The sequence below is a fragment of the Xenopus laevis genome, chromosome 6L (assembly GCF_017654675.1).
Source record: "Xenopus laevis strain J_2021 chromosome 6L, Xenopus_laevis_v10.1, whole genome shotgun sequence".
In the NCBI taxonomy this organism is placed as follows: Eukaryota; Metazoa; Chordata; class Amphibia; order Anura; family Pipidae; genus Xenopus; species Xenopus laevis.
In genome coordinates, this window is record NC_054381.1 from 162,820,609 (window position 1) to 162,929,580 (window position 108,972).

Here is a 108,972-nt window from a genome sequence, read left to right on the forward strand (position 1 = left end):
AATGCTAAAGACCCTGGACAAGTGACATATACTATATATACACATTTATTATATTACATGATTATATCTAGAAGGGCTGATAATTATATATTGCAGGGCCGGAACTAGGAGTAGGCAGAAGAGGCAAGTGCCTTAGGGTGCAAAGCTTGGGGGGCCAGGCACGTACCTCATACACAGCCTACCCCTAGTCCCCCACTGAATAATGTTAAGTGGTCAAAGCGTGTTGACACAGACCCCTCCGTGCTCATTTGTGCAGCACAGTTGCACACGCGTGTCCTCGTTTGCACACAGGGTCGGGCGAAAGGGGCCAGCTGAGTTGCCTTGGGCACCTACAAGGCATTGCCCGGGAATGACATACTGTGACATACTGGGCCCTAACATGACTTTGCTTTGGGACCCAGTAAACAGCTAGTTATGTCACAGCATAGAATTACTATTTATATGCAGAGAAACATACAATGAAATAGTTATATACTCACATTAGCCGCCTTATGACTGGAGAGTTCTGCCCAAAGCTCAATCATTGAACCCCAAGAAAAACAGCAAAACATCACTTCTGCACGGCAATGAAATGGTCTTGCTTATTGGCACTGCTTTATTAACGGTAAATAAGGGTCAGACGTTTTGGGCATTTCCACCCTTATTCATAGGCAGAGTTTGGGGCAGACTAATGGCCAAAACACCTTAGGCTTTTGTCTTATTTACCATTTATTAAGCGGTGCCAGGGCGTGGGTTTCCTTGTCCTACTGTCTCCACCTTGTCCTACTGTCTCCATCTTGTCCTACTGTCTCCATCTTGTCCTACTGTCTCTTTCTTGTCCTACTGTCTCCATCTTGTCCTACTGTCCCAATCTTGTCCTACTGTTTCCATCTTGTCCTACTGTCTCTTTCTTGTCCTACTGTCTTCATCGTATCCTTCTGTCTTCATCTTGCTCTACTGTCTCCATCTTGCCCTACTGTCTCTATCTTGTCCTACTGTCTCCATCTTGTCCTACTGTCTCCATCTTGTCCTACTGTCTCCATCTTGTCCTACTGTCTCCATCTTGTCCAACTATCTCCATCTTGTCCTACTGTCTCCATCTTGTCCTACTGTCTCCATCTTGCCCTACTGTCTCCATCTTGCCCTACTGTCTCCATCTTGCCCTACTGTCTCTATCTTGTCCTACTGTCTCCATCTTGTCCTACTGTCTCCATCTTGTCCTACTTTCTCTATCTTTTCCTACTGTCTCCATCTTGTCCTGCTGTCTCTATCTTGTCCTACTGTCTCCATCTTGTCCTACTGTCTCTATCTTGTCCTACTGTCTCCATCTTGCCCTACTGTCTCCATCTTGTTCCTCTGTCTCCATCTTGCCCTACTGTCTCCATCTTGCCCTACTGTCTCCATCTTGCCCTACTGTCTCTATCTTGTCCTACTGTCTCCATCTTGTCCTACTGTCTCCATCTTGTCCTACTTTCTCTATCTTTTCCTACTGTCTCCATCTTGTCCTACTGTCTCCATCTTGTCCTACTGTCTCCATCTTGTCCTACTGTCTCTATCTTGTCCTACTGTCTCCATCTTGCCCTACTGTCTCCATCTTGTCCTACTGTCTCCATCTTGCCCTACTGTCTCCATCTTGTCCTACTGTCTCCATCTTGCCCTACTGTCTCCATCTTGTTCCTCTGTCTCCATCTTGTTCCTCTGTCTCCATCTTGTCCTAAGCAACTTCTCTATTGGTCTTCATTTTTTCTTTTTATAGTTCTTGAATTCTCTTTCCAGCATTCAAATGGGGGTCACTGACCCCATCTAAAAAACAAATGCTCTGTAAGGCTACAAATGTATTGTTATTGTTACTTTTTATTCCTCATCTTTCTATTCAGGCCTCTCCTATTCATATTCCAGTCTCTTATTCATATCAATGCATGGTTGCTAGGGGAATTTGGACCTTAGCAACCAAATGCCTGAAATTATAAACTGGAGAGCTGCTGAATAAAAAGCGAAATGTCAAAAACCACAAATAAAAAAAACCCAATAGGTAATTGTGTCAGATGATCAGTCTGTGCATCAATTCATTGCAGCAAAATGGCGCAGTCGGGTGTTGAGGTACAAGTTATTACATATCAGAATATAAAGGCCCTGGGGATAGAGTTCGGGTACGGGGGTACAAGTCGGAGGGGGAGGCGGGTATCGAGCTCTGAGGTATCGGGCGTCTGTCACTAACGGCACCTGAGTGTGTGTGAGGCGGGAGGCGTGTGGGACACTGTGAGGTACCAGTGAGATGTGTGAGGGTGCGCGCGGCCCAAGGCGGTTGTTGATTGGCTGAGAGGAGAGCGCGCGTTCCTGGTTGTGTCGGGAGCGCGCCCAGTGCATCTCCATCCTCCGCCCGGCCGGGCACGTCCTGGATCCGCGAGCAGCGGGCTGTCCCCTCGGGATATTCACCTCTCGGCTCCTCCGGCTCCTCCGCTGCCCCCCGGCCCCGGGACACACCCACACACGGACTGGCACGGGCCCGACAACATGGCGGAGAGGTAACAGCTCGTGTGTGAGACTGAGGGGAGGGAGGGGGCGCGCTCACTGGTCTCTGGGGAATCATCACTGACAGGAGCCTCGGGGACACAGGGAACGAAGGGGTTAATGAGCACTTCCGGTGCCCCTTATTGGAGGAGGTGGGGAAGGGGTTAATAAGGTGACAGGGAACCTCCCACCCACCGAGGGGTTAATGAGAAGCAATACTGAGTGTGGGGAAGAAATGGTTAATGAGAGAGACAACTGAATGTCCCAGTGTGTGCAGGAAGGGGTTAATGGTGAGTTCTACTGACCAACCCTGATATAGACTTACTAATATATAGTTACTGCGTCTTCTACCGGCGTGCACGGGGTTAACCAGAGCAGTGTATGGGGAGCAGCTCTAGACTGGACCCCAAAATACTCCCTGACATTCCCTATACACTTCCCCCAATAAATAGTGACTGTCTATATCATCTTACATCCCCCAATAAATAGTGAGTGTCTATATCATCTTACATCCCCCCAATAGTGACTGTCTATATCATCTTACATCCCCCCAATAAATAGTGACTGTCTATATCATCTTACATCCCCCAATAAATAGTGACTGTCTATATCATCTTACATCCCCCCAATAAATAGTGACTGTCTATGTCATCTTACATCCCCCAATAAATAGTGACTGTCTATATCATCTTACATCCCCCAATAAATAGTGACTGTCTATATCATCTTACATCCCCCAATAAATAGTGACTGTCTATATCATCTTACATCCCCCCAATAAATAGTGACTGTCTATATCATCTTACATCCCCCCAATAAATAGTGACTGTCTATATCATCTTACATCCCCCCAATAAATAGTGAGTGTCTATATCATCTTACATCCCCCAATAAATAGTGACTGTCTATATCATCTTACATCCCCCCAATAAATAGTGACTGTCTATGTCATCTTACATCCCCCAATAAATAGTGACTGTCTATATCATCTTACATCCCCCAATAAATAGTGACTGTCTATATCATCTTACATCCCCCCAATAAATAGTGACTGTCTATATCATCTTACATCCCCCAATAAATAGTGACTGTCTATATCATCTTACATCCCCCAATAAATAGTGAGTGTCTATATCATCTTACATCCCCCCAATAGTGACTGTCTATATCATCTTACATCCCCCCAATAATAATGACTGTCTATATCATCTTACATCCCCCCAATAGTGACTGTCTATATCATCTTACATCCCCCCAATAAATAGTGACTGTCTATATCATCTTACATCCCCCAATAAATAGTGAGTGTCTATATCATCTTACATCCCCCCAATAGTGACTGTCTATATCATCTTACATCCCCCCAATAAATAGTGACTGTCTATATCATCTTACATCCCCCCAATAGTGACTGTCTATATCATCTTACATCCCCCCAATAAATAGTGACTGTCTATATCATCTTACATCCCCCAATAAATAGTGACTGTCTATATCATCTTACATCCCCCCAATAAATAGTGACTGTCTATGTCATCTTACATCCCCCAATAAATAGTGACTGTCTATATCATCTTACATCCCCCCAATAAATAGTGACTGTCTATATCATCTTACATCCCCCAATAAATAGTGACTGTCTATATCATCTTACATCCCCCCAATAAATAGTGACTGTCTATATCATCTTACATCCCCCCAATAAATAGTGACTGTCTATATCATCTTACATCCCCCCAATAAATAGTGACTGTCTATATCATCTTACATCCCCCCAATAGTGACTGTCTATATCATCTTACATCCCCCCAATAAATAGTGACTGTCTATATCATCTTACATCCCCCCAATAAATAGTGACTGTCTATATCATCTTACATCCCCCAATAAATAGTGACTGTCTATATCATCTTACATCCCCCAATAAATAGTGACTGTCTATATCATCTTACATCCCCCCAATAAATAGTGACTGTCTATATCATCTTACATCCCCCCAATAGTGACTGTCTATATCATCTTACATCCCCCAATAAATAGTGAGTGTCTATATCATCTTACATCCCCCAATAAATAGTGACTGTCTATATCATCTTACATCCCCCAATAAATAGTGACTGTCTATATCATCTTACATCCCCCCAATAAATAGTGACTGTCTATGTCATCTTACATCCCCCAATAAATAGTGACTGTCTATATCATCTTACATCCCCCCAATAAATAGTGACTGTCTATATCATCTTACATCCCCCCAATAAATAGTGACTGTCTATATCATCTTACATCCCCCCAATAAATAGTGACTGTCTATATCATCTTACATCCCCCCAATAGTGACTGTCTATATCATCTTACATCCCCCCAATAAATAGTGACTGTCTATATCATCTTACATCCCCCCAATAAATAGTGACTGTCTATATCATCTTACATCCCCCAATAAATAGTGACTGTCTATATCATCTTACATCCCCCCAATAAATAGTGACTGTCTATATCATCTTACATCCCCCAATAAATAGTGACTGTCTATATCATCTTACATCCCCCAATAAATAGTGACTGTCTATATCATCTTACATCCCCCAATAAATAGTGACTGTCTATATCATCTTACATCCCCCAATAAATAGTGACTGTCTATATCATCTTACATCCCCCAATAAATAGTGACTGTCTATATCATCTTACATCCCCCCAATAAATAGTGACTGTCTATATCATCTTACATCCCCCAATAAATAGTGACTGTCTATATCATCTTACATCCCCCCAATAAATAGTGACTGTCTATATCATCTTACATCCCCCCAATAAATAGTGACTGTCTATATCATCTTACATCCCCCCAATAAATAGTGACTGTCTATATCATCTTACATCCCCCCAATAAATAGTGAGTGTCTATATCATCTTACATCCCCCCAATAAATAGTGAGTGTCTATATCATCTTACATCCCCCAATAAATAGTGACTGTCTATATCATCTTACATCCCCCCAATAAATAGTGACTGTCTATATCATCTTACATCCCCCAATAAATAGTGACTGTCTATATCATCTTACATCCCCCAATAAATAGTGACTGTCTATATCATCTTACATCCCCCAATAAATAGTGACTGTCTATATCATCTTACATCCCCCAATAAATAGTGACTGTCTATATCATCTTACATCCCCCAATAAATAGTGACTGTCTATATCATCTTACATCCCTCCAATAAATAGTGACTGTCTATATCATCTTACATCCCCCCAATAAATAGTGACTGTCTATATCATCTTACATCCCCCAATAAATAGTGACTGTCTATATCATCTTACATCCCCCAATAAATAGTGACTGTCTATATCATCTTACATCCCCCCAATAAATAGTGACTGTCTATATCATCTTACATCCCCCAATAAATAGTGACTGTCTATATCATCTTACATCCCCCAATAAATAGTGACTGTCTATATCATCTTACATCCCCCAATAAATAGTGACTGTCTATATCATCTTACATCCCCCAATAAATAGTGAGTGTCTATATCATCTTACATCCCCCAATAAATAGTGACTGTCTATATCATCTTACATCCCCCAATAAATAGTGACTGTCTATATCATCTTACATCCCCCCAATAAATAGTGACTGTCTATATCATCTTACATCCCCCAATAAATAGTGACTGTCTATATCATCTTACATCCCCCAATAAATAGTGACTGTCTATATCATCTTACATCCCCCCAATAAATAGTGACTGTCTATATCATCTTACATCCCCCAATAAATAGTGACTGTCTATATCATCTTACATCCCCCCAATAAATAGTGACTGTCTATATCATCTTACATCCCCCAATAAATAGTGACTGTCTATATCATCTTACATCCCCCCAATAAATAGTGACTGTCTATATCATCTTACATCCCCCAATAAATAGTGACTGTCTATATCATCTTACATCCCCCCAATAAATAGTGACTGTCTATATCATCTTACATCCCCCCAATAAATAGTGACTGTCTATATCATCTTACATCCCCCCAATAAATAGTGACTGTCTATATCATCTTACAGCAGCCTTTCTGCCTCAACCCATAGTCCAGGCCTGCAACCGAGTAGCTGAAAATGCATCACTCACAATATGTTTGTGTTGGGGCAGGAGGAGGTTAATGTGATGCTGAGTGAATATCCTGTAATTGATGGGAAGTGGGGGTCAGTATAAGGATACACTGTGTGAGGAGAGAAATTACAGTAATGCTGAATATCCTTTTCAAGACAGATGAGAAAAGGGAAACAGGAAGTAAGCAGGAGCAACACTTGCCCGAGGGGAGGGGCCTACAGGAAGGAGCCATGTCAAATATGAGTGAGGGGAGGGGCCTACAGGAAGGTACCATTTAAAATATGGTCAGGGCCTACAGGAAGGAGCCATAACGGCCTTTCATCATTTCTATATATTCCTAACATTAGAAAGTATATGTGAGTGAGAGGAGCTCATGTGAGGTAATTATTGGTTAAATACATTTTGTAGGATTCTACTAAAGGAACAGTTCAGTGCAAAAATAAAAACTGGGTAAATAAATAGGCTGTGCAAGATAAACAATGTATCTAATATAGTTAGTTAGGCAAAAATGTAATGTATAAAGGCTGGAGTGAGTGGATGTGTAACATAATAGCCAGAACTCTACTTCCTGATTTTCAGCTCTCTTGCTTTCCACTGATTGGTTACCAGGCAGTAACCAATCAGAGACTTCAGGGGGGGTCACATGAGACATAACTGTTGCTTTTGAATCTGAGCTGAATGCTGAGGATCAATTACAAACTCACTGAACAGTTATGTCCCATGTGGCCCCCCTTATAGTCACAGAGATGAAAAGCAGGAAGTAGTGTTCTGTTCTGAGACAGAATGAAAGTGCACTACAACTGGACCCCAGGAACACAGTGGGTATCAAAGTCAAAGTAAACTTTATTTGTGACCTTGGGAGAGGATTGTGAATGAATTTGGGTTACAGCGAGGGGAGGGATATGTCAGTTCCCAGTGTAACTGCCTGTATATGAATTAGAAACAAGCACAGCTTCTTATTTAAAACATTTTTTTGTGCATTTTATTCACAGCAAAAATTCATGTTATTAGATTCAAAAACACACCCCAGTGCAGTGTCTCCCCCCGGTCAGCCTACCTTGTATTAGCCACTCCTTTACTGATACGTTATTGAGCGCTTCATCAGAGGAGGTGTGGCTAGTACCGGTCATGTCTCTTAAATACCCACGGGCTTGTTTTGTACAGGTTACAGGGCTGGCCATATAGCTATCTTTATTAACCCTCATTACCTAGTTAGTCATAATCCTCTATAATAAAATGTAAAAATTGCCCATCCCGGGGATAGGGAACTTGACCATGATAAAATGTTTCTATTTTAGACCTTATAATTAAACAAATCTGATTGTGCCTGATAATAAAGTGCTTAAGTGCCATAAATCACATAAATAACCCCCACTTTTACCTACATTATAAAATCCACTATACAACCAAATGAATAAATATAAACCAGAATTTTCTCAAAATTGTATAAAAAAACAGTATTATTAACTCCATAATGATTTAAGAAATGGTTTTAATTGGAAATAACTATTCATTCCCTCAGGTATAATTGTCCCTGAATTAAAAATCCAATTTGATTCCAGTGTTAATAATTTAGTAGTTAGATTACTATTTTCATTAATACTATCAATGCCAAACATTTTGTATTTTTGAATGGATCCTCCATGAACAGCCTTAGAATGTTTAAATATTGGCTTATCACTATCCTTATTATCGATACTTTTCAGGTTTTCCCCCAATCTGACCCATAATCGACTTATTGTGCGACCAACATATAAAGCACCGCATTGGACTTGTCGTTTTCCCTATTGTAAACTCTTGACTCTTTCCTTTGTTACTAAACTCATTTACTTTTTTACTATTATTATTTTTACAAACGACACAGCCTTTGCAGGGTAAAAAAAACTTTTTTCAATCTTGCTATGTACTTTTCTTTCTTTTCTTTCTATTTAACCAATTAGGGGCAACCTGACTAGCTATAGACTTAGCTTTCCTACTGATGTAGGATGTAAGCCTAATACACTGTATGAAGGGTTCCTAGGGGTGACTTTGTGTATGAAGGGGGTGTCCCATGGGTGCATGTATACGGGTGTCTGTGTGTATTGGTCTGTTTCCAGGGATGACTGTGTCTGGGGGTTCCCAATGGGGAGCACTGTATTTAAATGCAGATAAGGTTTCTTGCTCCCATATCATTTAGCTGTGCCTGGGTGGGTTATAGTTCTGCACTGCAGCCGCACTCACTGACAGATAACAACTCAACAGTCTGAAAAGAGTTAATTGCTTTCTTTTTGCAGATTTGTTTGGTTTTAAAAAAGGGCCCTAGTGGCCCCAGATATCCATACTGTAACGAGGCCTCCTATAATAGCTTGTTTACATCACAGCTGTAACCCATAACAACCAATCAGCAGTTAGCTCTTGTCTGGACAGAGCAGCAGCCAGTCAGTGAGTGGCATGAATGAAGCTATTTGTTGCTGGAACCAATCAGTGATAAGCTTTAGTCTGTGTCGTAGAGAAACCAGTCAGCCAATAGCTTTTATTAGTGCAGTGTAGGAACCAATTAGTAATGAGAATTGATCTGCCTAGGCTAGAGCTGTAACCAATCAGCAGTCACATCAGAGTAGCACCTTTGGAAGATGGAAAGCAATATTTGATTGGCTGTTGTGGGTATTCTGCAGTGGTGGCATGGAATCAGGGCAGCTCCAGTGGCTGAGGTTTACTCCACTACTTTCACTTTTTGCTTTGCAGCTTGGTTGCTAGGTTCCCACTTACCCTGGCAACAGGGCAGCAGTACAGTAGCTATTAAGTGAGTTCTAGTATCTGCACGACAGTTAAGTGGGTTCATGTGTATGTACTGGGGAGAACAGGTTTCTCTTTAACCCCTCACCCAGGAACCAGTATTCTGAAAGAAAGGGAAGGGGGTAACCTGATACTACTGAAGACTCCTCCCAAACCTGTTGTAGGTGCTCTAGATGCAACAGGTGAATGAAAAGTTTCGGAACAGCAATATACTATATATATTAGGGATGCACCGAATCCATAATAATAATAATAATAATCCAGGATTCGGTTTGGGATTCGTCCTTTTTCAGCAGGATTCGGATTCGGCCAAATCCTTCTGCATGGCCGAACCGAATCCGAATCCTAATTTGTATATGCAAATTATAGGGATGGGGAGGGAAATCACGTGACTTTTCAACAAAAAACAAGGAAGTAAAAATGTTTTCCCCTTCCCACCCCTATTTTGCATATGCAAATTAGAGTTCGGATTCGGTGCAGTATTCGGCCGAATCTTTCACAAAGGATTCGGGGGTTCGGCCGAATCAAAAATAGTGGATTCGGTGCATCCCTAATATATATACATTATGTATATAAACATTAGTGGTGCGTTAGCTGCAGCGGCACACAAATCTGTATATATTTATAGAACATATTATAAATAGGGACCGATGTAGAATACTGGTGCTGTTACTTTAAGCTCCTCACTCCCCAGGAGCCTGTGTAATACCCTGATACTAAAACAGTAAATCCGCATTAGCCCTTATCCTTTATAATTAGCTAGAGCAGGGCCCGAGCCTGGATTCCTGGTATAATTAGCTGCGCTACTGCTGCTGTATGCACACCTCACTTCCTCTCTAAGACTCCTCCCACTGGGGCCCTGGGGGTACAGGCAGGTTTCCTGGATGTGTGGGATTAGATTGTAAACTGTGCTGGCTCAGGGGCTGATATGAGAGAGAGGTATCAGGCCTACTCTCCCCCCACTGATCCTGTGACTGTTCCACTGTGTGGCCCCGTGCTGTCGCTGTGCTTCTCTATATGTGGGGGTTCTTCTAGTGACTTGGAGAGTGAATGTGGCTCATTGGGCCTAAGCCTTTCCATTGTGCAGTTAATCTCTAACTGTGTCACTGGAGTTGTCTGAGTGCTGAGGATTTGGGAGGTGTGTGCGGGATTTTATTTTTATTATTGTGTGTCCCGTGTGCACCTGTTCTGCACCCCTGAATAATGAGCTGTTCCGTGTTTTGCTTCCTTGTGATTGCCCACAATTCTCTGGGGTTCTCCCCGTGAGCACCTGCTCTGCGTCAACCTTGGGACGTGAGCTGCACGTTTCTACCCAAAATAACCAGCACCCAGTCTCCCTATTTGTTCTATTCGTAGGTGTCACATGGTGTAACTGAATGAGTGAGGATGCACCGAATCCAGAATTCAGTTCAGGATTCAGCCGAATCCTAATTTGCATATACAAATTAGGGGTGGGGAGGGAAATCTTGTGACTTTTTGTCACAAAACGAGGAAGTAAAAAATGGTTTCCCCTTCCCACCCCTAATTTGCATATGCAAATAAAGGTTTGGGTTCGGTATTCGGCCGAATCTTTGGTGAAGTACTTGGGGGTTCGGCCAAATCCTTAATAGTGGATTCAGTGCATCCCTATTTATTTCTTCTAAAATAAAGATAACCAGCACCCAGTCTCCCGTATCTGTTCTATTTGTAGGTGTCATATGGTATAACTAGGGTTGCCACCTAGCCGGTATTTTACTGGCCGGTAAAAATGATGCTTGATGCCGATGTTATTAATAGGAAAAAAGGGCAAGAATATAGGAAGGCCGGTATTTTTTTCCAGAAAAGGTGGCAACCCTAGGTATAACTGAATGAGCGAGGGCAATACATCCCATAGAAACGGCTTATTACTAAAAGGGGGTTATTTCTCCAAAAATAAAAATGAGTGAGAGCTCAGGAATGAGGCACTTGGCCACAGAACTCTTATCTGAGCAATTTTTCTATTGGTTTTCATTATTTATTTTTTTTAGAGTTATTTGTCTTTTTCTTCTGATTCTTTGCAGCTTTCAAATGGGCGTTGCTGCCCCCTTCTAAAAAGTATTTTTTTCCCCTCTTTCTATTCAGACCCTCTCTTATTCATAATCCAGTCTCTTATTCACATCAGTGCATGGTTGCTAGGGGAATTTGGGCCCTAGTTTCCAGATGGCTGAAATTGCAAATTCAAGAGCAGCTGAATAAAAAGCTAAAAAAAAAAGCCTTCAATAATAAAAAATTAAAACAAATTGCAAATTATCTCAGAATATTACTCTGTACATAATACTAAAAGTTATCTCAAAGGTGAACAACCCCTTTAAAGCAACACTAATTAATTCAGGTCCATTTCAGGATATTTAGGGAGTGAGAGAGAAGCAATGTATCAGACATTTAAAGGGCAATTTCACCTGACCATTAACCTCTTGTATGATGTAGTCAGTGACACTCTAAGACAATTATCATTAGTCATCATTTTTGCAGTAATAAATGCCCCGTCATTTACCCAGTGGCGCCCTCCTCTGTCTGGCACAGGCGTTATGATCACCCTGCCCCTTATAGAGGAATTGTAGTGCCAGATGCAGCACAGATTCCATTACACTCTGTGTCTAATGAATGTTTGGATCAGTAGGTACAAATCCCATCCCTTATCCAAGGATTCCAGGTCAGTGACAAACAGTTCTTTGTGGTAATCAGTGGGGATCATCCTGCTCCTTATGTACGGCTGGGGACTAACAGCATAAGCCTTTGGCTCAGAATTTATAGCCATTGGCAGTGATACCAAGCTCTGGAATGTATAGCCATTGGCAGTGATGCTGAAGACTGAACTTTATAGTCACTGGGAGTGATAATGAGTCCTGGACTTTATAGCAATTGGCAGTGATACTAAGTTCTGGATCGCTATTGTATGCATAGATAAAAATTGGTATTGATTCTAAGGTCTAGACTTTATAGCAATTGGCAGTGACAACAAGGTTTGGACTTTATAGTCAATGGCAGTGGTACCAAGGTCTGGACTTTATAGAAATTGACAGTGATACCAAGGTCTGGACTTTATAGCAATTGGCAGTGATACTAAGTTCTGGATTTTATCGCTATTGCATGCATGTATAACACTTGGTATTGATACTAAGATCTAGACTTTATAGCAATTGGCAGTGACAACAAGGTCTGGACTTTATAGTCAATGGTATTGATACTAAGGTATACACTTTATAATCAATGGCAGTGGTACCAAGGTCTGGACTTTATAGCAATTGGCAGTGATACTAAGTTCTGGATTTTATCGCTATTGCATGTATAACAATTGGTATTGATACTAAGATCTAGACTTTATAGCAATTATATAACCCCAAAATATATGAATTTCAGTAATTAAGAAGGCAAATATTATTCTACTAATTAAGTTATCCAAGTCCCGGAAGGACAGGTTGGAAGTGTATAAAAGGTCATGTAGTATGAATATATTATAAATGTTGAAAATAAGAAACCCTGTAATATGTATGTTGTATAACAAAGTCCAGAAGATAGTAAGAAGTAATTATAGGGGTATTTAAGGAATGAACTGTGCAATGTCGGGATAGTCACTCAGAGCTCAGTGTCTTTCATCACTGGACTGCTGGCTTAGTGTACTGATATATATATATATATATATGTGCAGTAGTAATGGATCAGCACACTCATTTTAGAAGTGATTAAAGTGTCTTTATTGGTAACACAGCATTGTTATCCGACGTTTCGGTCCCACCTGGGGACCTTTCTCAAGGATGGTGTGTACAAAATGCATCAAACCTTAAATACCCACCCCCACCAGTGTGTTTTGGCGCCAAAATGGCGTCATCAGTCCATATACAGCTGTATAGTCTTTATTTTATATACAGCTGTATATGGACTGATGACATCATGTTGGCGCCAAAACACACTGGTGGGGGTGGGTATTTAAGGTTTGATGCATTTTGTACACACCATCCTTGAGAAAGGTCCCCAGGTGGGACCGAAACCTGGAAAGGTACCGCGCCAAACTTATATACTTTTATTTATGTGCAGATGATGTCATAGCGACCCCTGTGACCTCACTCTCATATTCCTCTCTGTGCTAAAAGCCTACAGCAGGTTAAGTACAATGTTGTGTGGCTAAATATTCATAGAACCATGTAGCAGCACCCATGCAAAGCATTATCTGTGCCCGCTGTGAGCATTGTGTGTATATTATGTGTCTCCCACTTACTGACCTGTCCAACCGCTTACCCATTGGGTGCTCCCAGAGTTAAAGGGAAAACCTGCCTGTCTGACCAATCAGATTGCACCATTCCATATGATCAGAGAATTACCTGGCAGTACATCGGTCAGTTAACAGGAGTGAGTGGGTTAAATTATTTTGGGTGCATCGGTCAGTTTATAGGAGAGTGTGGGTTAAATGACTGTGGGTGCAGTGGTCAGTTCATGGGAGAGAGAATGAGTTAAATGACTGGGTGCATGAATCAATGCATGGGAGAGAGTGGGTTAAATGACTGAGGGTGCATTGGTTAGTTTATGGCAGTGAGTGGGTTAAGTGAGTATGGGCAGTGCCAGTGATAATAAGGATATCTGCCCAGGGATGGAATATAATCACTTCCTATTGGTGGGAATGTGCCAGAGCACATGATCCTGTTGCCAGAGTAACGGTGCAGTACAGGTGAGGGCGGGGCATTGCATTGTGCAGGAAGCTATAAGGGGCGTGGCATGTGTTACTGCCACTGCCAACATGTTCCTAATCTGCTCTTATTGGTTGTTTTACTGTCAGTCACTCTTAATGCTGCCCAGTTATTATTCACACTTCTCTACCAATCAGGAAGCTGAATATCTTTTCCTTCACAAAGACTGCATTGCAGAATATTTTCTGCTTGTCTGACCAGCACGGGAGGGGTTAAACATTTTCCTTTAGTGCTGGAACAGCCAACGCGGCCCTCCTGCAGCTGTTCTAGATCCAGATCCTGTTCCCAACATGTCTTGGCCTTTTGTCTCAAGTCTGGTATGGTTTCTCATCAACCTCTCCTCTCCTAGCATTATTATTATTGCTAAGTATTGGTAGTGGGATTGGGCATAAAACATATGTATTTAGACTTTAACAACAGCTGGAGAAGCACAGGCTGAACATTACAGCAACAGTCCTGTCCTGCTTTATGGCAGCTGAGATTCTAGCTATCTGTATAACAGAACATTCTGTCCCAGTGGCTGCACAGATCCTATCTGATCCCCATTGTAAGCAGCAGTCCTGTCCTGCTTTATGGCAGCTGAGATTCTAGCTATCTGTATAACAGAACATTCTGTCCCAGTGGCTGCACAGATCCTATCTGATCCCCATTGTAAGCAGCAGTCCAGTCTTGCTTTACGGCAGCTGAGATTCTAGCTATCCGTATAACAGAACATTCTGTCCCAGTGGCTGCACAGTTCCTATCTGATCCCCATTGTAAGCAGCAGTCCTGTCCTGCTTTATGGCAGCTGAGATTCTAGCTATCTGTATAACAGAACATTCTGTCCCAGTGGCTGCACAGATCCTATCTGATCCCCATTGTAAGCAGCAGTCCTGTCCTGCTTTATGGCAGCTGAGATTCTAGCTATCTGTATAACAGAACATTCTGTCCCAGTGGTTAAACAGGACTGGCTCAGCAGGGTGCAACATACATTGAGCTTGTGTTTGACAACAGGGAGTTGTAGGGGCGCAGTTGTCTGACATGACATAAATGAGGGAGCCTGGCAGGACCCAGTTGCATTTTTAATGAAAGGACAGTGTAAATTCTGTGTTTGAGTTAGTTGGCTCCTGTGTGAATTGAGCGGTCAATTAACCACGTGTGTGACATGCTGGTTTTACACCGACTGTGACTGAGAGACTGGAATGGTGTCTGTTATAAACAGGAACCTCATGAATAATTCATAGTCTCCCAGTGTTTAACATTCTGGTGCCCCCGCGACTGTGAGATCCTATTAATCTGCCCCTGTGCCCACCCAGGTGTCTCTTCACTGACTCTGTGCAGGGCACCACAGTTGTACCACCTTTAATCACGTGATAGAGAACACACTCTTCTGAACTCAGCCCATTATTCCCTATCAGAATAAACCCACATCAGTGTATTTCTGTAGTTAGGCAGGACCCCATACCTGTCACATGCAGCACCTTGTCTCTCAGCTCAGGTAAGTAGCCCAGCGATGGGGGAGAATGATTCCCAAACTGACACTTTCTTTCCTCACCCCCCTATACCTTCCACTTTACCTTCCACTTTCTCCTCTTTTTTTCTCAGTAATGTGATTGTTAATGTGACGGCTACATCCCCCCCATAATAGCAGAGCCCACAAAGGGCCCATGTTTCAGCCCATGGAGCAGATCTTTGTATTTTCCTAATTATTAGCTGTATTTATTCCATATATCAAGCCCCAACTGCCTGTTTTATTTGGCTGTTTCTTTTCTATTGCTCATTGTGGGTTACTAATGTGTGACATAGGCTGACGGGATCCAGTGTGACTTACCTGTCCCTAATACAGACATACATGCTCCTCTGTACAAAGGTAATTATCTCTGAAGAAGGAACTGAAATGTTCCAAAAGCTTCTTTTGTTTGTCATTTTAGTTATCCAATAAAGGTATCACCGTTTTCACCACTTTTGTTATACCTCATATCAGAATTTTTACCCTTTAACTTTTTCTGCTGGCTAACACAGTACACAACACTTTAACTGTATATGTTAACCTATAATTCATTGGTTTAGAACAAATGAGATTTCCCCATCAGCATAGGAAGGGGTTCTTTACTGTAAGAGCAGTCAGGTTATGGGATTCCCTACCAAGAGAGGGGAATGAGTGATTCATTGGTGGGGAGGAAAGGAGATCTCACCATCAGTATAGGAAGGGGTTCTTTACTGTAAGGACAGTCAGGTTATAGGGTTCCCTACCAAGAGAGGGGGAATGAGAGATTCATTGGTGGGGAGGAAAGGAGATCTCACCATCAGTATAGGAAGGGGTTCTTGACTGTAAGGACAGTCAGGTTATGAGATTCCCTACCAAGAGAGGGGGAATGAGTGATTCATTGGTGGGGAGGAAAGGAGATCTCACCATCAGTATAGGAAGGGGTTCTTTACTTTAAGGGTAGTCAGGTTATGGGGTTCCCTACCAAGAGAGGGGGAATGAGAGATTCATTGGTGGGGAGGAAAGGAGATCTCGCCATCAGTATAAGAAGGGGTTCTTTACTTTAAGGGCAGTCAGGTTATGGGGTTCCCTACCAAGAGAGTGGGAATGAGTGATTCATTGGTGGGGAGGAAAGGAGATTTCACCATCAGTATAGGAAGGGGTTCTTTACTTTAAGGGCAGTCAGGTTATGGGATTCCCTACCAAGAGAGGGGGAATGAGTGATTCATTGGTGGGGAGGAAAGGAGATTTCATCATCAGCATAGGAAGGGGTTCTTTACTGTAAGGACAGTCAGGTTATGGGATTCCCTACCAAGAGAGGGGAATGAGTGATTCATTGGTGGGGAGGAAAGGAGATCTCACCATCAGCATAGGAAGGGGTTCTTTACTGTAAGGGCAGTCAGGTTATGGGATTCCCTACCAAGAGAGGGGGAATGAGTGATTCATTGGTGGGGAGGAAAGGAGATCTCATCATCAGTATAGGAAGGGGTTCTTTACTGTAAGGGCAGTCAGTTTATGGGATTCCCTACCAAGAGAGGGGGAATGAGTGATTCATTGGTGGGGAAGAAAGGAGATCTCACCATCAGTATAGGAAGGGGTTCTTTACTGTAAGGACAGTCAGGTTATGGGATTCCCTACCAAGAGAGGGCAATGAGTGATTCATTGGTGGGGAGGAAAGGAGATCTCACCATCAGTATAGGAAGGGGTTCTTTACTTTAAGGGCAGTCAGGTTATGGGATTCCCTACCAAGAGAGGGCAATGAGTGATTCATTGGTGGGGAGGAAAGGAGATCTCACCATCAGTATAGGAAGGGGTTCTTTACTTTAAGGGCAGTCAGGTTATGGGGTTCCCTACCAAGAGAGTGGGAATGAGTGATTCATTGGTGGGGAGGAAAGGAGATTTCACCATCAGTATAGGAAGGGGTTCTTTACTTTAAGGGCAGTCAGGTTATGGGATTCCCTACCAAGAGAGGGGGAATGAGTGATTCATTGGTGGGGAGGAAAGGAGATTTCATCATCAGCATAGGAAGGGGTTCTTTACTGTAAGGACAGTCAGGTTATGGGATTCCCTACCAAGAGAGGGGGAATGAGTGATTTATTGTTGGGGAGGAAAGGAGATCTCACCATCAGTATAGGAAGGGGTTCTTTACTTTAAGGGCAGTCAGGTTATGAGATTCCCTACCAAGAGAGGGGGAATGAGTGATTCATTGGTGGGGAGGAAAGGAGATCTCACCATCAGTATAGGAAGGGGTTCTTTACTGTAAGGACAGTCAGGTTATGGGATTCCCTACCAAGAGAGGGGGAATGAGTGATTCATTGGTGGGGAGGAAAGGAGATCTCACCATCAGTATAGGAAGGGGTTCTTTACTGTAAGGACAGTCAGGTTATAGGGTTCCCTACCAAGAGAGGGGGAATGAGAGATTCATTGGTGGGGAGGAAAGGAGATCTCACCATCAGTATAGGAAGGGGTTCTTGACTGTAAGGACAGTCAGGTTATGAGATTCCCTACCAAGAGAGGGGGAATGAGTGATTCATTGGTGGGGAGGAAAGGAGATCTCACCATCAGTATAGGAAGGGGTTCTTTACTTTAAGGGTAGTCAGGTTATGGGGTTCCCTACCAAGAGAAGGGGAATGAGAGATTCATTGGTGGGGAGGAAAGGAGATCTCGCCATCAGTATAAGAAGGGGTTCTTTACTTTAAGGGCAGTCAGGTTATGGGGTTCCCTACCAAGAGAGTGGGAATGAGTGATTCATTGGTGGGGAGGAAAGGAGATTTCACCATCAGTATAGGAAGGGGTTCTTTACTTTAAGGGCAGTCAGGTTATGGGATTCCCTACCAAGAGAGGGGGAATGAGTGATTCATTGGTGGGGAGGAAAGGAGATTTCATCATCAGCATAGGAAGGGGTTCTTTACTGTAAGGACAGTCAGGTTATGGGATTCCCTACCAAGAGAGGGGGAATGAGTGATTTATTGTTGGGGAGGAAAGGAGATCTCACCATCAGTATAGGAAGGGGTTCTTTACTTTAAGGGTAGTCAGGTTATGGGGTTCCCTACCAAGAGAAGGGGAATGAGAGATTCATTGGTGGGGAGGAAAGGAGATCTCGCCATCAGTATAAGAAGGGGTTCTTTACTTTAAGGGCAGTCAGGTTATGGGGTTCCCTACCAAGAGAGTGGGAATGAGTGATTCATTGGTGGGGAGGAAAGGAGATTTCACCATCAGTATAGGAAGGGGTTCTTTACTTTAAGGGCAGTCAGGTTATGGGATTCCCTACCAAGAGAGGGGGAATGAGTGATTCATTGGTGGGGAGGAAAGGAGATCTCACCATCAGTATAGAAAGGGGTTCTTTACTGTAAGGACAGTCAGGTTATGGGATTCCCTACCAAGAGAGGGGGAATGAGTGATTCATTGGTGGGGAGGAAAGGAGATCTCACCATCAGTATAGGAAGGGGTTCTTTACTGTAAGGACAGTCAGGTTATAGGGTTCCCTACCAAGAGAGGGGGAATGAGAGATTCATTGGTGGGGAGGAAAGGAGATCTCACCATCAGTATAGGAAGGGGTTCTTGACTGTAAGGACAGTCAGTTTATGAGATTCCCTACCAAGAGAGGGGGAATGAGTGATTCATTGGTGGGGAGGAAAGGAGATCTCACCATCAGTATAGGAAGGGGTTCTTTACTTTAAGGGTAGTCAGGTTATGGGGTTCCCTACCAAGAGAGGGGGAATGAGAGATTCATTGGTGGGGAGGAAAGGAGATCTCGCCATCAGTATAAGAAGGGGTTCTTTACTTTAAGGGCAGTCAGGTTATGGGGTTCCCTACCAAGAGAGGGGGAATGAGTGATTCATTGGTGGGGAGGAAAGGAGATTTCACCATCAGTATAGGAAGGGGTTCTTTACTTTAAGGGCAGTCAGGTTATGGGATTCCCTACCAAGAGAGGGGGAATGAGTGATTCATTGGTGGGGAGGAAAGGAGATTTCATCATCAGCATAGGAAGGGGTTCTTTACTGTAAGGACAGTCAGGTTATGGGATTCCCTACCAAGAGAGGGGGGGAATGAGTGATTCATTGGTGGGAGGAAAGGAGATTTCATCATCAGCATAGGAAGGGGTTCTTATTGTAGGAGGAGGAAGTAAGATGGTGCAAAGGAAATAGATATGACAAAGTTACAAACATGTTTGTTTCCTCTCTCCAGGCTGGAATGGGTGGAGATCATAGAGCCTCGCACGCGGGAGTGTATGTACGCCAACCTCATCACTGGAGAATGTGTTTGGGACCCCCCGCCGGGAGTCCGGATAAAAAGGACCAATGAAAACCAGTGGTGGGAGCTGTTTGACCCAAACACGTCTCGGTTCTACTATTACAATGCCAGCACTCAGAGGACTGTGTGGCACCGGCCGCAGAACTGTGACATTATCCCTCTGGCCAAACTGCAGACCCTGAAACAGAACACGGATTCCCCCCGAGCATCGACCGAGAACAGCCCCGGGCGGGGCAGCAATATTAGCAGGGAGGGCAGCACGAGCTCCTCTCTGGAGCAGGAAGTGGAGGGCGGAGGAGAGAGATGCGCAGATCAGGCCAAAGCCAATTGCCATTCGGCGCCATACTTTGTGGTGAAAGAGGAGACAGACCGGTAATGTACATTCACTTCTGTGGGACCCCATTGGTTATGGGCTGTGGCAGGGGGTGTGTCCCTAACAGTCAGCAAGCTTAAAGGGACACGTTGTTATAAAGTATTGAGTATAAAGTGTTGTATGTAGGTTTATCTGGTTCCTCCTGCACTTAAATCTGAGCTCAGCTCTCCAATACCCAAATCTGACTCAGAATCAGTGGCCTGGGTACTGCTTCATGATGCATGCTGGGATGGCTGTTGGCTAGCACTCCAGCCCATCACACTCCGGTTCTGCATCACCTCCACATACATTGGGAAGCACCGCCCATTCAGTGCCTCCTGCCTGTCACAGTCAGGCTCCACCTCCACATACATTGGGAAGCACCGCCCATTCAGTGCCTCCTGCCTGTCACAGTCAGGCTCCACCTCCACATACATTGGGAAGCACCGCCCATTCAGTGCCTCCTGCCTGTCACAGTCAGGCTCCACCTCCACATACATTGGGAAGCACCGCCCATTCAGTGCCTCCTGCCTGTCACAGTCAGGCTCCACCTCCACATACATTGGGAAGCACCGCCCATTCAGTGCCTCCTGCCTGTCACAGTCAGGCTCCACCTCCACATACATTGGGAAGCACCGCCCATTCAGTGCCTCCTGCCTGTCACAGTCAGGCTCCACCTCCACATACATTGGGAAGCACCGCCCATTCAGTGCCTCCTGCCTGTCACAGTCAGGCTCCACCTCCACATACATTGGGAAGCACCGCCCATTCAGGGCCTCCTGCCTGTCACAGTCAGGCTCCACTGATGCACTGGCATGAACATTAAGGGCCAGGGCAGCCATCAGGGGGGGACAGGGTGAGAGTTGTAGGGGCCCGAGGGTAAGGGGGGCCCGGCCACGCCACACTTACTTGATTAGTCAGGCCCCCCATCTTTCTGAGAGACGTTTAAGGGGCCCTGGCCACCAATTTTCTTATAACGTGGGGGGGGGGCCCTGGCCACCAATTTTGGCCACCAATTTTTTTTCCTCATGTGTGGTCTTAGCCACCAATATTTTTTAATGGGGGGCCCTGGCCACAAATGGTTTTTTTATGGGGGGCCCTAACCACCAATATCTTTTTATTTCTTATTAACATGTGGGAACCCTAGCCACCAATATTTTTTTTTTTTTTATAATTTGTGTGGTGGGGGCGGACCTGAGGGGTGGGGAGGGAGGATCTGTAGGTAGGGCTTGCAGTGGGTGCAGCCCAGGGGGCCCAGGAAATGTTGTCGTACGGGGCCCTGTGATTTTGGGGGCCTGATGGGGCCCTGATGGCGGTCCTGTTAAGAGCACTACTATACTGGGCATTGTGCAACTCCCTGCAATGTATGTGAGTGTGGGCTGGTGTGTATAGTAACACTATATATTGTATCACTGTGACTGACATACATCCTGTCGGCAGCCAATCATGTAACACATGCACATTTATCTAATCCTCAAAGATCTCAGCTCTGCCAATTCTGTCTCTCCCCGGATCAGCATTTCATTCTCTTTATGGGAAAACTCTCTCTCCAGTGCAGAAATGCTTTCCCTTCTCACAATCAGTCAGGCGTCTCCCACCATTAATTATATTTAATCATTATGCAATTAAATCCAATAACCAGTTTAATTCCCATTTCTGCACAAGATTGGTATTATTGATATTACTGTGTGTCTGTCAGCAGCTTTATATGTTATATATTCTACATAATTCCTCCTGTATTCAGTGTAATATGGGACAAACCTGCTAAGTGAGAGACAATAGGTGGGTTTAGTACCCAGCCATTAGGCAGAGAAGCTGACATACATTGTGCCAGTCACACTGATACGTTGTACCCCACTGCAGCCAACACTTGGGGCTCATGAAACAGCCAGCACCGTGCCAGGTAACTCACACCAACCAATCAGGTGATTGTATTGTAAATGTTGTCTACTGCGCAGCTGTTATTATATTCCCCCTTGGTCTCAGAGCTACTTCTGTCCATTAATAGGAAACTGCAGGGGGCACCTGACATGCACTCATCAGCTTCTTCTCTAAATATACATTTTCCCTCTAACACTCCTTGTCCCTACTGAGAAACAATAATGCAATAAAGGACATGTAAAGGCTATTTCACTGGGGGGGGTGCCAAAATGTTAGGTGTCCTTTAAATATGTCCCCCCTTATTATAGTGCCGAGCCTTGTGCCTTTATATGGTCACAGAACAACCCCTCAGTGACTTCTAATATCCTTATCATTTACAGTAGGGGGTACATTATCCCTTATAATACATGAGTGATACTCAGAGTTCCCTGTGTAACTCAGCCTGCAGCCTTGTGCCTTTATATGGTCACAGAACAACCCCTCAGTGACTTCTAATATCCTTATCATTTATAGTAGGGGGTACATTATCCCTTATAATACATGAGTGATACTCAGAGTTCCCTGTGTAACTCAGCCTGCAGCCTTGTGCCTTTATATGGTCACAGAACAACCCCTCAGTGACTTCTAATATCCTTATCATTTATAGTAGGGGGTACATTATCCCTTATAATACATGAGTGATACTTAGAGTTTCCTGTATAACTCAGCCTGCAGCCTTGTGCCTTTATATGGTCACAGAACAACCCCTCAGTGACTTCTAATATCCTTATCATTTACAGTAGGGGGTACATTATCCCTTATAATACATGAGTGATACTCAGAGTTCCCTGTATAACTCAGCCTGCAGTCTTGTGTCTTTATATGGTCACAGAACAACCCCTCAGTGACTTCTAATATCCTTATCATTTATAGTAGGGGGTACATTATCCCTTATAATACATGAGTGATACTCAGAGTTCCCTGTGTAACTCAGCCTGCAGCCTTGTGTCTTTATATGGTCACAGAACAACCCCTCAGTGACTTCTAATATCCTTATCATTTACAGTAGGGGTACATTATCCCTTATAATACATGAGTGATACTCAGAGTTCCCTGTATAACTCAGCCTGCAGCCTTGTGCCTTTATATGGTCACAGAACAACCCCTCAGTGACTTCTAATATCCTTATCATTTACAGTAGGGGTACATTATCCCTTATAATACATGAGTGATACTCAGAGTTCCCTGTATAACTCAGCCTGCAGCCTTGTGCCTTTATATGGTCACAGAACAACCCCTCAGTGACTTCTAATATCCTTATCATTTACAGTAGGGGGTACATTATCCCTTATAATACATGAGTGATACTCAGAGTTCCCTGTATAACTCAGCCTGCAGCCTTGTGCCTTTATATGGTCACAGAACAACCCCTCAGTGACTTCTAATATCCTTATCATTTACAGTAGGGGGTACATTATCCCTTATAATACATGAGTGATACTCAGAGTTCCCTGTATAACTCAGCCTGCAGCCTTGTGCCTTTATATGGTCACAGAACAACCCCTCAGTGACTTCTAATATCCTTATCATTTACAGTAGGGGGTACATTATCCCTTATAATACATGAGTGATAGTCCTACATATGGATGTAGGCTCTTTTGCTGCTTTTGTACTGAGACTGGTTCTCATGACATTGATGAAATGACTGATTAGAATTGTAGGGGGGCCCCGTTGCTTCCCTGTATCTGATGTAAACGAAGATTATGATCGGGCTGTGGGGCCTCCTGCACTTGTTGCATTGGGGGGGTGGAGGGGAAGGGATTGGGAGCCTGTCCAGGATGAGTGTATATGTGTTTAATGGTTAGAATTTGGGGTAACCTATAAGAACCCCATTATTAAGTCATGCTCAGAATGGCATCAGATCCAGTAATGCAGCATGTATGTGTATGTACAGAATGAGTCCTGGGGGGCAGCGTGTGCCTTTACTGGGGGGAGAGCAGCAGAGATACAGTCAGTGTTATATTACATGATATTTCTCTTCCCTCCTTTCCCATCGGCTTGTTACGGGAATTAATCAGTAAAATGGAGAGGTGGAGTGTCGGGAAGTAACATGGGGCCCTGCCCATTTCTCTCTGCCCCCCCAGACCCTGCGACTTTACATTAAACAGGGGAGATGAATAGATGCAAAGGGTTTTTTTCTGTGATATGGAAATGATTGTCCCTGGCTGGTGAATAGTATAGAAAGTGTCATTTCTGCTTGATGGTAAGTCTGCTGCTTCCATTAGATTCCAGTGCAGCTAGATTAGTCTCATCTAGTCTCAGATACTCTCATCTAGTCTCAGATAGTCTCAGATAGTCTCAGATAGTCTCATCTAGTCTCAGATAGTCTCATCTAGTCTCATCTAGTCTCAGATACTCTCATCTAGTCTCAGATAGTCTCAGATAGTCTCAGATAGTCTCATCTAGTCTCATCTAGTCTCATCTAGTCTCAGATACTCTCATCTAGTCTCATCTAGTCTCATCTAGTCTCAGATACTCTCATCTAGTCTCAGATAGTCTCATCTAGTCTCATCTAGTCTCATCTAGTCTCAGATAGTCTCAGATAGTCTCAGATAGTCTCATCTAGTCTCAGATAGTCTCATCTAGTCTCAGATAGTCTCAGATAGTCTCATCTAGTCTCAGATAGTCTCATCTAGTCTCATCTAGTCTCATCTAGTCTCATCTAGTCTCAGTCTCAGATAGTCTCATCTATTCTCAGATAGTCTCATCTAGTCTCAGATAGTCTCAGATAGTCTCATCTAGTCTCAGATAGTCTCATCTAGTCTCATCTAGTCTCAGATAGTCTCATCTAGTCTCTAGTTCTCACACCCTGGCTATTGGGCTGGACTGGGAAATAAAGGAACAGATTCTATTGGAACACAAAACTGTACCCCTTAGAGCCCACACTGGTATCTCTTGGGGCCCTAACTCTCCCTATTCTGCTTCTAAGCCCATACATCCCATTATAATTAAGCCATGGATGCTGGGGTACCCTCACTGAGTTAGTGCAAATCTGTATGTGTCCCCCAAGTGTTTCCTTGTGAGAGTGGGAAGGATTAATGTCCATGCTATATACTGGCAGTGCCCTCTTGGTACCAGCACATACATGTACTTGCCAGGGGCACATACATTGGGGCACCAAGTGCACACGTGTCTCTCTGCTGATACTCACACGCTTCAATCTCATAACCTGCTCTGCTACTTGTATCCTCTCTCCAAAGCGTTTCCATGGTGATATTGATTCATGGGAAAGATGCAAGCGGGCCCCGTGCTGAGTGCATTGGTATATACCATGTCTGCCTCCATGTAGTTGAGATGCTCCCGCAGGTACACTGAGTGACAGGAGGAGATAATGGGGTGTCACAGGAGCGCCTGGGAGTCTGGGGGTGCCGGGCTTAGTATCTGTCTCCATCTACAGTATCTATCTGTCATCTATTTATCTAACAGTCATCTATATATCTATTTCTCTGTTATCTATATGTCAACTATTTATTTATCTCTCTAGCTATCACCATTGAATCAGAACTAAACCTCCCTGCACAACCTTTTATCTGTTCAGGCCCCTCTCTGCTGTTTTTGCAACCCCCCATAGTAACCCTGCTCCCCCATACTTGATCAGCAAGGGCCCCAGTGTGCAGCTATGTTTGGCCGCATTCCTTTTGGTTTCTTCTTCTGTGCTTTTGATAATGGTGGGTCATAGTCAATTTGTCTGTATCTGGTTACATACTGGGTCTGATCCCAAGTGTATGTCTAGACACGCTGCTGTAAAGCAAGGCAACACTGCTGTATTTTGCCAGGAAGGAATTAGAGACAGTCATGTGACTAACAGGAAATACATTGTCATTAGGGATGCACCGAATCCACTATTTTGGATTCTGCCGAACCCCCGAATCCTTTGTGAAAGACTCGGCCGAATACCGAACCAAATCCGAATCCTAATTTGCATATGGAAATTAGGGGTGCGAAGGGAAAACCATTTTTTACTTCCTTGTTTTGTGACAAAAAGCCATGAGATTTCCCTTTTCACCCCTAATTTGCATATGCAAATTAGGATTCGGTTCGGCCGGGCAGAAGGATTTGGCCGAATCCTGCTGAAAAAGGCTGAATCCTGAACTGAATCCTGGATTCGGTGCATCCCTAATAGTTATGATGTTTAAGACTGTGTAAGTAGTAATTAAGTAGTAATTATGTAGGAACGAGACAAACAGAAGCCCTGACTTGTTGGCTAGTGAGAAGCAGAGTGACACCGGAGCACTTTTATTGTTGCCTCCGTGTGTGACACAATCTCAACTGAATCTCATACCCATTCCCTGTGCTAGCTAGTGCTAGTGGGATGCACACACACACACACACAATTACATAGCAGGACATACATACACACACAGACACACACGCAGACTTACATAGCAGGACATACATATACACACAGACACACAGATGAGCTGCAGTCTGGGGATATGGCCATATTAATCACTGGTATTATTATGAGCACGTATCTGTAAAGCGCCACCATATGCCACGTTGGGGTACAGTAGAGGGGTGTATGAGTCAGATTCCATACACATAGTGGCTGATAGAGGGGGACAGAGGGGAAAAGGTGGCAAGTGGCTAAACTGGCCAATGGAGCAGGTTGCAGAGTGAAAAAGAGTGGGCCCCCAGGGGCCCCTATGAATCAAAGCAAGTAGAGCCAAACACTGTGTAATATTTCTTTGCATTAGAGATGTGCCCTCCAGCTGTTGTGCAACTGCAAATCACTGGCCTCCCTGTAATAGAGAAGCAGTTGTAGAGACCCAGCAGCAGACAAGTGGGGGGCCCTATGTGGGAAGCTGTCAGTTCAGGTGTCTCTCTGATCCGACCTTAAAATAAACATGAGACTGAAGCTTGTGAATTATTCAGCAGTGTCTTCCTCTGGGTGAGTAATGTGTCAGAGCACAGGCAGCCGAGCATGAAACATTCCTACCATTCATACCCCTTTAATTCAAGGCTCCTCAATCAATACACATTGTGCACAGGCTCCACACCTTCTGCTTCAAGGTTACTCCGACCTTTTATTGTACCGAAAATGTGATGAGAAATCTCAAGCTCCACTCTGCAGCCTCTCCCTGTAACACAGAGCCTTCCCATAGTCACACAGTGGGGACATGTCTGTCTGTGTGTCTGTCTGTCTGAGTATGTAAGTCTGTCACTGTGTGTGTCTGTGTGTGTGTGTATGTCCTGGCATGTATGTCTGGGGATGTACAGTAAGTCTGTCTGTGTGTCTTTATCTAGCAGCATCTGCTTGTGTGTTTATGTGCTGGTATGTATGTCTGGGGATGTAAGTCTGTCTGTGTGTGTATGTCCTGGATTTGTATGTCTGTCTGTGTGTGTATGTCTGGGTATGTAAGTCTTGTGTGTGTGTCTGTGTATGTATGTCCTGGGTATGTAAGTCTGTGTGTGTGTCTGTGTGTGTGTGTCTGTGTGTGTATGTCTGGGTATGTAAGTCTGTGTGTGTGTGTATGTCCTGGGTATGAAATTCTGTGTGTCTTTCTGGGAATGTGTCTGTGTGTCTGTATTTAGCAGCCTACGTGTGTGTGTATGACTGGCTGTGTAAGTGTGACTGTGTGTATCTGGAAGTGTTTCTCTGGGTGTGTGTGTGTGTGTGTGTGTGTGTGTATATATATATATATATTATTGTATTATTATCATGTTTTTTAAAAACACTGACATATTGCACGGATTTACAAAAAAACAGAAGCAAGAGGCAATTGCAAGAGGCAATTTCCCTTTAATGCTTTATATATATATATATATATATATATATATATATATATATATATATATATATATATATATATATATATATATATATGTTTCGATCCTCCACAGGGATTTTCGTCAGGAGCAAAAAAAAAAAAAACAGACAAACATTTTTGCTCCTGATGAAGATCCCTGTGCTGGAGCGAAACGTTGAGGCTTAATAATAAAACATTTTTTTGTTTTTTCACTAAAACCCTGTGAGTGCCACAATCCTTGTTCACTGCTTATTTCCTATGCTGGCACCCAGGTATTAGTTTTGTCTATGGAGTGCACCATTCCTTTGGTTTTATATATATATATATATATATACGGTATATATAATACAGTGTCAGTGAGCAGAAACTTGTGCTTCAGCACCATGGACAGTTCCCAGCGTGTGTGTGTGTGTGTGTGTGTGTGTGTATTTGTATGTGTATAGGATAACTAGTGGCCCTATGAGCTCCCTTCTGTCAGGCCCTTGGCTACAATATGGAGGTGTGGGGCTCATGTATATATGGGCTATGTATGTATGATATATGTGTATATGTACAAAAGAAGGACTGTATTACAGGAGGGTGCCTGTGCTTTTTGTTTTGTATAGACAGACAGACACACACTCTTAGCAGCTTCATTTACTTGCTGTCACGGTGGCAGTAGATCATTAACCCTTCCTAACTGGGACTCCCCTCTCATTTAGCAACATGATTAGACATTTGTCAATGACATTGATAAAGATCATTTGTTCGTCTGAGAGGCAGAATGGGGCATTTGCATTGAGGAGCAGTAATGGAAAATGGCAAATAATAAATTGTCATTTCCCGACTATTAATCTCAAGATGTTGCCTTTGAAGCACAATTCCTGTTTTTTTTTAATCATCCTTCCAGCTAATTACTAATGGGTGTCTGGGTGACCTGAGAAGATCCAACCTTACATGACCTTCCCTCACACCCCACATACACACTGTGTAGCCCCCACTACTCTCATGTTTATTATCCGTGCACTAGTAATATGACTGTGTGAGTAGCGGCTGATTGTATGAAATTGGACTCCAGGTGCAGCTCTAGCTCCATCTTATTGAGCATGATATTCCATAATGCCGGGACTATTCCCAGTAATTGGGATGGATGTGCATTTCCCTGCACGCTGGCCTCATACTTTATTACCTTCAAGGACACGGGGAATGAGGTGCTGGGATTACTAGCTGTGCAGGGAGTCACACATTATACAGGGAAGCATCTCAGTGACTGGGGATATTTACTATTTGTTACTACTTTATAGTTATATAGTTATATACATACAGTAGTTATTTTGCTCTTGCTTTGTTTCCCCGGGTCTATAAAGGGGTTACTGGCTCATTTTTCTAGGGCTTTCGAGCCACAACCTTGCTCATCTCATTGCCCCCCTGTAACTAGCAGAGCCTAAGGTCTATGGGAATTGGAAGTTATTGTGGGTTCCATACTGGTGCCCCCCAATGGTTATTTTTTTGCTGAGCTGTGGTTCCCCATGCAATCACATTAAGATTAATACAGGCCTCACTATTAAGCAGCTTGATCATCAGGCTTTCATTGGGTTAAACCAACTGTGCAATTACATCCACCCCTACTACTACCCCCACCACTAAATGAATTTGTGCTCAGGATCAGGGCTAATTGTAGCCACGGTAGATTTATTGGGAGCCGGGAAGAGTCGCACCTCTGCTTGTGTAATGAAGCTATTTTTATTCTAGTAGTGTAAGGCAATAATTAGCTAACGGAGAGGCGCACGCCGCATGGGGAGGGATCAACTCGTCCCACACACCCATTCATCTACTGTACTTTCATACCTGCCTCTGGGGTACAACACTCCACCATCTGTCCCTTACTTCCCAATATATAGAATAACACTGAGCCTACGGAACCTTCTGTTTCATGTGCCGCTTACAAGGTCCTCCATATACCCCAATAACCAATACAGGACCAGGAACCCTGTGCTCTCGCTGCTCCTAGGGCAAAGTGCAAAAAACAGACGCAGGCCACCATGTTTTTTTTAACTTTACGCCTGGCCCCAATGTATGAGCCTGTGGGTGCTGGGACCCGCATTTCCTCTCCTTCTCTCTGGCACCAGCACTGTGCTCCTTACCTTGTAATGTATATATCAACTGCTGTGATCCACATGAACTGGCTTCTAATATCCTTATCATTACAGTAGGGGGTACATTATCCCTTATAATACATGAGTGATACTCAGAGTTCCCTGTATAACTCAGCCTGCAGCCTTGTGTCTTTATATGGTCACAGAACAACCCCTCAGTGACTCCTGATATCCTTATCATTTACAGTAGGGGGTACATTATCCCTTATAATACATGAGTGATACTCAGAGTTCCCTGTATAACTCAGCCTGCAGCCTTGTGTCTTTATATGGTCACAGGACAATCCCTCAGTGACTTCTAATATCCTTATCATTTACAGTAGGGGGTACATTATCCATTATAATACATGAGTGATACTCAGAGTTCCCTGTATAACTCAGCCTGCAGCCTTGTGCCTTTATATGGTCACAGAACAACCCCTCAGTGACTTCTAATATCCTTACGATTTACAGTAGGGGGTACATTATCCCTTATAATACACAAGTTCCCCGTGTAACCATGTGCCCCATGTATATTTACAATGGCACACCTGAGTACTTATATACTGCCACACACACTGGCACACACATACACCTGTAAATGAGCATGGTGTGGACACATATGTATGTAGGGTGACAAACTTTATGCCCAGTGACCAGGCATTTATAACCAGTTGAATGTCAATTGTTTGGTGCCAAAAAGAGCAGAAATAAATGTATTCTGTTTCCTTCTCTCTTTGGAACAGGACATCATCGCTGAGGTGGAATTCGGGGACCAAAGAAAGAATGTTGATTAAAGTGACAGACCGTGAGCCCAGTTTCCTGATGCAACAAGGCAATGGCTACACTATAGACAACCCACAAGGGACCCGTTCCAGGAAGGTCTCAGGAGGGCAGCCGTCTCCCATTATCCACACCTTCTCTGCTGATTCGGATAATACCGTCTTCTTCCCTGAGAGGAAGCCCTCGCCGTATATGAAAAGGGCGGATCATGTTGGGGGCTGCTCTCCTTTACTTGGAAGAGGGGATTCTTTCTGTTCCCTACAGTCCCAGCATAGAAAGCACTCCAGTGAGTCTCAGCCTTCTTCTCCCCGTTACGCTTATGAGCCTCCGCTTTATGAAGAACCTCCCATGGAATACCAGTCCCCAATCTATGATGAGCCCCCAATGGAGATGCAGTATGATGCCAGTGGGAATTACAGAGTCATGTCCCCACAGAAGTCACCTATTCGCAAGCCACATACATATCTGCAGTCTCCCAAGCAATCTTCCAACTCTCCCTACCAGCAACTAGTCCTGACCAAACAGAAATGCTCGGACAGGTTTATGAGCCTGGATTATAGCCCTGCTGGAAAGGAATATGTGAGGCAACTTGTCTATGTGGAACAGTCTGGCTCAAGCCCAAAGATGAAAACAAGTGTAAGACATAAATACACCCCAAATACAATGGGGGGCTCTTACTCCTTGCAGCACAACCCTCCCTATATGAGGGAGCAGCGACTAGAGGTGAAATCTGGAGATTACAGTAGCATGGAAGGTTCTGATGTGCGACACAACCAGCCACAACATCATGGAGACGATTCCATGTCTTGGTCCAGTCAGCAGGACACCATGTCTTCCACTGGATACTCCCCAAACACAAGGAAAAGGAAAAGCAGAAAACCTTCATTGTCCTTGGAACCCAATACCGTTCCTTGTGAAGTGTCTGGAGAAAGGGAGACATATAGTGAGCAAGGAATGGCTGAAGAAAGACCTTCATCCATGCCCAACAGACCTTTGATGTGTAGGACAGAGAGCAGGTCATCAGAATCAGACATGTGCCGCAATTCCCCGGAAGCTTTCCTGGCCCAAGCCAGATTAGCCTGGGAAGCTCAGCAAGCCCATTTCCACATGAAACAGAGGAGCAGCTGGGACTCACAGAAAGATGGCTCTGGCTATGAGAGTGATGGTGCCGTGCCTTTGCCCATGCCAGGCCCTGTTGTTAGAGCATTCAGTGAGGACGAGGCACTTGCACAACAGGACAGCAAACACTGGAAGAGGAGTAACTTTGAGAAGCTGGGGTTCCCTCAGATACTACTGGAGAAAAGTGTGTCAGTTCAGACCAACCTGGCATCTCCTGAGCCATATTTGCACCCCTCTCAGGTAATGTTCCAGCCCCTATAGGGAAGCACTTTATTATAGGCTTTATTTTAACGTATAGTTTGTAGAAAAGTTCTTCCATCCAGAAAGCCATATTTATTTGCATATGTATGTCTTTAATCTTGTTACCATGTGGGGTGGAGGGATCAGTATATAAAGTGCCTGTACAGACCCCGGGGGGGAGAGGAATCGGACTGAAATCAGAGAACAAGTACCGTGTCTTTATTCTGTGTCTGGGAACTATAAATTACCAACAGATCGTATTGCCCCAATGATCTATTAAATGGCTGAGAATTTACTAGTGCTGCCTGTCTAAATGGAACACCTGAGCCCACAGTTGCCCTCTTTAACGTTTCACATTTCTCCAGTGCCAAGTAGGCCTGGCAGATGGTATAAGGGTGCCATGTGTAGCTCCTAGGCACAGTACCAATGAATGCCCCCGGGAGCTGGGTACTGCCACCAGCACAGTAATGTCAGCACCATGCAGTCTGTCAGCCTGTGCCTTATTATCTTTATATAGGAATGTGCTGCAGCCAGGTGGAATATTGCCCTGAATTAGTGCCCCAGGGAATGGGGCAAGTAACAGTGGAACTACCAAGCACTTTTGAGTGAGTGGTTTAGATTGGAATGCCATTAGCTCTCGCCTACGGATAGAGGTCTGGGCACACATACTTAGGAGGGGGGTCATGTTATGTATAGTTTGCCTGAGGAGAGGCATGTATACCATCCCTAAGGAGGTCTGGCTATGCATAGTTGCCAAAGATTTTTTCTGGGCATCAGCTTTTGCCTAAACTATGAAATTCTAATTCTGTGGTAGGCTAAGGAGAGGGGTCTTGGCATGCATTCTGTGCTTAGGGGGAGACGTCTGGGCAACGGGCATGCATGCTGGGCCTACAGACTGGGGTCTTGACGTGCAAACGGGAATGCATACTCTGTCTGTTGAGAAGAGGGGACCCAGGAGTGCAGGAGTGGATTCTGGGAATGCATACTGTGGCAGAGGAGAGGGGACCCATAAGTACAGGAGAGGATTCTGGGAATGCGTACTGCAGCAGAGGAGAGGCAGGAGGGAGACCAAGGAAACACATAAGAATAAATGCGGGCTAGTAAATTGCCTGTATGGGCCCTGAAATCTGACTCTTGTATATAGAAGGATAAGACATCTGCACCCAACAAGACAATCTCTCTCAAAACATTTTTCTCTTTCATTGCCATTTTTGTCCCCTGTGTTAATAAATCTCCAGTCAGCCTGGTGCCATCTGATTCACACAGCCTCCAGCTCCTGCCTGCTGTCCTCCTGCCCACATATCTCTGCAGAACATCACTGGGCCACAAGCTGTGAGAGACTCAAGGGGAAAGGGAATGTGCACAAATGATTATTTCAGGAAGTGTCCATGAGAGAAGTCACCCCCCCCCCCTTTTTGAATGATTAACGGTCACTAGGCCAGAAAACAATTATCCCTCATTGGGGGATCAGCCCACAAGCAGCAATGATAGCACAGGGGCAACTGTCACCTAGTTACTGAGGCTGATCAAAGACACTGGGCCTTCAGGTTTAACCACAGCTTTATTGATCTCACTGTGTTACAGGTACCAATACATGACCCTAGTCCTCCAGGCCCCAGTGTAGGGTCTGTTGTGTGTACAAAGGCACCATCCCACCCTGCATCTGGCGACCTTCATCCTCCCAATGTAACATCACTTGGCCAATGAGCTGTCACTTAGCCTGGGTATCTAATGGCTGAAAGTCTACGTAGCAGACCCTTTAGTTAGGCGTTAGTTGGAGGGGCAGCTTGACAGTGTTCAGAGAGGGACTTTGGGTTCAGATGGAGAAAGTTTCTGTGGACTCGGATGAATCATTGTGGACCCACTGAACAGTCCTGTAGTGGGTAAATGTAGTGTGGAGTTTGGTTTTATGTATAATAACTCCAGATATGCCTTGGAGGTGGGAGTAGTTCCTTAATCATGGCACTGGTTCTCAGAGCTTTCCATTTAATGATGTGCAAGAGAATCGCCCCCGCATGGGATATCCATTAGCTTGTGTCGCCAGATTATATATTCTCTATTCTCTACTGATGCCGAGCCTGATTGCTTCTCCATCCTGCTGCATTACATGGAAATGTGCCTCTAACAGAGCGTGACCAAGTCTGCACTGTCACATTCAATGGCCAATTCCTCTTTAAAGGGAAATGATTTCTTATGGCTGCACAATGAGATTGCCCCATAGGTGCAACGTAGGGCACAATCAGGAGAAACATCTTTGTTATAGGCTAAATGACACATATTATCTCTAGGGTTGTCAGTTCTAAAGAAGAACAATAGAAGCTGTATAATTAAATCTTAATCATGTATATATCATTACAATATACCTTGTCTCAGTTCTACAATCTTGCCCTAGTGTCTCTGTCTTGTCTGTCTTTCCACCATGTCTATCTTGCCATAATGTCTCCTTCTTGACCTACTGTCCCACCCATGTCCTCAAGTGTCCATGTAGCCCTACTGCCTCTATCTTTTTTAAAGGTTTTTTTTTAAATGTACCTACTGCCTCTCTTATCTATTAGTTCTCTCCATCTCAAGCTACTGTCTTCATCTTGTCTTTTTATTTTCACCTTGTCTCAGTTCCACCATCTTGCTCTGCTATCTATATCTTGCCCTGTTCTTTCCATCTCAATCTTCATCTCGTCTTTCTATTTTCACCTTGTCTCAGTTCCACCATCTTGCTCTACTGTCTCTATCTTGCCCTGTTCTCTCCATCTCAATCTTCATTTTGTCTTTCTATTTTCACCTTGTCTCAGTTCTCCTATCTTGCTCTGTTGTCTCTATCTTGCCCTGTTCTCTCCATCTCAATCTTCATCTTGTCTTTCTATTTTCACCTTGTCTCAGTTCTCCTATCTTGCTCTATTGTCTCTATCTTGCCCTGTTCTCTCCATTTCAATCTTCATCTTGTCTTTCTATTTTCACCTTGTCTCAGTTCCACCATCTTGCTCTATCTCTATTTTGCCCTGTTCTCTCCATTTCAATCTTCATCTTGTCTTTCTATTTTCACCTTGTCTCAGTTCTCCTATCTTGCTCTATTGTCTCAGTTCTCCTATCTTGCTCTATTATCTCTATCTTGCCCTGTTCTCTCCATCTGAATCTTCATCTTGTCTTTCTTTTTTCACCTTGTCTCAGTTCTCCTATCTTGCTCTATTGTCTCAGTTCTCCTATCTTGCTCACTTCATCTCAACCTACTGTCTTCAGTAACCCTATTTTCACCTACTCCCAGTTCCATCATTTTGCGTTAGTCTCCTACTTCCCATACTGTCTCCATGCTATTCTTCTATTTCCACCTTGATTAATATCCACCATCTTGCCCTACTGTCTCCATCTTGCCCTGCTTTCCCCATTACATCATACTGTCTCCAGCTTGTCCTTCTATTTCCACCTTGTCCACCAGTTCCATCATCTTGTATGGACTATTCCCTACTAGATTACCTACTACTCTGCAGGGCCCTTGTATTTTTGTACTCCAAGGAATGTGTCCATATTTCTCCCCCACTGAAGGAAGTTCTAGACATAAGTCTGATGTTGTGATGTGTGGTGGTTTAGCCCAATGCCAGTATGTATGTGCAAGGTGCAAGTGACGCTGGTACATTTATCCCATGGGTACCAGGGGGCAAATGAGCCGGTGCAGTCAGTAAAGCAGGAAAGAGAGCTACTGGGCATACAAGTGGCCTTCTGGGCATACAAACTAAAACATAAAATGTATAGTGCAGCACTACAGAAACAAGAGGAATTCTGTATAAACTGAAGTTCCATATTATTGGCATAAATGTTTTTATTAAATACACTTTATTTAATCTGTCGGCTCCATCTGCATAAACGTCGGCAGATTAATGTACAAATGTGACATTTTCTAGTAGCAGTAAAAATGCTGAGTAATCCAATTAATTATCATTCCCACGGATTTATATTAACACTCTCTGGGCCCCCATCTGTCCCTCCTTGTCCTGCAGTATGAGAGCGTCATTGCCCGTATTTTCTATTCATGTGCCTTTAATTTAATATGTGGAATCACAGCCCCTTCTTCTCTCTGTATTTTCCTATAATATCCTAATTCCTTCTCATTCACCTACTTCATCCCCTCTCTCTCATTAACCATTTGGCCTAATTATTCATCTTCCATTCATGTGCTCCTCTCATTATTCCCATACTCACATGCTCCAGCATTCACATCACTTCTCATGCAAATAAATCCCATCAGCTTCTACCTTCACTGCCACAAAATATAATTTGCTTCTGTTCATTAGTAGTTCGTCAATGTCATATCACAGGTTTTGATTCTCACACGCCCAAACCATCCTCTTCCAACCATGCTCTTTCCCCAATGTTCTTACCATTCTTATCATTCTATCCTACACATTCAAAACATTCTGTCCACAAATTCACACCATTCTATCCACACATTCCCACCATTCTATCTACACATACCCACCATTCTATTCATACATTCCCACCATCATTCTATCCCCACATTCTCACCATTTTATCCATAATTCCCACCATTCTATCCCACGCATTCAAACCATTCTATCCACACATTCCCACCATTCTATCCACATATTCTCACCATTCTATCCCCACATTCTCACCATTCTATCCACAATTCCCACCATTTTGTCACATACATTCGCACAATTTTACCCACACATTCCCATGATCCTATCCACATATTCCCACCATTCTATCCACACATTCCCACCATTTTATCCCCACATTCTCACGATTCTATCAACAATTCCCACCATTCTATCCCACACATTCAAAACATTTCCACCATTCTATCCACACATTCCCACCATTCTATCAACAATTGCAACTATTCTATCCCACACATTCAAAACATTCCCACCATTCTATCCCACACATCCAAAACATTCTATCCACAAATTCCCACCATTCTATCCACACATTCTATCTCAAATATTAATTCTTTCCTACAGATTCTTACAATTCCAAAGCTTGGTTCTGGTTTTATTCTTGTGTCACACTTTTGTTTAGACAACAGAACACCTCAAGAACAGAACATTTCTATCACTTAGACCTGATAGAAACGTCATTGCAATAAAACCCAGATTTTTTAATCAGTCAAACCGATCATAATAATTTGTGTTCTTGTTGATCATTTAATGCAACAGAGACAATAATGTGATACACTGTGTGACTGCAGTGATTGATTTACTTCTCTTCTCCCTTAGTCTGAAGACCTTGGTGCCTGTGCTCAGTTTGAGAACAGCCGGAACAATCGGAACATGATGCCAAGCTCCAGCTGTGTCTTCCCCACCTTCACCCTGAGGAAGCCTTCTTCTGAGACGGACATTGAGAACTGGGCCTCAAAACATTTCAACAAACACACCCAGGGGCTCTTCCGACGGAAAGTATCGATTGCCAACATGTTGTCGTGGAGCAGCGAGTCCATCAAGAAGCCCATGATCATGACCTCAGACCGTAACGTCAAGAAGGAGGCCTGTGAGATCTTTAAACTCATCCAGATGTATATGGGTGACCGAAGGTCCAAGTCCGACCAACTGAGCGTGGGGCTAGAGATTGCCACCAAGGGCTGGAGCATGCAGGGTCTGAGGGACGAGCTCTATATCCAGCTGTGCCGGCAGACCACTGAGAACTTTCGCTACGAGAGTCTGGCTCTGGGCTGGGAATTAATAACTATTTGTCTGGCCTTTTTCCCTCCTACCCCAAAATTTCACTCTTACCTGGAAGGATATATTTATAGGCACATGGATCCAGTGAATGACACTAAAGGTAAGAGGCCACACTTTGCATCTGTTGCTGTTTTCCCTTTCTTGGACCATTCTGGGTCTGAGTTCTTCTGGGGCCTTCACTTGGCCTCTTTTGTTTTCAGGTTATAATTACAAAATATCAAAGGTGAGAGACTATGGACAACCCACCCACAATGTGGCCAATACGTGTTATTTTCTGTTGTGAAACACAGGACGCAGTAAAGACTCACATGCTGAGTAATGCAGTTTCGATGGAGGAACCTACGAAAAGATGAATCAGGGAGAGGGTTAAAATGATAGTTTGGTGCAGTCATCAGAACTTTCCCAAACCCAGAGTGAATAAGTGAGGCTGCTGCGGGGTACTCTGGTTTTTTATACCCCAAAACATACAGGCAGTTTATTATCTCCAATTGTGTGAAATTGATAGGGGCCTAAGATCATAATCTCTACTGGGGCAGGAACTCATGGGAATGTGAAAGGGACCTTCGATTGTAAGCTCACTGGGGCAGAGACTGCTGGGAATGTGATAGGGACATTAGATTGTAAGCTCACTGGGGCAGAGATTGATGGGAATCTGATAGGGCATTAGATTGCAAGCTCACTGGGGCAGAGACTGATGGGAATGTGATAGGGACATTGGATTGTAAGCTTACTGGGGCAGAGATTGATGGGAATGTGATAGGGACATTAGATTGTAAGCTTACTGGGGCAGAGATGGATGGGAATGTGATAGGGGCATTAGATTGTAAGCTCACTGGGGTAGAGACTGATGGGAATGTGATAGGGACCTTATATTGTAAGATCACTGGGGCAGAGATTGATGGGAATGTGATAGGGACATTAGATTGTAAGCTCAATGGGGCAGAGATTGATGGGGATGTGATAGTGGCCTTAGATTGTAAAATCACTGGGGCAGGGACTGATGGGAGTGATACTCTCTGTACAGAGCTGCAGAATATGTTGGCACTATAATGATCCCTTCCCCTGTTTGTTGCAGGACTGAATGGAACTGACAGTTAGTATGATTGGCACATTGGGGCAAGGTTCTGTTGCAGTCTTCAGCTGGGTTATCTCACTAAATTGGATCTGGCCCAGCAATGCTAGCACTGATTTGATGGTTGGACAAACCTTGCCTCTTAAATGATCAGTATCCTTATATTGTACAGGAGGGGGTACTTTATTATCACGTGTGTGTGTAATGGATCACGTGTATGTGTGGGTAATGGATCATGTGTGCGTGTAATGGATCACATGTATGTAATGGATCACGTGTGTGTAATGGATCACTTGTGTGTGTAATGGATCACGTGTGTGTAATGGATCACTTGTGTGTGTGAAGAATCACGTGTGTGTAATGGATCACGTGTATGTGTATGTAATGGATCACGTGTGTGTAATGGATCGTGTGTATGTAATGGATCACGTGTGTGCTTGTAATGGATCACGTGTATGTGTATGTAATGGATCACGTGTGTGTAATGGATCATGTGTGTAATGGATCACATGTGTAATGGATCACGTGTGTGTAATGGATCATGTGTGTGTATTGGATCACATGTGTGTGTGTAATGGATCATGTGTGTGTGTTTGCAGTAGCAGTGTGCTAGTAAGACTGTTGCAGTGACAAGTGAGTGTGTATATGAATGTGACTCAGTGGAATTCCATTTTCTAATCTGGGCCCCTGTGATTATGGGGAGGGGGGTTCATTGTACTACTGGAGCTGAGAGTTTTGGGGGATTAAAGCAACGTGGGTTAGTGTGGATTAGTGTGAGAGGGGCCGGAATGTAATTAGGGAGGTGCATTGAGCAGACTGTGATATTCTATAGAGGGAGCTCAGAATACAATGGCAACTGGATTGACTGGTTTTGCCAAGATGCTGCGCTTATTAATTAGATCCCGGGGCCCCAGTGTGACTGGTGAGAATAATACTGTGTGTGGCATGTGATGTGGCACGTGGGCATTTATCCCATTACACTGCACTATGTTATTATACCTGTCCCTAAACATGATTGGATGAGAACTACCAGATCCACCCAAGGACCTTGCTGTACATTATACATAGATCTATTATATAGACACATTATAGTGTATCGTGCAGTAGAGGGTTGGTTGGGGTGTATTAGGGTTGGTGTGTCTGGGGTACAATTTGCCCCACTCTGGGTGTGTGTTCCATTGTGTGTGTTCCATTGTGTGTGTGTTCCATTGTGTGTGTTCCATTGTGTGTGTTCCATTGTGTGTGTTCCATTGTGTGTGTTCCATTGTGTGTGTTGCTGGTGTTCATGCCTCTGTTTGTTTCCCAGTGAATCTGCACATTAAAGATCTTCTGGAAAGGAACAATAAGAAGAAATGCAAAGTCCGAAAGAAATCAAAGTCTTATATTGAAGAGCATGATGGTAGGGTCCATTCAGCTCCCCCTATAACAATTTCCAGCCTGCTCCTCTGCTCTGTGTTATTCTCAGCTGAACTACAACTCTCCCTGTGTGTGACCAGATAGCACAACATATCTACTAACCCACAGCCAGTGCTGCATTGTACTGGGGCTCAATGCTTATTGGCAGAGAAAGGCCCAAATGAGAGCCTGGTTAAGTGAGTCTTTCCCCCCACCTCAGTGTAATTCTGTTCTTCCTTCTCCCAGGCCTCTCTCTATTGCTTGGTCAGGCCCGGGGTGAAAGGTTACCCATGGTCTTTACTAACAGACCCATTTATACATTAACCATGATCATTATACAGGGCCTAGGGGAAGGGAATACAGGGACTGACAGCTCTGAATCTATTCCCCTTTCCCTGCCTGACCATGGGAAAGAGAACAGCCCAGGAGCAAGAAGTACAGATAATCTGAATTCTATATTTATATATCTATGCACCACCCCCTGCCTGACTATGGCAAAGAGAACAGCCCAGGAACAGGAAGTATAGAGAATCTGAATTCTATATTTATATTTCTATATACCGTCCCCTGCCTGACCATGGGAATGAGAACAGCCCAGGAGCAGGAAGTACAGATAATCTGAATTCTATATTTATATTTCTATATACCGTCCCCTGTCTGACCATGGGAATGAGAACAGCCCAGGAGCAGGAAGTACAGATAATCTGAGTTCTATATCTATAGCCCTTCCACTACCTGACCACAGGGAAGAGAGCAGCCCAGAAGCAGGAAGTACAGTAGTTCTGGATTACTAGGTTCAAATGAATACACTCACCCAAAGGAAGTATTCTCACGGGGCCACATTGGCATAGCTGCAGAGCATTAAAAGCAGATTAAAGCTGAAACAATGGACTGGATACTTTGTGCCTTTGGTCATAAATACAAGGACAACGCCTGGTCCTGTAACTACTAATGAGCCTCTTGTCCAAACTTGCTTCTTGCTCTTCTATTACTTTGGTTCTTAGCCATTTTCTTAACCCCTTACAAACTAACCCTTTGTTGTGTGGCCCCTCTAAGTCTCAAACAGTGGCTTTGTCACAGAATTCTCTTATTCAACTTTATTGGATGGCACTGTGCCCAAGCGTTGGTGCCCGACACTTAAACTGGCTTCATCTGTGTGTGTGTGTGGGGGGGGGGTTGTTTTGGTCTATGTGGGGGGGGCAGTGTGATCTGTGTTCATGGTGAGGCCGGAGTTTCAGGTAAGTGATTTCAGTCCTCTCATTTGGCACCTCTCATCGATTGGACCATTCCTTCTCCTTTAAAGGTGAAGGAAAGGCTAAAAGTAAGTAATCTTTATCAGAAAGGTCTATATAAATACACCAGTAACCCCTCAAAGTAATGCTGCTCTGAGTCCTCTGTCAAACATCACATTTCTTTCCTTCTATTGTGTACTCATGGGCTTCTGTATCAGACTCCTGTTTTCAGCTTAAACCTCCAGGGCTAGGGCTTGAGCATGCTCAGTTTGTTCCTCTCTCTATCCTCCCATCCCTGCTGTTATCTGAGCTCAGAGCCTTGAGTGAGCAGGGGAGACTGAGGCAGGAAGTGATGTCACACTAAGATTAAATGGCAGCTGCTATCCTAAACAAACACAGACAGTGTCTAGAGCTGTTACTCAGGTATGGTAAAGTATTCTGCAGAATAAATATAGCATTCTAGCTTGCACTATTGTGGCTAATCTGTTGCCAATAAACTGTCTTGGTCCATTCCTTCTCCTTTAAGCAGTTCACTAATAAGTGGGGCAGAGTTCCCCTTTAAATGCACCACAGGATATCAGCAGCGAGTTGTCCTTGTACAATGGCTGGCAGAGTTGCCCTTTAATCTTCCCACAGACTAAATCTGCCCATACACTATAAGATCCTCCCCAGTATTTACATCCATCTGATCTCTGATTCTCTGCTTCCTAATGTTCCACTGGCAGCTGCTACTCAGATATGAGCCCGCGAGTGTGGGCACAGGCAGGGGGCACTGAAGGGAAAACTCATTGCAGGGACCCCAGGAGTCACCCCCAGTGCAGCCAGAATGGCCAGTGCACAACAGCTGGAACCTTCTCTACTCACCAACTGTGTCACTGTCTGACTCTGTAGACTCATCTGACCTCGGACTAATTCCTATTTGCTACTAGTGGACTCAGCCTATGGGCTGCCAATCAATACAGGGGCCAGGGATTTGGGTTTATGGTACACTGATGGGCCACACCCTCTGTATTTATATATATATATATATATATATATATATATATATATATATATATATATATATACAGTATATATATATCCGAGTACATCTGCACCCCTGTGTCCCTTCACAAGTTGCACCCAATTGTGTGTGTGATTTACATGCCAGTGCCGACCTGTCTCTTCCCTCTAACTGGCAGCAAATGTCATGCCTGTTAGTGATGGAGCGATTGTGCGGGGATTCTGGGAAAGAATAATGCATTGTGGGTAAAACCTCTAGGAGTTATTTAGTCCGACCGGCACAATAAATGATGTGTGTAGGGCTCCCTCTGCTGACTGGTGCCTTACACTGCATGCAATGATCCCATTAATCACATCTCACACCTCTCTGTGGGGCAAATTCACTAAGATTCGTAATTGCGCCAGCGTCCGCTTCGCCACACTTCGCCAGGCGTATTTTCGCCAGCGCTACGCAAATTCACTAAAATCCGAAGTTGCGCTCAGGGAAGGCATAAGGTTGCGAAGTTGCGCTAGTGTTTATTCGCCAAGCAAAGCGAAGTTACGCTAGCGATGGTTAATTTGCATACGGCGCCAAATTGAAGTTACAATGGAGGAATATGTAGCATCACTACACAAGTCTGGGAAACCTTCAAAACAGCAAATAACATTTTTATTTTGCCCTACACATGTGCCCACTGTATAGTTAAGGTGCCATGAGTTAGGAAATGTAGGGGGGAAGGAGGGGAGCCCCAAAAATTTTCGATCTTTTTCAGCCTATCACCCATAAAAAAAGAAAAAACACCAGCGTTTTTTGGGACTTAGAAAATTTTGTAACTTTTTTTGAAGCAATCCCTATCTACTCTATTGCGCTTCGCCTGGTCTGAGGTGGCGAAGGAAGTCTAGCGTAAAAGGTAGCGTTCAGAAAAATGCGCGTGTCAGTGAATTTGCGTAGTTACGTCCGTTGCGCAAATTCGCCAGGTGTAAGGGTGCGAAGTAACACTAGCGAATTTATGCCCGTGTTCGTTAGTGAATCAGCGAATTAACGAAAATGCGCTACACTGGCGTATTCACGCTAGCGTTAGGCGCTTCGTCCTTTAGTAAATTTGCCCATGTGTCTCTGCCCTCTAACTGCCGCCTGTGGCTTCTATCTGTCACATTCCCTGCCAACTCCCTGCAACTTCACTAGCACTGTCATTTCTTTCCCATTTTCTTTCTCTCTGTCTCCTCTTCTTAATAGATTGTAAGCTTTTTGTGTCCGGGACCTCATCCTAACTTTATATTAAAGCTCCCAGCAATTAATATCCCTGTGTGTGTGACTTATATTTGTGTTCCTATATAAATACATACAATGCATTATTGCAGCAGTATCACTCAGAAGCCACTGTAGCACATTGTGTGCCAGGCTCCATTGCCGGGTTACTGCTCTTTTCTTTATGTTAATCTCTTGTATTTTGGACAGTGGGAGGAGCCAATGAGAATGTTTCTGCTCAACTGACACAGCAGAGGTTGAATTTGGATCAGACAATGGTTCTTAATGTACAACGAGGATTTCCTTTATCCTTGCAGTGTTATTTGGCACAGCAGCTAAACAGCAGCTCAGTCTTGCTTTATGGCTTGCCAACTGGGGCCTCATCCGGTCATACATTGGTGAGCCATTGCTGGTGGCCCAATGACCAGTACTGACAGTGAGTGGGTCGGGGGCATTTCCAGTCACATCAGTGGTTCTTTATCTGAAAGCTCCATAATGTCTGGCTCAGTGCCGACTGGAGAGGCTTTACATGGATTTAACTGGGATGGGGAATATCATCAGGTTAATATTATATAAACCCAGCGAACCTGCAAATAGAAACAATTCTATGATCCCGGCATCTTCCAGTCGGCAGCTTTTTCTCACTCACCTGAGTCTCTGTCATAGGGGGAATGAGAGTGTGAGTGTGAGTGCGAGTGTGAGTGTGAGGGATGGGACATGGCTATTTACAGTGTTTCTCTCTATTTCAGGGGTGGCAATAAGCATGTATGCCAAGTACTGTTACCGCAAGCTGCAGAGAGCCGCCCTACTGGGAGCCAAAAAGGTATTTCCCCCAATCTCTCTCTCTCATATCCCCCCACATACCCCTCTATTACACTCCTCCTGTATTATCTATGACGGCCTCATTGCAACTCCCGTCCCTCAGTGGCAGTTCTTGGGGTACAGGTCTAGGTAGTTTGGGGGGGGGGGGGACGATACTATAGAAGCCCCACCCACTGTTCTGTACAATAGCACAGCTCTGCAGGAACGGGGAACGTGAGGGTGATGGGAGTTGATGCTGTTGGATAGACTGCGGTCAGGATGTTGTCGCTATGGTAACCAGCTCACACCAGCAATTCCTATTCTCATTGGTTCTGCAACCTGTTTGAATTTTAATTAGCAGATCTCTCCCCTGCATTATCTGTGAGTCTGTCTCCCCTTTCATGTGTCAGTCAGGGAGGGAGGGAGGGAAGCTACAGTGGATTATATGGGATTTAGCCTCTGTCAGATTTATCCCCCCCCCCCCCCCCCGCATTGCCTGTTATGTGTGGTGAGTGCACTGTGCCAGGGGGCCCTTCTCCTGCCATTAATCTCTATTTAGCCTTTAATCCCTAGCAGTGCCCAGATCCAAATCCAACCCACCCCCCACATACATATACATAGTGCCCTGGGCAGAACCCGAACACAATAACATATAAATAGTATGACCCAGGTGTCTGAGGGCCCCCCAACTCAACTGCATTTATATATACATACACCCCACTTATATCTACATACACTCCACTTATATCTATGTACACCCCACTTATATCTACGTACACCTCACTTATATCTACATACACCCCACTTATATATACATAAACCCCACTTATATATATACATACACCCCACTTATATCTACATACACCCTACTTATATCTACATACACCCCACTTATATCTACATACACCCCACTTATATCTACATACACCCCACTTATTTAAATACACCCCACTTATATATACACACACCCCCACTTACATATACATACATCCGACGTATATACACATACACCCCACTTATATATACATACACCCCACTTATATATATATATACATACACCCTACTTATATCTACATACACCCCACTTTTATCTACATACGCCCCACTTATATATACATACACTCCACTTATATCTATGTACACCCCACTTATATCTACGTACACCTCACTGATATCTACATACACCCCACTTATATCTACGTACACCTCACTTATATCTACATACACCCCACTTATATCTACATACACCCAACGTATATATACATACACCCCACTTATATATACATAAACCCCACTTATATATATACATACACCCCACTTATATCTACATACACCCTACTTATATCTACATACACCCCACTTATATCTACATACACCCCACTTATATCTACATACACCCCACTTATTTAAATACACCCCACTTATATATTCACACACCCCCACTTACATATACATACATCCGACGTATATACACATACACCCCACTTATATATACATACATACACCCCACTTATATATATATACATACACCCTACTTATATCTACATACACCCCACTTATATCTACATACACCCCACTTATTTAAATACACCCCACTTATATATACATACACCCCCACTTATATATATATATACACCCGACTTATATATACATACACCCGACATATATACACATACACCCCACTTATATATACATACACCCCACTTATATCTAAATACACCCCACTTATATATACATACACCCCACTTATATCTACATACATCCCACTTATTTAAATACACCCCACTTATATATACATACACCCCCACTTATATATACATACACCCCACTTATATCTACATACACCCCACTTATATCTACATACACCCCACTTATATCTACATACACCCCACTTATATCTACATACACCCAACGTATATATACATACACCCCACTTATATATACATAAACCCCACTTATATATATACATACACCCCACTTATATCTACATACACCCTACTTATATCTACATACACCCCACTTATTTAAATACACCCCACTTATATATACACACCCCCCCACTTATATATACATACATCCGACGTATATACACATACACCCCACTTATATATACATACACCCCACTTATATATATACATACACCCTACTTATATCTACATACACCCCACTTTTATCTACATACACCCCACTTATATCTACATACACCCCACTTATTTAAATACACCCCACTTATATATACATACACCCCCACTTATATATATACATACACCCCACTTATATATACATACACCCGACATATATACACATACACCCCACTTATATATACATACACCCCACTTATATCTACATACACCCCACTTATATATACATACACCCCACTTATATCTACATACACCCCACTTATATCTACATACACCCCACTTATATCTACATACACCCCACTTATATCTACATGCATCCCACTTATTTAAATACACCCCACTTATATATACATACACCCCCACTTATATCTACATACACCCCACTTATATCTACATACACCCCACTTATATCTACATACACCCCACTTATATTTACATACACCCCACTTATATCTACATATACCCCACTTATATCTACATACACCCCACTTATATATACATACACCCCACTTATATCTACATACACCCCACTTCTACCTGCAGTGCTGGGGTTCTCATTGTCCCTCTCTTATTCACTTCTCTCATTCTCCTGTGTGTGTATAATCCCTGAGCTGCTTTCTAATAGCAGCAAACAGCACCATGAGTCAGGAGCAAACAAGCAACCAATGGGGGTACATTTGTTGTGTGTGGGGTTAATGCAGTCCTCTGAATCCATTTTCTGCAATGGTCTTACTGGCATGTCTGGGGTTAATGCAGTCCTCTGAATCCATTTTGTGTAGTGTTAAATGGGGGGGGGCAAGTTAAAGAGAGTGCAACATATTCTATAGGCCCCACATTACACACTCGGCACATTGATTTAGTGACAGACACAATGGGCCACATTTTAGATTTCTTACAGCCAATTAGATGGGAAAGTGCTTCCCCCAAAAATAACACCCACCAGACTTGGAAATGTTTTGGTGTAATTGTGTCTGATTAATGGCAAAGTGGGGGCTCAGTTGTGTTAATGTTACTGCTGAACTCAGTTATGGAAACAACAGCAATTGCACTGGGAATGACTGGGAATGATGGTTTTCTTATAAACGACCCCTTATTTGTGATTAGAACTTTCTGGTACTAAGATTCTCCGTCCCCCCAATAAATAATTGCCCCTCTATCATAGCCCTCAACCATTATTCTCAGTCATGCCCTATTCTTGTATTCAGCCTTGTACTCATCTCATGTGCGGCTCACTGTGGCCCCCTCCCAGGCACCAGCCCCCCGTCACAAACAGGGAACCCCTCAAAAATACTCCCACTGACCCACTGAGCAAAGCAAATATATACTGTGTGGCCATAAGTATGGGGTCCCCTGCCCCCCCCAGCACCAGCAGTAAGTGTGAGTATTAGAGGGGGTGCTGGGAGTACTGCACTCACATAATGGGGTTTATTATATTATTATACACCTGCCTGGGGCCCACCTGTGTGATCTTTGCCTTAAACCCACCAGTAACTCTGTGTAGAATCCAACAGATAGAGAACAGGTCACATTTATAGCAGGAAGGGCCTGGGGATTGGGGACATAATTGGGGGACTGGGATTACCAGGCCTGGGTATTGGGGACATGAATGAGGGCCAGTGATTAGCAGGTGTGGGGACTGGGGGAGAAGGAATAGGTTTGGCCAGTCTTGTATGTGATGTGTTGAACTAAAAGGCTCAGGTAAAATCCTGCTTGTTCCCCATTAGATCTGGTGACTGTGTCCTGTACATCACACAGAGAGCACATAGATATCATGCAGAATTCCTGGGGCCCCGGGGGCAGGTTATTAGGGGGCAACATTACAGCCATGTAGCACCTGATCACTAGTGAGTGCACCCCGGTAACCTCTATACATACCTTATGTATCTGAATTAGAGGGACATCTCTATATGGGGGTGGGGGTAATGGTGACAGTAAGTGGGTTACACTGTGTCTGTACAGAGAGCCCTGACCCCCCCCCCCAAATATTCATATTCACTAATAGACCCGCCTTTCTTCCTGGGGCCCCGGGTGTGCCGTCACTCATTTGTATTAGTAGAAGGATCAATGGGAAATGAACCCGGAGCCATAAGGGATACAGTGGGTACAGGAGCCGGTCCTGGGGAAGGGAAGCCCATCATGATTAGGCTCATATAGAAACATAAGAGATTGGGTTCCTATGGCTAGGGAAGGACAGGGCAGTGACAGTGGGGGGGGGGGTACATATAACACGTGATATTCATTATTGTGTTGCACATTCCAGGGCCTGAATAAGCCAAATATTGAAGAGATCAAACACGCCAGGAATGCGGTGTTCAGCCCCTCCATGTTCAGCAGTGGCCTGCAGGATATCATGAGTATGCAGAGGGACAAGTACCCCGACCGACAGCTGCCCTGGGTACAAACCCGCCTCTCCGAGGAGGTCTTGGCACTAAATGGGGACCAGACAGAAGGCATTTTCAGGTATGGGGGGGTTATATATATATATATATATATATATATATATATATTGCCCTTATAGTGCCTCTTACAATGAATATGTATTATTGACTAGGAGGGGCTAGTGAGGGTCATACAAGCAACTTTTGGGGTACAAGGAACGTTTCTCTTAGATGAGCTACAATGAGTGGTGTGACTGGTTCTCTTTTTAGGGTCCCCGGGGATATTGATGAAGTAAATGCCCTGAAATTGCAAGTGGATCAGTGGAAAATCCCTACGGGGCTGGAGGATCCTCACGTTCCTGGTAAGAAACAGAGAGAGGGAAAGTCACATTTCTCATTGAATTCCACCTGTGCTGTGCCCCCCCGCATGTATGATCAGATGCACATGTGCCCCCCACAGGTATGATCAGCTGCACACATGCCCCCCACATGTATGATCAGCCGTGCATGTGTTGCCCACAGAGCAGTTCAGAGAAAGGTTTCGGGGCAAGTAAATCGAGTTTCAGTATCTTCAGCTGTTGGACTTGTCTGAAGAACTGACTTGGGCATTTTGAGTCTCAAGATACAATAAGGGGGTTCTGTGTAGACTAAACTCAGACCCTTGAATCCAGAGAAATTGTCTCTGCGTGAGGCATAGAGTTATGTAACGACTGATCAAATCTTGTTGCACCCCCATATCCCCACCAATGGATGCTTCCCTAAATATGCAGGTTATCCATGTGTAATCCTTGCTGTTCTGTGCAGGGATCAGAGATAATGGAATGTCAGCTCTGTCTGGGGTTTGGCTGGGACTGGAGCCTACTGGGGGGAGAGGGAGGCAGATAGCGAGAGTGCCAAGGAGGGAGAACTGAACAGAAGAGAGAGATGGGGAAGAGATAGAGAAGATGAGAGAGGGAGAGTGTGAGGATAAATGAGAGGAAGAGTAAAGAGGGAGGGAGATGGAGATAGAGAGAAAAAGAGAGGGAGAAGGAGAGACAGCTCAGAAATCCATAAAGCAATTTATCTGAAATCCTTATCAGTCCAACTCATTCCCAACTCACCAAATGGGGCAGCAATGGCTCAATTATAAATTCTCCTCTCTGATGTTTTCTTTCTGCCCCTGCACAGAGCTCCTATAGGAGTTGTCACTTATGAGCAGCGGTGTGCAGACTTTACTAGTGTAGCCTCAGGTAATGTATAAAAGTGATGTTCTTCTCCAACTTCGCTGGGTTATAAATGCGCTGCCAGAGAACATGCTGATCCAGGTACTGGCCCCTAACTCTGACCCTCTGAGTTCTGTTGGACCCATTCTATTAATATTATTAGAACATATAGAAGGTTGTGCTCCCTTTAGCTTTACCCACCCAATGGGATTTTATTCTCTGTGTCCCCTTTAAGAGCCTGCGTGTGTAATAGCGTGTGCCGTTATTCATAGGCACCAGGTGATCATTCGACTCGTATTGGGCCCCACTGGCCCCAGACTTGAGCCCAGATCCAATGAGTCTTATCTCTGCCTCACTGAACAATAATGTCCTGATGGGAGAGATTAGGGAACAATGGACAAAACATTTGCTAATCTCTCACCCTGTGGCCTCTGTCATTGTCATTGATCTGCAACAGGGAAACCTTGTCAGGAGCAGCCATGCACTGCTCACTGGAATAAAGAAACAATTTAGCCAGATACATCCCAAGCCCCTTCATCAACATGAAGCCACCAGATAGTAACAACCATCAAGTCAATCCCCTTTTCTCCGAGGCTCATCTTCCCATACTGCTCCGAATTAAGAACCACAAAAGAACAACACTCTGCCCGTCTGCGGGTATCTGACAAACAACTTATAGTAAATGTGGCCATAGACGCAAAGATCCACTCGTTTGGCAACATCCCCAAACAAGCGGATCTTCCCCCGATATGCCATTAACGAGCATGGCTATATCGGGGGTAACCTGATTGTTTTGACGTATGGCCGAACAATCCGATTACGATGTGCTGTGGGCTCCGGCGGGATCAGTCGGGTCAAAATCAAACCTGACCAAACGACCGATCTCCGCCGGACAAAAGCTGTCGGCACACGCCACACACGATCCGAAAATCATACAAATCCTCGATTCATACAATAGGATCTGTGTGTCTGGGCCAGCTTAAGGGCTTAGTGCAGCTGCAATGAGTTGTCAGCACCAATTAGGGTTGCCACCTTTTTAAAATTTCTTTACCGGCTGGGGGCGGGGACACAAAGGGGCGGGGCATGACATCAAAGGGGGCGGGCATGACATCAAAAGGGGCGGGGCTGCGACACGGACACTAAAAGAACCACAAAGAAAAGCTAAGTTCAAGGTGATTGGGGGCAGGCCGAGGGCTCTTTTTAATCGTATTACAAATTTACCGGCAGCTACATTGCCGATAAATTTGTAATACTGGCCCCGGCCTTGGCAGGTATTTTACCTAGCACCAATCGGATTCTCCCTGTGGAGAACCAGGACTGACCAGGCATCTCCTGCTCAACTAACAGTGTGGGTCGGAGGAACTGATATAGTGGGTTGGAAGAGCTGGCAGCTTGGGTCGGAGGAACGGACAACGTGGATCGGAAGAACTGACAGCATGGGTCGGAGGAGCTGCCAGCGTGGGTCGTAGGAACTGGCCCCCTTTGCCCCCCCAGTACAAAGCAACATGAAGGCTCCATTTGCCCAGACGGTTGTAGCCAGTCTCAGCATAAAGGTCTGTGAGTGTGGTTAAAGATCCGGTAAGATCCGTGTAGCCAAAGTGCTGGTATCAGTGGGGATTCAGTCAATTGGCAGCGATACTGTGAGACGCCCAGTGTTATTATTAAGCAGGTATGTGCCTGTGTTGTACTCACAGCAGGGTTTTGCACAAAACAAGAAATCTCTCAATTTCACAAACCATAAGGAAACAAAGAAAGTTCATTTTTCTGTTACCAGAACAGACTGACCCACTGGCAGCCTGAAGTTCTGTAGAAGACTGCTTTGTGTCTCAGCCTCTCCTGGGGAATCATCACAGCTTGTGAGGCATCAGATCCAAACATCGGGTGATAAAAGGGATATTTGCTGGAATTGTGGGCCAAACCAGAGAAGCCAGTTTAGAGCATGTCAGCGATATAAGTGTATGTATAGCGCCACCTAGTGGAAGTGTTTGCTCATTCTCTTATTTCTCTCTCTCTGCAGCTTCATTACTCAAGTTGTGGTACCGAGAGCTGGAGGAGCCTCTTATCCCCCATGAGTTCTATGAACAGTGTATCACTCACTATGAGACCCCCGAGGCTGCAATCGCTGTGGTCCACTCCCTCCCCAGACTGAACAAGATGGTGCTCTGCTACCTCATCCGCTTCTTACAGGTAACGCCAGACCCCTTGTGTAATACTGTGCACCCCGATATTTCATACTATGCACAGAATTACTTGTCCATTACAGCTGGAGCTGTGACAGTCACCTGACCATAGCTCTCTCTTAGACTCCCCCATTGTGACTGTGTCTTCTCTGCTCCTCCAGGTATTTGTGCAACCTGCTAATGTGACTGTCACAAAGATGGACGTCAGCAATCTGGCCATGGTGATGGCGCCCAACTGCCTGCGATGCCAGTCTGACGACCCCCGCATCATCTTCGAGAACACGCGGAAAGAGATGTCCTTCATCCGAGTCCTTATTCAGCACCTCGACACCAGCTTCATGGAGGGCGTCCTATAGCAAAGCAAAGACTTGGCACCCTGGGACGAGGGCATAGAGAGGAGGCGCTTACTCATTGGCCAGTCTGGCTGCCCCCCACATCTCATCACTTGGTCACCCCCCCATGTTACAGTAGAGACCATCGGTGTTGTACATCCAGGAATACTCACCATCTGCCTTGCCATTTTGTACAGAAATCATGGAGTGACTGCTGAACCAATGGCCTTTCTGCTTTTACTGCTGTGGCAATAACCACCGGGAACCCAACTGATTGGACTTCCCACCACAACTTGGACCAAAGTTCAGCCAATGAGATGGAGGAGTAATCTGAGGGGAGAATGATAGACGATGCATGAAGCTAACAGTGCCACCATTGGGCTACAGACAGGACTGGGCCGGTTACTGAGAGGGACGGACTGGTGAGTCTGACAAGGACTGGGAATGTGCAACATTGATCCTTCACAAGAAGTCGGTGCTGTGAGTGGTACAACCATGGTTCCTTTCATTTGCCTTAGTCTTTCACGTGGGTGACACCAGCCGCTGCCACTGTTCCACAGAAAGCATGTTCCCAAAATAATTAGTAACACTAACCCTTACTCCAAATGGATCTGTCCTACATGGGCCTCCCCATAGCAGGCGGAGATAATAGATAATTAATGGTTTGGTGTCAGATACCTTCCCATGATGCATTTCTCCTGTTGTACATGTGCTGCTCCTAATGGGGCATAATAATTGACTGGTCTATATACCCCCCCCCCGTCATGTTGCTGATCATTGTGACTTGGCATTTCACTGATGCTCCGGCAATGTCTTTCTTTACATGGCACTTTGTTTCCATTCTAGGCAGCGGCAGCTTAGTGGCCTCTCTGACTTGTGATTTCTGTAAGGTGCCACTAACCTTGGGCAAAAAGCAGTCACTTATTCTCTCATATTCACTGGAAATGCCCCTGTCTCCAGCTGAACTATTATTAAATATGTGCCCCCTGTGCAAGGCGCGTGTGCCAGGCATGTGGGTCTGCGTGTGCCAGGCATGTGTGTGTGTGCATGTGGCAGGCATGTGTGTGTGTGCATGTGGCAGGCATGTGGGTGTGCCAGGCATGTGGGTGTATGTGTGCCAGGCATGTGGGTGTGCGTGTGCCGTGTGCGTGTTCCAGGCATGTGGGTGTATGTGTGCCAGGCATGTGGGTGTATGTGTGCCAGGCATGTGGGTGTTCCAGGCATGTGGGTGTATGTGTGTGCCAGGCATGTGGGGGTGTGCGTGCCAGGCATGTGGGTGTATGTGTGTGCCAGGCATGTGGGTGTTCCAGGCATGTGGGTGTATGTGTGTGCCAGGCATGTGGGGGTGTGCGTGCCAGGCATGTGGGTGTATGTGTGCCAGGCATGTGGGTGTTCCAGGCATGTGGGTGTATGTGTGTGCCAGGCATGTGGGTGTGTGTGTGCCAGGCATGTGGGTGTGTGTGTGTCAGGCATGTGGGTGTATGTGTGCCAGGCATGTGGGTGTATGTGTGCCAGGCATGTGGGTGTTCCAGGCATGTGGGTGTATGTGTGTGCCAGGCATGTGGGTGTGCGTGTGCCAGGCATGTGGGTGTGTGTGTGTCAGGCATGTGGGTGTATGTGCCAGGCATGTGGGTGTATGTGTGCCAGGCATGTGGGTGTTCCAGGCATGTGGGTGTATGTGTGTGCCAGGCATGTGGGTGTGCGTGTGCCAGGCATGTGGGTGTGCGTGTGTCAGGCATGTGGGTGTATGTGTGCCAGGCATGTGGGTGTTCCAGGCATGTGGGTGTGCGTGTACCAGGAATATGGGTGCCAGGCACAGGAAGTCAAGGAGAAATGTATCACTGTATAAAATATTGTGCTCAGGCTCCTCCCACAATGAGATTTACCAATCAGTGAGGGCGAGGGGCAGCAGTGCTGATGGGATGCAGGGAATTCTACTGTTCCCTATACAGGATCCTGGCACACAATGGCCCAGCCCTACAACCCCAGAAGCAGTGCAGTCCCCCCCAATCACAAGGTGCAGCCAAGAGGCGCTACAGCAGCTCTGCCACAAAGAAAGGTTGGTTTCTATAGGGCACCATGGGAAGTGGCATCTCCGTATTCCAGAGCTTTCTGCCCAATAGATCCTGCATATCAGTTATATGGAATTAGCAGAAAATTCATTATTTATTTCTTGTTGGCAACTGATTTGATCTGTGAATAGAGGGATTCATGGAAAGTGAATTCATTACAAATAGACAATCTTTTCTGATGGAGCTTCCAGTTTGTGGGCTGAACCCAACCCAACGCTTTCATCTAATGGGAGGAGCCAGAGGCTGGGAGTTATGACTGTGTTATGGCTAGCATCAGGCCTGGACTGGCAATCTGTAGATTCGGGCAAATGCCGGGGGGCTGCTGTAAGATGCCATAGACACTCACGATTTAGTGGGGACCCCAGATCTCAGCCCCTGTGTCATTAAAGAATTAGGGGTACAATAAGAACAACTTTTGCCCATTTACTTTGTATTATTGTATATACACTGTATATATATATATATATATAGCTGCCCCACCAACTGTCACATCCAGCCGCCTTACAGAGCGGCAGTTACTCCCTATTATCCTGTAGTCACTGATACTCCCTCTTATACCACAGGTATTTCATTGGAAGAATAACATTAATGCTGCTGTGAGAAGCTGCCATAATGCGTCCATGCTCCACTGCCCACAGTCTATCGACAAATAAGCACCCTGATATTCATTGTCCCCGCCCACTTCTGGAGGGCGGAGCTTGAATCATAGCAGGACACGGAGCAGAAGAGCAGGGATGGAGCGCACTTATTGGCTGAGACACTTACACTCTAAATGGGCAAAAGTGTTTGTGCTCAATAGAGACCTATAAATACACATTATTATTATTATTTGTACTGTCTGTTATGTACAATATCTCCCAGCATTCTCCTAATTACCCCCTTATGTCTATGGTACAAGCTGATGTTACAGTTGCCCCAGTGATTGACCAGTTAAAGTGGGGTAGAGGCACCGCTAGCCCCAAGCTGGTCCAATAGGCCAATGTATATTTTAATGCTGTAAATCTTATGTGTGATATGTATATAAAGGTCTATACACCTTATTTATTGCCTGCACCATCTCCATGTTCACTTGTGGGCAAACAAAAGCCCAGGCCACCTAGTAGGAATGGCTACCATGTTAGTATCACTATTCTCTTATACAGCCCCCCAACCCTGGCCCAAACCCACCCCAACAGAATGTCAGCCTATGGGAGGATCTCATTGCTTGACAGACGGGTCCAGTGCTTGGGCGTCAGGAATATCAGTGGTCTGGGGGCGGGGCTTATTTTAGTTATTTTAGACAAAGCTGGAGTGACACTTGATCTGCTGCTTTGGTCCATTGGGTCCCATGTGACTTATCTTGGGCAGAAGAGCTTATGGCTACAGGCTGTACTAGAACCCCAGGCCATAACATTACCCATAATACCATACTCTAGCAATTTCTTGCTGCACACACATGTATCTGGAATCATGTTCTAGAGCGGGCCGTTGCCCACAACCCTCAACCTTACTAGAAGATCTAAGTTCTAGTGCTTGTCATTTGCAAGAATCCCCAATCTCATTAGAACATTGTAATATTCTAGAGCAGGACACTACCCAGAATTCTTGACCCCATTGGAACATTTTAGTCAGAATGTTCTAGAGTATGCCCTTACCTAGAATCCTTTATTGCATTAGAAGCCCCAAGTGATAATGGTCAAGTGCAGGTCATTGTCCAGACTGTCATAACAGTCTAGATCAGATATTGATACAGAATGTTTACATTTATTAGTCTTCACGTTCTAGATCAGGTCATTACCCAAAATCCCTCCCCCATCATAATATAACTTCTTAACTGTAAAAAATCCATCTCCCACCCCACCCAAAAATCCATAAAGAAGCTCTGAAGAATCTGTAACCTTGTTAGAAGTCCTTAGTGGTGCTGTTCTAGAGCAGGACTTTCCCTACAATCTCTCATCTAATTAGAAGTCATTTAACGTTAAAAGCCTTGTTCTAGAGCAGAATCCCTGTCTGCAGTACGAGTTCTGGGTGAGATAGTTCAAGAGCAAAGAAACAGAATATGTCAGTGAAGAAGTACTAGAACAGGTCACTACCCAGAATCCCTTGCGTCACTAGAGAATCTCTGAGATAATGTCCTACAGTTGATTGTTACCCAGAATGCCTTTGTGAATATGAAAGATCTAGAACTAGGGTTGTTTCCCAGAATCCCCTGCACAGTTGGTGGTTTGGCTGAAGTTCCAGGTCATGTTAACAACAGCAGGAATCTCCCAAAAAACTAATCGGTGAGGAACATGTACCCAAAGATATGGTTGGGTGTTGCCTTAACTTTACTCCATACCCCTTGGTACCCCAGTTTATCGTTTCTGGGGGCTGTAGACCTTGGATTCACAATTATGAAGTCTGGCAAGTTTTGTCTGGTACCAATATGTAATGGACTGGTCTCCATTATTGAGGTCTCTCAGAGGGTCACACAGTGTTCTGCAAGGCTTTATGTTGCATTTGTAATGGGCCCCAGAGGAACAAATGGTGTGGGGCCCTGCAAAACTGTATTTAGGTCATTTAAATCTGTGGCTGCTGTTGAACTATAACTCTCTGCCGTCCCTGTGTCCCCATATGGGTAAAACGTGTTGCAAATATGTGGTTCTGGCTTTAAGTAGGATCCTTATAATATATATGAAAATAAGCTTTAATACCCTCAACCCTCACACTGACCCTTAATACTGTCTGTGCCCCCAGTCAAGTTGATGTACCCCACATTATGGCTGGGGCACATGGTGGCACCCTACAGTAAGACCGGAAAACTCCAGGGCACCATACAGTACAGCTGGGGCAGTCTGTGGTACCCGATAGTAAGGCTGGGACACTCCGTGGCACTGTACAGTAAAACTAGGACACTCCATGGCACCATAGAGTACGGCTGGGGCACTCAGTGGCACCCTACAGTAAGACTGACATTCCGTGGCACCGTACAGTAAGACTGGGACACTCAGTGGCACATTACAGTAAGACTGGGACACTCAGTGGCACCCTACAGTAAGACTGGGACACTCCGTGGCACCCTACAGTAAGACTGGGACACTCCGTGGCACCCTACAGTAAGACTGGGACACTCCGTGGCACCCTACAGTAAGACTGGGACACTCCGTGGCACCCTACAGTAAGACTGGGACACTCCGTGGTACCCTACAGTAAGACTGGGACACTCCGTGGCACCCTACAGTAAGACTGGGACACTCCGTGGCACCCTACAGTAAGACTGGGACACTCCGTGGCACCCTACAGTAAGACTGGGAAACTCCGTGGCACCCTACAGTAAGACTGGGACACTCCGTGGCACCCTATAGTAAGACTGGGACACTCCGTGGCACCCTACAGTAAGACTGGGACACTCCGTGGTACCCTACAGTAAGACGGGGACATTCCGTGGCACCTTAGAGTATGGCTGGGGCAATTAAGGAGTTTGCTTCTCCCTGTCACACCCTTGGGATGCCACAGACTGAAGGAGAGGGCAGATGATCCGTATGTGAGAGGTGGGGCAGACACAGGGGGTCTCTATACTGTGGAATCTTTCTCTTTTGGGATCTTCCTGATTATTTGGGTGGGAAACATTTTCTCCCAGTGGCTTGTGCCAGACTGATAAAGGGAATGTGAAATGGGCCCCGGCATATTGATCATAGAGGGCCCCATATTGTATCATGTCACCAGTTTGTGTTCTGTTCAGCTGGAAGTGAGTTCTGTCTGTTTAAATGTCATAGCGCCAAATGTCTTTATATAGTAAGCGGGGGCGGAGCTAACTAGAATAGGCACGCCCTAGAGGATTATTTGGAATATTGGCAGGTATGATATATACACACAGGTATGTCCCACATCCATCCATCAGCTGCAGTTCAACTACAAAGCCCAGCCTTCAGTGGCTTCTGGGAAATGTAGTTTGACAGGTCCGTCCGTGTGTACTCGACAGCTGTTTGGTGGTCTCATCCCCCCCATGTGCTTCTCGGGCTCAGTTTACATTTAGGGAATAGGCTCTTTGCTCTTCAGTCCTTGGATGTGAGTTTTTCACTGTTTCTACAGATCGATTTCATTTTATTTTTATGACTTTAATTTATTATAAATATGAAACGACTGGAAGAGAATAGAAATGGACTCAGTTCTGTGTTTTCTCTCCGAGTCCAACTGTCCTGTCCCTTCTTTGCTCTGACTAATGAGTAGAAATCACAATAAATTCACCCGAATAAACCTGGAAGTCAAGTGTCATGTGATTTTTATTTCTTCTGACTCCGGCGCCGCCCTAGAGGTTCCCTGGGGTCCAACACTCTCATCCCTTTCTATTTCCTGAATGGGGTGGGGTTATATGATTCTATGTCATCAGGGGGCGGGGAAATGGGAGGAGTCAGGGAAGGGTTACCCGTACACTCATGTATGTAGCCTCTATTGTACAGCGCTGCAGAGTATGTTGGCACTTTATAATGATTAATCTTCACTAGAGGAGACAAGAGACTTCTTTGCAATGTTCTGTAATGTCCTAATGTCTCCTATAGAGGGCACACACACACACACACCCATTACACACACACACATTACACACACACTACACACACACACACATTACACACACACCCATTACACACAAACACATTACACACACACTACACACACACACACATTACACACACACCCATTACACACACACACACACACACACATTACACACACACCCATTACACACACACACATTACACACACACCCATTACACACACACACATTACACACAAACACATTACACACACACTACACATACCCATTACACACACACACATTACACACACATTACACACACACTACACACAAACACATTACACACACACCCATTACACACACACCCATTACACACACACACATTACACACACACACACACAAACACATTACACACACACACATTACACACACATTACACACACACACATTACACACACACTACACACACACACATTACACACACACCCATTACACACACACACACACACACACACACACACATACCCATTACACACACACACATTACACACACACTACACACAAACACATTACACACACACCCATTACACACACACACATTACACACACACATTACACACACACACATTACACACACACACATTACACACACACATTACACACACCACTTACGACACACACACATTACACACACATTACACACACACACACATTATTACACACACACATTACACACACACATTACACACACACACACATTACACACACACACATTACACAACACACATTACACACACACATTACACACACAACATTACACACACACATTACACACACACACATTACACACACACATTACACACACACACATTACACACACACACACATTACACACCACCACCACATTACACACACACCACACACACACACACAACCACACACACACACACAAACACCACACACACACATTACACACACATTACACACACATTACACACACACACACATTACACACACACATACACACACACCATCACACACATTTACACACACACCATACACACATACACATTACACACACACTACACACACACATTTACACACACACCCATTACAACACATTACACACACAACAACACATTACACACACACATTACACACACACACATTACACACAACACCCATCACACACACACACACACACCACACACACACACACATTACACACACACATACACACACATACACACAACACACAACACACACACACCCATTACACACACACATTACACACACACACCATTACACACACACACATACACACACACACACACACACACACATTACACACACACACATACACCACACACACACACCACACATACACACATTACACACACACATTACACACACACTACACACACACACATTACACACACATTACACACACACACACACACACACACCATTACACACACACACATTACACACACACACACACAACACATTACACACACACCACATTACACACACACACATTACACACACACACACATTACACACACCACATTACACAACACCATTACACACATACCACACACATTACACAACACACACATTACCACCATACACACACACATTACACACACACATTACACACACACACATTACACACACACACATTACACACACACATTACACACACACACATTACACACACACACATTACACACACACACACACATTACACACACACATTACACACACACACATTACACAAACACATTACACACACAAATTACACACACACACATTACACACACACATTACACACACACACATTACACACACACATTACACACACACACACATTACACACACACACACTACACACACACACATTACACACACACATACCCATTACACACACACACATTACACACACACTACACACAAACACACACACCCATTACACACACACATTACACACACACACATTACACACACACATTACACACACACCCATTACACACACACATTACACACACACACATTACACACACATTACACACACACCAATTACACACACACATTACACACACACATTACACACACACACATTACACACACACATTACACACACACATTACACACACACACATTACACACACACACATTACACAAACACATTACACACACACATTACACACACACACATTACACACACAAATTACACACACACACATTACACACACACACACACATTACACACACACACATTACACACACACACATTACACACACACACACTACACACACACACATTACACACACACCCATTACACACACACACATACCCATTACACACACACACATTACACACACACTACACACAAACACACACACCCATTACACACACACATTACACACACACACATTACACACACACATTACACACACACCCATTACACACACACACATTACACACACATTACACACACACCAATTACACACACACATTACACACACACATTACACACACACACATTACACACACACATTACACACACACACATTACACAAACACATTACACACACACATTACACACACACACATTACACACACACATTACACACACACACACATTACACACACACACATTACACACACACACACACATTACACACACACACACACATTACACACGCACACACACACACATTACACACACACACACATTACACAAACACATTACACACACACACATTACACACACATTACACACACATTACACACACACACACACACACATTACACACACACATTACACACACACACACATTACACACACACACATTACACACACATTACACAAACACATTACACACACACACATTACACACACACACACATTACACACATTACACAAACACATTACACACACACACATTACACACACATTACACACACACATTACACACACACACATTACACACATTACACACACATTACACACACACACATTACACACACATTACACGGTGCTGTAGAATATCTGCTGCTCCAGACCAGATCCAATGACTTTACTCGTGAATGTCCCACCGTTATACTGATGATGAGTGTAAGCTCTTGTGCAGTTGATAAAGTGCAATGAAGAAAGGTCCATTGCAGAGAAGTGGGAGTGAAATAAAAGCCCATAGGAGACAGATTTGGGGTGTTATTGATCAATAGCATACCTCCCAACATTTTGGAAGTAAAAAGAGGGACAAAAAATTTTTTTCCGCACGTAGCGCAGCAATTTTTTTGACCACACCCCTTTCTGTGGCCACACCCCCTAATTACCATGCTCGTTTTACAGAATTTGGCAGGTTATGAAAGTTTGAAAATATTTCTCTTTATCTAAACTGTGTTTTTGTGTCTCAAAATTGTTACAAAGTATCTTATTTGCACCTGTTAGCTGTTCTGGGCTCTCTGCTAAAAGCCAATTAAGTGAGAAACTTTGTTTCTTTTTCTGGCTGTTCAGTGCAGAGAAAAGAGGGACTTTCCAGTACAAATGAGGGACTGCGGGTTGAGCTGTCAAAAGAGGGACTGTCCCTCCGAAAAAGGGCCAGTTGGGAGGTATGCAATAGTCGGGTCGTTACTCTGCTCTGTGGCTGTTGCTGAGAAATAATCACAACATTAGCAGAAAGTGAGAAGCTGATGTTACAGGACTGATTAGGAATCAATTCTGCTGCTCTAATGGGACTTTCCTTATGTGGGAGGGTCATTAGGATATTTGAGGGCTGAAATTAATGTCCCCACATCTGACACATTAACCTCATCTCTCTCAGCAGTTTCCTCATTAGTTACAAGAGGGGCGGGGCCAGAGGGGCAGTTACAGGATCCTCGGGGGCGGGGCATGAGCAGTAGGAGGAGGGTCTGATGTCCCACTAGTGATGTTGGAGCCACACAGTCCCGTCAGTAGTGTTTGTGCCCCCCAGTAGCAGCGGGGACTGTACAATAATTACAGAGACATTGGGGGGGAGGGACATTACGTCACTCAGGGCCAGTTTGGGGGTCGGAACGTTTCTGTCCCAGAACATCAGCAGTCGCTTTTCCCCTCGGTTAAGGGACACGATGTTTCCATAGTAACAGCTCCAGTGACTTCCGGTCTGAGTGTGACTTGTTCCGGGCGGCCCCTCCTACCCACAGCCCCGAACCCCGAGTGCGACTATTTCTCCAGTATCAACCGTGAGGGGCCAATCAGCGTTGTCCATGTGCGGGAGGAGGGGATAACATAGAGGAGCCAATCAGCGCAACGTCTCAGCACTAACTGTGGGCGGGATTAACTTTTATTTCCTCATATGTTGTACTGGCCACGCCCCTCTATTATTTCTATTGGCTCCTTATTACCCCTCCCCCAGCTCTTATTATTATACCGTCACCTCACTGACTCCTCCCACTCACTGACTCCTCCCACTCACTCCTCCTTATACCAATAAATGTATTGTCTGTATTATTATATTAGTGTAGAGAGAGGAAATACCCTCCCCCCCATGTTATATCAGACACTGGGGCCCAACTTGTGCTGCTGTGACACCCCCCAAATATAAATCATGTGCTGCACCTCCCCCCATATATATATACTGACAACTTCCCCCACCCTCCTCAACATAATTCACCCCATCTCTCTTCCTTACTACTCCTCCCCCATCTTTCTACCCCACAACCCCTCCCCCATCTCTCTTCCTTACTACCCCTTCTCTCTTCCTTACTACCCCATCCCCATCTTTCTACCCCACTACCCTTCCCCCATCTCTCTTCCTTACTGCCCCTCCCCCATCTCTCTTCCTTACTACCCCCCCATCTTTCTACCCCACTACCCCTCCCCCATCTCTCTTCCTTTCTACCCCTCCCCCATCTTTCTACCCCACTGCCCCTCCCCCATCTCTCTTCCCTGCAGCTTTTCCTGGATGAAGCACAAGTGAAGAATCTCATCAGAAGACATAAGGGTAAGTGACATATATATATATATATAGGGGATGTTACAGGGAATGCTGGGAAGTTGTGTATAGCAATGTCTGCTGCACCCCCTCATACACATTCCTACCCCTCCCCAACTTCTCTCCAGGCCGGACTCCCCTTGTCCCCAGTTTTCCACTGAATCAGATTCACATGTAAATTTTTTAGTTGAACTATAACTCTCATTAGTGTATTTATTGGGGTGTCTCAGGCCAGACGTTATTTCTGGGGAAGGATATTAGGCTGTGTCCCCCCTGTGCTGGGAGTTCCCCCCCCCTGTGCTGGGAGTTGTTCTCTCCGTTCCATTCCCACATTCTCTACATGTAAAATCCACAGGGAACTCACAGAATCCCCAGTTCCCGCGTTTCTCTCTATATTGCACTTTGTACAGGTGTTGCCCCTTTTAAACAGCAACTCCCGGCACCCTGTGTGTAGATTTGTTTATCCTGAGCTCCGACCGTCTGAACACAAAGTACAATAAATAATTTGTTAACAAGTTCTTTGCCAGTCCCTAGTGAACCCTAGAAGACCTCCAGTATTTCCCAGGTAACGAGAGTTCACTGCTTCCCCTACCTGCTTGTGTTAGTCATGTGACCCAGGACAGGTAAGCCAGGCCCCTCCCACAAGGCAGCATTGCTGGAATTGTTGTGCTCTAGCCCCGCCCCTTCTTCCTGCCCAGGACATTTGGTTTCTGTCGATCCAGTCGGAGTGGTTTCAGTGTGGCCATAAAAGTGGGTGTGCGACTGTGAGTCGGGTGAGATCTGTCTCTGCTCCCATGGGACTGGCACAGCCGGGACAGACTGCGGCACAATAACAAGGGTGGCAACTAGCCCAGCTGCTGTGGCAACGTATATATAACAGCGCCAGGGAAAACTCCTCCCAGCAGAAGATACGGAACATTTGGCTCCTGGGCTGCCCAGTCCATAGAGTTTGGCAGAGGAGGGTGCTGGGTGCCCATCAGCTCAATTCCAGCAGCACCCACAATTCCCTGGGGCAGGGAGATCTCCCAGTGACAGCCATGCGCACCCCAGCAGTGATGATCATAGGGATGGTCCTGGCTCCTTGTGGGCTGGTCCTCAACTTGACCTCCACCGTTGCCCCAGCCTGGCGGCAACTTAGCCAACAGGTGAACAAGCCAACAGACAAAGTGCAGCGTCAGGGCATCTGGGACATCTGCGACGAGACCGTCACTAGCCAGTCCAAGACCTGTGGGATCCCCAATATCGAATACTTTGCCTTACAGGTTGTGCAGGTTGCCCGGGCTCTCATGATCACGTCTCTGGTGGTCACAACCCTGGGCATCGTCGTGGCATCACTGGGCGTGCGATGTTGGCAGGATGAGCCTCACAATCTCCTCGCTGGAATTGGGGGGATAGTGATCTTCCTCTCGGGGGTCCTCAGCCTGATCCCCGTCTCCTGGTACAACAATGTTATGTTCGGCTCTGATTCTGGCAGTACAATCCAGGTGGACTACGCTCTGGTGCTGGGCTATCTGGGCAGCTGCTTCGAGATCATCGGGGGCTTCTCGCTTGCACTCAGTTTTATTCGCGGCTGTATGGACTTTATAAGGAGCAAGCGCAAGACCCCCACTTCTACCCTGTACTATAAGCAGAACCCCCAAAGCCAGGCCTCCAAACCCACCAGCGTCTACAGCATCGGAACTGGCAGAGACAACCTGGGCTACAGTGTGGGCAACGACAACTACGTGCAGGGAGGTGCCAGTCGTTATGCCCCTTCTGAGGTGTCTGTGCCCAGGTCCTACAGGAACCCCTCGAATGTGACAGACAGGGAGCAGTCCCGGGGCCCCCGGCGCCCCACTAGCCAACTCAGCTCCTTGCCCTGTGACTCCGACCTCTTATAAACTTTCTTGTGAATGTCAGAACCTGAACCTCTTGTTCATTTGCACAGATCTGGTACAACTACAACTCCCTGCGGACAAGTGACTTTTGGAGAATGACACAGGCAGAGCCTCGGGGGGATCATTTCTATAATGAAGGTGCAATAAAAGACTCCGCTGATGAAGGGACTGTATAAAGCTGCTCCTTGTCTCCGGCTCTTGTTCAACTACAACTCCCTGATGGCTTTGTAACAAAGTCTCTCACACTGGAACTAACAGACCTGCATGGGAACCTACAGCTCAGTCTTATCCTTCAGTCATTGTGGGACAAAGTCGGGATCATGGAATAAATGACATTAACAAACAAAAGTGGGTAAAGAGGCCTAAATATCCTAATGAAATTTAATCATTTTGCTCCTAATCATTGAGTCTATACATTGAGTCTATACATTGAGTCTATACATTGAGTCTATACATTGAGTCTATACATTGAGTCTATACATTGAGTCTATACATTGAGTCTATACATTGAGTCTATACATTGAGTCTATACATTGAGTCTATACACTGAGTCTATACATTGAGTCTATACACTGACTCTATACACTGAGTCTATACATTGAGTCTATACATTGAGTCTATACACTGACTCTATACATTGAGTCTATACATTGAGTCTATACATTGAGTCTATACATTGAGTCTATACACTGAGTCTATGCATTCAGTCTATACATTGAGTCTATACATTGGGTCTATACCTGTACATTGAGTCTATACACTGAGTCTATACATTGAGTCTATACACTGACTCTATACATTGATTCTATACATTGAGTCTGTGCATTCAGTCTATACATTGAGTCTATACATTGAGTCTATACACTGACTCTATACATTGAGTCTATACATTGGGTCTATACCTGTACATTGAGTCTATACATTGATTCTATACACTGAGTCTATACACTGACTCTATACATTGAGTCTATACATTGAGTCTATACATTGAGTCTATACATTGAGTCTATACATTGAGTCTATACATTGAGTCTATACATTGGGTCTATACATTGAGTCTATACATTGAGTCTATACATTGAGTCTATACATTGAGTCTATTGAGTCTGATAAGGGAAACATTCACTTATGTCACCTTTAAGTTAACTTTTAGTATGTTAAAGAATGGCTAATTCTAAGCCATTCTAAGGCTAATTCTAAGCAATTTTTCAATTGGTCTTCATTATTTTTTCTTCTGACTCTTTCCAACTTTAATATGTGGGTCACTGACCCCATCTATAAAACAAATGCTCTGTAAGGCTACAAATGTATTGTTATTGTTACTTTTTATTCCTCATCTTTCTATTCAGGCCTCTCCTATTCATATTCCAGTCTCTTATTCAAATCAATGCATGGTTGCTAGGGGAATTTGGACCCTAGCAACAAGATTGCTGAAACTGGAGAGTTGCTGAATAAAAAGCTAAATAAGTCAAAAACCACAAATAATAAAAAATGAAAACCAATTGCAAATTGTCTCAGAATATCTCTCTCTACATCATACTAACAGTTAATTTAAAGTGGAACAACCTGTTTGAAACTATTTCTGAGCAGAGTGTAGACTAAGGAGTGACTATAGCAGTGAATGCTTCTAAAAATGCCATAAGAATAAATAGTGTGTGAGTCAGTTACACAACGGCGCCTGGAAATTCTCCTGTTTGACTGGTATTTCCTCTTAGTTTTGTTTTTACACACTTTGTATTCCCTTTGTCTTGTTGTTTTGTTACAAGATTCATTGTAAATAGGGAGGGGGAGAAATAAATACATGAGATGCCAATGCTCTGAGTCACACTCACAACTAGAAAAGCTGCACGTTCTATAGGGTTCGTTCTATAGGGTTCGTTCTATAGGGTTCGTTCTATAGGGTTCGTTCTATAGGCATATTCTATAGGGTTAGTTCTATAGGCACATTCTATAGGGTTAGTTCTATAGGGTTAGTTCTATAGGGTTAGTTCTATAGGGTTACTGCAAGTTAAAGGGACACCTATTCCAAAATATCAAATAAAGTGAATGGTCTCAACACTTTCATCTTGTATTTATAAAATGTTTTAATTGAAACAGGAGTCTTTCCGTTTAAAGTACTGTTTGATATTGTCTCTCTTGATAATCGTAAGCTCTACAGACCAGGGCCTCATGACCTCTTGTGTATTGTTATTAGCTGCTGGATGAACTGATACAAACATTAATGGGGTTATTTATCAGAGGTCGAATTTTAGAGCTTTATGAGCTTTTTTAGACCTTGAATGAACTCACAACTCAAATGGTTTCTAATGTAAGAAAAAACTCAGGAAATTCTGGGTGAAAAACTGGAATACTTGAATTGATCACGATTTTGGCAGAAATAAACTCAAATTGCTCAAATGAATCAGGTTTTCAAGTGAAACCCTCAGATAAAACCTTGAACATCTGCTACAAACGTCTTCATATGGTTCAAGAGACGTCTGCCAACGACTCCTACGTCCCCTCCTCAGATTTTAGCTGCAGGATTTTCAGATTTCACCTATTGTAACTTGTGAATAAATTCAAGTTCTTTTTTTACCTGAAAATTCAAGTCTTTGGGTAAAATACAACTTGACCTTTGATAAATAACCCCATAAATGTAAAACTCACTTTATGCTGATAGTGGTCCTTTATTCATTTTACACAATATAAATATGTTACACCATTCACTTTAAAATGCTCAAATTTAAGGTTTTATTTTATCCAAAAAAAAAAAAGCAGTATGGACACTTTCTGTTTCAGGGGTTGTTCCCCTTTAAATTAACTGTTAGTAGGATGTAGAGAGGGATATTCTGAGACAATTGGTTTTCATTTTTTATTATTTGTGGGTTTTAAGTTATTTAGCTTTTTATTCAGCAGCTCTCCAGTTTGTAATTTCAGCCATCTGGTTGCTAGGGTCCAAATTCCCCTAGCAACCATGCACTGATTTGAATAAGAGACTGGAATATAAATAGGAGAGGCCTGAATAGAAAGACAAGAAATAAAAATACACAATAACAATACATTTGTAGTCAGTTGGGTGAGGGATGTCGTCTGATAGAGACGTGGCTGCTGGAGGGCACACGCTGGTGAGGGGTCCCCAGGTATTGGGGTGACACTGCAGTTCACTAGTGGGGGGAGGGGGGACATTGAGTGTCTCTGCACATAAATACAGCACTGGGGGTCTCTTCTAATAACACACAAATAGTGACAGTGAAGCTAATGAGAGAAATAGGATTTAGTACTGGGGGGGGGGGTTCCATGGCCACAGAATCTTGTTTCTTATTCATAAATATGGTCTGAATGTCCCTGTGACCTGCACAAATCTTCTAATTTCTTACTAATGTCGACTTCATGATTGTTATTATATCGCACCGAATAAAATGTGAATTATTTTTGTGAAATCCACAGCTCCGTTATTTGCCTTCCCTTTAAGGAACCTGCGCGTTTCATGCATTTCACTATCACTATTGAGAAATACACAGATCCCTTCTCCACGAGTTTTCATTTAGTTCTAGTACAGGTATGGGACCTGTTATCCAGAATGCTCGGGCCTGGGGTTTTCTGGATAACAGTTCTTTCTGTAATTTGGATCTTCATACCTTAAGTCTACTAGAAAATCATATAAACATGAAATAAAGCCAATAGGCTGGTTTTGCCTCCAATAAGGATTAATTATATCTTAGTTGGGATCAAGTACAAGCGACTGTTTTATTATAAAAAGGAAATCGTTTTTAAAAATTTGGATTATTTGATTATAATGGAGTCTATGGGAGATGGCCTTTCCGTAATTCAGAGATTTCTGGATAACGGGTTTCCGGATAACACATCCCATACCTGTACTTAAAGGGTCTGAACGTTTTCTTTTTATAATATTTCTTTATTGCTTCGAATATCGCAGGTTAATTAACCCTCGATATTCGACTGCCGAATGTAAATCCTTCGACTTCGAATATATAAAGTCGAAGGATTTAGCTCTATTCCTACGATCGAACGATTCAAAGGATTTTAATCCATCGATCGAAGGATTTTCCTTCGATCAGAAAATTGTTAGGAAGCCTATGAGGACCTTCCCCATAGACCAACATTGGCCTCGGTAGGTTTTAGGTGGCGAACTAAGGGGGTCGAAGAATTTCTTAAAGAGACAGTACTTCGACTATCGAATGGTCGAATAGTCAAACGATTTTTACTTCAAATAGTTTGATTCAAAGTCGTAGTCGATGGTCGAAGTAGCCATATTCGACCATTCGAAATTATTTAATAGAATAGAAGAGAATAGAATTGAAGAAAAAGTATTTTTTCTTCTATTCCTTCACTCGAGCCAAGTAAATGGGCCCCTTAATGTTCAAATGAACTGTCAGTATGATGTAGAGAGGGATATTCTCAGACAATTTGCGTTTCATTTTATATTATTTGTGTCTTTTCACTTATTTAGCTTTTTATTCAGCTGCTCTCCAGTTTGTAATTTAAGCTGTCTGGTTGCTAGGGTACAAATTACCCTAGCAACCAGGCAGTGGGATGAAAGAGAGACGGGAGTAAGCATAAAACGTTATATAAATTAAATTGAATTGTAAATAAAAACAAGTCATAACGAGTAACATTAACAAGACACAGAGGAATAATTTCTTGCCGGGGGTCGGTGACTGTAAAGAGTCAGAGGAGGAAAATCAAATGATTGCTCAGCAGGATTATAAGCAGTAGAGTGTGTTACTGAGACATGACCAGCAGAGGGCAGCAGAGCAGCAGACATTGAATGGGGATCAGTGGGACCAACTCCTGTACAACACCCCCCCCCCCCCCGTCCCCTGTGCTGCTCTTTGTACCCCTCAGACTTTATCTGCACCCCTGAAAGTAACGTAGCCCCAAATAAATCTGTTGCACCACTGGGCTTTTAACCTCTTCAGAGATTGAGGGAAAGGAAACCTAAAATAAACTGGGAGGGAGCAAACTTTATCCAGATATTTGCTCCCAGTGTTTCTCTGTGGTTCATTTATTAACCCTGTGCAGACTGGCACCTGGGCAGCAGTTTATATATATATATATCTATATCTATATCTATGAGCCAAAGCTTTAGAGCAAAGGTACAAGATCATTGGTGCCGGCAGATTAAATTCCTGTACAAAACATGTCAGGGCCTTTCCCATGTAAAACGACAATAAAAGACAAAAGGCCACGGGTGCCACTGAGTGACCCTCAAATTGTGGGATCCCCATGATTAACCGCAGCAGAACAAACAGCCCCGAATACAATGGGGAATGATGGGATATTCCAACAAAGATTCCTTTTTCTCCAGCCTCTCCGATTTCTCCGCCCGGTGTTTGGAAGAGACGTCGGCACCTCCAATATTCATGAGACCAAGAATTCACCAAACACACGATAGCCTTGTATTAGTATGTGGTCTTGTATTAGTATGTGGCCTTGTATTAGTATGTGGCCTTGTATTAGTATGTGGCCTTGTATTAGTATGTGGCCTCGTATTAGTATGTGGCCTTGTATTAGTATGTGGCCTTGTATTAGTATGTGGCCTCGTATTAATATGTGGCCTCGTATTAGTATGTGGCCTCGTATTAGTATGTGGCCTCGTATTAATATGTGGCCTCGTATTAGTATGTGGCCTTGTATTAGTATGTGGCCTTGTATTAGTATGTGGCCTTGTATTAGTATGTGGCCTTGTATTAGTATGTGGCCTTGTATTAAGTATGTGGCCTTGTATTAATATGTGGCCTTGTATTAGTATGTGGTCTTGTATTAGTATGTGGCCTTGTATAGTTGGGCCTTGTATTAGTATGTGGCCTTGTATTAGTATGTGGCCTTGTATTAGTATGTGGCCTTGTATTAGTATGTGGCCTTGTATTAGTATGTGGCCTTGTATTAGTATGTGGCCTTGTATTAGTATGTGGTCTTGTATTAGTATGTGGCCTTGTATTAGTATGTGGCCTTGTATTAGTATGTGGCCTTGTATTAGTATGTGGCCTTGTATTAGTATGTGGTCTTGTATTAGTATGTGGCCTTGTATTAGTATGTGGCCTTGTATTAGTATGTGGCCTTGTATTAGTATGTGGTCTTGTATTAGTATGTGGCCTTGTATTAGTATGTGGCCTTGTATTAGTATGTGGCCTTGTATTAGTATGTGGCCTTGTATTAGTATGTGGCCTTGTATTAGTATGTGGCCTTGTATTAGTATGTGGCCTTGTATTAGTATGTGGCCTCGTATTAGTATGTGGCCTTGTATTAGTATGTGGCCTTGTATTAGTATGTGGCCTTGTATTAGTATGTGGCCTTGTATTAGTATGTGGTCTTGTATTAGTATGTGGCCTTGTATTAATATGTGGCCTTGTATTAGTATGTGGTCTTGTATTAGTATGTGGCCTTTTATTAGTATGTGGCCTTGTATTAGTATGTGGCCTTGTATTAGTATGTGGTCTTGTATTAGTATGTGGTCTTGTATTAGTATGTGGCCTTGTATTAGTATGTGGCCTTGTATTAGTATGTGGTCTTGTATTAGTATGTGGCCTTGTATTAATATGTGGCCTTGTATTAGTATGTGGTCTTATATTAGTATGTGGCCTTGTATTAGTATGTGGCCTTGTATTAGTATGTGGTCTTGTATTAGTATGTGGCCTTGTATTAGTTATGTGGCCTGTATTAGTATGTGGTCTTATATTAGTATGTGGCCTTGTATTAGTATGTGGTCTTGTATTAGTATGTGGCCTTGTATTAATATGTGGGCCTTGTATTAGTAATGTGGTCCTTGTATTAGTATGTGGCCTTGTATTAGTATGTGGCCTTGTATTAGTATGTGGTCTTGTATTAGTATGTGGCCTTGTATTAGTATGTGGCTTTGTATTAGTATGTGGCTTGTATTAGTATGTGGCCTTGTATTAGTATGTGGCCTTGTATTAGTATGTGGCCTTGTATTAGTATGTGGCTTGTATTAGTATGTGGCCTTGTATTAGTATGTGGCCTTGTATTAGTATGTGGCCTTGTATTAGTATGTGGCCTTGTATAGTATGTGGCCTGTATTATATGTGGCCTCGTATTAGTATGTGGCCTCGTATTAGTATGTGGCCTCGTATTAGTATGTGGCCTCGTATTAGTATGTGGCCTCGTATTAGTATGTGGCCTCGTATTAGTATGTGGCCTCGTATTAGTATGTGGCCTCGTATTAGTATGTGGCCTTGTATTAAGTATGTGGCCTTGTATTAATATGTGGCCTTGTATTAGTATGTGGCCTTGTATTAGTATGTGGCCTTGTATTAGTATGTGGCCTTGTATTAGTATGTGGCCTTGTATTAGTATGTGGCCTTGTATTAGTATGTGGCCTTGTATTAGTATGTGGCCTTGTATTAGTATGTGGCCTTGTATTAAGTATGTGGCCTTGTATTAGTATGTGGCCTTGTATTAGTATGTGGCCTTGTATTAGTATGTGGCCTTGTATTAGTATGTGGCCTTGTATTAGTATGTGGCCTTGTATTAGTATGTGGCCTTGTATTAGTATGTGGCCTTGTATTAGTATGTGGCCTTGTATTAGTATGTGGCCTTGTATTAGTATGTGGCCTTGTATTAGTATGTGGCCTTGTATTAGTATGTGGCCTTGTATTAGTATGTGGCCTTGTATTAAGTATGTGGCCTTGTATTAATATGTGGCCTTGTATTAGTATGTGGTCTTGTATTAGTATGTGGCCTTGTATTAGTATGTGGCCTTGTATTAGTATGTGGCCTTGTATTAGTATGTGGCCTTGTATTAGTATGTGGTCTTGTATTAGTATGTGGCCTTGTATTAGTATGTGGCCTTGTATTAGTATGTGGTCTTGTATTAGTATGTGGCCTTGTATTAGTATGTGGTCTTGTATTAGTATGTGGCCTTGTATTAATATGTGGCCTTGTATTAGTATGTGGCCTTGTATTAGTATGTGGCCTTGTATTAGTATGTGGCCTTGTATTAGTATGTGGTCTTGTATTAGTATGTGGCCTTGTATTAGTATGTGGCTTTGTATTAGTATGTGGCCTTGTATTAGTATGTGGCCTTGTATTAGTATGTGGCCTTGTATTAGTATGTGGCCTTGTATTAGTATGTGGCCTTGTATTAGTATGTGGCCTTGTATTAGTATGTGGCCTTGTATTAGTATGTGGCCTTGTATTAGTATGTGGCCTCGTATTAATATGTGGCCTCGTATTAGTATGTGGCCTCGTATTAGTATGTGGCCTCGTATTAGTATGTGGCCTCGTATTAGTATGTGGCCTCGTATTAGTATGTGGCCTCGTATTAGTATGTGGCCTCGTATTAGTATGTGGCCTTGTATTAGTATGTGGCCTTGTATTAAGTATGTGGCCTTGTATTAATATGTGGCCTTGTATTAGTATGTGGTCTTGTATTAGTATGTGGCCTTGTATTAGTATGTGGCCTTGTATTAGTATGTGGCCTTGTATTAGTATGTGGCCTTGTATTAGTATGTGGCCTTGTATTAGTATGTGGCCTTGTATTAGTATGTGGCCTTGTATTAAGTATGTGGCCTTGTATTAATATGTGGCCTTGTATTAGTATGTGGGTCTTGTATTAGTATGTGGCCTTGTATTAGTATGTGGCCTTGTATTAGTATGTGGCCTTGTATTAGTATGTGGCCTTGTATTAGTATGTGGTCTTGTATTAGTATGTGGCCTTGTATTAGTATGTGGCCTTGTATTAGTATGTGGCCTTGTATTAGTATGTGGCCTTGTATTAGTATGTGGCCTTGTATTAGTATGTGGCCTTGTATTAGTATGTGGCCTTGTATTAGTATGTGGCCTTGTATTAGTATGTGGCCTTGTATTAGTATGTGGCCTTGTATTAGTATGTGGCCTTGTATTAGTATGTGGCCTTGTATTAGTATGTGGCCTTGTATTAGTATGTGGCCTTGTATTAGTATGTGGCCTTGTATTAGTATGTGGCCTTGTATTAGTATGTGGCCTCGTATTAGTATGTGGCCTCGTATTAGTATGTGGCCTCGTATTAGTATGTGGCCTCGTATTAGTATGTGGCCTCGTATTAGTATGTGGCCTCGTATTAGTATGTGGCCTTGTATTAGTATGTGGCCTTGTATTAGTATGTGGCCTTGTATTAATATGTGGCCTTGTATTAGTATGTGGCCTTGTATTAGTATGTGGCCTCGTATTAGTATGTGGCCTTGTATTAATATGTGGCCTTGTATTAGTATGTGGCCTTGTATTAGTATGTGGCCTTGTATTAGTATGTGGCCTTGTATTAGTATGTGGCCTTGTATTAGTATGTGGCCTTGTATTAGTATGTGGCCTTGTATTAGTATGTGGCCTTGTATTAGTATGTGGCCTTGTATTAGTATGTGGCCTTGTATTAGTATGTGGCCTCGTATTAATATGTGGCCTCGTATTAGTATGTGGCCTCGTATTAGTATGTGGCCTCGTATTAGTATGTGGCCTCGTATTAGTATGTGGCCTCGTATTAGTATGTGGCCTCGTATTAGTATGTGGCCTTGTATTAGTATGTGGCCTTGTATTAGTAATGTGGCCTTGTATTAAGTATGTGGCCTTTGTATTAATATGTGGCTTGTATTAGTATGTGGTCTTGTATTAGTATGTGGCCTTGTATTAGTATGTGGCCTTGTATTAGTATGTGGCCTTGTATTAGTATGTGGCCTTGTATTAGTATGTGGCCTTGTATTAGTATGTGGCCTTGTATTAGTATGTGGCCTTGTATTAAGTATGTGGCCTTGTATTAATATGTGGCCTTGTATTAGTATGTGGTCTTGTATTAGTATGTGGCCTTGTTTAGTATGTGGCCTTGTATTAGTATGTGGCCTTGTATTAGTATGTGCCTTGTATTAGTATGTGGTCTTGTATTAGTATGTGGCCTTGTATTAGTATGTGGCCTTGTATTAGTATGTGGCCTTGTATTAGTATGTGGCTTTGTATTAGTATGTGGCCTTGTATTAGTATGTGGCTTGTATTAGTATGTGGCCTTGTATTAGTATGTGGCCTTGTATAGTATGTGGCCTTGTATTAGTATGTGGCCTGTATTAGTATGTGGCCTTGTATTAGTATGTGGCCTTGTATTAGTATGTGGCCTTGTATTAGTATGTGGCCTTGGTATTAGTATGTGGCCTTGTATTAGTATGTGGCCTTGTATTAGTATGTGGTCTTGTATTAGTATGTGGCCTCGTATTAGTATGTGGCCTCGTATTAGTATGTGGCCTCGTATTAGTATGTGGCCTCGTATTAGTATGTGGCCTCGTATTAGTATGTGGCCTCGTATTAGTATGTGGCCCTCGTATTAGTATGTGCCCTGTATTAGTATGTGGCCTTGTATTAGTATGTGGCCTTGTATTAATATGTGGCCTTGTATAGTAGTGGCCTGTATTAGTATGTGGCCTGTATTAGTATGTGGCCTTGTATTAGTATGTGGCCTCGTATTAGTATGTGGCCTTGTATTAATATGTGGCCTTGTATTAGTATGTGGCCTTGTATTAGTATGTGGCCTTGTATTAGTATGTGGCCTTGTATTAGTATGTGGCCTTGTATTAGTATGTGGCCTTGTATTAGTATGTGGCCTTGTATTAGTATGGGCAGCTGTAACAGTAATGGGCAGATCAGTGTCTGTTTATATGTAATTATACACGTGTGTGACACGGCCTCCTGATCACTTCCACATACAAGAGTGAAGGTTAATAGTCCCACACTTCTGCCAGTACTACCATGATATTCACTCCCCCAGGCACACGTGCGGTTAATAATCCTCAACTTCTCCTCCCCATTCCCCTGGTACACACAGGGTTAATTATCCTGAACTTCTTCCCATTCCCCTGGCACACATGAGGTTAATTATCTAACATTTCTGCCAGTACTGTCATGATGTTCACTCCCCCAGCATACACAGGGTTAATAATCCTGCCAATCTGCCAGTACTCCCCAGATACTCACTTTTCCTGGCACACAGGGTTAATAATCCAGCACATTTGCCAGTGCTGCCCAGATACTCACCCTGGCAGACACAGGGTTAATAATCCTGAACTTGTACCAGCACTCCCCTTGATACTTATGCCACTTGGAACACACAGGGTTAATAACTCAACTATTGCCAGTTCTCCCCTGTTACTCCTGGTACCCACAGGGTTAATATTCCTGCACTTCTCGCAATACTCCATGGATACTTTCTTTCCCTGGCACACACAGGGTTAATAATCTTGCACTTCTTCCAGTTCTCCCCTGCTACTCCTTCCTCTTGGAACACACAGGGTTAATAATCTTAGATTTCTGCCAATTCTCTTCCTGTTACTCATTCATCCTGGCATATACAGGGTCAATAATCCTTAACTTTTGCCAGTCCTCCCCTTGCTACTCCCTGGCACACATGGGGTTAATAAAACTGCAATTCCACCAGCACTCCCCAATTCTCATTGTCCGTGGCACACGCAGGGTTATTAAATGTATGGGGTCTCTCTAGTCTAAAGCCAAACTTTCCCTTCCCATAATCCCCTGCTGGCCCTGAGGCAATAGACTGGTATAAGGGCAGAGGTGGGAGTTGCCATGTGGATCAGCAGAGACTCCTGTAACATAAATACCCTGAGACTCGGGGCTGCCAGTAATATTGGGGAGCTGTAGGGTAAATAGAGGGAAAGCTCCCCTTAGTTTTAAGTTACACACATTAACCCTCTCCTCTCTTTCACCTCGGGAGCATGAAATATATGTCAGTACTGCGCTGGGGAATATGTGGGTGATATAGAGACTGATGAGACACTAACCTGTTGCCGGGGAGATACAGGAGGCTCTAGAGATTGGTCAGTTTGGCTTTTACATCATCAATGTCTTCTTTCACTTAACCCTTTCCTATCCACAGGCAGAAACTCTGCACCCCCCCCACACAATGTGCAGTAAATAGGGAGGTGCCAGGGAATGGACAGGAGGGGATTGGGCCAGTGGCCGTCATGTTGGCCATTACTCTGGGGGCGTCTGTGCTGGTGCCCAGGCAAGTGTTTCTATGGGAAGCACAATGAACAAACTTCTAGTTCCCCCCAAAGAGAAACCTTAAATGGGTTCTTCCCCTTTAAATTAACTGTTAGTATGATGTAGAGACAATTGGTTTTCATGTTTTTTTTTATTATTTAAGCTTTAAGCTTTTTATTCAGCAGCTCTCCAGTTTGCAATTTCAGACACTTGGTTGCTAGGGTCCAAATTCCCCTAGCAACCATGCACTAATATGAATAAGAGACTGGAATATGAATAGGAGAGGCCTGAATAGAAAGATGAGGAATAAAAAGTAACAATAACAATATATTTGTAGCCTTACAGAGTATTTGTTTTTTAGATGGGGTCAGTGACCCCTTTAAGCTCAGATACTGACCCCCTCGTCTTCATATGATTATTAATTGGGTTCAGAGTGAGAATTGGCACCAAACCCAGATACATGGAACCTTCACAAATTTTTCGCCACAGATTCGCCCATCACTACAGATCACATGGGTGGGGGGGGGGGCAGATTGGTCTTTGTTGCCCTGTCACAGATCGTCAGTTCTTTGGGTTCTTCTTCAAGCAACTCAAGAGGAACAAGACTGGGCGGTACCAGGAGGATTTCCCTACATTTCCCCCTGTGGCAGGAGAGGAATATCATTTGCTGCGATGACCGGCCAATCGTATTCACTCACCTGCCAACTGTCAGACCTCCGGGCCCAACTCCTGTGCTGCTGTGGGGGAGGGGACAAACTGACAGTTACATTTGAGCCAGAGAATCTGGTGATGCTGCCGGACAATGGGACTGGTGAGTGGTCTCTGCCATTTGAGCCCCTGCTGTGAATGTGACCCCCCCAATATACTTCCACTGGAACTGCATCTCCCTCACCCACCAGCTGCTGCTCTGCCTGATAATGAGTACTGTGCCTTTAAATCTCAGTCATGTCTTACCTGTGTATAAGGATTGTGCCCCTGGATGCACCGCGTCCGTCTCACATTGGGGGTAATGTGCCCTTTATATCGTTATATCATCACAATGGTGTCTAAGCGACAAGCAAACAAGTTGCAGTTGGTCTCATTTCTTCGATTAGAGATCCTTGGCTATTATATATCTAACATATTATATTCAGAGATAATGAGCCCCATATAAACAAGCCTTTCTCTCCCTAAGCTGCAGCACGTGTCTCAGGTTTACTGATAAGGAGGAGTTTATTATACATTGCTGCACAGAAGCTTTATACTGAGCACCATTATATCAGCCCTCACTAAGCTCCACCCCCTCCTATTTACTCAATATGCAGCTCCTTTTCTGCCCTTATGCCCAATTGAGGGGGTGTAATAACAAGAATATTGTCTTGTACCCCATTAATTCCTTCCTATATGTCTGTAGGGCTGGACTAAACGACTGCACTTCTGCCCCCGGCTCTACATGTAACTGCCCCTCAGTGTAGCACCCAGGAAACATGAGCAGCAAGGGATCCCTAATGTTGGGTTTCCTGATACATAGGAGCTTACAGTCCAGTCTCATAATCTCCCCTTATGTATAATAACAGGATTGACTGGTGACATCACTATTCACTGTGACATCACTACGTGCTGCGTGTCAAATGTTCAAGACCTTTGTGCATCTATTGTACAACTGTGGGTTCCGACTCCCCATTTCCCTTGGATGTGACTGTGAATTCTCTCCAAACAAATTTACTGCCTCCCCTCCCAATTAGGAAGCACAAAATATTTGATTTGCACCAATGAGAGAATGGTCAGAGGAGAGATCTGATTGGTTTATGCAATTAATTAAGTTCAGTTGCTGTTTAGCTTATGAGGGACCCCCCCCCCGTTTCTGTCTAGAGTTAAATGAGTTTTTAATTAGTTCCCTCACTGCGCGAGTGGTGCAGGTTTATATGCGATATGATTGGCTGCAGCCTGTTATTCTGACTGATGCATGAAATATGGAGCTGTGCAGCAGGGGATGGTGGGAAGAAGCAACATGCAATAGGCTCTACTCTTTGCCAATCAAGAGGGCAAGATGGAGACAGTAGGACAAGATGGAGACAGTAGGACAAGATGGAGACAGTAGAGCAAGATGGAGACAGTAGGACAAGATGGAGACAGTAGGACAAGATGGAGACAGTAGGACAAGATGGAGACAGTAGGACTCAATGGAGACAGTAGGACTCAATGGAGACAGTAGGGCTCAATGGAGACAGTAGGACTCAATGGAGACAGTAGGGCTCAATGGAGACAGTAGGACAAGATGGAGACAGTAGGACAAGATGGAGACAGTAGGGCAAGATGGAGACAGTAGGACAAGATGGAGACAGTAGGACAAGATGGAGACAGTAGGGCAAGATGGAGAATGTAGGGCAAGATGGAGACAGTAGGACAAGATGGAGACAGTAGGACTCAATGGAGACAGTAGGACAAGATGGAGACAGTAGAGCAAGATGGAAACAGTAGGACAAAGTGGAGACAGTAGGACAAGATGGAAACAGTAGGACTCAATGGAGACAGTAGGACAAGATGGAGACAGTAGAGCAAGATGGAGACAGTAGGACAAAGTGGAGACAGTAGGGCAAGATGGAGACAGTATGAGAAGATGGAGACAGTAGGAGAAGATGGAGACAGTAGGGGAAGATGGAGACAGTAGGACAATATGGAGAGAGTAGAACAGGACAGGTGGAGATGGAGACAGACAGTGAAGGTCCAGCAAGATGTGTGACATTCAGTTGGGTTGTGCTACTGGATATAAGGGATGGGGTCTCACACAATTACATTGTTGGCCTTTTCTATGTTGTATGTCCTGGAATGAAACAGTTAATGAAGGGTAATATTCTGGGGAGATGGGGGAGGAGGGTGGAATATCGTGGGAATATTTCCTGAAGTCGGTCGGGATGTTCCAGTTGTGCCGCTGACTCTACAAGGGGCCACTCGATGCAACTCACTGACCTTTCTATAATGACACAAGTGAAAGGACATTGGCCGGTGGTGTCTCTTTCCTTGAGGAGAAGAACAAGATGGAGGTGACGGTGGGTCACTTGGGGTCACAGAGGTGAGTGAATCACAAGTGGAGTGGAGTGTAGTTCAACAACAGCCCCTGGGCTCTGGCATCACTTACACTGTGGCTTTATCTCTTCCAGTCACATTGGGAAGATATAATTATATAATTAGGGAGAGGAGGCCGCGCCCACTTTGGTGCCACCGGGGGGGCGAGTTGTCTGTGACCCCCACTTATTTCTGCCATAATTATATTCTCCCATCAAAATCCAATAAAATAATGAGATTTTCTAACAACTGCTTCTCTTCAGTTTATACGAGTTTCTGAGCCGCAGGAACCAATGAAATATGATTTGGCCAAATTGTTTGATCTGCACAGAATTAACCCTGTGAGCACCAGACTATGTTTTATTGGTTTGTATTTGTCAGCGGGAAGGAACAAATGCCCCACACTGTATAAATGCCCCACACTGTATAAATACCACACACTGTATAAATGCCCCATACTGTATAAATGCCCCACACTGTATAAATGCCCCACACTGTATAAATGCCCCACACCGTATAAATGCCCCACACCATATAAATGCCCCACATCGTATAAATGCCCCACACCGTATAAATGCCCCCGCTGTATAAATGCCCCACACAGTATAACTACCCCACACTGTATAAATGCCCCACACCGTATAAATGCCCCCGCCGTATAAATACCCCACTCTGTATGGCCAGGGCAATTTCCCTTACTATATGACCCAGTCTCTCACGACTATGCCAGACATTAAACAATTTTGGGAAATTAAGTGCAGAGTTTTGGAATCACAGAGCTCAGCCCATTTAGTACCCTGGGGTGAATCCCATCCTTTCCCAGACCTTCGTTTCCCACTTCCCCAGTCTCCAATGTCTCAATTGTTACATTATTGAAATTGTGTCCGTGAAACAGGAAACCTTATTGGCTGGTTCCAGCCTTGTGAAAAGTAGTTGAACATCTCTGCTTTCTTTCTGCTCCCACCCACCTGCTTCATTTTATGATTATTCCTTGTTCTACTTGTACATTTGTAGATAAATCCTTTCCCTCGCTTACTTTTCATTGTCCATAATAAGAACTTGAAAATCTAAGTGTAAAGGGAATACTTGGCCTGTTTCTCAGTAATAGAGGGGTTAAATTGATGTTGATTTTATTTTAAGTTCCTCTCGTTTTTTTATTGAAACACAAAAAGAAAAAAGGAAAAAAATCGCATCACTTTTTTATTGTTTTTTTTAAAGTTTTTTTTCTTTCTTTACAGATGATTTCACGTGGTCTGAGGATTAAGGAGTTCCCTTACTTTATAGAGAAGGATAAAGTTTTTATCGGATGAAGTTTTTTGTTGGACTCTTGATTGAAACTTATGGAGCCAATGATTTAATATAAAACTACATTTCATGCTAATATTAAAGATGATTTAAATCAGGCTGAGATGGATAGAGAACAATTTAAGGATCAAGTAAGATATGGCTCCATCAAAAAGAAAATGAAAAGATTGGAAGGTGAAATAATGGACAATAAAGGAGAACGTTTCATTGTCAAAGCCTTGATTATATGAGGGATCAGGTGTAACATATGATAAACGTGAGGGAAGGGTTAATAGTCAGACGAGTCAACGCTCAATCTTAAAAAGCACAAGGACTCGTAACAAAGTCACCTTCTGTAATACACTACAACTCCATTGCTCCTTAGCTCCATAGCTCTTTAGTTACATAGTTAGTTACATAGTTACATAGTTACATAGTTAAATTGGGTTGAAAAAAGACAAAGTCCATCAAGTCCAACCCCTCCAAAGTAAAACCCAGCCCCATACACACACCCCTCCCTACTGTCACATAAATGATATATCCCCATATCTATACTAACTATAGAGTTTAGTATCACAATAGCCTTTGTATTATGTCTGTCCAAGAAATCATCCAAGTCCCTCTTATAGTCATTAACTGAATCATCACCCGGCAGTGCATTCCCCAACCTCACTGTCCTCACTGTGATGAACCCCCTACTCTGTTCCTTTAAATGAAACTTCTTTTCCTCTAGTCTGAAGGGGAGGCCTCTGGTACGTGATTCTCTTTATGGGTAAAAAGGTCCCCTGCTATTTGTCTATAATGTCCTCTAATGTACTTGTAAAGTCTAATCATGTCCCCTCACAAGCGCCTTTTTTCCCCCAGAGAAAACAACCCCAACCTTGTCAGTCTCCCCTCATAATTTAACTCTTCCCTCCCTCTAACCAGTTTAGTTGCACTTAGTCTCTGCACTCTCTCCAGCTCCATAGCTCTTTAGCTCCATAGCTTTACGCCAGAGCTTGCAGTTGCCTTTCTCCTGCTATTTGGGGGCAGCGCATGCGCAATTCACTGCACCTTTATACTTACGTTTACCTGGAAGCAACTTCAGCGTCTCCATTTCCAGTGATTTCTTCGGTTCTGATCTTCAGATCGTCCTCGGATTCGACTGCGACTCTTCTCACAGATACTTCAGCTCAGTTGGACGGATCTTCAGACTTGACCCGCCGTGTTCCTGACTATGGCAATTCTTACTCCTTGTTGGCTCCGTTACCTAAATGATGCTCCTTAGCAACGGCTCTACCTTCCCTTCTCCTGCCTATTAGTGAGTTAAAAGTTACTTCATGTTATTTTCTGCCTGGACTTAAATATTGTTTCAAAGGAGGTTTGTAGCACTGGTTTAACCCCTGCAAGCCCAAACAAACGTTGCTTATTCTATTACAAGACTGTGATTAACTGTTGCTAGCCCATATCAGTTTAGTCAAGATGGTGCCTTTAACCCTGTGCTAAACTTGTTTTCCCTGCAAAGCAACCTATTCCTGGTAAAGACTGTGCTGTTAACCCTTGCTTGTCTGTGTTGCCTGGCTTGTCTTATTCCTGCATTATTCTATATTGACTCATGGTTATGTACCTAAGTGGGGGCCTTTGACTGGCTCCTAAATCCAGGACTGAAAACGTATCCAAGTTTCCAATGGTCCAAGGTTACTTAACTCTGTGGAATCGTTTTCTTCCCGGCTGTGTGAATTAACTCCATCTCTTCCCGTGTTCACCGTGTAAAGGATCCATTCCTCAGAGTTCCTGTAGGAAGAAGTTATCATTAAAGGGATACTGTCATGGGAAATTTATTTTTTTTCCAAAATGAATCAGTTAATAGTGCTGCCCCAGTAGAATTCTGCACTGAAATCCATTTCTCAAAAGAGCAAACAGATTTTTATTTAATTTTGAAATCTGACATGGGGCTAGACATATTGTCAATTCCCAGCTGCCCCCAGTCATGTGACTTGTGCTCTGATAAACTTCAATCACTCTTTACTGCTGTACTGCAAGTTGGACTGATATCACCCCCTCCCTTTCCCCCCAGCAGCCAAACAACAGAACAATGGGAAGGTAACCAGATAGCAGCTCCCTAACACAAGATAACAGCTGCCTGGTAGATCTAAGAACAACACTCAATAGTAAAATCCAGGTCCCACTGAGACACATTCAGTTACATTGAGAAGGAAAAACAGCAGCCTGCCAGAAAGCATTTCTCTCCTAAAGTGCAGGCACAAGTCACATGACCAGGGGCAACTGGGAAACTGACAATATGTGTAGCCCCATGTCAGATTTCAAAATTGAATATAAAAAAATCTGTTTGCTCTTTTGAGAAATGGATTTCAGTGCAGAATTCTGCTGGAGCAGCGCTATTAACTGATGTGTTTTGAAAAAAACATGTTTTCCCATGACAGGATCCCTTTAAGACCACAATTATCTCTCCATACAACTGTATTTTCCTGGAAACTCCGGCCACTTTTCTTTCAGCGTCTTTCGTTGCCAGAACCTGAAGATCAGAGACTCTATTAATTCCCAGGTGTATCTGTTTTCTTGCTGCTTTGTTACAGGATTCACCGTATTTTTACATTAAATTCTAACTAACACCTTCTCTTGCGTTGAAAGATTATCTGGGTAATTCCCTTTCTGGCTCTTCTCCTGTATCTTCTGAAAGTAACAGAAGGGAAAAAGTGAAAGATTTGTTTCTGGTGGAACAGCCTTTTATAAAGGTCCAACGACCAAACACTGGACTCGGAGAAGAACAAACAGAGCCGAATGGAGAGGAGAAATGGTGGAGCCAATTGGGGAACAAGAGGACAGGGACACTGTATGGAAAAGACATCCGAAAATACTGTACTGAACTATCCTCAAAAGAGTTGACGTCTCTACAAAGTATTGGGTAAAGAACTCTCTTTCTCACCGGATTTGGATATTTTAGAAACTTTGCTCGGAGGCTCAAGAAACATTTTGTTCAGGCGCAGCAGGAAGAGTAAATAGGGGTGAAAATGGGAGTGAGATGCAGAATTCTGGAGACTCTTTCTCTAAGATTAAAACTAAAAGTGACTTTTATCACAGACAACCAAGGGGCCCCTGAGTGGAGCAATTCCACAGGAGAGTAGAATTAGGCCTATGGAACTTAAGCTTTAAAATGAAGGAACATACGAGTAAACAGGGCAACTTGAGTAAAGCAGGAGAGACAGTATTATTAGACGTAAAGAAAGATGGAAGTATAATTATTAAGAATGTGGATAAGGGAGGACTAGTAGTAGTTCAGTGGGATTTCTCTAGTGCAGACCAGTGAATTATGTCCAGGTTCACCTCTGGAGGCGGGACTAGAGAATTGCTCTCTTGGCCCCTCCCTCAGGATATATAGGCTCCACCTCTGTTCCCCAGTTCTGTTGTCCTGCCTTGGAGGCTGCGCCGATTCAGACCTAAGCGCCGCCTGAGGCGGCTCCTGCAATGCCGCCCCCCCTCGCTGACTTACTTGTCGGGAGGGGAGGCAGGAACACTAATGCGGAGAGTGCAATTGCGCTCTCTCGCATTAGTAAAGCCGAATTTCCGGTTTAAAAACCGGAAATTCGGCTCTTAAAGGTGCAGGAGCGGCTTTTTGCCGCCCCTGGAAACCGCTTCGGCGTTGCCGCCTGAGGCGAGCGTCTCAGCTCGCCTCATTGGCGGCGCGCCCCTGCTTGGAGGTGAAGGATAGAAATCTCGCTGCTATTTTATTTTTATTTTTCCTTTACAGATGGAGGCATGCAGTGCTGTCTCCCAACATTTTGTCTGTTCCCTCCTTGCAGCAAGTGGAACATTAACCACGTATTCCATGGATACTTATTGTGCGGTTTCCCAGCACTATGGCTGTTCCCTCCTTGCTGCCATATTGGAATCCTGGCGCCACAAACATGGAGACTTGTAGGGTTAACTCTTATCGGCAGTTTGCAGCAAGTGGAATGGCGCTGCTTCAACCAGTACCCTGTGTAGGTTTGCAGAGCTACCGATCTATCCCTCTTTCTATAGCTTTGTCTATAGACATCACAGAGGTTGACCCTGCTAAAGTCACTAACGTGGGCAGTTACCTAAACCATAAACCCACAACAGGCCGACTGGGAATTGTCTAACGTGGCGTATCCACATATTACTGACCGTCTGTGTGGGGAGACTGGTGGTCCATGAGATTTGCATCATAACGATTCACAAGCTGCGCACGTGTTGGTTACGCCATTGAAATTGGACACTGTGACACGCTTATCGTGCGCCTTGTTTTCGCGCGCCTGGTTTGCGCATGTGCAGCAGTCCGTATACAGCACAGCGCGATGACATCATTGCCGCCATTTTGTATTCTGGTTAGACACACCGCGTGCCGCTGTCTCTTCAGTTTATTGGCACGGTTCCAGTAACGCTCATAAGTCTGCGTCCAGCTCCTCAGCAGCTCCAATCAGAACAACCCCAGTGTCTGGGAAATACTTTACATTTCTATAAGACGGAGAGGTCAGATTATTTGAGAGAATTGAGAGAAGACATAGAAGCTGCTAAATCTGTTAAGAAGTCAACTAGGAAGCCTGTGAAAGGGGCCAAATGCAAAAAGTGTAAACGTACAATTCATAAATCAGAATCCACATATTGTACTGACTGTGACCCCACTGAGAAACCCATCGTGTCTCCTCAGCAGCCCACCAACAATTCACTCTTTGCCTCATACACCCACAACAGGCAACGCAGCACCACCGCTCCCTCCACAAACAGGGCAATTCTTACAATGGGTAAAGACTGCACTTCAGACACTCACTTTCCAACAACACTAAGCGCAAGACTCTCCACCTGATGCTTCAGATTCTGAGGAAGGTCCTTCCGCCCACATAGATGCCAAGTCCTGTTTTGACTCAAGAATCTGGGGAGCTGAGTTCAGACTCCCCAGAAAACGTCTTAGGGAGATGGTGGAGACATTAGAGATAAAGGATAAAACCGTGACAGTCTCAAAAGCAGATAAGGTACTGGGGGTTCATCAAAAGAAATCACGTGCATTTCCCATATTTACCTCAATCACTAAAACTATTGATACTGAATGGTCAGAGTGACGATTTACCTTATCAAAACCCTTTTATGATACCGACCCTGTTACTGAGGAACAGCACAAAGTATGGGATAAGCCTCATTGGGTAGATTCAGCCATTTCTAGACAATCCAAACAAACTACACAACCTACTGAAGAAGCGGCATTTAAAGATCCTATGATAGAAGATTAGAGTCTTCACTCAAACGAGCTACACTCAGACGGCTCCTCAGACCAACAACAACAACAGGCCTTGGTCACACAGTTAGACATTGGGCACAGGAATTGCCCAGAACCCTCCTACTTCAGCCCAGGAATTAGCAGGGAACATGAATAGACGTAACACTGCCCTTTCCTTTTTAGCCGATTCGGCGTCAGAGATCATCCGTCTAGCCAGAAAATGTTCAGTCAATTCTGTGATGGCCAGAAGGGCTCTCTGGCTACGCAACTGGTCAGGGGATACCGCCTCCAAGAATAAGCTCTTGAAACTACGCCATACGGGTGAGTCCCTGACCTCAAGCAAATTATCACGGAGGTCACAGGTAGGAACAGTATTTTCCTCCCACCAGGAAAATAGGGGGGGCATAGATCAACCCAACAGATCCACCACTAGGCGGACATGATCCACTCCTAACCGCAATTTTCGTTCCTCTCGCTCCCCTATCTTTCGTAAAAACCAGCACAGACCAAAGTGCAAGGCAAGTCTACCACCACCAAGCCCACCTCTACCTGACTGCCCACACCAAAACCCAACATCCAAAGTAGGCTGTCAAACTTCCCATCATGCTGGGAAACATGTTATGGACAATTGGGTTCTGCACATTATACACAATGGCTACAGAATACTTTTCACCAAATTGCCAGCAAGAATGTTTTTTTTTAATCTTTTTCAGATATTTATTCTTGGACTACTATATTTTGTATGAACATGATCCAGCAATGTGTAACAAAAGAAGAATGTATCACAAAATCCTAAAATGTTTCACTCTAACTTGCAACAGTTTCAATTTTAGTAAGGATTTTCATCTGTGTTTAATTAAGATGTAGCCGCCAATAGATGGCGCTGTTTGTAAAGTATAAAATGGGCTAATGCCTGTGCATTCAGGAGCTTGAGGAAAGGCTAATGGAAGCCTGAAACGTTGCTGCATTTCGTCTGAGCAAAGCCCTTCAAATAAAGGCTTTTTAAGAAAATTCCTATTGGTCTCCTGAATTTCGGCTGCTAGTGGCTGCCTGGGACGTGCACCAAATAAGACTGTTTATGGATGGTGAGTGCTGACTTCTTGTGCACAATGCCCCAGCAGTAGCCTACGTCAACCAACAAGGGGGAACCCGTAGCAAGCAGGCCATTCTGGGGGCTACAAAGATCCTGACATGGGCTGAACACAATGTCCCAACCATCTTCGCGGTGTTTATTCCTGGGGTGCTCAATTGGGAAGCAGACTTCTAGCAAACACTAGACCAGGGGGAATGGAGTTTGCATCATGAGATATTCTCCCAAATAACCAGCAAGTGGGGGATACAGACATAGACATCCAGACACAATTTCAAAGTTCCGTGTTACTGCTCCAGAACCAAAGATCCAGGAGAAGCATTCACAGACACTCTGGTGATTCCCTGGAACTATCGCAAGGTCTATGGCTTCCCACCGCTACCGATTCTGCCCAGAATCATTGCCAAAATCAGGAAAGGACGACCACTATACTAATTGCCCCAGACTGGGCCAACAGACTGTGGTACTCAGATCTGATCAGCCTGTCTATTTCCAGACCTTGGAGACTGCCCATGCGGTCCGACCTCCTGATGCAGGGACCAGCGCGGCACCCCAATCTGTCCCTGTTGTGTTTAACGGCCTGGCACTTGAGACCAAGTTATGGTCCCAGGGGGGATTCTCCCCAGCGGCAATAGATATTCTTCTGCAAGCACGGAAACAGACTACAGCCAAAGCCTACTATAAGGTCTGGAAAACCTTCATTGACTGGTGCTCCCGTAGCCAACAGTTATGGGAAAATAGCACACCACAGATTGTTACTGACTTTCTTGCTGTGGGCTTCAGAAAGGGTTTGGCACGTAGCACTCTTAAAGCTCAAACATCAGCCCTCTCTGTACTATTCCAATGTAAATGGGCAGAACAACCAGATATTCAGCAATTCTTCCAAGGGACCTTTAGAGTCAGGCCTCCCTTTAGGAACCCTACACCTTCTTGGGATCTGACGTTAGTATGATCGGCCTTTCAAAGGGAACCTCTTCATACCTGTGACCTAAAATGGTTGACCCTTAAGGTCGCCTTTCTCATTGCAATCACTTTGGCCAAAAGAGTGTCTGAGATAGCGGCATTGTCCCATACCGAACCTTGGTGTGTTATCCATAATGACAAAGTTGTCCTTAGGACAGTTCCTGGTTTCCTTCTGAAAGTCGTGTCAGGACATTGTTCTTCCATCTTTCTGCCCAAATCCACATAATGACAAGGAAAGACAACTGCACAAGTTGGACGTTGTGAGGGCAATTCAGATTTACAAAAAACGCTTTTATTAAGTTTTACCAGTTACACGTTTTTGCTTCTACACCGGCCGTGTTTGGCCGTAAAGTTTTACACGCTGCAGTTGCTGAGAGACATGTCTAAAATTCATTGTGGGTTAAAATCAGACAATACCCACCCAAATTATTGAGGGACGGCTTTGGAACGTCCCATACGTCTGCAATGACAGGAGGGCCAACTAGAGAAAAAGGGATTTATACTTTTGATAAATATTTTTCTAGTGGGCCCGAACCGTCAGTGCAGTGCAATATTTATCGTATGTATAAATCCCTTTATATAAGACAACTAAATGATAGTGTTCGCGGTATTCAAGGGGGATCCTACTAAGAAGTTCCAAATTGATGTCTTTAGTGGACACTAAATGGAGTAGTGGATATCGACACATTACTTAATCCAGTGTTTAATAACTATTCCAACATTCTATTAATTACCAAAAAATCCACAAGAAAGAGAGACCTGCTTTAGTAGACTGATTATATTGGACATTGGCTCTTTAAATGAACATCTGGCTGAATGGGTGGATATTGACTTACAACCCCTTGTTTTACATCTTGGTAGTTACACCAGGGGCACTACTACATGTGTTACAACAGCTGCATAGGATTAGACGGAGGAGGGAGACCCCCCTGTACCCCTTGATCCCACATGAACAGGGAACATCTGCACAGGGTCGGACTGGGGGGCTTCGGGCCCACCGGGGCTATTGCCCCAGGGCCCGCTGCCTCTCCGGCGTGCTTCAGCGGAGCAGTGCGCATGCGCGCGGCGCCGCGTTTGTGCGCACGCGCTGCAATACCTTTGTGCGCATGCGCAGATCCTCGATTCTAGCGCGACCCCCGACAAAGTGGGGTCGCGCAGCCAAACTAAATAGCGGATCTGGGCCGGCGGGGCCTACTAGAGCCCGGGGCCCACCGGGTTTTTTCCCGGTGTCCCGCCGGCCCAGTCCGACACTGCATCTGCACTTCGGAATCATTTAGAGAAATAAAGTGATTATTCTGAGGAACTGGTTCAGTTTCTTTTAGAAACACGATTATTTTATTTTTGATGTTTGTTTTTACCTGAGATGTGGGATGGCAATGGGGGCAAAGTTTCCACCTCCTAAGTTGACCTATATATATGGGCTGCTGGGAGGAGACCCTCAATGTGTTATATTGATGATTTGCTATGTATTTGGCAAGGGACACAGGAGGGTGTTGAGTGCTTTGTGCAGGATTGCCTGTTGGGTTGAGCAGAAACTGGTCTATGGGAGAAGCCTTTGGGGAGCAGACGTGGGATGTGCAGAACAGACGTTATAAAGAGCTGTAGCGCTATATGAGTGCACTGTTGTCTAACTATGAGCCCCACTCCCAATACTGTGCTCCGGATGAGATCTTAATTCTTAGGGAGTAAGCCCTTGCAAACGGTGTGGAGGCCGGGTGTAGTGTAACTGTAACTTGATGCAGGGTGCAATAATTGGGCGCCAGTGCTTCTTATAACTTCTTAACCCATGAATTTATTTAATGAACAATACGAACCTCAGTGGAGTGTACATAATAGCAAAGCAGGATCATACAGAACAGTGGATAGACAATACTCACAGCACCTTTGTATTAGTCCCTACAGGAAAGAGAAAATACAAAGCAGTAATGAAGCTACACCCAGCTTTCAGCCTTTTCCCTAAGTGGAACCCAGGGGAATTCTACATCCCTAAGTCTACACACTTAGTCCCTATTTCTGGGCAATTAGTACCCAGGATCTTAACCCCACTCACACTCCTCGGGGGAGCCTTGAGCTGCTCAGATAAATAGCCTGTCTATCTGTCACTCCTAGAGTGATCTCTTAAGGTGAGTAGCCTATTCTTACTAGACCTGACCTGTTTAGGTTCCACTCGAGCTCTACCTGCCTGTTCAGCCTAGAGTCAGCACAAGATGGACCCCGAGCGCATGGCTATCCAGGACTTTATACACAGTGCCATCTACTGGTCACTGTTGAGAACACCAAGGGCATAAGGCAGAATAATGAAATAGGTCCCCTGTTAGGACCCATTGAGGCGTCTAGACCACTGGGGATTTGCCTGCCAATATTATTAGGGGTCTAATTTACAGCCCCCTACACAGCCATTTCATAAGGCTACAAACACAGACAGACAGACAAACAGACAGACAGGAGTCGTTGAATGGGGAGAGAAGTAGAAAGAAAGGACAGGACTGCTCAGTGAGAATCCCATTTATAACTAGATGTACCAATCAGTTTTATCAGATCCCTCATATCATTAAGACAGTTTTGCTCATTTTATATGAGGATGATGAATTTTATTAGGTATTAATTAAAGTATTAGGTCTTATTACATCTTATTATTAATGGGATGTGTTGCTGTTTATACAGGTTACAGACAGGTGTAATAGAAATGTATATTTATAATAATAGATATTTAATTAGGAAGCAGATCCAGGGGTGTAACTATAGAGGAATCAGACCCTGCGGCTGCAGGAGGGGCCCAGGAGGTATAGGGGTCCCATGAGACCCTAATTCATATACAATTTCAATAAACATTGGTAAAACAGCTCAATCTCTAGTAGGGATGCACCAAATCCAGGATTCGGTTTGGGATTCTGCCAGGATTCGGCCTTTTTCAGCAGGATTCGGATTCGGCCGAATCTTTCTGCCAGGCCTAACCGAATCCGACTCCTAATTTGCATATGCAAATTAGGTGCGGGGAGAGAAATTGCATGACTATTTGTATGAAAACCACGACGTAAAAAATGTTTTCCCCTTCCCACCCCTAATTTGCATATGCAAATTAGGGTTCGGATTGAGTTCGGTCAAATCTTTCGCAAAGCATTCAGGGGTTCGGCCGAATCCAAAATAGTGGATTCGGTGCATCCATAATCTCTAGTCATTTTGGGGGCCTGAAAGAGAATTTGCTGTGGGGCCCAGTAATATCCAGTTACACCACTGGGCCAAACCTTTTCCTTTTTGGTTTGAAAGTAAGTTGTAAGTAAGAGTTTTATGTTGGTTTTAAATCTGTGACTGTTGTGATTCACCTGTGATTAAATGGCGGAGGGTATGAAACGCATAAGGTGGACATGGGGAGGGGTTGTTCTGTGACCATATAAAGGCACAAGGCTGCAGGCTGAGTTATACAGGGAACTCTGAGTATCACTCATGTATTATAAGGGATAATGTACCCCCTACTGTAAATGATAAGGATATTAGAAGTCACTGAGGGGTTGTTCTGTGACCATATAAAGGCACAAGGCTGCAGGCTGAGTTATACAGGGAACTCTGAGTATCACTCATGTATTATAAGGGATAATGTACCCCCTACTGTAAATGATAAGGATATTAGAAGTCACTGAGGGGTGGTTCTGTGACCATATAAAGACACAAGGCTGCAGGCTGAGTTATACAGGGAACTCTGAGTATCACTCATGTATTATAAGGGATAATGTACCCCCTACTCTATATGATAAGGATATTAGAAGTCACTGAGGGGTTGTTCTGTGACCATATAAAGACACAAGGCTGCAGGCTGAGTTATACAGGGAACTCTGAGTATCACTCATGTATTGTAAGGGAAAATGTACCCCCTACTGTAAATGATAAGGATATTATAAGTCACTGAGGGGTTGTGACCATATAAAGGCACAAGGCTGCAGGCTGAGTTATACAGGGAACTCTGAGTATCACTCATGTATTATAAGGGATAATGTACCCCCTACTGTAAATTATAAGGATATTAGAAGTCACTGAGGGGTTGTTCTGTGACCATATAAAGGCACAAGGCTGCAGGCTGAGTTATACAGGGAACTCTGAGTATCACTCATGTATTATAAGGGATAATGTACCCCCTACTGTAAATTATAAGGATATTAGAAGTCACTGAGGGGTTGTTCTGTGACCATATAAAGGCACAAGGCTGCAGGCTGAGTTATACAGGGAACTCTGAGTATCACTCATGTATTATAAGGGATAATGTACCCCTACTGTAAATGATAAGGATATTAGAAGTCACTGAGAGGTTGTTCTGTGACCATATAAAGGCACAAGGCTGCAGGCTGAGTTATACAGGGAACTCTGAGTATCACTCATGTATTATAAGGGATAATGTACCCCCTACTGTAAATTATAAGGATATTAGAAGTCACTGAGGGGTTGTTCTGTGACCATATAAAGGCACAAGGCTGCAGGCTGAGTTATACAGGGAACTCTGAGTATCACTCATGTATTATAAGGGATAATGTACCCCCTACTGTAAATTATAAGGATATTAGAAGTCACTGAGGGGTTGTTCTGTGACCATATAAAGGCACAAGGCTGCAGGCTGAGTTATACAGGGAACTCTGAGTATCACTCATGTATTATAAGGGATAATGTACCCCTACTGTAAATGATAAGGATATTAGAAGTCACTGAGGGGTTGTTCTGTGACCATATAAAGGCACAAGGGCTGCAGGCTGAGTTATAACAGGGAACTCTGGAGTATCACTTATGTATTATAAGGGATAATGTACCCCCTACTGTAAATGATAAGGATATTAGAAGTCACTGAGGGGTTGTTCTGTGACCATATAAAGGCACAAGGCTGCAGGCTGAGTTATACAGGGAACTCTGAGTATCACTCATGTATTATAAGGGATAATGTACCCCCTACTGAAAATGATAAGGATATTAGAAGTCACTGAGGGGTTGTTCTGTGACCATATAAAGGCACAAGGCTGCAGGTTGAGTTATACAGGGAACTCTGAGTATCACTCATGTATTATAAGGGATAATGTACCCCCTACTGTAAATGATAAGGATATTAGAAGTCACTGAGAGGTTGTTCTGTGACCATATAAAGGCACAAGGCTGCAGGCTGAGTTATACAGGGAACTCTGAGTATCACTCATGTATTATAAGGGATAATGTACCCCCTACTGTAAATGATAAGGATATTAGAAGTCACTGAGGGGTTGTTCTGTGACCATATAAAGGCACAAGGCTGCAGGCTGAGTTATAACAGGGAACTCTGAGTATCACTCATGTATTATAAGGGATAATGTACCCCCTACTGTAAATGATAAGGATATTAGAAGTCACTGAGGGGTTGTTCTGTGACCATATAAAGACACAAGGCTGCAGGCTGAGTTATACAGGGAACTCTGAGTATCACTCATGTATTATAAGGGATAATGTACCCCCTACTGTAAATGATAAGGATATTAGAAGTCACTGAGGGGTTGTTCTGTGACCATATAAAGACACAAGCTGCAGGCTGAGTTTACAGGGAACTCTGAGTATCACTCATGTATTATAAGGGATAATGTACCCCTACTGTAAATGATAAGGATATTAGAAGTCACTGAGGGGTTGTTCTGTGACCATATAAAGGCACAAGGCTGCAGGCTGAGTTATACAGGGAACTCTGAGTATCACTCATGTATTATAAGGGATAATGTACCCCCTACTGTAAATGATAAGGATATTAGAAGTCACTGAGGGGTTGTTCTGTGACCATATAAAGGCACAAGGCTGCAGGCTGAGTTATACAGGAAACAGCTGCACAGTGGTTGGGTTTTGGGGCAGAAAACCCAAATTTCCTGGTCCTGTTTGAGTACAGGGGTAATGTACAGGACTGTGTGACTATGAAGATTTCCATTCATCCAGGTCATAGTATATCCAGTATAGGTCAATCTAAAACAACTGGACTTGCTGAGTAATCAATGAAGACGTTTCACATCCGAGCAGCTTCTTCAGTACAACTGACTGGTGTGGGAAGTTCTGGGAATATAAACTCTTCCACTAATCCAATCCCAATGGCACATTGTAACTCTGCAGAGAGGTGAAACTCACAGAGGTGTAGATTGTGTGTAGTTACTGGGATAGGATGATCCAATGTGTCATGTGACTAATAGATACAGCTGTTACATGTGAGAGTTACATGAATGGACGTGTGACGTGTTCTGAATCCCCCGGGTACAGATGTAGATCACATTGTATGTAACAGACGGGAGGAGTCGTCTGTGTGTAAAAACTACTCCTTGTATGTCACTCACTGAACTAGTAAACATTGAATACTGAATGTTTCAAGTATCCGATCACTTCGCTACATACAAATATTGATTTATAATATACAAACTTGTGGTTTGGTGGCATACAACGATTTGGTAATGCTCAAATTGAAGGTTTACAATGCCCACATGACGTATTATGTGTGGGGTTCCCCCTGAATTTTGGGAAATTGTTTTGTGCTCCTTCCATGGAAATTCTGAGGTTTGTGAGTCCGTGGGTGGAGAGCTCTGGGCACAGACCACATTCTTGTGTCTTGGACATTCCCTGCCCAGTGGTGTAACTAGATATTACTGGGCCCCACAGCAAATTATTTTTCAGGCCCCCAAAATGTTTAGAGGTTAACTTGTTTCTCCAATATTTATTGAAATTGTATATGAATTAGGGCCTCGTGGGGCCCCTATACCTCCTGGGCCCCCCTGCAGCCGCAGGGTCTGCTTCCTCTATAGTTACGCCCCTGTACCTGCCCCTCTGCTCATTGATCCCAATGAAACCCAATGGCACCAGCTGGTTCCCTGCCCAATTATAATTACAAATCTCATGCTGGGGGCGGGGGGGGGGGTAATTAGCCTGTGTAATTCTGAATATGGAGCATTAAATGTAATGGCTGATAGAGGGTCACAAACAGACACCTCTGGGCATTATACTGCGTTCCCTTGTAGGTGACACTGTGGCACCTCATTCTCAGAGGGTTAATCAGGGGCACAAGGAACATGAAATCACGTTGTTGGCACAATTCTGCCCGTGGCAAAGGCTGAGGAGACACTTGGTTACAGGACGGAGGCACCAAGAGAATCTCTCTCTTTTTTCCAAAGTGACTTTGAATTGACAGAAATAATGAATGTGACAAATCAGTAAGTGCCCCGGGCCCTGTACTGGTGCCAACTGGCAGTGCCCATGTGTCTCGTAGTGATGGGAAAGACAGACGGGCCCCTCTCATCTCTACTGTACTTACAATTACACCCAATTAGAAAATCTATTGTCCCCCAATAACCAAAGGGACCCTCTTATTCCACTAAAACCTGCAGCCCTCCCTGGGACAACAATTTCCCTTGCTCGTCATTGAATATTATAATGATTTCTCTCTTGACTCAATAGGCCAGGCCCTCCTCTCTGCCATCCATTAAAGTGCAACTGTCACTCACACAAGAAATCCGTATTGAGCAGCGGCAGCACAAGGGAAGGGTCTCATGTAAGAGCAGAGGGAATGTGACTCCAACGTATTCAATGTTGTGCCCATCTCTGTGTGTGTTTGAATTAACAGCAGAATCCCATGAGCTGGACACAGTCATACACAACCCAATGTGGGTGCCCACCCAGCCAGATATTTACAAGAGAAACGGGGGGGGGGGAAGGTGCCAACGGGGAAGATTGTGCCCGAGACAGACAGAAAGTCTGCGCCAGCTGCAGAGATAAAATCTGAGACAGGGAAAGGCTCCAACATTTCCCAATGTCCTCTGGCAACTCTCCATAATAACCAGACTCATATACTGTACATACAGCACCCGGAATTCCAATGAGCACCCGCTGGGACAACACAGGTCAGACTCACATTGTCATCAATTGGCTCCTCGGCTGAGATTTAACTTAATGGGGGATTATAGGAAAATACTCAAACCTTTTACTGTGGATCTGCCAATGTCTCTCTGTGTCACATTTGTTACTGGACAGAATGTTCTGTTATACAGATAGCTAGAATCTCAGCTGCCATAAAGCAGGACAGGACTGCTGCTTACAATGGGGATCAGATAGGATCTGTGCAGCCACTGGGACAGAATGTTCTGTTATACAGATAGCTAGAATCTCAGCTGCCATAAAGCAGGACAGGACTGCTGCTTACAATAGGGATCCATTTCTCCTCTCTCCTTCTGTCTCTCATCCCCTCTCCTTTCCTTTTCTCTCCCCCAACTGTTTGGACTTACTCTCCCCCATCCTCCCTCTTCTCTCCCCTTCTATATTTCTCCTCTCCCCCATTTGTCTCTCTACTCCCTAACCCCCTTTCCATTCTCTCCTTCTGTCTCTCATCCCCTCTCCTTTCCTTTTCTCCCCCAACTGTTTGGCCTTACTCTCCCCCATCCTCCCTCTTCTCTCCCCTTCTATATTTCTCCTCTCCCCCATTTGTCTCTCTATAACTAAGTGTCTGACTTTATCACAGAAGTCAAATTGTTTCTCATTTCCTGAATACGGAGCCGATTACTTGTCCCTGACACTGATAAATCCCCTCGCTGATGCCCCGGCAGTTTGACCACATGAAATCTCCCATCTTCTACTAATGACTGGGGGAGACAAATTCTCTGTATCTGCTGAACCCACAATACAACGTGATGCCCCAACATTACCAGTTAGTGACCCTGGCACTGCCCTGTGCCCACATGTCACATAAGAAACATTGACATTCAGACTCAGAGACGCTGTATTCACATAATTCTCCTAATTCCAATAAATCGACTAAACCCAATGAATTCGTTCACCAGTCCCGGCTCCCCCCCCAGTGCCCCGGGCTGATGTGGGTTAAGTGTGGGCAGGGGGGTGTTATTGGCAAATATTTCATGTGAGGGTCGGACAATGGGGAAGTGACTGGGATAATAAAGGGAACAGGTGTCTGAACTGCAGAGGCTGCTGGGAACTGTAGTCAGAGCTGAGGTAGGAATCAATTAAAGCCCCTAATGTACCTGCTGAATGGACTAGTGTTGAGTAAACAACTCCTGCTGCTTTTTATATTGATGGGCCCAGTAAACAACACCCCCCAATCTGCTTCACTTCAAGGCTCAGTGATCCCCTTATTTAGGGCCTGAAAAACAACTGCTGCTCCAGAGTCACAGACAGACACTGATAATGATAATGACAGCTCATTTGCTTCCAGCACCACGAAGGTTAAACTTTATATCAGATTCCCCCTCCCCCCTCTGCACTCAGTCCCCAGGGCACAATTCATTCCCTGCACTGTCGGTATAGACTCATGAGTTTGTCTGAAACTCACTCTCCCCTCACTCACTCACTCACTCACATGATCTCCCCTCACTCACTCACTCACTCACTCACATGATCTCCCCTCACTCACTCACTCACTCACTCACTCACTCACTCACATGATCTCCCCTCACTCACTCACTCACTCACTCACTCACTCACTTGGACATTGCTGGGAGGCTGGAGATGAACATGAGTTGCCTGTTCCCTAATCAACCCCCCCCAGTGATTAGGGAACAGGGGGGGGAGGTTTGAATAGGGGGGGGGCTGCTGCTCATTGTGGGGGCAGAGGGAAAGAGATGAAACATACAGAGATGACTGAGTGTATTACCCAGGGGGCATTGCTTCAGACTTTGGCTCTTAGAGGATTGTGGGATTTGTAGTCCAACAGTAATTGCTCTACATGTTTCTCCCCAGAATGGCCCGGGGGGTTGTTATACAGTTCATGGCAGCAGTGTGGGGGTTAATGTTGTTGGTTGAGATGGTGGGACGTTGGCTCCAGAGCCCCCCCCTCATCACCTTTATACTGTTGCTTAGCAACCAGTCAACTTGGCACTGAATTACTAAATGCAAAGAAACCATCCCGGGGATTTGATTTGAGAAAAGCGGGGAAATCTCACCTTTATCTGGGGGATCAGTGTCATTATAACCCCCCCTTGGGCATCACATTTGCTCCATAAGTTATAATGGGGGGTGGCCGTGCGTGTGGCAGTTGTGCCCTCCTGTGTAGCCGACAGTTAGTGGCACATTAGTATGGCAGCCTCGTTCCTCTCCACAAGAGCTGACATTTGCCCCCCCTGCCCCTGAGGATGGTGAATGAGCAACGCACCTCCTTTATCTGCCCACAAACACATTCCTTGTCTGACTGTCAGTCTGATGGGGCCCTCACGCTGCCAAATCCAGGGACCCCTCACTTACATGGGCACTGGGTGCTGCCGGGTCATTCTGGGGGGGGTTTAGGAAACTAATACCCAGGAGCTGTTACCTACATACGTGGTCCCCCCTGGATCCCCACCTCTAGGTTTCAGATCCTTGGCTGGGGTGGCCCTATGACTGAGGGGCCAAATGTGAGGGCAGAAAGGGGAGTATGAACCAAATAAACCCAAAATCCACAGGTCATGTCGTCTTCACCCATTGGTTCTCCTGGAATCTTCTGGATCCATATTCTACAACCAATCAGTGAAATCTGATCTCATGGGAAGTGTCACTTTAATGGTGAACTTTCCCTTTACAGCTGCTGTCTCCTTATTAAACAGAATGGTCCCCCCATCATCATAAAGGGCAGGTCAGTCTCTTCTCTCTCTTTATTCTGTGGGATTTAACCCCTAAAGCCCCAGGCCTCACGGTGCTGATGTGCAGTGGATATAGGTAAGTGACTGTAGGTAAGTCTCTGAGGCAGGGAGACCTCTGTAGGGAGCTGAATGGAGCAATTAGTAGAGAATTCAGCAGTGTCCCTTTAATTGTTTATCTGCATCTTATTGCCCCTCTCTACCCCCCTGGCACATAAATACCCCTAGAACTGGGCACAATGTCTCTTCCCACATGTCTCAGTATTTGGATTGTTGGCTGCAGCAAGGAAAGGGTCACAAGTCGGACACTTCTCATTAAGATCCCAGTCAGGAGCTGCAGGAGGGAAAGATCCGATGGGAATCAGTGAAATCATCTATTGGATCCGCTCCAACCTCTGGGCTCATTTACATTTAATGTAAACCACACCCCCTCACTGTCAGACTCCTCCTCCTCTGACCACTTAACCCTCTCACTGCCACTGGGACCTTATATTCACTGTCTGGCACTGCAGGGGGGCACTGACCTCTCTTCTCCCCCTTTGTCTCTTTGATTCTTCTCTTATCATTTTATGTTCCCTTCTCTGCTCCCTTCTTCTCTCATCCCTTCTCCTTTCCTTTTCTCCCCCAACTGTTTAGCCTTACTCTCCCCCATCCTCCCTCTTCTCTCCCCTTCTATATTTCTCCTCTCCCCCATTTGTCTCTCTACTCCCTAACCCCCTTTTCTTTCTCTCCTTCTGTCTCTCATCCCCTCTCCTTTCCTTTTCTCCCCCAACTGTTTAGCCTTACTCTCCCCCATCCTCCCTCTTCTCTCTCCTTCTATATTTCTCCTCTCCCCCATTTGTCTCTCTACTCCCTAATGCTATAAGTGCAGTAAGTTCTCTGTCTTGTCCTACTGTCTCCAACTGGGTGAGTATAATGGGGGTGCAGAGGTGGAGACCACGGGGATCAGTCTGTGGGTCAGACAATGGCATCAGCATGGGAGTAGCAGAGTGTGAGCAGATGGGAAGTGGGTTCAGTGGCCGGGTCGTATCCTGATACATCTCCTTATGAATGATACAGGGGGCTATGGAAAGTATAACCCCATTATGAGTGAGGAGCCAGTGTTTCTATAGGATCTGGTATAGGATCTGGTATAGGATCTGGTATAGGATATGATATAGGATATGGTATAGGATCTGGTATAGGATATTATATAGGATATAGTATAGGATCTGGTATAGGATCTGGTATAGGATATATTATAGGATATGATATAGGATCTGGTATAGGATCTGGTATAGGATATTATATAGGATATAGTATAGGATCTGGTATAGGATCTGGTATAGGATCTGGTATAGGATATTATATAGGATATAGTATAGGATCTGGTATAGGATCTGGTATAGGATATGATATAGGATCTGGTATAGGATATGGTATAGGATCTGGTATAGGATATGATATAGGATCTGGTATAAGATCTGGTATAGGATATGGTATAGGATATGATATAGGATCTGGTATAGGATATGGTATAGGATATGATATAGGATATAGTATAGGATCTGGTATAGGATCTGGTATAGGATATATTATAGGATATAGTATAGGATCTGGTATAGGATCTGGTATAGGATATATTATAGGATATAGTATAGGATCTGGTATAGGATCTGGTATAGGACAGTGATCCCCAACCAGTAGCTCGTGAGTAACATGTTACTCTACAAACCCCTTGGATGTTGCTCTCAATGTCCTCAATTCAAGGGCTTTTTGGATTCCAGGCTTCAAGGCAAGTGTTAATTGCATAAAAACTAAGTATAGTGCCAAGTAGAGTCTCTTATAGGCTGCCGGTCCACATAGGGGCTATTAAATAACCAATCACAGCCCTTATTTCTCACACCCAAGGGACTTTTTCATGCCTGTGTTGCTCCCCAATTCTTTTTACATTTGAATTGGGCTCACGGGTAAAAAAGGTTGGGGACTCCTGGTATAGGATCTGGTATAGGATCTGGTATAGGATCTGGTATAGGATCTGGTATAGGATCTGGTATAGGATCTGGTATAGGATCTGGTATAGGATCTGGTATAGGATATGATATAGGATCTATAGGGACACTAACTTGGCATCAGAGAGTTAACTTCATTTGTGGCACCTGTATCTCCCATAGAACTACATCTGTAATATAAAAGTATAGTTCTACAAGTCCACATTGAGTTGTGATTCTGTCCCATTACCCCTTTGCACCCCCCCCAGTGCAACAGGAATAACTGAATGGCCCCCATGAGACACAGACACATCACTGAGTCATTGGATCCTTTCCTGAGCCCACCGGCCAGTGACTTTATTGCAGCTCAGTGTATTTGGGGATAATACGCCCCCCACTGTGTGGAATAAGGATATGAGGCCGCAGGCAGAGAACTCCAAGGTGACTTGTAATATCTTTATTATACTCTGTAGGGGAGAGGTAATTCCTGTTATACGGAGGGAATAGAATGAAATAACTACGAGTTACTGTCAGCACATGAATGGGGGCCGGTGGGGGGGGGCACATAACCAATTCTTGGCACAGTCCACTAGTCATTGCCCTTATTGTGTGAGGTTTATGTGTTGGCACAGAGTAACCCCCTTGTATCTCTCCGTGTAACTGTGGGGAGACACTACAAACATGGCACAGCAAGTATAGAACCCTCCCAATATTGTGCCTTCCCTCTACTTCACTACAGACTGACAGTCACACAAATAACTGTCTCACCCACTATAGTGTCTGTCACTTCTCTCAATTGGGCACATGAGAATATAACTGCTCCAGTGCGCTCTCTCCTATTGGCACATGTACCCCCTCTCTCTCCTATTGGCACATGTACCCCCTCTCTCTCCTATTGGCACATGTACCCCCTCTCTGCTATTGGCACATAAACAAGACTACTCCCAGGACCCCTCTTCATTGGTCTGTAGTTTGTTAGAAGGAAACAGCAAATACACCAGAATTCCCATAAATTGGCAAGAGCTGAGGGTGACTAGTGCCCATAGGGTACATACATAGGGTACACACATAGGGCAACTAGAAATGTTAATATGGGACAAACTGGAATCATGGAGACAAAGAGAAAGAACAATCTGCCTGGGACAGAGGTAAATGAACTGACTTGCCCAGGGGTTTAGCCAAAGTCAGTAGCCCAGGGCACATTCCACTGACTAATGTCCATGTGACTCATTGCCCAGTGGCACCCAATGTGGCAAAGTGTTTGTGAGTGTGAGTGTCTGTGTGAGTGTCTGTGTGAGTGTCTGTGTGAGTGTCTGTGTCAGTGTCAGTGTGAGTGTCATTGTGAGTGTCTGTGTGAGTGTGAGTGAGTGATATATATATAACCACAGACCCACCTTATTATTATAACAAAGTTGTCTCACAGCCAGGAAACACTACAACTCCCAGCATCCCCTGATAAACTTTAGGAATGAATGTGATGCAGATTTTGCCTCTGATTGGAGGACAAGTTTGTGCTTCTATAAGTGACTATATATGTGGGAGTATTAGTGGGAGTATTAGTGGGAGTATTAGTGGGAGTATTAGTGGGAGTATTGGTGGGAGTATTAGTGGGAGTATTAGTGGGAGTATTGGTGGGAGTATTGGTGGGATTATTGGTGGGAGTATTAGTGGGAGTATTAGTGGGAGTATTGGTGGGAGTATTAGTGGGAGTATTAGTGGGAGTATTGGTGCAGCATTAGGAGGACGAGTATCTTTGCATAGAAATAACCTGGGGGAGAAGCTTTTGTCTCACAGACACTCAATGTTCAGCCCTGACTTGACTAATGGACTCGACTGGATCATCAGAGCTGAAAGGAACAAGTCCAAGTCCCCCGGAGACATTGAGAGAGGGGGGGGCACAGAACAGATCAACGTCCCTCCAGCAGTTTCTCAGGAGCCTCCACTGAATGTTCATTTATTTGCCCTGATGGAGGTTTGTGTCTATTCCTGCCCAGTGAAGGGTCTGTGGTTATACAGTGTATATATATATTTCACACTCACACTTGTACTCACACTCACACTTGTACTCACACTCACACTTTACTCACACTTGTACTCACACTCACACTTGTACTCACACTCACACTTGTACTCACAGAAAATAAAAATAATAATTGAAAAATAGTCAAGATGGGCCCCTGATCACAAAGGGCCCCCAGACCATACCCTGTATTGTGTTTAGTTACAGTGACACTGGGATTGTAGAGAAATGTCCCCCAAGTACACTCACCCCCCCCCCCACACGCCTGTGTTTGTAAATGAGCCTCATTATGTTTCCAGGTTACTGAACCCAATGCAGTGACGTAAGAGACTTTGCTGGGCCCCCATGAGACTCCCCCACTGAGTCACGTGTGTATCCTGGGCCCCCAGTAGCCATAGGGTTAAGGTAGTGTGATTAGAGAGTAAATAATGGCTGAATGTAGATTCTCTCAATTTAAATTCCCTTCTTTTATTCACCCATATCCTGTATCCCCTGTCCCATATCCTATATTCCCTATACTATATCCCTTATCCCATATTCCATACAGAATCATTCAGCAGCATGAGAGGGGCAGGCCGTGACATGAAGAGTTAAAACCTGAGACTGAACATCACTGGGGTCTCAAGGCCGTATTCCAGGCTCTATTAGAGGGAACATCGGCAGTTGCACTAACTGTCATTCAGGGACATTAAATACTGGGGAGGCAGGAAGAGACTGACCAACAACCAGACAAACAACAGAAATAGTGGCAGTTGGGAGGTTAGTGCTGGTGTTGGGGGATTAATAAGAGACATGGGGTGCTGAGCAGCAGGTTGAGATGAGACAGGAGAGATTGGGGTGCAGACAGGAGAGATTGGGGTGCAGCCAGGACAGATTGGAGATTGGGGTGGAGACAGGAGAGATTGGGGTGCAGATAGGAGAGATTGGGGTGCAGACAGGAGAGATTGGAGTGCAGACAGGAGAGATTGGGGTGCAGACAGGAGAGATTGGGGGTGCAGACAGGAGAGATTGGGGTGCAGACAGGAGAGATTGGGGTGCAGACAGGTGAGATTGGGGTGCAGACAGGAGAGATTGGGGTGCAGACAGGAGAGATTGGGGTACAGACAAGAGAGATTGGGGGTGCAGACAGGAGAGATTGGGGGTGCAGACAGGAGAGATTGGGAGTGCAGACAGGAGAGATTGGGGTGCAGACAGGAGAGATTGGGGTACAGACAGGAGAGATTGAGGTGCAGACAGGAGAGATTGAGGGGGCAGACAGGAGAGATTGGGGTGCAGACAGGAGAGATTGGGGTGCAGACAGGAGAGATTGGGGTGCAGACAGGAGAGATTGGGGTACAGACAGGAGAGATTGGGGTGCAGACAGGAGAGATTTGGGTACAGACAGGAGAGATTGAGGTGCAGACAGGAGAGATTGGGGGTGCAGACAGGAGAGATTGGGGGTGCAGACAGGAGAGATTGGGGTGCAGACAGGAGAGATTGGGGTTCAGACAGGAGAGATTGGGGTGCAGGAGAGATTGGGGTGCAGACAGGAGAGATTGGGAGTGCAGACAGGAGAGATTGGGGTACAGACAGGAGAGATTGGGGTGCAGACAGGAGAGATTGGGGTGCAGACAGGAGAGATTGGGAGTACAGACAGGAGAGATTGGGGTACAGACAGGAGAGATTGGGGTGCAGACAGGAGAGATTTGGGTGCAGACAGGAGAGATTGGGGTACAGACAGGAGAGATTGGGGTACAGACAGGAGAGATTGGGGTACAGACAGGAGAGATTGGGGTGCAGACAGGAGAGATTTGGGTGCAGACAGGAGAGATTGAGGTGCAGACAGGAGAGATTGGGGTGCAGACAGGAGAGATTGGGGTGCAGAGAGGAATAGAAGGGAGAGGATATAAAGGAAGAGGAGAAAGAGATGATGAAGATGAAGAAGAGAAGAAAAGTGAATTTATTGGGGAGACCTGATTCCGATGATGCAGAGAGTGGGGGCTCCCCCTGTATAACAATAATGTAAATGAATTTGTTGTGTGGGGGGAGAGGGACAGTCTTTTCATTACAGTTAATTATTATGTCAGTGAGGGGAACGTTGTGTCTGGCGGAGAATGGGTTAACTGGGGGGAACCAAATGATAATGGGGGGGAGGAGGTACAGGGGGGGCTGTGATTGGAGCCGATTTCTTTCTATTGATCACATCGCGCTGATCGGAGGGTTAATGAGTGTAAGGGTTAATGGCGAGGCCTGGGGGAGGGCTGACGTCACGCTGTCGGGTTATGGTTGGTCAGAGCAGTGTCTGACGTCATCTCATGTCACCAATCAGGGTTGAAGGCAGCGCGGATGGAGGAGAATTAGGAGTGAGGGTCGGGGACGCGGGGGATCCGCTCGGCAGAACTTTGTGCTCTTTGTATCCGGTACCGGAGAAATGATCGCGATACTCTGGGTTCCACCATCTGCGATTGGGATATGGGCTGTTCTCCTCCCCTGGGACTGACCATCAGGCTGTTCTCCTCCCCTGGCTCCATGTGTGGGGGAATAGGATCAGACTGCAGCCACTGAAGGACATACTGGAGATACTGGAGATACTGGAGATACTGGAGATAAAGGAGATACTGGAGATAAAGGAGATAAAGGAGATAAAGGAGATAAAGGAGATACTGGAGATAAAGGAGATAAAGGAGATACTGGAGATAGAGGAGTCGTCGGTGCAGACAGGACTGGAGCAGAGGAAATAATGGGGGAAATAATGGGGGCGAGTGTCTGGGAATAGTGAGGATTCAGCAGAGGGACATGGACACAGGGGGGTGCTCAGTACAAGAGGTAAGTGTGTATGGGGGGGGGGTGATTGTGTCTCAGACTCTCCCCAATCTCAGGACTGGGCCCTTGTGCTTTATACGTTGCACCAAATTGCCCCAAATTCCCATAATCCATTGCACCAGAGGCCTCAATATGTCCTGTTACCCCCCCCCCCCAGGGAAATACAGAGACACCTAATTCTCCTGCTACAACTGCCCCTCAGATCTCTATCATCTATAACAGAGAGACAGCGGGGAACTTGCACCTCACCCCTATTAATAGACAGACCCAGGGGATGTGCACCCCAATATTCATGTACTGGGGGCACCTCTTATTATAAATGAACTGTATCATCTCCCCCCTGATATAGAGCTGCTGGGAGGCAAAAAGCCCAACACTGGGGATCTTCTAACTCTAATGTGGGGGCACTTCTTCACCTCAGCCCCCCCCTATAAGCCCTGACCCCCCAAAACACAGTGAGGCCCACTACACATGGGGTATTTGAATCAAGAGCAAACTCAGGAATCAAGTCGTGTCCAGACAAAGGGGCAATGGGGCAATTGTTCCCACGCTGCCCCTGTCTGTGTCATATACATGAGTGTTAAGAGTATTAAGAGTATTACGGGTATTATGGGTATTACGAGTATTATGGGTATTATGAGTATTATGGGTATTATGAGTATTATGAGTATTATGAGTATTATGAGTATTATGGGTATTATGAGTATTATGGGTATTATGAGTATTAAGAGTATTATGAGTAGTATGGGTATTATGAGTATTATGGGTATTATGAGTATTACGGGTATTAAGAATATTACGAGTATTATGAGTATTATGGGTATTACTAGTCTGTGCAGATGGGACCCAGGCTGAGTCCATTAAGGTGCATGAGGTGCTTTTCTCTCCGTAAATGACAGTTGGATACATAGAGCAGCCGTCCCACGCAGGCCCCCAGCCTTTTCTCATTCCTTTACCCTCCCACCTCTGCTCTAATCAACATGGGGGTCATTACTCTCCAATTGAAATGGGTGGGGTCAATCTAGTGCAGTTAAGCCTCCATTCCACTCAATTTTGGGGGGTCAGTTCCACGACCTTCTGACCTTAACATGAGGGGTGAGTGGCAGGTGGGCTACGAGTTATATGCCAGTGACTTACTTGCCCTTTACAAGCCCCTCCCTCCAGTACAATGGTATGTTAGTAAATAGCACAGAGCAGCCCATGGGAACAATTTGCTCCTTTTATCTCTTTCCCCCAATCTCCCTGTAACCGTCACCCCCTGCTCGTGGTACAGTCGGGGGCTGCACTGAATGTCACTGAAGGAGAATAAGAAGCTTTATTATAGGGCAGGTACAATCATTTTATTATAGGGCAGGTACTTTCATATAAAGAAACACACGGGTCTAATCCCCCCCCCCCCCCCCACACTCTGCAGGTGAATCAGTTAGTGACACAGGTACAATTGTCTGGGTGATTCATTGGTCCATTGATTTGCCCAAATAACCCTCCCCCGAGGGTGACATTGATAAATGAAGGTGTTGCAGAAGGGGCAGTGGAATGGGCAGAGGGGCTGAGGGGGGGGGGGTATTTGTGGCAAAGCAGTGGGGGCAGTTCAGTTGATTCCTTAATTCTGTATCAACAAGTTGCCCTTCAGAGGCAAATCAATAGGAAGGAGCAGTGTGGGAAGGGTTAAACGTGTGCAGTGGGTGTGAGTCAGGAAGGGGTTACAGTGGCATGTGGGTGAGGGGTTAACAGGAGAATTACATGGGGGGAGGTGAGTGGGGATATGGGGAGAAATGGGGCGACATGAGAGTCTGGAATACATTTTGATGGGGGGGGGGCATTTGGATTCA

At 44.4% G+C, this 108,972-nt stretch overlaps 3 protein-coding genes across 5 annotated transcripts in view; all 3 read left to right on the forward strand.

Annotated features, from left to right (window-relative positions):
* The first annotated feature begins 2,295 nt into the window (after positions 1–2,295).
* On the forward strand, positions 2,296–53,096 carry LOC108718620 (rho GTPase-activating protein 39). Of its 3 annotated transcripts, none has more exons than XM_041566704.1 (10): positions 2,296–2,504; positions 19,747–20,184; positions 30,695–32,090; positions 37,322–37,883; positions 40,162–40,254; positions 44,462–44,535; positions 48,915–49,114; positions 49,303–49,394; positions 52,252–52,421; positions 52,576–53,096. In XM_041566704.1, the coding sequence occupies exons 1-10, from the start codon at positions 2,494–2,496 to the stop codon at positions 52,768–52,770; spliced, it is 3,231 nt and encodes a 1,076-aa protein (XP_041422638.1). In that variant the 5' UTR covers positions 2,296–2,493; the 3' UTR covers positions 52,771–53,096. The 3 variants fall into 3 exon arrangements, with proteins under 3 accessions (XP_041422638.1, XP_041422637.1, XP_041422639.1); XM_041566703.1 differs by lacking the exon at positions 2,296–2,504 and adding an exon at positions 7,304–7,436; XM_041566705.1 differs by lacking the exons at positions 2,296–2,504; positions 40,162–40,254 and adding an exon at positions 7,304–7,436.
* Positions 53,097–64,418: 11,322 nt separating this feature from the next.
* Positions 64,419–67,269, forward strand: LOC108719490 (claudin-23). Its single transcript, XM_018268355.2, has one exon. The coding sequence runs from the start codon at positions 65,335–65,337 to the stop codon at positions 66,175–66,177; it is 843 nt and encodes a 280-aa protein (XP_018123844.1). The 5' UTR covers positions 64,419–65,334; the 3' UTR covers positions 66,178–67,269.
* A 39,308-nt stretch (positions 67,270–106,577) lies between these two features.
* The window catches only part of lrrc24.L (leucine rich repeat containing 24 L homeolog), a 36,802-nt gene continuing 34,407 nt past the window's right edge, over positions 106,578–108,972 (forward strand). Inside the window, exon 1 of the mRNA XM_041566706.1 lies at positions 106,578–107,143. The gene's annotated coding sequence lies outside the window, so the exon portion shown is untranslated. The remainder of the gene's footprint in view (positions 107,144–108,972) is intronic.

What these genes read in the sequence shown, in the direction of transcription:
- LOC108718620 (XM_041566703.1), top strand. Translation starts at nt 7,402, where the DNA reads ATGAAAGTGCACTACAACTGGACCCCAGGAACACA. An exon ending in CATATTTGCACCCCTCTCAG is followed by an intron (nt 32,091 to 37,321) that starts GTAATGTTCCAG and finishes CTTCTCCCTTAG; the next exon opens with TCTGAAGACCTTGGTGCCTG. An exon ending in GGAGGATCCTCACGTTCCTG is followed by an intron (nt 49,395 to 52,251) that starts GTAAGAAACAGA and finishes CTCTCTCTGCAG; the next exon opens with CTTCATTACTCAAGTTGTGG.
- LOC108719490 (XM_018268355.2), top strand. Translation starts at nt 65,335, where the DNA reads ATGCGCACCCCAGCAGTGATGATCATAGGGATGGTCCTGGCTCCTTGT.